This window comes from Salvelinus alpinus, chromosome 29 (genome assembly GCF_045679555.1).
Source record: "Salvelinus alpinus chromosome 29, SLU_Salpinus.1, whole genome shotgun sequence".
NCBI classification, from domain to species: domain Eukaryota; kingdom Metazoa; phylum Chordata; class Actinopteri; order Salmoniformes; family Salmonidae; genus Salvelinus; species Salvelinus alpinus.
In genome coordinates this window covers 18,553,807-18,697,985 of record NC_092114.1, presented here as the reverse complement: position 1 = coordinate 18,697,985, position 144,179 = coordinate 18,553,807, and the positions used below count along the sequence as shown (strand labels likewise).

The 144,179-nt window shown below is 44.2% G+C and overlaps 3 protein-coding genes and 1 long non-coding RNA gene across 9 annotated transcripts; 1 reads left to right on the top strand and 3 right to left on the bottom strand.

Moving 5' to 3' along the window:
- Positions 1-42,323: 42,323 nt before the first annotated feature.
- On the bottom strand, positions 42,324-59,007 carry LOC139559201 (sorting nexin-10A-like). Of its 2 annotated transcripts, none has more exons than XM_071374984.1 (7): positions 58,616-59,007; positions 49,647-49,689; positions 49,161-49,247; positions 48,913-49,013; positions 48,266-48,364; positions 43,276-43,482; positions 42,324-43,047 (listed from the first exon to the last, which is right to left on the bottom strand). In XM_071374984.1, exons 2-7 carry the CDS (start codon positions 49,674-49,676, stop codon positions 42,876-42,878), a joined length of 696 nt encoding a protein of 231 aa, XP_071231085.1. In that variant the 5' UTR covers positions 49,677-49,689; positions 58,616-59,007; the 3' UTR covers positions 42,324-42,875. The 2 variants fall into 2 exon arrangements, with proteins under 2 accessions (XP_071231085.1, XP_071231087.1); XM_071374986.1 differs by lacking the exon at positions 58,616-59,007 and adding an exon at positions 50,254-50,292.
- Positions 58,983-61,067, top strand: LOC139559202 (uncharacterized). Its single transcript, XR_011671713.1, has 2 exons — positions 58,983-59,214; positions 59,945-61,067. It is a non-coding gene; the product is annotated as an uncharacterized lncRNA (long non-coding RNA).
- Positions 61,068-79,059: 17,992 nt separating this feature from the next.
- LOC139559200 (chromobox protein homolog 3-like) lies at positions 79,060-87,908 on the bottom strand. Of its 2 annotated transcripts, none has more exons than XM_071374983.1 (5): positions 87,746-87,908; positions 81,077-81,255; positions 80,625-80,793; positions 80,105-80,199; positions 79,060-79,816 (listed from the first exon to the last, which is right to left on the bottom strand). In XM_071374983.1, exons 2-5 carry the CDS (start codon positions 81,253-81,255, stop codon positions 79,690-79,692), a joined length of 570 nt encoding a protein of 189 aa, XP_071231084.1. In that variant the 5' UTR covers positions 87,746-87,908; the 3' UTR covers positions 79,060-79,689. The 2 variants fall into 2 exon arrangements, with proteins under 2 accessions (XP_071231084.1, XP_071231083.1); XM_071374982.1 differs by having other exon boundaries at positions 81,077-81,225; positions 87,746-87,874.
- Positions 87,909-90,796: 2,888 nt separating this feature from the next.
- LOC139559198 (endoplasmic reticulum membrane sensor NFE2L1-like) lies at positions 90,797-119,784 on the bottom strand. Of its 4 annotated transcripts, none has more exons than XM_071374978.1 (5): positions 118,684-119,784; positions 102,579-102,677; positions 102,232-102,345; positions 95,675-96,215; positions 90,797-93,458 (listed from the first exon to the last, which is right to left on the bottom strand). In XM_071374978.1, exons 1-5 carry the CDS (start codon positions 119,245-119,247, stop codon positions 92,677-92,679), a joined length of 2,100 nt encoding a protein of 699 aa, XP_071231079.1. In that variant the 5' UTR covers positions 119,248-119,784; the 3' UTR covers positions 90,797-92,676. The 4 variants fall into 4 exon arrangements, with proteins under 4 accessions (XP_071231079.1, XP_071231080.1, XP_071231081.1 ...); XM_071374979.1 differs by having other exon boundaries at positions 95,675-96,155; XM_071374980.1 differs by lacking the exon at positions 102,579-102,677.
- Between the last annotated feature and the right edge of the window lie 24,395 nt (positions 119,785-144,179).

Sequence of the window (144,179 nt, the reverse complement as noted above, 5' to 3'; positions counted from 1 at the left end):
ATACACATCTTGTTGTCTAAAACAGTACATGATAATCATTCCTCCTAATCATCTACAGGTGTGTTGTCATAGTCCCTCCCTCCCCCCTCCCTCATTCCCTACTCTCTCTATCTCTCTATATTAATTACCCCACTCCCTCCATGTGTGTTCTGTCTCAGAGTGAATGGAGCATGTGTAATTGGTTCTCTCCACAGCAGCTAGACGGAGCACAAAGGAATGAAACAAATGACATTTGCATTCAAGATGAGGTTAGGGTGTGTGAGAGAGAACGAGAGAGAGAGAGGGAAGCAATGCCCTTAGGCCCTAACCCTTCAGTTCTGCACTCCTTTCTCTTCTCCTCTTGTTCCTCCTCTCCACATCTCTGCCCCTCTCTCTTTTCCATATTTCTGCTCAAACTCTCCCATCCAGGCCTCTCCCCTCCCTCTATCTTTACCCTTTCTCCCCAATCTCTCTTTCCCATATCCCCCTCCCTCTCTCTCTTCCCTCTTCCCCCTCACCCCTCTCTCACCCTCCTCCTTCTTTCTATTCCATTGTATTGTCTTTCCAGAGAGTTTCATGGTTCACTGCTGATGGGTACTGGGTTCACTGCTGATGGGTACTGGGTTCACTGTTGTCTGGGTATTGGGTTCACTGCTGTCTTTGTACTGGGTTCACTGCTGTCTGGGTACTGGGTTCACTGCTGTCTGGGTACTGGGTTTACTGCTGTCTGGGTACTGGGTTCACTGTTGTCTAGGTACTGGGTTCACTGCTGTCTGGGTACTGGGTTCACTGTTGTCTGGGTACTGGGTTCACTGTTGTCTGGGTACTGGGTTCACTGTTGCCTGGGTATTGGGTTCACTGCTGTCTGGGTACTGGGTTCACTGCTGTCTGGGTACTGGGTTCACTGTTGTCTGGGTATTGGGTTCACTGCTGTCTGGGTACTGGGTTCACTGCTGTCTGGGTACTGGGTTCACTGTTGTCTAGGTACTGGGTTCACTGCTGATGGGTACTGGGTTCACTGCTGTCTGGGTACTGGGTTCACTGTTGTCTGGGTACTGGGTTCACTGCTGTCTGGGTACTGGGTTCACTGCTGTATGGGTACTGGGTTCACTGCTGTCTGGGTACTGGGTTCACTGTTGTCTGGGTAATGGGTTCACTGTTGTCTGGGTACTGGGTTCACTGCTGTCTGGGTACTGGGTTCACTGTTGTCTGGGTACTAGGTTCACTGCTGTCTGGGTACTGGGTTCACTGTTGTCTGGGTAATGGGTTCACTGTTGTCTGGGTACTGGGTTCACTGCTGTCTGGGTACTGGGTTCACTGTTGTCTGGGTACTGGGTTCACTGTTGTCTGGGTACTGGGTTCACTGTTGTCTGGGTACTGGGTTCACTGTTGTCTGGGTATTGGGTTCACTGTTGTCTGGGTACTGGGTTCACTGTTGTCTGGGTACTGGGTTCACTGTTGTCTGGGTACTGGGTTCACTGTTGTCTGGGTATTGGGTTCACTGCTGTCTGGGTACTGGGTTCACTGTTGTCTAGGTACTGGGTTTACTGCTGATGGGTACTGGGTTCACTGCTGTCTGGGTACTGGGTTCACTGTTGTCTGGGTACTGGGTTCACTGTTGTGTGGGTACTGGGTTCACTGTTGTCTAGGTACTGGGTTCACTGCTGATGGGTACTGGGTTCACTGCTGTCTGGGTACTGGGTTCACTGCTGTCTGGTTACTGGGTTCACTGCTGATGGGTACTGGGTTCACTGCTGAAGGGTACTGGGTTCACTGCTGATGGGTACTGGGTTCACTGCTGTCTGGGTACTGGGTTCACTGCTGTCTGGGTACTGGGTTCACTGTTGTCTAGGTACTGGGTTCACTGCTGATGGGTAATGGGTTCACTGTTGTCTGGGTACTGGGTTCACTGCTGTCTGGGTACTGGGTTCACTGTTGTCTGGGTACTAGGTTCACTGCTGTCTGGGTACTGGGTTTACTGCTGATGGGTACTGGGTTCACTGCTGTCTGGGTACTGGGTTCACTGCTGTCTGGGTACTGGGTTCACTGTTGTCTGGGTAATGGGTTCACTGTTGTCTGGGTACTGGGTTCACTGCTGTCTGGGTACTGGGTTCACTGTTGTCTGGGTACTGGGTTCACTGTTGTCTGGGTACTGGGTTCACTGTTGTCTGGGTACTGGGTTCACTGTTGTCTGGGTATTGGGTTCACTGTTGTCTGGGTACTGGGTTCACTGTTGTCTGGGTACTGGGTTCACTGTTGTCTGGGTACTGGGTTCACTGTTGTCTGGGTACTGGGTTCACTGCTGTCTGGGTACTGGGTTCACTGTTGTCTAGGTACTGGGTTTACTGCTGATGGGTACTGGGTTCACTGCTGTCTGGGTACTGGGTTCACTGTTGTCTGGGTACTGGGTTCACTGTTGTCTGGGTACTGGGTTCACTGTTGTCTAGGTACTGGGTTCACTGCTGATGGGTACTGGGTTCACTGCTGTCTGGGTACTGGGTTCACTGCTGATGGGTACTGGGTTCACTGCTGATGGGTACTGGGTTCACTGTTGTCTAGGTACTGGGTTCACTGCTGATGGGTAATGGGTTCACTGTTGTCTGGGTACTGGGTTCACTGCTGTCTGGGTACTGGGTTCACTGTTGTCTGGGTACTAGGTTCACTGCTGTCTGGGTACTGGGTTTACTGTTGTCTAAATACTGGGTTCACTGCTGATGGGTACTGGGTTCACTGTTGTCTGGGTACTGGATTCACTGTTGTCTGGGTACTGGGTTCACTGTTGTCTAGGTACTGGGTTCACTGCTGATGGGTACTGGGTTCACTGTTGTCTGGGTACTGGGTTCACTGCTGATGGGTACTGGGTTCACTGCTGATGGGTACTGGGTTCACTGTTGTCTGGGTACTGGGTTCACTGCTGTCTGGGTACTGGGTTCACTGTTGTCTAGGTACTGGGTTCACTGCTGATGGGTACTGGGTTCACTGTTGTCTGGGTACTGGGTTCACTGCTGTCTGGTTACTGGGTTCACTGTTGTCATGGTACTGGGTTCACTGCTGATGGGTACTGGGTTCACTGTTGTCTGGGTATTTGGTTCACTGCTGTCTTTGTACTGGGTTCACTGCTGTCTGGGTACTGGGTTCACTGCTGTCTGGGTACTGGGTTTACTGCTGTCTGGGTACTGGGTTCACTGTTGTCTAGGTACTGGGTTCACTGCTGATGGGTACTGGGTTCACTGCTGTCTGTGTACTGGGTTCACTGTTGTCTGGGTACTGGGTTCACTGTTGTCTGGGTACTGGGTTCACTGTTGCCTGGGTATTGGGTTCACTGCTGTCTGGGTACTGGGTTCACTGCTGTCTGGGTACTGGGTTCACTGTTGTCTGGGTATTGGGTTCACTGCTGTCTGGGTACTGGGTTCACTGCTGTCTGGGTACTGGGTTCACTGTTGTCTAGGTACTGGGTTCACTGCTGATGGGTACTGGGTTCACTGCTGTCTGGGTACTGGGTTCACTGTTGTCTGGGTACTGGGTTCACTGCTGTCTGGGTACTGGGTTCACTGCTGTATGGGTACTGGGTTCACTGCTGTCTGGGTACTGGGTTCACTGTTGTCTGGGTAATGGGTTCACTGTTGTCTGGGTACTGGGTTCACTGCTGTCTGGGTACTGGGTTCACTGTTGTCTGGGTACTGGGTTCACTGTTGTCTGGGTACTGGGTTCACTGTTGTCTGGGTACTGGGTTCACTGTTGTCTGGGTATTGGGTTCACTGTTGTCTGGGTACTGGGTTTACTGTTGTCTGGGTACTGGGTTCACTGTTGTCTGGGTACTGGGTTCACTGTTGTCTGGGTATTGGGTTCACTGCTGTCTGGGTACTGGGTTCACTGTTGTCTAGGTACTGGGTTCACTGCTGATGGGTACTGGGTTCACTGCTGTCTGGGTACTGGGTTCACTGTTGTCTGGGTACTGGGTTCACTGTTGTCTGGGTACTGGGTTCACTGTTGTCTAGGTACTGGGTTCACTGCTGATGGGTACTGGGTTCACTGCTGTCTGGGTACTGGGTTCACTGCTGTCTGGTTACTGGGTTCACTGCTGATGGGTACTGGGTTCACTGCTGATGGGTACTGGGTTCACTGCTGTATGGGTACTGGGTTCACTGCTGTCTGGGTACTGGGTTCACTGTTGTCTAGGTACTGGGTTCACTGCTGATGGGTAATGGGTTCACTGTTGTCTGGGTACTGGGTTCACTGCTGTCTGGGTACTTGGTTCACTGTTGTCTGGGTACTAGGTTCACTGCTGTCTGGGTACTGGGTTTACTGCTGATGGGTACTGGGTTCACTGCTGTCTGGGTACTGGGTTCACTGTTGTCTGGGTAATGGGTTCACTGTTGTCTGGGTACTGGGTTCACTGCTGTCTGGGTACTGGGTTCACTGTTGTCTGGGTACTGGGTTCACTGTTGTCTGGGTACTGGGTTCACTGTTGTCTGGGTACTGGGTTCACTGTTGTCTGGGTACTGGGTTCACTGTTGTCTGGGTACTGGGTTCACTGTTGTCTGGGTACTGGGTTCACTGTTGTCTGGGTACTGGGTTCACTGTTGTCTGGGTACTGGGTTCACTGCTGTCTGGGTACTGGGTTCACTGTTGTCTAGGTACTGGGTTTACTGCTGATGGGTACTGGGTTCACTGCTGTCTGGGTACTGGGTTCACTGTTGTCTAGGTACTGGGTTCACTGCTGATGGGTACTGGGTTCACTGCTGTCTGGGTACTGGGTTCACTGCTGTCTGGTTACTGGGTTCACTGCTGATGGGTACTGGGTTCACTGCTGATGGGTACTGGGTTCACTGCTGTCTGGGTACTGGGTTCACTGCTGTCTGGGTACTGGGTTCACTGTTGTCTAGGTACTGGGTTCACTGCTGATGGGTAATGGGTTCACTGTTGTCTGGGTACTGGGTTCACTGCTGTCTGGGTACTGGGTTCACTGTTGTCTGGGTACTAGGTTCACTGTTGTCTGGGTACTGGGTTCACTGCTGTCTGGGTACTGGGTTCACTGCTGTATGGGTACTGGGTTCACTGCTGTCTGGGTACTGGGTTCACTGTTGTCTGGGTAATGGGTTCACTGTTGTCTGGGTACTGGGTTCACTGCTGTCTGGGTACTGGGTTCACTGTTGTCTGGGTACTGGGTTCACTGTTGTCTGGGTACTGGGTTCACTGTTGTCTGGGTACTGGGTTCACTGTTGTCTGGGTATTGGGTTCACTGTTGTCTGGGTACTGGGTTCACTGTTGTCTGGGTACTGGGTTCACTGTTGTCTAGGTACTGGGTTCACTGTTGTCTGGGTACTGGGTTCACTGCTGTCTGGGTACTGGGTTCACTGTTGTCTAGGAACTGGGTTTACTGCTGATGGGTACTGGGTTCACTGCTGTCTGGGTACTGGGTTCACTGTTGTCTGGGTACTGGGTTCACTGTTGTCTGGGTACTGGGTTCACTGTTGTCTAGGTACTGGGTTCACTGCTGATGGGTACTGGGTTCACTGCTGTCTGGGTACTGGGTTCACTGCTGATGAGTACTGGGTTCACTGCTGATGGGTACTGGGTTCACTGTTGTCTAGGTACTGGGTTCACTGCTGATGGGTAATGGGTTCACTGCTGATGGGTACTGGGTTCACTGCTGTCTGGGTACTGGGTTCACTGTTGTCTGGGTACTAGGTTCACTGCTGTCTGGGTACTGGGTTTACTGTTGTCTAAATCCTGGGTTCACTGCTGATGGGTACTGGGTTCACTGTTGTCTGGGTACTGGATTCACTGTTGTCTGGGTACTGGGTTCACTGTTGTCTAGGTACTGGGTTCACTGCTGATGGGTACTGGGTTCACTGTTGTCTGGGTACTGGGTACTGGGTTCACTGCTGATGGGTACTGGGTTCACTGCTGATGGGTACTGGGTTCACTGCTGATGGGTACTGGGTTCACTGCTGTCTGGGTACTGGGTTCACTGTTGTCTAGGTACTGGGTTCACTGCTGATGGGTACTGGGTTCACTGTTGTCTGGGTACTGGGTTCACTGCTGTCTGGTTACTGGGTTCACTGTTGTCATGGTACTGGGTTCACTGCTGATGGGTACTGGGTTCACTGTTGTCTGGGTATTGGGTTCACTGCTGTCTTTGTACTGGGTTCACTGCTGTCTGGGTACTGGGTTCACTGCTGTCTGGGTACTGGGTTTACTGCTGTCTGGGTACTGGGTTCACTGTTGTCTAGGTACTGGGTTCACTGCTGATGGGTACTGGGTTCACTGCTGTCTGGGTACTGGGTTCACTGTTGTCTGGGTACTGGGTTCACTGTTGTCTGGGTACTGGGTTCACTGTTGCCTGGGTATTGGGTTCACTGCTGTCTGGGTACTGGGTTCACTGCTGTCTGGGTACTGGGTTCACTGCTGATGGGTACTGGGTTCACTGCTGTCTGGGTACTGGGTTCACTGTTGTCTGGGTACTGGGTTCACTGCTGTCTGGGTACTGGGTTCACTGCTGTATGGGTACTGGGTTCACTGCTGTCTGGGTACTGGGTTCACTGTTGTCTGGGTAATGGGTTCACTGTTGTCTGGGTACTGGGTTCACTGCTGTCTGGGTACTGGGTTCACTGTTGTCTGGGTACTGGGTTCACTGTTGTCTGGGTACTGGGTTCACTGTTGTCTGGGTACTGGGTTCACTGTTGTCTGGGTATTGGGTTCACTGTTGTCTGGGTACTGGGTTCACTGTTGTCTGGGTACTGGGTTCACTGTTGTCTGGGTACTGGGTTCACTGTTGTCTGGGTATTGGGTTCACTGCTGTCTGGGTACTGGGTTCACTGTTGTCTAGGTACTGGGTTAACTGCTGATGGGTACTGGGTTCACTGCTGTCTGGGTACTGGGTTCACTGTTGTCTGGGTACTGGGTTCACTGTTGTCTGGGTACTGGGTTCACTGTTGTCTAGGTACTGGGTTCACTGCTGATGGGTACTGGGTTCACTGCTGTCTGGGTACTGGGTTCACTGCTGTCTGGTTACTGGGTTCACTGCTGATGGGTACTGGGTTCACTGCTGATGGGTACTGGGTTCACTGCTGTCTGGGTACTGGGTTCACTGCTGTCTGGGTACTGGGTTCACTGTTGTCTAGGTACTGGGTTCACTGCTGATGGGTAATGGGTTCACTGTTTTCTGGGTACTGGGTTCACTCCTGTCTGGGTACTGGGTTCACTGTTGTCTGGGTACTAGGTTCACTGCTGTCTGGGTACTGGGTTTACTGCTGATGGGTACTGGGTTCACTGCTGTCTGGGTACTGGGTTCACTGTTGTCTGGGTACTGGGTTCACTGCTGTCTGGGTACTGGGTTCACTGCTGTATGGGTACTGGGTTCACTGCTGTCTGGGTACTGGGTTCACTGTTGTCTGGGTAATGGGTTCACTGTTGTCTGGGTACTGGGTTTACTGCTGTCTGGGTACTGGGTTCACTGTTGTCTGGGTACTGGGTTCACTGTTGTCTGGGTACTGGGTTCACTGTTGTCTGGGTACTGGGTTCACTGTTGTCTGGGTATTGGGTTCACTGTTGTCTGGGTACTGGGTTCACTGTTGTCTGGGTACTGGGTTCACTGTTGTCTGGGTACTGGGTTCACTGTTGTCTGGGTACTGGGTTCACTGCTGTCTGGGTCCTGGGTTCACTGTTGTCTGGGTACTGGGTTCACTGTTGTCTGGGTACTGGGTTCACTGTTGTCTAGGTACTGGGTTCACTGCTGATGGGTACTGGGTTCACTGCTGTCTGGGTACTGGGTTCACTGCTGATGGGTACTGGGTTCACTGCTGATGGGTACTGGGTTCACTGCTGTCTGGGTACTGGGTTCACTGTTGTCTAGGTACTGGGTTCACTGCTGATGGGTAATGGGTTCACTATTGTCTGGGTACTGGGTTCACTGCTGTCTGGGTACTGGGTTCACTGTTGTCTGGGTACTAGGTTCACTGCTCTCTGGGTACTGGGTTTACTGTTGTCTAGGTACTGGGTTCACTGCTGATGGGTACTGGGTTCACTGTTGTCTGGGTACTGGATTCACTGTTGTCTGGGTACTGGGTTCACTGTTGTCTAGGTACTGGGTTCACTGCTGATGGGTACTGGGTTCACTGTTGTCTGGGTACTGGGTTCACTGCTGATGGGTACTGGGTTCACTGCTGATGGGTACTGGGTTCACTGCTGATGGATACTGGGTTCACTGCTGTCTGGGTACTGGGTTCACTGTTGTCTAGGTACTGGGTTCACTGCTGATGGGTACTGGGTTCACTGCTGTCTGGGTACTGGGTTCACTGTTGTCTGGGTACTGGGTTCACTGTTGTCTGGGTACTGGGTTCAATGTTGTCTAGGTACTGGGTTCACTGCTGATGGGTACTGGGTTCACTGCTGTCTGGGTACTGGGTTCACTGCTGTCTGGTTACTGGGTTCACTGCTGATGGGTACTGGGTTCACTGCAGATGGGTACTGGGTTCACTGCTGTCTGGGTACTGGGTTCACTGCTGTCTGGGTACTGGGTTCACTGTTGTCTAGGTACTGGGTTCACTGCTGATGGGTAATGGGTTCACTGTTGTCTGGGTACTGGGTTCACTCCTGTCTGGGTACTGGGTTCACTGTTGTCTGGGTACTAGGTTCACTGCTGTCTGGGTACTGGGTTTACTGCTGATGGGTACTGGGTTCACTGCTGTCTGGGTACTGGGTTCACTGTTGTCTGGGTACTGGGTTCACTGCTGTCTGGGTACTGGGTTCACTGCTGTATGGGTACTGGGTTCACTGCTGTCTGGGTACTGGGTTCACTGTTGTCTGGGTAATGGGTTCACTGTTGTCTGGGTACTGGGTTCACTGCTGTCTGGGTACTGGGTTCACTGTTGTCTGGGTACTGGGTTCACTGTTGTCTGGGTACTGGGTTCACTGTTGTCTGGGTACTGGGTTCACTGTTGTCTGGGTATTGGGTTCACTGTTGTCTGGGTACTGGGTTCACTGTTGTCTGGGTACTGGGTTCACTGTTGTCTGGGTACTGGGTTCACTGTTGTCTGGGTACTGGGTTCACTGCTGTCTGGGTACTGGGTTCACTGTTGTCTGGGTACTGGGTTCACTGTTGTCTGGGTACTGGGTTCACTGTTGTCTAGGTACTGGGTTCACTGCTGATGGGTACTGGGTTCACTGCTGTCTGGGTACTGGGTTCACTGCTGATGGGTACTGGGTTCACTGCTGATGGGTACTGGGTTCACTGCTGTCTGGGTACTGGGTTCACTGCTGTCTGGGTACTGGGTTCACTGTTGTCTAGGTACTGGGTTCACTGCTGATGGGTAATGGGTTCACTATTGTCTGGGTACTGGGTTCACTGCTGTCTGGGTACTGGGTTCACTGTTGTCTGGGTACTAGGTTCACTGCTCTCTGGGTACTGGGTTTACTGTTGTCTAGGTACTGGGTTCACTGCTGATGGGTACTGGGTTCACTGTTGTCTGGGTACTGGATTCACTGTTGTCTGGGTACTGGGTTCACTGTTGTCTAGGTACTGGGTTCACTGCTGATGGGTACTGGGTTCACTGTTGTCTGGGTACTGGGTTCACTGCTGATGGGTACTGGGTTCACTGCTGATGGGTACTGGGTTCACTGCTGATGGATACTGGGTTCACTGCTGTCTGGGTACTGGGTTCACTGTTGTCTAGGTACTGGGTTCACTGCTGATGGGTACTGGGTTCACTGTTGTCTGGGTACTGGGTTCACTGCTGTCTGGTTACTGGGTTCACTGTTGTCATGGTACTGGGTTCACTGTTGTCTAGGTACTGGGTTCACTGCTGTCTGGGTACTGGGTTCACTGCTGTCTGGGTATTGGGTTCACTGCTGATGGGTACTGGGTTCACTTCTGTCTGGGTACTGGGTTCACTGTTGTCTGGGTACTGGGTTCACTGCTGTCTGGGTACTGGGTTCACTGCTGTCTGGGTACTGGGTTCACTGTTGTCTGGGTACTGGCTTCACTGTTGTCTAGGTATTGGGTTCACTGTTGTCTGGGTACTGGGTTCACTGCTGTCTGCGTACTGGGTTCACTGCTGTGTGGGTACTGGGTTCACTGCTGTCTGGGTACTGGGTTCACTGCTGTCTGGGTACTGGGTTCACTGCTGTCTGGGTACTGTGTTCACTGCTGTCTGGGTATTGGGTTCACTGCTGTCTGGGTACTGGGTTCACTGCTGTCTGGGTACTGGGTTCACTGTTGTCTGGGTACTGGGTTCACTGCTGTCTGGGTACTGGGTTCACTGCTGTCTGGGTACTGGGTTCACTGCTGTCTGGGTACTGGGTTCACTGTTGTCTGGGTACTGGGTTCACTGCTGTCTGGGTACTGGGTTCACTGCTGTCTGGGTACTGGGTTCACTGCTGTCTGGGTACTGGGTTCACTGCTGTCTGGGTACTGGGTTCACTGTTGTCTGGGTACTGGGTTCACTGTTGTCTGGGTACTGGGTTCACTGCTGATGGGTACTGGGTTCACTGCTGTCTGGGTACTGGGTTCACTGCTGTCTGGGTACTGGGTTCACTGCTGTCTGGGTACTTTGTTAACTGCTGTCTGGGTACTGGGTTCACTGCTGTCTGGGTACTGGGTTCACTGCTGACTGGGTACTGGGTTCACTGCTGTCTGGGTATTGGGTTCACTGTTGTCTGGGTACTGGGTTCACTGCTGTCTGGGTACTGGGTTCACTGTTGTCTGGGTACTGGGTTCACTGCTGTCTGGGTACTGGGTTCACTGCTGTCTGGGTACTGGGTTCACTGCTGTCTGGGTACTGGGTTCACTGCTTTCTGGGTTCAATGTTGTCTGGGTACTGGGTTCACTGCTGTCTGGGTACTGGGTTCACTGCTCTCTGGGTACTGGGTTCACTGCTGTCTGGGTACTGGGTTCACTGCTGTCTGGGTATTGGGTTCACTGCTGTCTGGGTATTGGGTTCACTGCTGTCTGGGTACTGGGTTCACTGCATCCTGGCATGGAGGTGCTGGTAAAGGGGAGGAAGGGAGGAGAGGAGGAGAAGAGGAGGAGGAGAGGAGAAGAGGAAGGAGAAAGGCTGTCTGATAGCTGGTAATAAGATGAGGTGGGTGAGGGAGGGGGGAGAGGAGGGTATAGTTGATTAATAACTCAAAACCATATAATTGCAATTCTGTACAACCCAACTCTCTCTCTCTTTCTCTCTCACTCCCCCTTTCTCTCTCTTTCTCTCTCTCTCTCTATTTCTCTCTCACTCCCCCTTTCTCTCTCTCTCTTTCTCTCTCTCTCCCCCTTTCTCTCTCTCTCTTTCTCTCTCTCTCACTACCCCTTTCTCTCTCTTTCTCTCTCTCTCTCTCACTCCCCCTTTCTCTCTCTCTCTCTCTCTCTCTCTTACTCTCTCTCTCTCTCACTCCCCCTTTCTCTCTCTCTCTCTCTCTTTCTCTTTCTCTCTCACTCCCCCTTTCTCTCTCTTTCTCTCTCTCTCACTCCCCCTTTCTCTCTCTTTCTCTCTTTCTCTCTCTCTCTCACTCTCCCAGGAGGATTCTATTTTCTAGCTTGTTAAGCATTTCTCGTTTGTCTCCAATTTTGATCAATAAGGTTTGAACTCCTAGTTTTGTCTGATCTGACCCCCACTGTGTCTGTTTCCCCCTCATTCAGGGAGGGGATGGCCATTATCATCATCGGTGTGTGTGCGTGTATGCGCGTGCGCGCATGTGTGCGTGTGTGTATATAACAGGGAGTGCTCATTCTCCCATTACATTACAGTACATTACAGTACAGTACATTACAGTACATTACAGTGCAGTACAGTACAGTACAGTACAGTACAGTACTCTCCAGTATCTGAACCAGGTTTGTTTAGCAACTTTAGAATATCGCACTGTTCCGTACAATTAACCTTATTTTAGCTCCCAAAAAACTGAAATATCCCCCTTACCCCTTACCCTGTCCCTTTCCTGTTTTAATGTGCGAGAGAAGCGCTACACCTGGTGGAGAGAGGCTGTACGACACAGAATGAGTTGCATTATGCGTGCCGTACGTTACGTCATGACACGTCACAATTTAACGCACAGCTTCAGAGGGGTCCGTTTTTTTTCAACTTTTTGGGACGTTACCATGTCAACCAACACTTGAATAGAAACGTAGTTCACACCCCGGATGTTGATGCAACACAGTCGCTACAGTCCCATTAGTTTTCATTACAGCCTCGTTTGAATGAAACGCAATGGGGTCAGTCACCGTTACTATGTGATGCATGATGAGGTTACTATGTGATGCATGATGAGGTTACTATGTGATGCATGATGAGGTCACTATGTGATGCATGATGAGGTTACTATGTGATGCATGATGAGGTTACTATGTGATGCACGATGAGGTTACTATGTGATGCACGATGAGGTTACTATGTGATGCACGATGAGGTTACTATGTGATGCACGATGAGGTTACTATGTGATGCATGATGAGGTTACTATGTGATGCATGATGAGGTTACTATGTGATGCACGATGAGGTTACTATGTGATGCATGATGAGGTTACTATGTGATGCATGATGAGGTTACTATGTGATGCATGATGAGGTTACTATGTGATGCATGATGAGGTTACTATGTGATGCATGATGAGGTGAATGAGCATTTTGTTGAGATAGATGGTGATTATTAGATGGTCACTGATATACGGTCAATAACTACATATTGTATTTTATCAACATAAGATACACAGCTCAGTAGATAACCACTCACTCATTATAGAAACCATAGACTACAATTGCTGTACATTTAACTCAGTCGATTGCTGGCCATTCATTCCAGTTACGTTGACCTAAGTGGACAGGGTAGTCATCTGAGGAGTGCTGCATAGCCCCAATGACTCGAGCCGTTGATTTGAGAGACCCCTCTGTTGATGTATAAAGAGAGACATTAGGATGTCCAGTGCCTTTAGACAGATCTGTTAAGCAGACAGACACTCCTAATCAATGAAAGAGAGAGAGAGACTGTCACCAACCAAGGAGGGCCTACAGCAGCACCTAGATCTTCTGCACTGGGCCCTGACAGTAAATCTCAGTAAGACCAAAATAATGGTGTTCCAAAAAAGGTCCAGTCGCCAGGACCACAGATACAAATTCCATCTAGACACCATTGCCCTAGAGCACACAAAAAATGATACATACCTTGGCCTAAACACAACAAAGAATTTGAAAACAAACCCGATTTTGATAAACTCCCTTATCTACTGGGTGAAATACCACAGTGTGCCATCACAGCAGCAATATTTGTGACCTGTTGCCACAAGGAAAGGTCAACCAGTGAAGAACAAACACCATTGTAAATACAACCCATATTTATGCTTATTTATTTTCCCTTTTGTACTTTAACCAATTGTACATCATTACAACACTGTATATATACATAATATGGTATTTGTAATGTCTTTATTCTTTTGGAATTTATGTGAGTGTAATGTTTACTGTTCATTTTTATTGTTTATTTCACTTTTGTATATCATCTACTTCACTTGCTTTGGCAGTGTTAACACATGTTTCCTATGCCAATAAAGCCCCTTGAATTGAATTGAGAGAGAGAGAGACAGAGAATAATATCGGGTCTTAGGGTGAGGTTCATTGTGTATAGTTGAAGGTATAGATTTGGAAGAAGACTAAGTGTGCACCCCAAATGTCACCCTGTTCGCTATGTAGTGCCCATTATATAGGGAATAGGATGTCATTTGGGACACCCACTTGAGATGCGCACAGTTCTGGTGTGGAGACTTGTATTGTGTAGAAAGGGACTTTGGTCGTGAAGACAAAGAGTTAACTCTCTTTAATGTGATCGTCAAGAGATAAATGTACAGGGTCTGTTGGAGGTGATGTGTCCGTGGCTCTGACTGACAGGCACCGCGAGCACTGCGACGGTGTAGTGTTGGGGGCGGAGGGGCGTATGCAGAGTGTGGCGAGGATTTAGACCTATCATAAAGGAATTCTCCCCCCCAGCCCGTAACTCATCCCGACACCTTTATTCCTTTTTATTATCAGGCCCATTGCAGCCAAGACCCAAGATGTGATTTACTCTGCCTGGCAGGCCTGTAGGCACTGCAGCAGGAGAGACAGACGGAGGGTGGGAGGGAGAGAGAGAAAGGAAGCAGAGGTGGAGAGATGGAGGGTGGGAGAGGAAAGGAGGAGAGAGAAGAGAGAGAGAGAGAGGGAGATAAAGAGAGTCAAGAAGGAGGGATGAAGAGGAACGGAGAGAGGTAGACAGACCGGGAGAGAGAGAAAAGAGAAAAGATAGGGAAGACAGAAAGACAGGGAAGACAGAAAGCGAGAGATGAATGAAAGAGAAGGAAAAACATATTTTGCTCCTCTACCTGCAATCCCTCCCCCTTATCCCTCATCTGCTCTCCTCCTCTCCTCTCCACTCCTCCTTTCCTCCCCCACTCAATCCCCTCCTCCCCGTTCATCCCTCTCTCTCTCTAATGAGTTATTGGGCCTGTCTGGCCCAGGAAGAGAGCAACCATCTCTCCCCAGGCTGGCGCCCTGACAAGCCTAAATCACTACCCCCCCTCCATCCTCCCATCACCCCACCTTCCTCCATCTCTTCCCCTAGGTGTCCGGGACACCCCATCCCTCTCCCCCTCCCTCCCTACCCCCTGCCTGCCTGCCTGGCTGGCTGTGCTGAGGTGTGTAAAATATTAATGGTGCCCCATTGATTGGGGCAGGCGGCGTTAGGAGGCCATTTGTAGGAGGGCTCAGGTCTCTTCCTGAACACAACAGACAGCTCATTGGTAGCTACAGCAGGAGGTGGGAGGGAGGGAGAAGGAGAAGGAAAAGGGGGCGGTAGGGCACAAGTCTCAACTGAGGAGAGGTCCCCACTACAAGACAGCTCACTTACAGAGAGGGAGATGGAAGGAGAAAAGGGGAGGGAGGGAGATGGAAGCAGAGAAGGGGAGGGAGCGAGACCGAAGGAGAGAAGGGGAGGCAGGGAGACAGAAGGAGAGAAGGGGAGGCAGGGAGACAGAAGGAGAGGCGGGGAGACGGAAGGAGAGAAGGGGAGGGAGGGGAGGGAGACGGAAGGGGAGGGGAGGGAGGGAGATGGAAGGGGAGGGAGGGAGACGGAAGGGGAGGGAGGAGGGGGTATTTTGTCAGAGCTGATGGGAGGATAGGGGGTTACCGGGTGCTTTCCGCTCCCTCTCTCCCTCTCTCCCTTTCTCCCTCTATCTCAGACTCCTGTTTCTGTGACGACTGTCAGTTGCCGTGACGAGGAAACATTGTGGTAATAATATTCTACAGCTGCGTCTCACTCCACCTCGCTCTGTAATTGGTACATTGGTGGAATGAAACAGGATCACACACTACCTAAAATGGACAAAAGAGATGTGTGTGTGTGCGTGTGCGTGTGCGTGTGTGTGTGTGTGTGTGTGTGTGTGTGTGTGTGACACCTGGCTGACAGTGTGTCTGGCTGTCTTGCTGTCTGTGCTGTAACATCTCTCTCTGTCACTGCTGCCGCCTGAGAGGAGATGAGCTGCCATGTGTTCTGTTACTCATCCATCACATATGGCAGAACACAGCCACACATATATGTACACACACAGACCAAAGACAGAGCACACACACACACACAGAGAGAGATGAAGAAAAGAGACACCACATAGACACAACCTTTGTCTGTCATTATGTTGCTGGCTGTCTCCCTTTATCAACCCTCTCCCTCCGTTTGTGTTTAAATGGCCCAGTCAGGGTAATATCATGGTTTGTGTTTAAATGGCCCAGTCAGGGTAATATCATGGTTTGTGTTTAAATGGCCCAGTCAGGGTAATATCATGGTTTGTGTTTAAATGGCCCTGTCAGGGTAATATCATGGTTTGTGTTTAAATGGCCCTGTCAGGGTAACATCATGGTTTGTGTTTAAATGGCCCAGTCAGGGTAATATCATGGTTTGTGTTTAAATGGCCCTGTCAGGGTAACATCATGGTTTGTGTTTAAATGGCACAGTCAGGGTAATATCATGGTTTGTGTTTAAATGGCCCAGTCAGGGTAACATCATGGTTTGTGTTTAAATGGCCCAGGCAGGGTAACATCATGGTTTGTGTTTAAATGGCCCTGTCAGGGTAACATCATGGTTTGTGTTTAAATGGCCCAGTCAGGGTAACATCATGGTTTGTGTTTAAATGGCCCAGTCAGGGTAACATCATGGTTTGTGTTTAAATGGCCCAGTCAGGGTAACATCATGGTTTGTGTTTAAATGGCCCAAGCAGTGTAACATCATGGTTTGTGTTTAAATGGCCCAGTCAGGGTAACATCATGGTTTGTGTTTAAATGGCCCAGTCAGGGTAACATCATGGTTTGTGTTTAAATGGCCCAGTCAGGGTAACATCATGGTTTGTGTTTAAATGGCCCAGTCAGGGTAACATCATGGTTTGTGTTTAAATGGCCCAGTCAGGGTAACATCATGGTTTGTGTTTAAATGGCCCAGGCAGGGTAACATCATGGTTTGTGTTTAAATGGTCCAGGCAGGGTAACATCATGGTTTGTGTTTAAATGGCCCTGTCAGGGTAACATCATGGTTTGTGTTTAAATGGCCCAGTCAGGGTAACATCATGGTTTGTGTTTAAATGGCCCAGTCAGGGTAACATCATGGTTTGTGTTTAAATGGCCCAGTCAGGGTAACATCATGGTTTGTGTTTAAATGGCCCAGTCAGGGTAACATCATGGTTTGTGTTTAAATGGCCCAGTCAGTGAGTCCCAAATAGCACCCTATTCACTCTGTTGCACTACTCTCTTTTTTATAATATTGGCAGTGGGCTGCCATTAGAGAAACAACCTGGTAGACTGGATGATGCTGCTGATGATGACAATGACGAAGACGATGATGAAGATGGTGATGACGAAGACAACGATGAAGATGTTGATGCTGCTGATGAAGATGATGATGACAACGACGAGGACGAAGAAGAAAATGATGATGAAGATGGTGATGACGAATATGGAGAGGATGACGAAGATAGTGATGATGCTGATGAAGGTGATGACGAAGATGGTGATGACGATAATGATGAAGAAGGCCTGTGATAGGTTCTCTCTGTTATTCAACAACAGTGTTTATACCTAAACTGAATGAAAATGGTTGCTTAGATTTTCCGTTGTTTGTTTTCAGGGTTAGCTCTCCTATCAGACAATCACATATTCATATCCCTCATTGTTCTTTTGAAGATAAGTGGGGTTTAATCCCCCATAACAATTCGTAATAGTGTGTTTTATTCACGTTCAATTACCACACGCCTAGTTGACCTCCGCTCCCATCTCACAGAACCTAGCCTTGCGTTTTATTGGAACATGTGCTACGATGTCTCAGTCCTACACACACACACACACACACACACACACACACACACACACACACACACACACACACACACACACACACACACACACACACACACACACACACACACACACACACACACACACACGCTAGCTGGCAGGATGAATTGCAGTAAGAGACTATTAAAGCGTGTGTGACAGGGGTCTCTATCTCTGCTCTCCTCCTGTAGCGTTTCATTCAGAACCCATTTGTCTCCTCCATAGATTTCCTATTTTTAATGGAACTGAGCACAGGGCAGGGTGAGGGGGGACGGGGGTGAGGCAAGGCGGTGAAGGGTGGGGGGGAGGGGGGACAGGGGTGAGGCGAGGGGGGACGGGGTGAGGCAAGGTAGTGAGGGGCGGGGATTAGTTAGTGTGGGACAGGGGTGAGGTGAAGTGGTGAAGGGTGGGGGTGAGGTGAGGTGAGGGGGGACAGGGGTGAGGCGAGGTGGTGAGGGGCGGGGGTGAGGCGAGGTGGTGAGGGGCGGGGGTGAGGGGGGACAGGGGTGAGGCGAGGTGGTGAGGGGGGACAGGGGTGAGGCGAGGTGGTGAGGGGCGGGGATGAGGGGGGACAGGGGTGAGGCGAGGTGGTGAGGGGCGGGGGTGAGGGGGGACAGGGGTGAGGCGAGCGGGGACGGGGTGAGGCAAGGTAGTGAGGGGCGGAGATTAGTGTGGGACAGGGGTGAGGTGAAGTGGTGAAGGGTAGGGGTGAGGTGGGACAGGGGTGAAGGGTAGGGGTGAGGGGGGACAGGGGACAGGGGTGAGGCAAGGTGGTGAGGGGGGACAGGGCTGAGGTGAAATGGTGAAGGGTGGGGTTGAGGGGGAACAGGGGTGAGGCAAGGGGGGACGGTGTGAGGCAAGGTAGTGAGGGGCGGGGATGAGCGTGGGACAGGGGTGAGGTGAAGGGTGGGGTGAGGGGGGACAAGGGTGAGGTGAAGTGGTGAAGGGTGGGGGTGAGGTGGGACAGGGGTGAGGGGAGGTGGTTAGGTGAAGGGTGGGGTGAGGGGTGAGGGGGGACAAGGGTGAGGTGAAGTGGTGAAGGGTGGGGGTGAGGTGAGACAGGGGTGAGGTGAGGTGGTTAGGGGTGGGGGTGAGGTGAGGTGGTTAGGGGTGGGGGTGAGGGGGGACAGGGGTGAGGTGAAGTGGTGAAGAGTGGGGCTGAGGGGTGGGGGTGAAGTGGTGAAGGGTGGGGGTGAGGTGGGACAGGGGTGAGGGGAGGTGGTTAGGGGTGGGGGTGAGGTGAGGTGGTTAGGGGTGGGGGTGAGGGGGGACAGGGGTGAGGTGAAGTGGTGAAGAGTGGGGCTGAGGGGTGGGGGTGAAGTGGTGAAGGATGGGGGTGAGGGGTGGGGGTGAAGTGGTGAAGGATGGGGGTGAGGGGTGGGGGTGAAGTGGTGAAAGATGGGGGTGAGGCATCGGGGTGTTAAATAATAGATACTCCTCCGTCCTCGTTCCCAGTTCCCCTCGCCCCGGGGTGTGTGTGTCACTCTCCACCACAACGAGGTATAGGAGAAATTCTCTCGGCGCCTTGGGGGGTGGGGGGGTATGGTAAACTGTCCATTTGCCATTATCACTGGACTGTCGTGGTAACCCCTCTACCCCCACGGTAAAGGACGTTTAGCATGAAGAGCGGGTGGATATGGCGTGAGGTTGATATATCGCCGTGGCCAGGCGGGAATGAATAGGCTGGTAATTACTCTGTAAAAAGGCTGGTTGGACAAAAAGAGCAGCGCTATAATTTTAATTGTTTTGTTTCCCTGCAGCCAGAGCTGATTGACACCTAGCCAATGGGAACCGTTATTTATATCCATCGAGCTAATTGTAAAATTGAATAACGTTCTTGGGGAGGGGTTTGATCTCTCTCTCTCTCTCTCTCTCTCTCTCTCTCTCTCTCTCTCTCTCTCTCTCTCTCTCTCTCTCTCTCTCTCTCTCTCTCTCTCTCTCTCTCTCTCTCTCTCTCTCTCTCTCTCTCTCTCTCTCTCTCTCTCTCTCTCTCTCTCTCTCTCTCTCTCTCTCCCTGTCTCTCTCTCTCTCTCTCTGTCTCTCTCCCTTTCTCTCTCTCTCTCTCTTTCTCTCTCTCTCTCTCTCTCTCTCTCGACATGAAAGGTAAATGACTTACATTGTCAAAGTATACATCTAACAAAAATTGTAGGACCGACAGCATTAATAATAACAGTAGTAGTAGAAATGGGATTACCATTACCAGCAACTACAACAACAATATTAATGAGAATAATAATACATTAAAGCAGTAGTAGTAGACCAGTCTCAACATGTAATGGTATGAAAGCCAAAACAAAACTAAATGGGAAATATTATTGACATTACATTGCACTTTCACTGGCTGTCCCTCAGGTTGTGGGAGGAGGACACATATTTGGCTTTTCACCCAATAAATATTAGATTTTTTCTTCCTATTTTATCATTTCAAATTCTTTGTACTGAATGTACCCAACTGAATGTTGGGAAAGAAAGATTTTATTACTTGGGTCTGAGTATTTGTCACAGTGTAATAGGAAATGCAGCTCTGTCTCTACCTCTCCCCTGGAGCAGAGTGAGCACAGCCTGTCTTCTCTGGGCAGTCATATTTGCCTGTGACGACCGGTCTCTATAGCCAGACTGTGCTCACTGAGTCTGTACCTAGTCAGTGTTTTCCTCAGTTTTCTATCAGTCACAGTGGTCAGATAGTCTGCCACCATGTACTGTCTGTTTAGAGCCAAATAGCATTGAAGTTGACTTAGATTTGTTGTGTTGTCTTCTCTTGCTTCATTTCTGACATTGTAGAGCTGTGTAATGGAATGTTTTGGGGTCACTTGTTTTTAGATGGTTGTAAAATGTGATGGCTCCTTTTTCTATTAGATTGAGGAGAGGGTTTTGGCCCAATTCTGCTCTACATGTGTTATTTGGAGGTTTTCTTTGCATTTGCAATAGTCTTGCAAAACTGTGCATGCAGTATTTCGATTGGATGTTTGTCCCATTTGATGAATTCATTATTAGAGATTGGACCCCATACTTCACTGCCATATAAAGCAACTGGTTCTATAACTGATTGGAAGATTTTTAGCCAGATTCTAATCGGTGTGGCCGTGGCTAGGGGGTCCAGGGTGCTGGTCCCGGGTGCTGGTCCAGGGTGCTGGTCCCGGGTGTTGTCTCAGTGATCTCGGCGGGGTGGAAATTGCTCCGCTGTTCCTGGGTGGAGAGGTCGGGCTGCGGTTTAAAGCAACGTCCTTGAGGGTCTTGGCAAGGATGGGGACTGTCTCCCTGTACAGGTGAACATGGTCATAGAGACAGTCCAGATCGAGGGTGGGATGGTGGGCCAGGTGTACATTGGGTCGCAGGGCACAGGCTGGTTTTTATTCTTTGGATTGTGGCAGGGTGGAAGTCCTTCCTCTGTTGAAGGGTTGACACCACGATTCTTGAGTTGGGGAAGATTGCGGAGGCCTTCTCAATCACTCCCCGTAGTGAAGTCGCCACCGTCTCCTGCTGAACACGCAGGTCGTTGCTGTTGATTATGTGGCTTGGCGACCCGAGCTGGGCCTTATCGAGCAGCTCCATGGCACACTGCATTGTTGGGCACCACACCTTTCTCCTTTTGTGTCTAGGGAAAAGTTTCTTCTCCTTAACAAACTTCCATTTGAGTCCATTAACAGGACAATGTCAGCCAGTGTTTCTTCTGGAAAGGAGGGGATAGAGTGGAGGCTGGTGGGTGTTGGAGCTGGGGTGTGGCTGGTCTGTGCCGATGCTGCTGTCAGTGGGAGGCTGCTCTGTGGGCTGGGGGGAGGTTACAGAGTGGTGATCTAGATGCACCAGCAGCCTGTTCTTTGTTCTCTCTCTCGCTCTCTTTGTCTCTCTCTTTGTCTCTCTCTGTCCATCTCTCTCTCTCTCAATATAAGGGAAACAGAGGTTGACATTGCCAAAGCAAGTGAATTTAACTAGACAAGTCAGTTAAGAACAAATTCTTATTTACAATGACGGCCTATTCCGGCCAAACCCGGACGGCGCTAGGCCAATTGTGCGCCACCCTATGGGACTCCCAATCATGGCAGGTTGTGATACAGCCTGGAATCGAACCAGGGTCTGTAGTGACACCTCTAGCTCTGAGAAGCAGTGCCTTAGACCGCTGCGCCACTCGGGAGTAAAAGTGAAATAAACAATTTTAAAAAATTGTTTCTTTTTTTAAGTTCCAAAAGAATATAGACTTTTCAATGTCATATTATGTCTACGTACAGTGTTGTAATGATGTGCAAATAGTTAAAGTACAAAAGGGAAAATAAATAAACATAATATAGGTTTGTTCTTTATTGGTTGCCCTTTTCTTGTGGCAAAAGCTCACAAATCTTGCTGTTTTGATTGCACACTGTGGTATTTCACCCAGTAGATATGGGAGTTCATCAAAATTGGATTTGTTTTCGAATTCTTTGTAGGTCTGTGTAATCTGAGGGAAATATGTGTCTCTAATATGGTCATACATTTGGCAGGAGGTTAGGAAGTGCAGCTCAGTTTCCACCTCATTTTGTAGGCAGTGTGCACATAGCCTGTCTTCTCTTGAGAGTCAGGTCTGCCTGCGGTGGCCTTTCTCAATAGTAATGCTATGCTCACGGAGTCTGTACATAGTCAAAGATTTCCTTATGTTTGGGTCAATCACAATGGTCTGGTATTCTGCCACTGTGTACTCTCTGTTTAGGGCCAAATAGCATTCTAGTTTGCTCTGTTTTTTGTAAATTCTCTCCAATTTGTCAAATAATTATATTTTTGTTTTCTCATGATTTGGCTGGGTCTAATTGTGTTGCTGTCTTGGGGCTTTGTAGGGTCTGTCCCTCTCTTTCTCTTTCGGCTTCTTGCCGACCTGCCGACCTTCCTTTTCACTCATCCTGGTCCCTTAACCACCCTATCTCTCTCCCCCTGTGCTTCTCTCCTTCTCTCTCTGTCCTTCTCTCCCTCTCTCCCTTTCTGTCTCTCTCTGCCCCTGTCCTTCTCTCCCTTTCTCTGTCTCCCTCTCTCTGTCTGTCTCTCTCTCTGTGTGTGTGTGTGTGTGTGTGTGTGTGTGAGAGAGAGAGACTAGGGTAATTGAGCTCAGAGGGATTTCTGTTTTCAGTGGCAGAGAGGAAATTAGAATCTTCAGAATCCATTAAAGATGCTTCTCCACAGTTGATGTGTTTGTGCGTGGCACCCTATTCCCTATGTAGTGCACTACTTTTGACCAGGGCCCTATAAAAGGAATAGGATGCCATTTGGGACACACCTACCTCTAACACAGAATTTGGAGGTTTCTTTATAATTCAAATCAAAGCTGTTGAGGTTCGCTAATATACTTGATACCGTATGTATTTTACCAATTAATAACTGACCTATTGCAAAAGAATACGAAATTAACATATTAGACTCTTTAAGTAATTTGATTGGACGAGAGAAAATACGTGTTCTTTGTGCATTGCATCATCCATGACTTAATCAGTCATGTCATGTTTAGTGTGTGTGTGCACACGCGTTTGTGTGTTATACAGGTGTGCTGAATGCTTCTCTGACACTGAGTGAGTGTAACTCCACAGGATGCAAATATAGAGAGAGGGGATGGAGGGAAGAGACGGAGAGAACAGGGGAGAAAATGAGAAAGAACAGCAGATGGTCTCATGCATCCTCCCTATGGAGCAATCACTCTCTCTGCCCCTCTCTATCCCTCTTTCTCTCTCCGTTTATCTCACTATCTCTCTCTATTTTACTCCCCCTCTCTCTGCCTGTTCATTTGCACAAATCTGCACAGCACAGTGCATATGTAGGTGTGCTTACAGAAACTCACACACAGTGCATTCGGAAAGTATTCAGACCCCTTTACCTTTTCCACATTGTTAGTTTACAGCCTAATTCTAAAATGAATTAAATACGTTTTTTTCCCCTCATCAATCTAATCACAATATCCCATAATGACAAAGCGAAAACAGATTTTTAGAGAAAACCCCCCCATAAATAACTTATTTACATAAGTATTCAGACCCTTTGCTGTGAGACTTGAAATTGAGCTCAGGTGCATCCTGTTTCCATTGATCATCCTTGAGTTGTTTCTACAACTTGATTGGATTCCACCTGTGGTAAATTCAATTGATTGGACATGATTTGGAAAGGCACACGCCTGTCTATATAAGGTTGACAGTTGACAGTGCATGTCAGAGCAAAGACCAAGCCATGAGGTCGAATGAATTGTCCGTAGAGCTCCAAGACAGGATTGTGTCGAGGTATAGATCTGGGGAAGGGTACCAAGAAATGACTGCAGCATTGAAGGTCCCCAAAAACACGGTGGCCTTCATCATTCTTAAATGGAAGAAGTTTGGAACCATAAAGACTATTCCTAGAGCTGGTCGCCCAGCCAAACAAGCAATCAGGGGAGAAGGGCCTTGGTCAGGGAGGTGACCAAGAACCCAATGGTCACTCTGACAGAGCCCGAGAGTTCCTCTGTGGAAATGGGAGAACCTTCCAGAAGGACAACCATCTCCGCAGCACTCCACCAATCAGGCCTTTATGGTAGAGTGGCCAGACTGAAGCCACTCCTCAGTAAAAGGCACATGACAGCCCGCTTGGAGTTTGACAGAAGGCATCTAAAAGGACTCTCAGACCATGAGAAACAAGATTCTCCGGTCTGATGAAACCACGATTGAACTCTTTGGCCTTAATACCAAGAGCATCCCGGAGTCACTTCTTCACTATTGAAGTTGACACTGGTGTTTTGCGGGTACTATTTAATGAAGCTGCCAGTTGAGGACTTGTGAGGCATCTGTTTCTCAAACTAGACACTCTAATGTACTTGTCCTCTTGCTCAGTTGTGCACCGGGGCCTCCCACTCCTCTTTCTATTCTGGTTAGAGACAGTTTGCTCTGTTCTGTGAAGGGAGTAGTACACAGCGTTGTACGAGATATTCAGTTTCTTGGCAATTTCTCGCATGGAATAGCCTTAATTTCTCAGAACAAGAATAGACTGACGAGTTTCAGAAGAAAGGCCATTTTTAGCCTGTAATAGAACCCACAAATGCTGATGCTCCAGATACTCAACTAGTCTAAAGGACAGTTTTATTGCTTCTTTAAATCAGGACAACAGTTTTCAGCTGTGCTAACATAATTGCAAAAGTGTTTTCTAATGATCCTTAGAAAGCCTTTTAAAATGATAAACTTGGATTAGCTTACACAACGTGCCATTGGAACACAGGAGTGATGGTTGCTGACAATGGGCCTCTGTACGCCCATGTAGATATTCCATTAAAAATCTGCCGTTTCCAGCTACAGTAGTCATTTACAACATTAACAATGTCTACACTGTATTTCTGATCAATTTGATGTTATTTTAATGGCCAAAAAATTAGCTTTTCTTTCAAAAACAAAGACATTTCTACGTGACCCCAAACTTTTGAACGGTAGTGTATGTAAATGTGATATTTCAGTTTTTAACCTCTTTTTGCTTTGTCATTATGGATTATTGTGTGCAGATTGATGATGACATATTAAAATCCATTTTAGAATAAGGCTGTAACGTAACCAAATGTGGAAAAAGTTCATGGGTCTGAATACTTCCCGAAAGCTCTGTATCGGTGGGTTGTGAAGAGCTAACAATCTGATCAGATTCACTCAGATTCACTTCTGTCACTATTGGGAAAAAGTCAAGGTGACAGTAATATTAAAAACCAAGGTGACAGTAATATTTGTCTGTTTACTTTTGGAGAATGTGTTGGCATATGCAGCAGTGGGGGTTGGGTGAACTGCATGATGGTAGTATCTTAAGACCTGAAGACTTGTTTTTGCTAACAGAGCTGAAGCCCTATCATACTGGCTGTGTGTGGTGAAACTAGTTTGGATCTATACACTCAATATGTTATCACACAGGCCCTTAGCTCATTTTAAAGGTGTGTGAGTGTGTAGTGTGTGTTTGTGTGTGTGTGTGCATGCATACGTACGTGTATATGCACGTTCATGTGTACTTGCATGCACTTGTAGGTGTGTGTGTGTGTGTGTGCGGAACAATTAGCTGGTTTAGTCTGACTTCATCTCCCGACGTTCTGTGACAAACGTTACATTTAGGCACACAGAATCAACTCTCCGCTAAGGTTAGGCATTCATTCCAACTGGCGTAAGTTAAAGGGTTAAGGTTTGGGATAGTGCTAAAACAGAAAAAGAATTCCACGGTTAAGTTTAGGCATTGATTTTGACTGGGCTAAATCACTGTGGACGGATGGAGGAGTGGACTAAGATGAAGAAACAAGCTCCTGCTCTGTGGACTGCTGGTTCTGTCCCAGGCACTTTGTTGTTGCCTCAAGTGGCCAGTTTGGACGGCGTCTCTCGACGTCCTGGGGACCTGAACAAATGTTGAATTTGGCCTTGGATCTGGGGTGGTCCCACTGGGTTCTAATGGGGAAATAATGTCAGAGCCAGTGGGACGTTTAATCCATCTGGGTTGATTCTGTTTCCATCACAGTTATTGATCACTAGTCAGGTGACAAATCAAACAGGAGGTCGCTCTGCTCTGCTCGCTGGCAGGGTCTGGTGTGTGTGTGTGTGTGTGTGTGATGATTGTGTGTGTGTGTGTGTGTGTGTGTGTGTGTGTGTGTGTGTGTGTGTGTGTGTGTGTGTGTGTGTGTGTGTGTGTGTGTGTGTGTGTGTGTGTGTGTGTGTGTGTGTGTGTGTGTGTGTGAAAGAGTGTGTGTGGGGCATGTCTGACACAGCATGTTAGTGTGTCTCCATGCATTACAGAATCAATAACAACAGAAACAACTGCTGTTAGAAAGTGTTTTGGGACAGCATCAGGTTAGATAAAAGTCCTCTGTCCATGATGCCTGGGACAGCATCAGGTTAGATAAAAGTCCTCTGTCAGTGATACCTGGGACAGCATCAGGTTAGATAAAAGTCCTCTGTCAGTGATGCCTGGGACAGCATCAGGTTAGATAAAAGTCCTCTGTCAGTGATGCCTGGGACAGCATCAGGTTAGATAAAAGTCCTCTGTCAGTGATACCTGGGACAGCATCAGGTTAGATAAAAGTCCTCTGTCAGTGATGCCTGGGACAGCATCAGGTTAGATAAAAGTCCTCTGTCCATGATGCCTGGGACAGCATCAGGTTAGATAAAAGTCCTCTGTCAGTGATACCTGGGACAGCATCAGGTTAGATAAAAGTCCTCTGTCAGTGATGCCTGGGACAGCATCAGGTTAGATAAAAGTCCTCTGTCAGTGATGCCTGGGACAGCATCAGGTTAGATAAAAGTCCTCTGTCAGTGATGCCTGGGACAGCATCAGGTTAGATAAAAGTCCTCTGTCCATGATGCCTGGGACAGCATCAGGTTAGATAAAAGTCCTCTGTCAGTGATACCTGGGACAGCATCAGGTTAGATAAAAGTCCTCTGTCAGTGATACCTGGGACAGCATCAGGTTAGATAAAAGTCCTCTGTCAGTGATACCTGGGACAGCATCAGGTTAGATAAAAGTCCTCTGTCAGTGATGCCTGGGACAGCATCAGGTTAGATAAAAGTCCTCTGTCCATGATGCCTGGGACAGCATCAGGTTAGATAAAAGTCCTCTGTCAGTGATGCCTGGGACAGCATCAAGTTGGATAAAAGTCCTCTGTCAGTGATGCCTGGGACAGCATCCGGTTAGATAAAAGGCCTCTGTCAGTGATGCCTGGGACAGCATCAAGTTGGATAAAAGGCCTCTGTCAGTGATGCCTGGGACAGCATCCGGTTAGATAAAAGGCCTCTGTCAGTGATGCCTGGGACAGCATCAGGTTAGATAAAAGGCCTCTGTCAGTGATGCCTGGGACAGCATCAGGTTAGAGAAAGGGCCTCTGTCAGTGATGCCTGGGACAGCATCAGGTTAGATAAAAGGCCTCTGTCAGTGATGCCTGGGACAGCATCAGGTTAGATAAAAGGCCTCTGTCAGTGATGCCTGGGTCAGCATCAGGTTAGATAAAAGGCCTCTGTCAGTGATGCCTGGGACAGCATCAGGTTAGATAAAAGGCCTCTGTCAGTGATGCCTGGGACAGCATCAGGTTAGATAAAGGCCTCTGTCAGTGATGCCTGGGACAGCATCAGGTTAGATAAAAGGCCTCTGTCAGTGATGTCTGGTTACATCTAATTGAGCAGTCGGTTGGCTACCTCTGATTTTATATTCATTGATAACAGTGAAATAATGCTTTAATGCACCCATCCTTCTCTGTGTTTAATCTCTGTATCTCCTCTCTAACCTTACCAATACCACCTCTATAACACTCCTTCTCCCCCTCTACTCCCCTCCTCACTCTTTCTTTCTCTCTCCATCTCCTCATCCCCCCTCTCCTACTCGCTTTCCCTCCCTCCCTCATCCCCTTCTCTGTCAATGCTATTGGCTTTAAAGGGGCAGCAGATCAGCTGCTGATTAATGCTGCATTTTGGGGGCCATTTGTCTGCACTGCTGCTCCTGTCTCTGATTAGCCCTCTCCCTACCTCCTCCCATCCCTCTCTCCCACCACGTCACCCTTCTCCATCACCTCCTTCCTCCGATCCTGCCCTCTGCTGCCCCTGTCTATGACAGCCCCACACCACCACCTCAACGGAGATGAATGACCCGCTCTGTTGCTGGGGGATTAAAGTAGTCCTGGTTACCTGACTGGACAAAGTGGTTGTGATTGGTGACCAATGCACTTGAGAGCGGGGTGATCTCTCTCTCTCTCTCTTTCTCTCTTTAAAACAGAGCAGGTTTTGTCAGTGTGTCAGCAGGTTGTGTGTGTGTTTCTATCAGGGCAGGGTAAGGTCCCGGCTGTGTGACACTGATCATGGCAGGCAGAGATTGGCGAGGGCCAAATAAGGAAGAGACTGGAGAAACCATTTACCGGCCACCGCTGGACACTGATGAATGGACACGGGCCGTTATCGAGCACTACCCTAATCAGCCCAACGATCCACTAGCAACAACATCAGTTTTGTCCCAGCTCATAAGGGGCGGGACATCAGCCACGTCAGGTCCCATTGGCCCAGCCCTCTGTCACTTGGAACAGACCATGATTAGGTACATTGCCCGATTATCAAATACAAGGAGCTCGTCTGGGGGGGGTGAAAGTGTGTGTGGGGTTCGGGTGTGGAGGAATGGGTGTGTGTGTGTGTTTCAGGTATGGAGGGAGGGGTGTGTGTGTGTGGGGGGGGGTTCGGTGTGGAGGGAGGGTTGTGTGTCTGTGTGGGGGGTTCGGTGTGGAGGGAGGGTTGTGTGTGTGTGTTTCAGGTATGGAGGGAGGGGTGTGTGTCTGTGTGTGGGGTTCGGTGTGGAGGGAGGGTTGTGTGTCTGTGTGGGGGGTTCGGTGTGGAGGGAGGGTTGTGTGTGTGTGTTTCAGGTATGGAGGGAGGGGTGTGTGTGTGTGTGTGTGTGTGTGTGTGTGTGTGTGTGTGTGTGTGTGTGTGGGGTTCGGTGTGGAGGGAGGGTTGTGTGTGTGTGTTTCAGGTATGGAGGGAGGGGTGTGTGTGTGTGTGTGGGGGGGGGGTTTATTACTGATACATCAGGCATTGTATGATAATAAATCCGAAAAGTACATCGTTTTAAGAATTAACAAAAATTCAGGAGAGGACCATAGCATTTCAACTAGTTGCCTAATACTTTCCCTTCAATTCGCAAGAGGCTTGAATGTATCTCACCAGAGAATAAATCCTAGCGAGCGAAACAGCACCCCTCTGTCTCTGTATGTGTAGCCCATCTATATGATCCTGTCTGGTCCAAACGAGTATGACATTGTTGCCGCCCATAGCATTGAACGCAAGGGAAGCCAGCGAGCATTTGGCCTTCCTTGATAAAAAATTATAATAAAATAATAGCCAATCAGCTTTGAGCTCAACTGAGTGAGCTCAACAATGAATGATCCTGGCGTACCAAAAAAAAAGTGTCAATAGGAGCCAGCTTGGATTTGGCTTCACTCCAATCACATCGCATCGAGAGCATACGCCATTGACAGAAACTCGTTGTGCATCTCGTTGTGTTGATGTCCTTAGATGGCTGGCTACCTAGCTAGCTGACCGTAAGGCACTACAGAGGGTAACCTGTTAGACACATGGCTACCACAGCATTCTGCAGCAATACGCCATCCCATCTGGTTTTTGACTAGGACTATCATTTGTTTTTCAACAGGACAATGACCCAACACACCTCCAGGCTGTGTAAGGGCTATTTTACCAAGAAGGAGAGTGATGGAGTGCTGCATCAGATGACCTGGCCTCCACAATTCCTCAACCTCAACCAAATCGAGATGGTTTGGGATGAGTCGGACCGCAGAGTGAAGGAAAAGAAGCCAACAAGTGCTCAGCATATGTGGGAACTCCTTCAAGACTGTTGGAAAAGCATTCCAGGTGAAGCTGGTTGAGAGAATGCCAAGAGTGTTCAAAGCTGTCATCAAGGCAAAGGGTGGCTATTTGAAGAATCTCAAATATAAAATGTATTTTGATTTGTTTAACCCTATTTTGGTTACTTCATGATTCCATATATGTTATTTCATAGTTCTGATATCTTCACTATTTTTCTACAATGTAGAAAATAGTAAAAATAAAGAAAAACCCTTGAATTAGTAGGTGTTCTAAAACTTTTGACTGGTAGTGTAGGTATTACAGAATCGGTCAGGGAGAGATTGAAATGTCAGTGAAGACACTTGCCAGTTGGTGAGAGCATGCTCGGAGTACAAGTCCTGGTGATCCGTCTGGCCCCGCGGCCTTGTGAATGTTGACCTGTTTAAAGGTCTTGTTCACATCGGCTACAGAGAGCGTGATCACACAGTCGTCCTGAACAGCTGGTGCTCTCATGCTTGCCTCATTGTCGCTTGCCTCGAAGCGAGCATAAAAGGCATTTAGCTCGTCTGGTAGGCTTGCGTCACTGGGCAGCTCGCGGCTGGGTTTCCCTTTGTAGTCCGTAATAGTTTGCAAGCCCTGCCACATCCGACGAGAGTCAGAGACGGTGTAGTAGGATTCAATCTTAGTGCTGTATTGACGCTTTGCCTGTTTGATGGTTCGTCTGAGGGCATGGAGGGATTTCTTATAAGCGTCCGGATTAGTGTCCCGCTCCTTGAAAGCGGCAGCTCTTGCCTTTAGCTCGGTGCGGATGTTACCTGTAATCCATGGCTTCTGGTTGGGATATGTACATGCGGTCACTGTGGGGATGACGTCGTCGATGCACTTATTGATGAAGCCGATGACTGAGCTGGTATACTCCTCAATGCCATTGGACGAATCCCGGAACATATTCTAGTCTGTGCTAGCAAAACTGTAGTGTAGCGTCCGTGTCATCTGACCCCTTCTGTATTGAGCGAGTCAATGGTACTTCCTGCTTTAGTTTTAGCTTGTAAGCAGGAATCAGGAGGATAGATTTGTGGTCAGATTTGCCAAATGGATGGTGAGGGAGAGCTTTGTATGCGTCTCTGTACGTGGAGTAAAGATGGTATAGAGTTTTTTCCCCTCTGGTTGCACATGTGACATGCTGGTAGATATTAGGCAAGCTGATGGAAAAGATGATTGTCAATAGATTGTCCTATTTCCTGGAGCACAGAGGTTTATTGAGTCAATGTCAAAGTGGATTCTGTAAAGGTAGATCTACCTTGGATGCATTAGTAAAGGTGAGCAATGAAATGGAAAAAACTGGTCATGAAAGAAGTTTTGACATAGAAAATGACTACGATACTATTGGAGCTTCCTTATATGCTGACGATGGAGCGATTTAGAAGAGGGGAAGGAATGTCTCTCGTGATCAAATCTATTCAACAAGCTATATTGGCAGTTGAAAGATGGTCGATTGACTGCATGTTCTTCTCAAAGAAGAATGTTGCTGATAATAAGCAGTTTGGCATGTAAAGCATGTGGGTAGGGTTTCTATGTTCAAATATTAAAGTTTATGGTTCAATGAGAGATATACAGATATCACCCTATTCCCTATATACAGTGGGGAGAATTAGTTAATGTAGTTCTGGGCTGATCCCTCACCATCCTCATGATCATTGATGCCCCACGAGGTGAGATCTTGCATGGAGCCCCAGACCGAGGGTGATTGACCGTCATCTTCAACTTCTTCCATTTTCTAATAATTGCGCCAACAGTTGTTGCCTTCTCACCAAGCTGCTTGCCTATTGTCCTGTAGCCCATCCCAGCCTTGTGCAGGTCTACAATTTTTATCCCTGATGTCCTTACACAGCTCTCTGGTCTTGGCCATTGTGGAGAGGTTGGAGTCTGTTTGATTGAGTGTGTGGACAGGTGTCTTTAATACAGGTAACGAGTTCAAACAGGTGCAGTTAATACAGGTAATGAGTGGAGAACAGGAGGGCTTCTTAAAAAAAAACGAACAGGTCTGTGAGAGCCGGAATTCTTACTGGTTGGTAGGTGATCAAATACTTATGTCATGCAATAAAATGCAAATTAATTACTTAAAAATCATACAATGTGATTTTCTGGATTTTTGTTTTAGATTCCGTCTCTCACAGTTGAAGTGTACCTATGATAAAAATGACAGACCTCTACATGCTTTGTAAGTAGGAAAACCTGCAAAATCAGCAGTGTATCAAATACTTGTTCTCCCCACTGTAACTGGAAATATCATGTCATTAGAGTTGAAACAAAGTGTAACAAGGTGGTGAATCTCATGCTCTGTGGTTATGAATGGGGTGCTGATAGACAATCACTTATAGACAGCTATAGAGCTCTGATCAGAACAGCAATTGTTAATGGGTGAGTAGTTTATGGAACAGTTGCGAAGACTTTCCTTCAGAGGCTGGCCAGAATCCAGTATAGAGCTTTAAGGATATGTATTAGTGCATTTAAATCAATACCTGTAAGTGCATTATTAGAAGAGGCAGGAGAGATGCCTTTGGACATACGCCAACAAAAATTGTTGTTAGCTTATTGGCTTAGACTGAAAGTTGTAAGGTTGGTCATCCCACTGGTACTGTTCTAGATGACTGTCGGGAATATACTAGTAGACAAGGCAGTGGTTTTGGTTGGACAGTTGGAAAGCTTGCTGATGAGAGTGGTCTGACGGAGTTGGATGTTTGCCCCTCTGTGGTGACGGTGGATGTTCCTCATTGGTTACTACCAGATCCTGTTGTTGATTTAACCTTGTTATAGAAAATAAAAGATTGATCAGAAGTGAGTGATATATATAGGGGAACCGGTTGACAATTATATTGGTAGAATCGAAAGATAAGGTGTAGTAGTGAGATTCCGCTGGGTCCCAGTGTGAATGAAACAGTAGATGAGGTAGCCAAAAGGGCTTTAAAACGAGATATAATTGATATTTGTGCTCCATTGGGTATAGGCAAGGCCAAATGTAAGATTAGAGCCATTATGATAGATGCTTGGCAGAAAATGTGGGACAGCAAGCCCAAGGGAAGAAGACGAAGCTTCAAACAGCGAAACTGTTTGTATTTAATATGGATTTGTATTAGAAAAAACAGCATTTAGTGCATCGTCTTCTCTAACCTTTTGAGCCAAAGAATACAGCGTTTAATACAGCGTTTAATACAGCGTTTAATACAGCGTTTAATACAGCGTTTAATACAGCGTTTAATACAGCGTTTAATACAGCGTTTAATACAGCGTTTAATACAGCGTTTAATACAGCGTTTGTTTAAACATAACTTTTTCTAGGATAATTATATTTGTAAGACATTGTACATTGAACTCGTCATTAAATCTGGTTGGCAAACATGTGAATGCTTTGTGTACAGAGTGCATGGTTGATGAAATAGTGAAACGTGTTGATGTATTTTTGTAAGTACCAGTATGTGGAAGAGTGGGAAAGATTGATGTGCACGGTTATTGAGGTTGGACAGGGATGGGGGGGGGTTGGAATGGATTTGGGGGATGGGTGGGGGTTTGATAGTAGTTAGTAAGGCTTTTCTTATTAGTACAGGATTAGATAGGAGGGTTGATGGTAACATATGGAATTGTAATAAAATGGTCATACATGGACCATTTAGCTATTTTATTTAGAATTTTAAAACCCCTTTAGGTATAAAAATGTTTTATATTACTTGATGAAATATTGAATGTGGTTTTTACTACTATAGCCCATAGAAACGCATTGAATAACACATTCATAAATGGCAAAAAAGACAGTCAAAAAATTTATCATAAGGAAGAAGGTTTTGAAGTGTCTGTCGTATATCTAGGAGATATAAGAAAGCTCAGGAAATATTTTTGTAGGAACAAAAAACCTTCCTCCATCCTTCCATTCGTTTGTATAGGCAACCTTCAGACCAGTCCTGGGACATTCGTTTGTATAGGCAACCTTCAGACTAGTCCTGGGACATTCGTTTGTATAGGCAACCTTCAGACCAGTCCTGGGACATTCGTTTGTATAGGCAACCTTCAGACCAGTCCTGGGACATTCGTTTGTATAGGCAACCTTCAGACCAGTCCTGGGACATTCGTTTGTATAGGCAACCTTCAGACCAGTCCTGGGACATTGGTGTCGGACGCTACAGATGTTTTCGGGATGTCTTGGGGTCTGACAAACATCGCTGTAGCTCCACCACCTTCCACCGCAGAGGCAGAAGGCCAACTGTGGCAGAGAGTAGGCCAGAAGGCTAAACTAAAAAAACTTAAATGGAATGTAAGCCTACTTAAACAAAATATCCGATGGCGGAGCCGCAAAAGCACATCTGTGCAAGGGTGTTTACTTACATAGTGATTCCCCCAAAAAACAGTACTGCCCCAAAAGTATAGACATAAATGATGGGGCCAGGTAGTGCTGCCCCGTCAATGTATCATTGGAAAAATCCCCCTTTTGAACTGATAGAGGGGCTCCTTATGTAGGGGGAAGCCCCTCCCATCAGAACAATTAATTAATCAAGCCATAACTCATTATAGCACTTAATATATTAATATAACACATTTACATAACCCCACCGCTACTGACATGGTGTCTTACAATACACACATTCACATGGACTCGCAATTCAGGACATGCACTACAAAGCTAGCCCGATTGCAGTAGCTCGGGTCCTTATTCTAGCATACCCGGAAGCTACATAGACGGAGAGAGGGACAGAAACAAACAGAGCGCTCATCCAAAACATTGATAAGTACAATAAACCTCACTTAATTAAACATGAAAGCTTGTCTGTGTATTCTTTATACCATACCAACCTGCTAATGAAGGTAGGTATGAATAATGTGTGTAATGTATGAGCTGAGATGGCTAGGTTAACTTGTGTGTCGACCCACATTGCTAACGTAGCTGAACATGGAGCAAAGAGGGGGAGATGAGTTTGTGTGTGGGTGTGTTAGCTTACCAGATGCTGCCTGTGGCCAGTGACGGACTTCTCCGTCACGCGGATGAGGTGGATTGAGATGCAGCCCATGCAAAACAAACTGATATCTCTAGCTTAAATTGATGGATTTTGTTTAGGATTTTTAAAATTATGTTACTTAGATTGACGCACGGGTACTTCAATAGACTTTTAAGGCTTGACTATTTGCCTTGAAAGCAGCTCCTCAACAAGCATCAGCTGCTACTCAGAGGTGTAAAGTACTTAAAAATACTTTAAAGTACGTTTTTTGGTATCTGTACTTTACTTAACTATTTATATTTTTTACTACATTCCTATAGAAAATATGTACTTTTTACTCCCATACATTTTACCTGACAACCAAAAGTACTTGTTACATTTTGAATGCTCAGGAAGGACAGAATGTTCCATGCACCTATCAATATAACATGTTGCCATCCCTACTGCCTCTGATCTGGCGGACTCACTCTACACAAATACTGTGTTTGTAAATTATTACTGAGTGTTGGAGTGCGCCCGTCTATCTGTATATTTAAAAAAAACTAGAAAATCGTGCCGTCTGGTTGGCTAAATATAAGGACTTTGATGTATAGCATCAAAGTATGACAATTGAGTACACTTTCCACCACTGTATGCAAGTACATTTAAAACCAGATACTTTTAGACTTTACTCAAGTAGTATTTTACTGGGTGAGTTATACTTGAGTAATTTTCTATTAATGTACCCTTACTTTTAATCAAGTATGACAATTTAGTACTTTTTCCACCATTGCTGCTACTCATTACTAATCAGCATCCACACCTGTCCTCACTCTAAACCTGACCAAACAAACACACTTCCTCTTTGTTCTGCAGTGCATGTTGCATTGCACGTCACTGTGCGTTACTAGCCTTAAGTTTTGCATCCCTCTTCCTCCTCTTCTATCTAGTATCTCTTAGGTTCTTCCAAGGATCCCTTGGGGGGGATTGCCATCACCACAGCCTAACTCCCACAGCCTGAGGATGATGTCTACCAGCCTGAGGATGATGTCTACCAGCCTGAGGATGATGTCTACAACCCTAACTCCCACAGCCTGAGGATGATGTCTATAACCCTAACTCCCACAGCCTGAGGATGATGTCTATAACCCTAACTCCCACAGCCTGAGGATGATGTCTACAACCCTAACTCCCACAGCCTGAGGATGATGTCTACAACCCTAACTCCCACAGCCTGAGGATGATGTCTACCAGCCTGAGGATGATGTCTACAACCCTAACTCCCACAGCCTGAGGATGATGTCTACAACCCTAACTCCCACAGCCTGAGGATGATCTCTACCAGCCTGAGGATGATCTCTACCAGCCTGAGGATGATGTCTACCAGCCTGAGGATGATGTCTACAAGCCTGAGGATGATGTCTACTAGCCTGAGGATGATGTCTACCAGCCTGAGGATGATGTCTACAACCCTAACTCCCACAGCCTGAGGATGATGTCTACCAGCCTGAGGATGATGTCTACAACCCTAACTCCCACGGCCTAAGGATGATGTCTACCAGCCTGAGGATGATGTCTACAACCCTAACTCCCACAGCCTGAGGATGATGTCTACCAGCCTGAGGATGATGTCTACAAGCCTGAGGATGATGTCTACAACCCTAACTCCCACAGCCTGAGGATGATGTCTACCAGCCTGAGGATGATGTCTACAACCCTAACTCCCACGGCCTAAGGATGATGTCTACCAGCCTGAGGATGATGTCTACAACCCTAACTCCCACAGCCTGAGGATGATGTCTACCAGCCTGAGGATGATGTCTACAACCCTAACTCCCACAGCCTGAGGATGATGTCTACCAGCCTGAGGATGATGTCTACAACCCTAACTCCCACAGCCTGAGGATGATGTCTACAACCCTAACTCCCACAGCCTGAGGATGATGTCTACCAGCCTGAGGATGATGTCTACAACCCTAACTCTACAGAGTCCACGCACGGCATCCGGTTCACTCTCCTCTTCCTGAATCCTCATTCTCATATTCCTTACATTTCCTCAATAAATATTCGAAACCCATTTCAATGTCTGGTCCTTAAACTCGTGGAAAAATGAATATTGGGGGATATTTGATATTCATAGTTGGACATTTCATTTCTGTAGGGTTGTCAACAGATTAGAATGGTTCAAAATGTAAAACATCACTCCCTCCATTACACACATACAGATGTAACACAGACACAGGGTACAGGACTCCCCCATCCGAACGTGAAATATAAGATGTACAATACCAACTGTGAAATGTCATATTTCACCTAGAAAGCCAGTCACCTGCCCAGAGTCTTGACTGATAAACAATTAAATATCACACCAGCCTGGCGCGTCGGGCAACGCAGTGCAACGCATTCACAATTCACTAGACACCCTAATTGCTTTGTAGAACAATTTAACAAATAAATACAAGATTCTGTAGAAATCTTTTAAACACTAATAGCATCAATCCAACAAAAAATATATATTACAAATTCGTATTTTACATCATGCAGTAAAAACAATAACAAATTAAGAACAAGTATCATATTGATTTTCTTCAAATGGTTTGGAGTTTTGTGTTTTGGATGTAAGGAGTGCCTCGATGCACACTGAAAATTGGAGGTATAAATTACTGTGCTGAAATACTTACCATGAATACTCAATATCTGAACTGCACACACACACACACACACACACAAATAAACACACCCTTCCCTTGAGGACGTTGCAGCAGCATTTCATTTGATCAGAAAATGTACTATAGGCCCTGGAGGGGAAAAAACTGTTTGTGTGCGTCTGTGTGTTCCTGTGTGTGTCTGTGTGTTCCTGTGTGTGTCTGTGTGTGTCTGTGTGTTCCTGTGTGTGTCTGTGTGTTCCTGTGTGTGTCTGTGTGTTCCTGTGTGTGTCTGTGTGCGTCTGTGTGTTCCTGTGTGCGTCTGTGTGTTCCTGTGTGTTCCTGTGTGCGTCTGTGTGTTCCTGTGTGCGTCTGTGTGTTCCTGTGTGTGTCTGTGTGTTCCTGTGTGTGTCTGTGTGTTCCTGTGTGCGTCTGTGTGTTCCTGTGTGTGTCTGTGTGTTCCTGTGTGTGTCTGTGTGTTCCTGTGTGTTCCTGTGTGTGTGTGTGTTCCTGTGTGTGTCTGTGTGTCTCCTGTGTGTTCCTGTGTGCGTCTGTGTGTTCCTGTGTGTGTCTGTGTGTTCCTGTGTGTGTCTGTGTGTTCCTGTGTGCGTCTGTGTGTTCCTGTGTGTGTCTGTGTGTTCCTGTGTGTGTCTGTGTGTTCCTGTGTGTGTCTGTGTGTTCCTGTGTGTTCCTGTGTGTGTCTGTGTGTTCCTGTGTGTGTCCGTGTGTTAGTGTGTGTGTCTGTGTGTGTGAAAACACTTGTGCATTTGCCCCTATTCAGATGTTACCCTGCATACTGTTGAGGGTGTCAACATTGATAAAGGTCAAACAAAACTGTACTAAGTTTGAATCACTCTTTCTGTACAAGTGTGCATTGTGCATGTATGCACTTTTGCATGTGTGTGTGTGACAGAGAGAGTCCTATGAATATCAGTAGAGCTGCAGAGTAGTGGCTCCTCTGACAGTGTCATCACAGGTTATAGGCTTGAGGGACCCAACCAAGAGAGAGGAGACAGATACGGGCTGAGGGGGCTGGCCAGGTTTTTGGTTAAAGTGGACAGCGTTGTCAGGACACAGGACAGGAGAAGTGGGGGGGGGGGGGGGTGACAGATGCCGTCTTATTTAATGAGCCTTCACCCGATTCCCCCACTTTCAATTTACGTGCTGTCCGATATTCCTACAATCCCCAAATAGATACTCAAACACACATACAGAGGCGTGCACGCACACACACGTACGTCCCCCCTCCCCCAATGTCTTGCTGCTGGCAGGTTAATCCTTGGAGCGTTCAATAATTAATTCATTAATGAATTTCCCTCCTTTAATTAGTACAGCTCACCTGGTAGAGCTGACGGGGTGCTGCTGGTGACCAGCTCTAGTACAGTAGAAAGAACACACACATACAGAGGTAGGTGTGTATGTGTTCAGTCTGCTGGCCTGTCTTTGTGAGAGGGGAAGTGACATAAGCCAGCAGCCATGAAACACATCCTGTCAGCACGCCCCAATCACAGCACAGCCTGCGCTCTGCCAGACCTGACACACACACACCCACCCAGGAAGTCCACGCACACACCTTCCATAAGGAGACAACACACCCAAACCTCTCTGGTACATCCTCCCACCATATGCTGCCCCCTTCTCCGTATTTCTCCCCTGACAGAAGGCCTACATCTTACGAGTTCCAACCCAACTTTGCTATTTAGTGACTTCTTTCACGATGATCTTAACTTCTGTTGTGCAGAAAGTTCATACTATTATCTTGTGTATTTTATTCATCTTGTCAGTGTATTTGTTTTTAACTCTGCATCGTTGGGAATGGCTCATAAGCAAGCACTCACATTAAAGTCTACACTCGTTGTATTCGGCGCATGTGAAAAATACTATTTCATTTTGACTTGATCTCTATGCAGCATGTGTGAGAGAACCAGATACAGCTAGAGGAGAACGGTTGGCAAGGAGATGTATTATAGAACACTGTTAATCCTTCCCTACCACGGCGGACCTAGAAATACAACCCAAAACACAGCGTACCCCAGAAGCAGTCAACACCATAATACCAGTCACCCAGAAAACATACATCTATACACCATAGTTTCAGGATTCTTTTCGATTCACCATTAACAAATCAGACAGACATTGTGAAGATGTAAAGGGGATGAATACACTGAACTGGTTTAATCTCCTATGAAGTTCATTTTAGATGTTCAAATGCCCTCTACTGGGCTGATAACACAGTACATCTAGTGTGGCATCTAAAACCCAACTAGATATAACTACATATTCATACATACATAAATACATAAATACACACACACACACACACACACACACACATATACATACACAGTACCAGTCAAAATTTGAGACACCTACTCATTCAATGGTTTTTCTTTATTTTTACTATTTTCTACATTACTATTATTATACAAAGACATCAAAGCTATGAAATAACACATATGGAATCATGTAGTAACCAAAAAAAGTGTTAAAGAACAACTTAAAGTAGCCACCCTTTGCCTTGATGACAGCTTTTCACACTCTTAAAAGTTAATTTGTGGAATTTCTTTCCTTATTAATGTGTTTGAGCCAATCAGTTGTGTTGTGACAAGGTAGGGGTGGTATACAGAAGATGGTATTTTACCAAATAAGGCTAAGTTCATATTATGGCAACAACAGCTCAAATAAGCAAAGAAAAACAACAGTCCATCATTACTTTAAGATATGGTCAATCCAGAAAATTAAGAACTTTGAAAGTTTCTTCAAGTTCAGTCGCAAAAACCATCAAGCACTATGATGAAACTGGCCCTAATGAGGACCGCCACAGGAATGGAAGACCCAGAGTTACCTCTGCTGCAGAGGATAAGTTCATTAGTGTTAACAGCCTCAGAAATCCAAGCCCAAATAAATGTTTCACAGAGTTCAAGTAACAGACACATCTCAACATCAACTGCTCAGAGGAGACTGTGTGAATCAAGCCTTCATGGTCGAACTGCTGCAAAGAAACCACTACTAAAAGGTCACCAACAAAAAGAAGAGACTTGCTTGGGCCAAGAAATAAGAACAATGGACATTAGACCGGTGGAAGTCTGTCCTTTGGTCTGCTGTGTCCAAATTTGAGATTTTTGGTTCCAACCGCCGTGTCTTTGTGAGACGCAGAGTAGGTGAACGGATGATCTCCGCATGTGTGGTTCCCACCGTGAAGCATGGAGGAGGTGGTGTGATGGTGCTTTGCTGGTGACACTGTCAGTGATTTATTTAGAATTCAAGGCACACAACCAGCATTGCTACCACAGCATTCTGCAGCGATACACCATCCCATCTGGTTTGCACTTAGTGGGACTATCATTTGTTTTTCAACAGGACAAATGACCCAACACACCTCCAGGCTGTGTTAGGGCTATATGACCAAGGAGGAGAGTGATGGAGTGCTGCATCAGATGACCTGGCCTCAACAATAACCCGACCTCAACCCAATTGAGATGGTTTGGGATGAGTCGGACCGCAGAGTGAACGAAAAGCAGCCAACAAGTGCTCAGCATATGTGGGAACTCCTTTGAGACTGTTGGAAAAGCATTCCAGGTGAAGCGGGTTGAGAGAATGCCAAGCGTGTGCAAAGCTGTCATCAAGGCTACTTTAAAGAATCATTTTATATATATATTTTGATTTGTTTAACACTTTTGGTTACTACATGAGTCCATGTGTCATTTCATAGTTTGTCTACACTATTATTCTACAATTTAGAAAATAGTAAAAATAAAGAAAACTCCTTGAATGAGTAGGTGTATCCAAACTTTTGACTGGTACTGTATGATACACACAGTAGTCGGAAAGTATGCAGACCCCGTGACTTATTCCATATTTTGTTACGTTACAGCCTACTCTAAAATTAATTTAATCCGTTTTTTTTACCTTCAATCTGCAATGTTCAGCAAGTCATTTTGGTTCAAATGTGCTTTGGTTTAATGAAAGCAAAAATGACAAAGCAAAAACAGGTTTTTAGAAATGTTTGCAAATGTATAAATAACAGAAATACCTTATTTACAAAAGTATTCAGATCCTACTGATGTAAATTAAATTGATTGGGCATGATTTGGAAAGGCACACACCTGTCTATTTAAAAGGTCCCACAGTTGACAGTGTCAGAGCAAAAACCAAGCCATGAGGTCGAATGAATTGTCCGTAGAGCTCAGAGACAGGATTGTATCAAGCTCACAGAACGGGATCGCCGAGTGCTGAAGTGTGTAAAAATAGTCTGTCAGACGCTATCTGTCCCAATGCATAGAACCACCTTTAAAGTTTGGTGGAGGATGAATAATGGTCTGGGGCTGTTTTTCATGGTTGGGGCTAAGCCCCTTAGTTTCAGTGAAGGGAATTCTTAATGCTACAACATTCAATCACATTCTAGACGATTCTGTCCAACCGTTTGGTGAACGCCGTTTCCTGTTTCAGCATGACAATGCTCCCGTGCACAAAACGAGGTCCATACAGAAGTGGTTTGTCGAGCTCAGTGTAGAAGATACAAGATACATACAAATCATTAAAATCCAGACGGAAAATATTTACACAAGAAGCCACCTAATATCACACAGTCAAACTCTTCAGTCATTTAGTAAGTTTCACCGTTCTGCGATTTCTCACCGTTTTAAACATCTGTGGCCTGCACAGAGCCCTGACCTCAACTACATCGAACACTTTAGGGATGAATTGTAATGCCGACTGCAAGCCAGGCCTAATCGCCCAACATCAGTGCCCGGCCTCACTAAGGCTCGTGGCTGAATGGAAGCCAGTCCCCGCAGCAATGTTCCAACTTCTAGTGGAAAGCCTTCCCAGAAGAGTGGAGGCTGTTCTAGCAGCAAAGGGGGGGACCAACTCCATATTAATGCCCATGATTTTGTAATGAGATGTTCGACGAGCAGGTGTCCACATACACATGACCTAAAGTATCTACAGAACTTAACATTGAAGGAAAGACCATGGATAACCTTAAACATAATGAAAAGGAGACTATTTTTTGGCAGAAGAGACAACAAACCAAAGCACATTTAAACCAAAATGACTTGCTGAACATTCCAGGATTTCACAAAGGACATAGACAATGACACCAGCTCCCAAAGTCAAACAATTATCAAGTTAGTTCTTCAAAAAACAATATTTATTGATACTTGGAATACTCATTTAAAAATCTTTTAGAAATCTTTTTTTTTTTTAAACGAGCCTATACAACACACTCCTTAGAACACAGTTTAATAGTGCAAATAAAAAATATATTTTTTTTAACATGTGAGGCACAAGTTAGAGTTTAAGACTGAGATACTGCATTAAGACAATGCTACGTTTTGGAGAAGAGACTTGTTCAAGTGCCTTGCTCACTAGCAACACCAGTCAGTCCACAATAGTAGGTGTATCAATATAATAACATATATCCTTTAAGAAAACATATAGTTCAGACATTTTAAAAGACAGATAGGGGACACAGAGAATGCCAGCGGAGAACCACGTAAAAAGGCCTTACTACTCCGCCTTGAGAAGCACACCTGGAACAGCAGCAAACAGAGTCTTTGGGGCGGCTTCCCGGACAAAGACTACACTTAGTCCTGAACTAAAAAGCACTTTCAATCATTTAGCATCATTTTGGTGCAGGACTAGGCTGAATATTTGTCTGTGAAACAGCCACTTTGTGCATGTGTCAGGGCTCTGTGTGTTCCTGGTCACAAGAGGATTCTCTGCTGAAAAATCCTCTGTCCCTGATGGTTAGGCTTCCATCACAGTTTTCACAAGTGATGCTGTCACAAGGTAGGGGGCTGGAGCTCTGGGGGACCCCCGAGTCAAGGCTGTGGCCTAGAACGGATGATGTGGTGCTGGAGAGGCAGAGAGAAGAGGATGAGAGCACTCAATGAGTAAAAGGTCATGTGCCCATTTTGGCTTACATAATTTCTCCGTCAACAGTTCAGCAACTTTGTGCATTATTGTGCATTTATTCCATGGACAATCGTCTCTGTGGTGAGTCAATCAATGGATGACATTGAAAATCCATCGCTCAATCTGTACATTTTGGACAAGAAATCACAACGTGCCTGTACGCTTACCTTTCACAGTTCGAGTCGCAGTACTCCTTGCGGCTCTTCTCTACGGGGAAGCGTGTGCGGTGGCAGTCGCTACACATCTGAATGGCCTGGGCCACTGTGTAGCGTGTCTGGCCCGAGACACACGCCTCCATCTTGGTCACGCTGAGCTGGGATTGGAGGAACAGGTGTACTCTACTGTCAGACAGCAGCAGGGGGTCCTGGAGGACACTGATGTTGAGAAAGATCTACCCAATTAATCATAAAGAACACCAGCCAAAAAACTAGCAGTAGATACATACAACTATCAAGAACACCATATACAGTTGAAGTCGGAAGTTAACATACAGCTTAGCCAAATACATTTAATCCTAGTAAAAATTCCCTGTCTTAGGTCTTAGAGATCTTCTGTTGAATCTGACAATTAATCTTGATGGTTGTAAAGTTGTCTCAAATAAACCTGTGAAGGACCTTGGCGTTACTCTGGACCCTGATCTCTCTTTTGACGAATATGTCAAGACTGTTTCTAGGACAGCTATTTTCCATCTACGTAACATTGCAAAAATCTGAAACCTTCTGTCCAAAAATGATGCAGAAAAATTAAATCCATGCTTTTGTTACTAATAGATTAGACTACTGCAATGCTCTACTTTCCGGCTACCCGTATAAAGCACTAAATAAATTTCAGTTAGGATTCTAGCAGCCGTATTTAGCACTGACTAGACCCCAAAAATTTGATCATATCACTCCAGTGCTAGCCTCCCTACACTGGCTTCCTGTTAAGGCAAGGGCTGATATCAAGGTTTTACTGCTAACCTACAAAGCATTACAAGGGCTTGCTCCTACACATTTTTCCGATTTGGATCTGCCGTACATACCTACACGTACGCTACGGTCACAAGACGCAGGCCTCCTAATTGTCCCTAGAATTTCTAAGCAAACAGCTGGAGGCAGGGCTTTCTCCTATAGAACTAAATTTTTATGGAATGGTCTGCCTACCCATGTGAGAGACGCAGACTCGGTCTCAACCTTTAAGTCTTTACTGAAGACTCATCTCTTCAGTGGGTCATATGATTGAGTGTAGTCTGGCCCAGGAGTGTGAAGGTGAACGGAAAGGCTCTGGAGCAACGAACCACCCTTGCTGTCTCTGCCTGGCCGGTTCCCCTCTCTGCACTGGGATTCTCTGCGTCTAACCCTATTACAGGGGCTGAGTCACTGGCTTACTGGTGCTCTTTCATGCCGTCCCTAGGAGGGGTGCGTAATTTGAGTGGGTTGAGTCACTGACGTGATCTTCCTGTCTGGGTTGGCGCCCCCCCCCTTGGGTTGTGCCGTGGCGGAGATCTTTGTGGGCTATACTCTGCCTTGTCTCAGGATGGTAAGTTGGTGGTTGAAGATATCCCTCTAGTGGTGTGGGGGCTGTGCTTTGGCAAAGTGGGTGGGGTTATATCCTTCCTGTTTCGCCCTGTCCGGGGGTATCATCGGATGGGGCCACAGTGTCTCCAGACCCCTCCTGTCTCAGCCTCCAGTATTTATGCTGCAGTAGTTTGTGTCGGGGGTCTAGGGTCAGTCTGTTATATCTGGAGTACTTCTCCTGTCTTATCCGGTGTCCTGTGTGAATTTAAGTATGCTCTCTCTAATTCTCTCTCTCGGAGGACCTTAGCCCTAGGACCATGCCTCAGGACTACCTGGCATGATGACTCCTTGCGGTCCCCAGTCCACCTGGCCGTGCTGCTGCTCCAGACCTGCTGTTTTCAACTCTCTAGGAGACAGCAGGAGTGGTAGAAATACTCTTAATGATCGGCTATGAAAAGCCAACTAACATTTACTCCTGAGGTGCTGACTTGCTGCACCATTGACAACTACTGTGATTATTATTATTTGACCATGCTGGTCATTTATGAACATCTTGGCCATGTTCTGTTATAATCTCCACCCGGCACAGCCAGAAGAGGACTGGCCACCCCTCATAGCCTGGTTCCTCTAGGTTTCTTCCTAGGTTTTGGCCTTTCTAGGGAGTTTTTCCTAGCCACCGTGCTTCTACACCTGCATTGCTTGCGGTTTGGGGTTTTAGGCTGGGTTTCTGTACAGCACTTTGAGATATCAGCTGATGTAAGAAGGGCTATATGAATACATTTGATTTGATTTAGGTCAGTTAGGATCACCACTTTATTTTAAGAATGTGAAATGTCAGAATAATAGTAGAGAGAATGACTTATTTCAGCTTTTATTTATTTCATCACATTCCCAGTGGGTCTGAAGTTTACATACACTCAATTAGTATTTGGTAGCATTGCCTTTAAATTGTTTAACTTGGGTCAAACGTTTGGGTCAAAACCTTCCACAAGCTTCCACTTGCTCGCACCTGCTTTTTCAGTTCTGCCCACAAATTTTCTATAGGATTGAGGTCAGGGGTTTATGGTGGCCACTTCAATTCCTTGACTTTGTTGTCCTTAAGCCATTTTGCCACAACTTTGGAAGTATGCTTGGGGTCATTGTCCATTTGGAAGACCCATTTGCGACCAAGCTTTAACTTCCTGACTGATGTCTTGAGATGCTGCTTCAATATATCCACAAAATGTTCCTTTCACATGATGCCATTTATTTTGTGAAGAGCACCAGTCCCTCCTACAGCAAAGCACCCCCCACAACATGATGTTGCCACCCCGTGCTTCACGGTTGGGATGGTGTACTTTGGCTTGCAAGCCTCCCTCTTTTTCCTCCAAACATAATAATGGTCATTGTGGCCAAATTGGTCTGATGAAACAAAAATAGAACTGAGGACATTTCTCCCAAAAGTTCGATTTTTGTCCCCATGTGCAGTTGTGAACCGTAGTCTGGTTTTTTTAATGGCGGTTTTGGAGCAGTGGCTTCTTCCTTGTTGAGCGGCCTTTCAGGTTATGTCGATATAGGACCCGATTTACTGTGGATATAGATACTTTTGTACCTGTTTTTCCCAGCATCTTCACAAGGTCCTTTGCTGTTGTTCTGGGATTGATTTGCACTTTTCGCACAAAAGTACATTCATCTCTAGGACACAGAATGAGTCTCCTTCCTGAGCGGTATGACGGCTGCGTGGTCCCATGGTGTTTATACTTGTGTACTATTGTTTGTACAGATGAACGTGGTACCTTCAGGCATTTGGATATTGCTCCCAAGGATGAACCAGACTTGTGGAGGTCTACAATTATTTTTCTGAGGTCTTGGCTGATTTCTTTTGATTTTCCCATGATGTCACGCAAAGAGGCACTGAGTTTGAAGGTAGGCCTTGAAATACATCCACAGGTACACCTGAAATGGACTCAAATGATGTCAATTAGCCTATCAGAAGCTTCTAAAGCCATGACATCATTTTCTGGAATTTTCCAAGCTGTTTAAAGGCACAGTCAACTTAGTGTATGTAAACTTCTAACCCACTGGAATTGTGATACAGTTTATTATAAGTGAAATAATCTGTCTGTAAACAATTGTTGGAAAAATGACTTGTGTCATGCACAAAGTAGATGTCCTAACCGACTTGTCAAAACTATAGTTTGTTAACAAGAAATTTGTGAGTGGATGAAAAACGAGTTTTAATGACTCCATCCTAAGTGTATGTAAACTTCTGACTTCAACTGTAAGTCTTAGAGACATTACAACAGTGTGTGGTAGGAGGTTGAATGAATTGTTATTCTGAGCACTCTGGTACCCTATGCCAAAGCACTACAACAGGAGAAATGGAGAAGGAGATTGTAGTCTCAGCAGGGGTAAAAGTAGATGTATTTTCTTCCTGGGTACGGAACCTCCTATGTGTGTGCATGTGTACAAAACATTTTATAGAAATACATAATAGAATCTCTATGGGCCTAGTAGTAAATATTACTAAATTAACTCAAATGTATTACCTTTTAATGTGGCATAAACACCAGTCATTATGTTTTAATCTGATTGTCAAACAATCAAAAGGGTTCCTGTAGGCTACCCACACACGACAGCTGATTGTCATTATCCCTATACTTGTAGCCTGAAGCGTGTCAGTCATCTCTGCCTTGGAAAAATGTCAGTGTTTCTACCACACCGCCTTCTAGACCATATATACCACCTGTTTAAGTCCTTTTTTTATTTTATTTTTATTTTTTATAAATACAGCTGACTGGAACTTAGCAATGTGGACAAAATTCCATATCGCGATAAATTGCCTGAATTGATGCAATAAATAAAATAAAAAGTTAAAAATAGATTTATTCTAATTTAAACTACTACTTTGGCGATTGTAGCCATCAATTGTCCCATATCAGAAAACCTTTTAAATTTCAAACGTCACATTTCTCTAGTATAGGCTATTTATCGTAATGAAGGATATCAGCAAAATGCCGGCAATAAGTGATCGGTATGGTCAGTGTCGATCATTTCTGGTTTATCGTTCCAGCTCTATGGCTGACATGATAAATACCCACTTGTTGAACCAACGTGGAAGACGTTGAACTGACGTTTGTGCCCAGTGGGTAATGTTGTAAAAGCCTAGTTTTCTTGAAATGTTGTTTTAATTATTGTGATAGGCACATACTTTGCCAGGACAACGTACTGGACCGGCTTACTTTCACTCCTGGTCATCAGTAGGTAATGTTTTCTGTTTCAACGTGTTAAAAGTGTGGAGTGGAGGAAATTAATGAAGTTGCCACAAGATGGCGTTTGGTGCCATAAAACCATGGGTATAACTTCTTATACAGGGCAAGCAGAGGATTTCCAAAACAAATGTCAAAATACAGAGAAAACAAAAAACAAAAACAGAATTAATTAGATAGCAGGCCTCAATTCCAAATAAACGGCTGCAGCAAATGTTTCCTAATGCACACAAGGGGTTCTACACCACAGATTGATATGGACTGCTTGACCTGATTACATCAGACACACTGATGGGCTACATCTAGATTCTAGCTCATCCCTTCAAGCCTTTTGAACATGCACAAACTGGTAGTCATTCACAAGGCTGAGGGTGAGAGGGCAACTGAGGAGAGGAATAGAAGAGGACACTCACGTCTCTAGAAACTCCTGTAGGCCCTTCATCCGCTGGTTGACTTGATAGGGGTTGTTCAGACTGAAGAACGGATTCCAGGGAGGTAATTTGGGCAACTCTCTGGAAAGAGACAACACGTTGAACACCTTATTTGGATACACAAAACATTGTACAAAAATAAATAATAATGCCTTATAATAAACTCAAGTCATAAGTTTGGACTTCATACAATGTGACTAGTCGACCCCTGGTAAGGATACAATGTGACTAGTCGACCCCTGGTAAGGATACAATGTGACTAGTCGACCCCTGGTAAGGATACAATGTGACTAGTCGACCCCTGGTAAGGATACAATGTGACTAGTCGACCCCTGGTAAGGATACAATGTGACTAGTCGACTCCTGGTAAGGATACAATGTGACTAGTCGACCCCTGGTAAGGATACAATGTGACTAGTCGACCCCTGGTAAGGATACAATGTGACTAGTCGACCCCTGGTAAGGATACAATGTGACTAGTCGACCCCTGGTAAGGATACAATGTGACTAGTCGACCCCTGGTAAGGATACAATGGGCAAGTGCATACCCTGTGTATGCATCATTGCTTTAGGAGTGAACAAATTATGTAGTGAAGACCATCAGTGACGTATTCCAGGGTTATACGTACATGAGCATAGCATTGTCCTGCAGACGCTGCCGGAGCCAAACAAACTCACTGTACTGCCTACGCACACAGGACGTCTTCTTCCTAAAACACATGCTATTGGTCTACAGTCAGGAAGCAGGAAGAACAGACAGGAAGGTAGAGGTTGCCAGTAAGTCTCCTCAGATTCCTCGTAATATCAGAAGCTGAATATAATGTTTAATGATGATAAGATGATCAAGCGGAGCGTGCCATTCAAGTACAGTACTCACATGTAAACAGATCTCGTAGTCGATGTGCGTGTGCCAGAAGTCATCTTTGTGGAACTGTGGATCCTGGACCCAGACACTGACAAACTCCTTCAAAAGCCCCCAAAACAAAGTGTTGTTCAGAGGTGAAGTGTGCCTCAGATAGATACCATGCACATCCCAATCTATCCATCTTTTAAAAATGTTATTTTTACACAAGAACAATGAGGCCACAGGATAGGAAACCCTTCAGCAGAAATATCACCTAACCTCCTCAATCATCCAAGACAAAAACAAATATATAGGTCAAATCCACAAAATGAGATTGAGGCTTAATATGGAGAATGAATAAGATCACCAAAATCTACAGCATGTGCAAGTTTTTGTTCCAGACCAGCACCAAAACACTAATCAAGAATATTAGCTCTGGTTAAAGAACAAAAGCTCTCCGAGAGCAGGATTAGTGACTACTGCTGTAATAGAGTAATGACAGACGGATCGATCACGCACCTGTTTCATTAGACTGTCAATCCTATCCATTGTAGAATGGAATCTGAGGGAGAGAGGACAGAGACAGGGCAGACACAATTGGTAAACAGTGAGGCAACAATGAGGTTATAACATGTTGTGCTTCTCTAGTAACCAGTGTCTCTATGCAGTTATATGAGTCAGTTATATGACACGAGGGGGTTCTTTCTCACAGAAAAACAGATGCACGCAGCAATGTTTAGTCAAACAGTTAAAGTCCACTGTTCTCAACCCAAGATGCCCAAAAGAGCATATTTTGGCAAAACAGCAAACCTCAACTGCTTAGAGAAGAACAACCTAAACTGCATGAGCGCTCTAACAACACAAGCCATTGTAATTTTTTTAAAACAAGGCCTAGGAAGTGGATTTGCTGTGAGAAGAGAAATCTGCCTTATCCATAAACAGCTTATCCACTCAGTAATAAAACAGCACAACAGTCCTGTAAACAATACAAAGCCTAGGTAAGCATGTGGCACGCTGCAAAAGAGTAAAGCTACAAGGTATACAGGTCTAGTGTAAACACTGACACAAACTCCATTCATATAAAGCAAAGTTTATACTGTACTGGTACACTTTGGAAAGTACAGACCTTTGTAACGGCTTTTGAGAACGAGCGGAAGTGAACCCTGGAACGCCAAAGAACTTCTGGTGTGTTTGTAAACAGCTGTTCCATTGCGGCTGTAAACAGCTAGCTAGCTAACTTAGTCTAGTTTTCTCAAGGTTAAAATTACAATAGTATTTGCGGGCGGGATGGTCCTTACGTCCAGGGACAAATATATTTTAGAGAATTAAAGTTGACAGATTTTGCAAAGAAACATCGCATGCATTGTCTGAATGAATAGTAACGTTAGCAGCAGGAGGTGGCTGCGCCAGGATTATGTGTAGCAAATGGTTAACTTGATTAACAATTTACCCATCTATTATAGTTCATGTCAGCTAGCCAGCTACATATAAATATGATAGATAGACAGCCATCCATTATTTGTTTTCAAACGTTAGCTTGATCTGCTAAAAACAATGTTAGCTACCTAGCTAGTGAACAGATTCAGTCCCAAAGACAGAAATAGGATAATACAAAAACACAACGAAATATCCAATGGTATATCACCTTGGTATAATGAAGTACGTCCTGGTCTAATTGAGATGTTTCCTACCTCAGTTACAGAGACCTGTGAAAGCTGTTACACCCTATCTGCGGATGAAGGTCCCAACGAATGTGCCAAGTCCTGGAGAGACTAAAGGGTCTCTCTCCAATGGGTTATATATGCTATTGGTTTACTGTTAGAGTTAGTTGTAGGACTACAAAAATACTGTTAAAAGTATCAATGCATAGACGTAGAAAATGCATGGCCAACCTTGCTCCCAGAGATCTAGCTGCTGGATTTCTGTTCCGGCCCAACCCTGACATTCTGCTTATTATTTGTATTAGACACTATTCACTTAACTATTCAATCATCTTGTTTTGGAATAGGATGTATGTCTAAACCCACAAAACCATGACCTTAGTTGGGATAGGATAAGAGCACTTCAGATCTCAGGGTGGGTGACATCACCACATGATGGCTACTAGGGCTTGGCCTCACTTTGTCTTTCCTTGATTGCTCACATCCTATCTGCCCACCTGTATTGTATCACAACTGTATTGGAGGAGAAGGTATAAGGTCCCTCCCCTCTGACCTTCTCCAATGGGTTTTTAGAAGGAGGCAAGGAAGGATGAATTGAGAAAGAGCCTAGCACTCACCTGTTACACATTCAGCCCTCTGCTAAACTCACTGACCTCCTCCTTCTCCGCATCAACCTCAGCAGCCAGCAGAGCCAACTGTGTGAACTAAGTCAATCTAGCACACACATAATTCATTTTAAAAGGCATTCATTCTGCTAAACTGACTCCGATCACACAGTCGGCAGGTGAGTTATACGGTCGGTGGCGTAGGAAGACGTGAAAGGGGTGTGACTGTAGCAGAGGTAAGCTGCAGGTGAGTTCTAGTAGCCACTGTGATGTCATCCCCCCGAGACTTGTAGTGTCTCCGGTCTATCGTGAATGTATCTACAGTATATTTTAATACCGTAAGCATCTCCTGCGAGTTTGTGCTGATTTGCTTAATTCTACAGTCTTCTACAGTGGTTGGCATGCTACCTACATACATGGAACTCATACATTACAGGGCTACTCTGCAGTCCATGTAAAAGTAACACTTCACTGTGGTCACTCTCCAGGGTATTTCTCTCTTGCCTCCAATATCCGTACTCTACCCTTTCGGTTACAGTGGATGTGAGATGATTAATGGCATGCATGCCCAATGCAGACATACAGTATGATTGGATTAGTATTGGCCATGTCCAATGAATAGGGATGAAACGGTTACCAGTTTCACGATAAACCACAATAAAATTCGATGATTATTATTACCATTTCAAATTATCATTAAAACTGTGTTTGATTACCACGGTTTGAAAAACTCACGGTAAATACTGTCCAGCATTAACCAACGTTAGCAACAGTCTGACGCAGGCACAGCATGCAACGTGGGTTTTGTTGTGTGTGAAAACACATGGCGGAAGGCAGTGACGGCGCTCGGGAGATTTTTCAGCCTTCTAAGAGGACCAAATCTGAAGTGTGGTCGTATTTTGGGTTTTACAAGAGTGCTGAGGGAAACTTAATCGAAGATGGTCTCCGTCTGCAGAACATGCAAAAGAAAAATAAATGAAACATTAAAAAAAGAAAAATAATATTATTTAAATCGCTGCGAAAGGGGGCAACCCTTCAAATCTCTTGAGTCATCTTCGTGACCACCACCCACTGCTTTATAGCGTATGCAAGGTAAGTTAACATTTCCCCCCATATTGAGCTCAAAGTTATGGTTTGTCTGTCCAACTGGCTAATAGCTTGTCAATAATGTAAACTGAAGCTTTCAGTGTTACCTACTCTTGTAAAAACACTACATGTTGTTCTGCTGCTGTATGCGTTGTGTGTCTGCAGCCTCTGCAGACGACCATTGCACACGATAACACGTTATGTAGTTTAGTCACCCAACCAACATATTTTGTTCAATTAAAATTCAGCAGATGTTGACTTGGTTGTAAAAGTGTTCCAAAAGGAGAAACACTACTCCTATATTTATGTCAATTGTTGGGCTCATTGCAATTACTATCACTGTCTTCTTAAGACTCATTTGTATTTATGTAAATTGTGCATGGGGTTATTGCATATACAACACAGAAGATAGACTCTGTGTGTCTGTGTGAATAATAATGTAACACCCAAAATAATAATAATACATTTACTATTCTCTTGTTTAGAGTGGGAGTGCAGCAGGCAAACCCAGTGATGCTACCAGTCCCTCGTCTACAGTTGTGACAAACACTCGAGCAAGCATTTAAAAGGCAGGCTGCTTATGCACACACATCAAAACATGCTCAAGACCTCACTGTAGCCCTTTCATATTACATTGCAAAGGACATGATGCCATTTCATATTGTTGAGAGGCCTGGCTTTCTGAAGCTGATGAAGGTTGCCGTGCCTCACTACAAAGTGCCATCACCAACATTATTTTACAAGACTGAAATCCCAAACCTGTACAACCAGGTTCAAGCTGATGTTGGAAAAAGTTTGGCTCAAGGCACATGGTTTGCTGCAACTACTGACCTCTGGAGTGGTCAACCCTACATCAGCTTCACTGTCCATTACCTTACCCCAGACTGACCCCTGGACCCCTGGGGTGGTCAACCCTACATCAGCTTCACTGTCCATTACCTTACCCCAGACTGGCAACTAGAATCAAACTGCCTGGAAACACAGTTCTTCCCAGAAGATCACTCGGCTCACAACAGTTTTTTGAGAATATGCTGGAAGAGTGGGGGGGGGGTCAACAAAAACGACCTGGTCTGCATAACCACAGACAATGCAACAAACATGATCAAGGCTTTTGAAGAGTTCTGTGGCTTGGGTGCTTTGGCCATAATTTTAACCAGGCCATCTCAAAGGCTCTGAAAATTCAGAGAGTTGACACAGCAGTCAAGTCCTACTGTCATCTGGTCCAAGGCTTCTCACAGAGCTGGAAGAGAAAAAGAGAACTGAGAGAAAAGCAAGCTGCCCTCAACATGCCACAGAAGGCTCTGATCCATGATGTGGTGACTTGATGGGGATATACACAAGATGCTTGAGCATTTCCTCAGCCAACAGCAGCCAGTCTGTGCGACTGGCTGGAGAAAGAGGAACATGGCATCTGATGCCCAAGGATGCCGACATAAGTGTCATGGAGCAACTGTGCCAGCGCCTTGAACCTCTGAGAAAGTTTACAGATACACTTGCTTCAGAGACACGAGTGACACCGTTAGGCATCAAGCCTGTCCTGGACCACATCGCCCATGATGTTCTGGTGGAAAAGGATGTGTGTCCAGGAGGAGGCCTTGAAGCTGGCAGCTGCACAAGTCAGAGAAGAACCACAAAGCACCAGCAGCGCCTCCACCACCAACACCCCCCACAGCGGCATCGGAGGGGAAAGGCCTGGCTGGGTTGCTGAGAAAGATCACCGCTCTGCTGCCTTGAGGTAAAGAGGGTCAGATCCCCCCCCCCCCGCTTTTGTGTATCCTAGCAACCAGCATGTCATCAGAGAGTGTTCAGTGCCAGCAGGCACATTGTCTCCCCTCGCAGATCACTACTTAAACCAGACAAATTAAATATGCTGACATTTTCACATTTCAATCTCAAGTGAACAAAGACGCATACAAACAGGATGTTAGGCCAACAGCACCTTATTTCTGTATGAAGGAGAGAACGGACATACAATCAGTGGTGTTCATTTGATTTGTTTACACATTTTGTGTTGTTATTTTAATGTAAAGACCTGCACATTGGATGTGTTTACATATGGTTGTATTGTCCTTACATGCACATTGCTTTACTTGTGTTGCTTTTATATGCACATTTGATTTGCTTACTTAAGGTTGTGTTCATTAAAACCTGCAGTAGGGAAACTTTTACCTCATGGGTTGTGCCATCTTTAACATTACTGTTATTACTTTAATGTTTATGCACACAAGAAGTGCATAGTGCTGCTAATTTTATTTGTTGGTTTCAATATAAAACTTGGTGAAATGATTTCAGTTAAAAATATTTTAAAATCCTGTCTAGGAGCTCTTCGGACAATTGCTTCGACATCATGGCTTGGTTTTTGCTCTGACATGCACTGTCAACTGTGGGACCTTCTATAGACAGGTTGTGTGCCTTTCCAGATCATGTTCAATCAATTGACTTGACCACAGGTGGACTCCATCGCAAGGATGATCAATTGAAACAGGATGCACCTGAGCTAAATTTCGAGTCTCATAGCAAATGGTCTGAATATTTATGTACATTTTTAAAACATTTGCTAAAATTTCTAAAAACCTGTTTTTGCTTTGTCATTATTGGGTATTGTGTGTAGGTTGATTTTCCCCCCCCTCTTCTATTTAATACATTTTAGAATAAGGCTGTCACATAACAAAATGTGGAAAAGGGAAGGGGTCTGAATACTCCGAATGCACCGTATATTCAAAAGTATGTGGACACCCCTTCAAATTAGTGGATTCGGCTGTTTCAGCCACTGTATAGTGTATCATAGGATGCCTCCTTTCCAACAAGGCAGTTTGTCAAATTTCTGCCCTGCTAGAGCTGCTCCGGTCAACTGTAAGTGTCGTTATTGTGAAGTGGAAACATCTAGGAGCAACACCGGCTCAGCGGTAGGCCACACAAGCTCACAGAACAGGATCGCCGAGTGCTGAAGCATGTAACCATCTGTCGAACGCCATCTGCCCCAATGCATTATGCCAACTGTAAAGTTTGGTGGAGGAATAATGGTCTGGGGCTGTTATTTCATGTGAAGGGAATTCTTAACGCTATAGCATACAATGACATTCTAGACAATTCTGTGCTTCCAACTTTGTGGAAGGCCCTTTCCTGTTTCAGCATGACAATGCTCCCGTGCACAAAATGAAGTCCATACAGAAATGGTTTGTCGAGATCAGTGTGGAAGAACTTGACTGGCCTGCGCAAAGCCCTGACCTCAACCCCAACCCCATCGAACATTTTGGAATGAATTGGAACACCGACTACAAGCCAGGCCTAATCTCCCAACCTCACTAATGCTCGTGGCTAAATGGAAGCAAGTCCCGGCAGCAATTGGAGGAGGGGGGGGATTTTCCTGCTGCTAGCTGCCTTTTTATGTAAACAATGTGGCTGGAAAACATTGGAATCGTATGCCAGCTACATTTAGTTTAGTTATATTATTTGTTGTTGTGAGAGAAATTCATCTAGCTGGCTAACAAGGTAAGCTGATCTTTCTCTACCTTAACCACAGAGCTAGCTAGCGTGATGTAACTTGCTGTGCTAGCCAAATGTAACACCACCAGAACAAAACGGATAATAAAACAGGAAACTAACATTGTCTGATTATTTTGTTTAGTGGATCTGGTAGCAACAAGTCAATGTGTGTATATAACTATTTTCTTCTGTTTCAGTTTTTTGGGGATCAAGAAACACGAACTTGTGATTGCTAGCCAACTAGCTAGCTATAAGCGCTGGATGTGTACTGGTGAACCTCTTGGTTGCGTGTGTATTATAGAACGTGTTATTGTTTTGACAGTTGAAAGGATCTATTAAAAGAGACCGAACATTGAAGTAGAACTGGGCAAAAGACATGCTACAATAGGCAAATGTTAATGGGACATCAATGGATATTGGTTTGTTGAGAAAATAAATCCAGAACTGCTAAAACGTTTCCCACTTCTAATAAAATAACAATGAAGAATTGAATTAATAAGGAGATTTATACAACCCGGGAGCCAATTTCTTTATCCATGTGGCCCCGGGCCCTAGGGGACATCTTGTTTTTGGAGAGCCAATCTTTCAGGGTACAGTGGAGACTAATTTTTCCTGACAACAAGAGCTATTCACATTTCAGAGAGACTCATGTTTCCTCCACTCACTGCCACTGCCACTTCCAAGAACTGAGGACAGGATACAGGGATAATTAACCTACTCAAGCAGAGCCCTGTGCAGAGAGTCTAATGCCAACCTCTCACCAGAAAAGGCTATCAACTAACCCAATCCTACTAAACATCACATGATATTATTCGTGCCACTATTGGCCAGTTAACAGCACAACAGATCTAATTTACTGAGATTTAGTTAAACTCCCTATGCATGGCTAACTTCACACAGCATGACTGACTGATAACATGTAGATATGCATCAACAAATCTGACAAATCAGTTATATGCCACAGAATTGAATACATTGTGTATAATTCCATGGTAGCCTATTAATAATACTGCAATCGTCATTGTACCAGGAATGCAGAGCTGTGTCTGAATTCTTGTTCACATTGGCAGTTTGAAGGGACTCAAATCAACAAACAAAATATTGCATATACGATTTTAATCTTTTTCCTGCAGTCTGATATGCCAAGCCACATTTCAAACTCCCTTCGTTGGTGGTTTGAAGTCAGACACATCTTATTCCTGCCCATGGGACTTGAGTCTGTAAGGTCAAATCTGATTTACTTGCCCTCAACTGGTTTTTAAACTTATTTGGCATATCTTGATTCTTGGTAGTTACTCTGTTGGCAGTTTGCCAAGAACATGTGGTAGCTAACAAGCTTGTTATTTTTTTACAAACAAATTTGTCAATGTGCTAGAAAACTAAACAGCCATCTAGCTGCTGTGGCTAGCTAAAAAAGGACTTATGAAAGATGGATCATCTCATCCTTTGAGGCTTTAAGTGTCCTTACACTTTGATTTTGAACATTCAAAGCCACTGGGAAACGTCCATGGCAGACTTTGTTGTCACCTTATCTTGCTACATATTTGTTGAGTGATAGGAAGCATGAGCACCACCCACCAATCCGGCTACACCAACGTGCACACACCTGTCGTTACTATGACAACTAGTGTAGCCATGTCAGCAAATGACTGCCATCTAAAACACACACAAATCCGATTTGGTTACTTGCTGTTTGGACAGTCAGTATTCAAAAACCGATTTGAAAAACAAAACTGATTTGAGCATTAAGGCCTGCAGTGTGAACAATGCTTGATAGCATCAAGCAGCTTAGGGCTGTTTAAAACCAGAGTTCAATCAAAACAACAAAAATGTTTCTAGGATGTGCAAATGAAAGTATAAATTACGGGAAGTCCACCATAACGGAATTACGACTCCGATTTTTCACTTTAAAATGTATGCCAACAAAAAAACAGATTTCAATTTAACAAACTATGCAACTTTATGCACAATGACTGCTTTGAACAATTTACACGGTAAAAAAAAAAACGTACTGGAAAAACTACAGATGCAAAGTTTTGTAACAGAATTACGGTAAAATCTCCCTCCGTTCTCCCTGTATATGCAGTTCTTCCTGTAAATGTGTTTTTGTAAAAATGTCCCTAGAAATTGTTAAAAGTAGTCTTTGATTTGTTCAACTTTGAAATGAATGGTTTTTGGAATTGCCCTTATACAACTACTTGAACAACATCCTAATGATTGAAACGAGACAGCCTTTACTCATTCTGTTGAGTTATATTTTACAGTTACAAAAATGTATTTGTTGCGAGTTTTAATAATGCGAGTTTGCTTGGAAGCAATTGGAGAAAGTGTGACAGACAGCTATGTTCGGTTAGAAATGGGCTAAACTGAGAGGTTAGCTAGACCGCCTGCAATAAGGTTAAATTCTGCACATAGATAGGCTAAGCAGCAATAACAAAAATCACGCTCCAAATTTCTGTTGAATTACAAAACAATTCTGAGAAATTGTGATTGCCTTCGAGGTAGCATACATTTGATTGGCATTTGAACCGTTGCAAACGCATGAGCCACACATTTGAAAGACACCAGGGAATCCATGGCAATCGGAAAACTTTTCACCAAATGAAAAGCATGCCTATCTCTGATAATATAGCACTACGTTTCTTCTTACCCTTCAGCTGGAAATTCGTTTGATAAGACTTGGTGCCGCTGGGGCGGACTCTGTTCGCGGTTAAACCGACTGTACTTGTTGTCTGAAGAACTTGAGGATGACGCGCCGGCTGTTCCTTAATTTTGCTCGTGCACGTTCCTGGTCTGAAATCAGGGAATATTTTAACCAAAACTTCAGTGCACAACAACGCATTTAAAAACAAATCAAACAATCCTTTGACTGAGCTACAGGAGAGGATACATTTTTCTTTGCTGAATAATTCCCCATAGGCAGTACGTAGCCTCACACCGGAAATCCATCCAGCACATTGGGGGCGACGAAATAAGAGAGCCCATTCATTTTAAATGAAGGGGGAACGAAGTTGGTTGGGAAGCAAAGTGGGCGGGGGACCGTGACCAGTTTAGGACCAAAATTTGAAAGCCGAACTTTTGTTCAATACATACATCGTGTACTCTGCGACATCGCCGTGCTATTGACCAATCGAAGCTCACTATAGCTTCCAGCCCCTACTGCATTTAGCCGGCGGCAGGTAGCCTAGTGGCCAGAGCTGTTGGACCAGTAACCGAAAGGTTTCTAGATCAAATCTCCGAGCTGACGAGGTAAACATCTGTTCTGCCCCTGAACAAGGCAGTTAACCCACTGTTCCAAGGCCATCATTGTAAATAAGAATTTGTTTTTAACTGACTTGCCTGTTTAAAAAAAAGGACACCTAGCACTATGTAGCCTGCTTCCTAGCACCAAGATGAGGGCGAAGCAAGCTTGGCTATCTGCATTTATTGAATTTGGCCTTTACTATTATAGCATTGAATAACACGTTCTGATGTGTAAAAAAAAAAGAAGAAAAAAAAGAAGAAATCATGAGAAATAAGGTTTTGAAATGTCTGTCCTATATCTAGGAGATATAAGAAAGCTCAGGAAATAAATATATTTTCTGGCACAAAAATGGTCCTGGGTTACCTTCAGATGAGTGGGGGTCGTAGAGCAGAACGGTGTGAGAGTGGGGTCATAGTTACTAGGCCAAACCAAAAACGCTACTTACGTTTTTGTGAGAAGACCGATTTTCGGGAAGGCCGGCACTGGCGGATGTTCTGGATTGAGACGCAGCCCATGCAGATGTCTCTATTTTAAACTGACAGATTTTGATGGACATTTGTGTATTATGTTAATTAGATTGACGCATGTGTGCATCAATAGACTCTTATTAAGTATTTTAAGGACAACGTCCTTATTATGATAATGACTTATCAACCATCATATGCAGAAACAAAGAAGAAGAAAATGGATGGATGAGGACAAATCCCTTAATATGCTTCTGTCATGTCTTTTCAGATCAGTGCAGTTGAAGAAAAGGAGTCAAGGAGAGGAGCCAAGGAGAGGAGCCAAGAAGAGTAAGACACTTAAGTCTATAGAGGCTTCTTAGGACAACCACGGGACTTGGGACATAACAGACCATGTTGATTCTTATCCATATAACTTAATCTATGGCTGTCCTTACAAACCTAGAACAGTATGATGCACTAAATGTGATGGTAGAATACAAAGTGCTGCCCAAGACAATTAAATTGATACAGCTGGGATTATCAATAAATCCAAAATATCCTTTGAGCAACCAGTTGGTCAAAAGTCATAATATCCATGACACACAATCAGATTTAGCTTGTTATAGGAGTTTTTCAATCTTTATTTATACGTTTTCACCTTCATCATGTTTTGTGGGTTAAGCCTATAGCTGATCAAAGGTCGTGCAATACATGTAGGTCAACATATAAACATCTACTACTGTAGGAGTCCTACATCTCTGGTTTGTCAGCTACTGTCTAGTTCTAGACCTAGGCTCTGTCCCAAATGGACCATATCCCCTATGAAGTGCACTACTTTTGAACAGGGCCCATAGTGCACATGGGCCTCGGTAAAATGTAGGGCACTATATAGGTAATAGGGTGAAATTTGGGATGAATCCCTAGTCTGTCCATCTACAAGTACTTAACTAGATTTGCCTGATTGAGCATAGGACTCATGTGTGATGTGGAGCTGCTGCCAGGAAGCCTGGATGCCATTGTGATGCTGCAACACAACGTCAACATTCTAACCCTAGCCCACTAACCTAGACTTATCCTGTCTAATCGTCTGCCTCTCATAACATTTAGAAAGTACTGTATGTTGTGGACATATGCCTAACTTGTCGAATGTAAAAAAATACATGTAAAAAAGTGCCCGTTAGGAATGTTCTTCATGATTTTAGGGAATCACTCTTTCCTTGTTTTCACTCAAGAGGTTCACTGGTTTGAGGGATAGAATACCCTCCGTTCTCATTACAAAAGTGAATAGAATCAAATCAAGTTTGATTTGTCACATGCGCCAAATACAACAGGTGTAGACCTTACAGTGAAATGCTTACTTACAAGCCCTTAACTTTTACTGCCTCAGAAACCCGGATCCGGGAGCACCCCCCACCCCCCCCACACTGATTAGCATAGCTAGCATAGCTTCACAAGTAAATAGTAGCATCTAAATATCATTAAATCACAAGTCCAAAACACCAGATGAAAGATACAGATCTTGTGAATAAACCCATCATTTCTGTTTTTTAAAATGTTTTACAGGGAAGACACAATATGTAAATCTATTAGCTAACCACGTTAGCAAAATACACCATTTTTCTTTGTCCACCATTTTTTCTCAACACCACTAGCTATCACCAATTCGGCCAAATAAAGATATTGATAGCCACTAACCAAGAAAAAACCTCATCAGATGACAGTCTGATAACATATTTATGGTATAGGATAGGTTTTGTTAGAAAAATGTGCATATTTCAGGTAGAAATCACAGTTTACAATTGCACCCACCATCACAACTCGACTAGAATTACTACAGAGAGCAACGTGTATGACCAATTTACTCATCATAAAACATTTCATAAAAATAGACAAAGCATAGCAATGGAAAGACACAGATCTTGTGATTTCAGACAATATTTCAGATTTTCTAAGCGTTTTACAGCGAAAACACAATAAATCGATAAGTTAGCATACCACATGTGCAAACGTCACCCCAGCATGAATTCAAGCCAAAGGGAGCGATATCGTTATCATCGCCAAAAGATATAAATTTGTCACTAACCTTTTCAGAATTCTTCCGATGACAATCCTGGAACATCATATTACAACATACATATATTGTTTGTTCGAAAATGTGCATATTTAGCCATAAAAAACCGTGGTTATACAATGAAAATAGTAGCAAATCAAGCCTCAACATGTCGGACGCCATCTTTCATAGTGATCTAGTTTAATCGAAAGCTAATCATATACTTGACTAAAAAATACAGGGTTGACAGGAATCGAAAGACAAATTAGTTCTTAATGCAATCGCTGATTTACATTTCTAAAATTATCCTTACTGTGCAATACAGGGTTCGCCAAGCGAAGCTATAGCAAACAAAATGGCGGAATATGCGTTTAAAATATTTCGACAGAACAACGATTTATCATATTAAATATTTCTTACTATGAGGTGATTTTCCATCAGATTCTTGGGCAATGTATCCTTTCTTGGGTCTAATCTTCTTTTGGTCGAAAGATGTCCTCTGTCCGTCGAAATGCCCACTAACGTTCGACCGGGACCCCGAAACGTGCCCAAAGCTTCAAAGAGCATCACATAGAAATTCCTCAAAATCGCACTAAACGGATATAAATTGCTATAAAACGGTTTAAATTAACTACGTTATGATGTTTCTAACTCCTATATCGAATTAAATTACAGACGGATACATTCCACGTTGATAACCGAGCCTTTGAAAATGGCATCCCGAGGTCCTCTCCTGCGTAATGGTCAGAGTCGAAAGGGGGGCTACCCTCACTCCTTGGCCTTTTATAACCTCTGAGAGCTACGCAAAAAGCCCATTCCACTTCTCATTGGTTACTGACATCCAGGGGAAGGCGGGTGCAGTTCATGTCGTTCCATAGGATACACACAGACCTTAAAAACTGATCTGAAACCAGAGCTTCGCTCTCAGACCTTCGCACTATCTGTCATGGATTTCGCTGTAGAAAGAGTTCTGGGTCACCCACAGACATAATTCCAACGGTTTATGAAACTAGAGAGTGTTTTCTATCCAATAGAATTTATAATATGCATATTGTACGAGCAAGAATTGAGCACGAGGCAGTTTAATTTGGCGACACCCAGAAAAAATAAATGCTAACTGCTCCCCCTATTGACAAAAGGTTTTAAGAAGAAGAAAAAAAAGTAACAAATAATTAAAGAGCAGAAGTAAAATAACAATAGCAAGACTATATACAGGGGTTACCGGTACAGAGTCAATGTGCGGGGGCACCGGTTAGTCGAGGTAATTGAGGTAATATGTACATGTATGTAGAGTTATTAAAGTGACTATGCATAGATAATAACAGAGTAGCAACAGCATAAAATATAAAATGGGGGGGGGGGAATTTCAAATAGTCTGGGTAGCCATTTGATTAGCTGTTCAGGAGTCTTGTGGCTTATGACTGTTTAGAAGCCTCTTGGCCCTAGACCTGGTGCTCCAGTACCGCTTGCCATGCGGTGGCAGAGAGAACAGTCTATGACTAGGGTGGCTGGAGTCTGAGAATTTTTAGGGCCTTCCTCTGACACCGCCTGGTATTGAGGTCCTGGATGGCAGGAAACTTGGCCCCAGTGATGTACTGGGCCTTACGCACTACCCTCTGTAGTGCCTTGCGTTCGGAGGCCGAGCAGTTGCCATACCAGGCAGTGATGCAACCAGTCAGGATGCTCTCAATGGTGCAGCTGTAGAACCTTTTAAGGATCTGAGGACCCATGCCAAATCTTTTCAGTCTCTTGAGGGGGAATAGGTTTTTGCCTTGCCCTCTTCACGACTGTCTTGGTGTGCTTGGACCATGTTAGTTTGTTGGTGATGTGGACACCAAGGAACTTGAAGCTCTCAACCTGCTCCACTACAGCATTGTCGATGGGAATGGGGGCGAGCTCAGCCCTCCTTTTCCTGTAGTCCACAATCATCTCCTTTGTCTTGATCACGTTGAGGGAGAGGTTGTTGTCCTGGCACACGGACATGTCTCTGACCTCCCTATAGGCTGTCTCGTCGTTGTTGGTGATCAGGCCTACCACTGTTGTGTCATCGGTAAACTTGATGATGGTGTTGGAGTTGTACCTGGCCGTGCAGTCATGAGTGAACAGGGAGTACAGGAGGGGACTGAGCACGCACCCCTGAGGGAGCACCCCTGAGCACGCACCCCTTGAGCACTCCCCCGTGTTGAGGATCATCATGACGGATGTGTTGTTACCTACCCTTACCACCTGGGTGCGGCCCGTCAGGAAGTCCAGGATCCAGTTGCAGAGGGAGGTGTTTAGTCCCAGGGTCCTTAGCTTAGTGGTGAGCTTTGAGGGCACTATGGTGTTGAACACTGAGCTGTAGTCAATGAATAGCATTCTCACATAGGTTTTCCTTTTATCCAGGTGTGAAAGGGCAGTGTGGACTGAGAATCTAGAAAAGTCTTGTGTGGTTAACCTGTCAGATGTTAAGTCCCCTATATGGGGGACTTTGAGCGGTTCTGGACCGGTTCCGACTGACATTGTGGTGTACAAAGCGCTCTGTGAACGCCATATGGTCCTGTGCCTTATAGTGGCAGACAGCTCCATCTGTTTGCTCTCTGCTAGGCTAGTGGCAACACTTCCACATTTATTACATATCCAAAGAAATTTGATGAACTGACTTGTTGGAATCAAATCAAATTTTATGTGTCACATACACATGGTTAGCAGATGTTAATGCGAGTGTAGCGAAATGCTTGTGCTTCTAGTTCCGACAATGCAGTAATAACCAACAAGTAATCTAACCTAACAATTCCACAACTACTACCTTATACACACAAGTGTAAAGGGATAAAGAATATGTACATAAAGATATATGAATGAGTGATGGTACAGAACGGCATAGGCAAGATGCAGTAGATGGTATAGAGTACAGTATATACATATGAGATGAGTAATGTAGGGTATGTAAACATAAAGTGGCATAGTTTAAAGGGGCTAGTGATACATGTATTACATAAAGATGGCAAGATGCAGTAGATGATATAGAGTACAGTATATACATATACATATGAGATGAGTAATGTAGGGTATGTAAACATTATATTAAGTGGCATTGTTTAAAGTGGCTAGTGGTACATTTTTACATACTTTCCATCAATTCCCATTATTAAAGTGGCTGGAGTTGAGTCAGTATGTTGGCAGCGGCCACTAAATGTTAGTGGTGGCTGTTTAACAGTCTGATGGCCTTGAGATAGAAGCTGTTTTTCAGTCTCTCTGTCCCTGCTTTGATGCACCTGTACTGACCTCGCCTTCTGGATGATAGCGGGGTGAACAGGCAGTGGCTTGGGTGGTTGTTGTCCTTGATGATCTTTATGGCCTTCCTGTGACATCGGGTGGTGTAGGTGTCCTGGAGGGCAGGTAGTTTGCCCCCGGTGATGCGTTGTGCAGACCTCACTACCCTCTGTAGAGCCTTACGGTTGTGGGCGGAGCAGTTGCCGTACCAGGCGGTGATACAGCCGGACAGGATGCTCTCGATTGTGCATCTGTAGAAGTTTGTGAGTGCTTTTGGTGACAAGCCAAATTTCTTCAGCCACCTGAGGTTGAAGAGGCGCTGCTGCGCCTTCTTCACAACGCTGTCTGTGTGGGTGGACCAATTCAGTTTGTCCGTGATGTGTACACCGAGGAACTTAAAACTTTCCACCTTCTCCACTACTGTCCCGTCGATGTGGATAGGGGGGTGCTCCCTCTGCTGTTTCCTGAAGTCCACAATCATCTCCTTTGTTTTGTTGACGTTGAGTGTGAGGTTATTTTCCTGACACCACACTCCGAGGGCCCTCACCTCCTCCCTGTAGGCCGTCTCGTCGTTGTTGGTAATCAAGCCTACCACTGTAGTGTCGTCCGCAAACTTGATGATTGAGTTGGAGGCGTGCATGGCCACGCAGTCGTGGGTGAACAGGGAGTACAGGAGAGGGCTCAGAACGCACCCTTGTGGGGCCCCGGTGTTGAGGATCAGCGGGGTGGAGATGTTGTTACCTACCCTCACCACCTGGGGGCGGCCCGTCAGGAAGTCCAGGACCCAGTTGCACAGGGCAGGGTCGAGACCCAGGGTCTCGAGCTTGATGACGAGTTTGGAGGGTAGTATGGTGTTAAATGCTGAGCTGTAGTTGATGAACAGCATTCTCACATAGGTATTCTTCTTGTCCAGATGGGTTAGGGCAGTGTGCAGTGTGGTTGCGATTGCGTCGTCTGTGGACCTATTGGGTCGGTAAGCAAATTGGAGTGGGTCTAGGCCCTAGGGTGTCAGGTAGGGTGGAGGTGATATGGTCCTTGACTAGTCTCTCAAAGCACTTCATGATGACGGAAGTGAGTGCTACGGGGCGGTAGTCGTTTAGCTCGGTTACCTTAGCTTTCTTGGGAACAGGAACAATGGTGGCCCTCTTGAAGCATGTGGGAACAGCAGACTGGGATAAGGATTGATTGAATATGTCCTTAAACACACCAGCCAGCTGGTCTGCGCATGCTCTGAGGACGCGGCTGGGAATGCCGTCTGGGCCTGCAGCCTTGCGAGGGTTAACACGTTTAAATGTTTTACTCACCTCGGCTGCAGTGAAGGAGAGCCCGCAGGTTTTGGCAGCGGGCCGTGTCAGTGGCACTGTATTGTCCTCAAAGCGAGCAAAAAAGTTATTTAGCCTGCCTGGGAGCAAGACATCCTGGTCCGCGACGGGGCTGGTTTTCTTTTTGTAATCCGTGATTGACTGTAGACCCTGCCACATACCTCTTGTGTCTGAGCTGTTGAATTGCGACTCTACTTTGTCTCTATACTGGGACTTAGCTTGTTTGATTGCCTTGCGGAGAGAATAGCTACACTGTTTGTATTCGGTCATGTTTCCGGTCACCTTGCCCTGGTTAAAAGCAGTGGTTCGCGCTTTCAGTTTCACGCGAATGCTGCCATCAATCCACGGTTTCTGGTTTGGGAATGTTTTAATCGTTGCTGTGGGTACGACATCGTCAATGCACTTTCTAATGAACTCGCTCACCGAATCAGCGTATTCGTCAATATTGTTGTTGGACGCAATGCGGAACATATCCCAATCCACGTGATCGAAGCAGTCTTGAAGCGTGGAATCAGATTGGTCGGACCAGCGTTGAACAGACCTGAGCGAGGGAGCTTGTTGTTTTAGTTTCTGTTTGTAGGCTGGAAGCAACAAAATGGAGTCGTGGTCAGCTTTTCCGAAAGGAGGGCGGGGGAGGGCCTTATATGCGTCGCAGAAGTTAGTATAACAATGATCCAAGGTTTTACCAGCCCTGGTAGCACAATCGATATGCTGATAGAATTTAGGGAGTTTTGTTTTCAGATTAGCCTTGTTAAAATCCCCAGCTACGATGAATGCAGCCTCAGGGTGTGTGGTTTCCAGTTTACAAAGAGTCAGATAAAGTTCGTTCAGGGCCATCGATGTGTCTGCTTGGGGGGGAATATATACGGCTGTGATTATAATCGAAGAGAATTCCCTTGGTAGATAATGCGGTCGACATTTGATTGTGAGGAATTCTAGATCAGGTGAACAGAATGACTTGAGTTCCTGTATGTTGTTATGATCACACCACGTCTCGTTAATCATAAGGCATACACCCCCACCCCTCTTCTTACCAGAAAGATGTTTGTTTCTGTCGGCGCGATGCGTGAAGAAACCAGCTGGCTGCACCGACTCCGTTAGCGTCTCTTGAGTGAGCCATGTTTCCGTGAAGCAGAGAACGTTACAATCTCTGATGTCTCTCTGGAATGTTACCCTTGCTCGGATTTCATCAACCTTATTGTCAAGAGACTGGACATTGGCGAGTAGTATGCTAGGGAGTGGAGCGCGATGTGCCCGTCTCCGAAGCCTGACCAGGAGACCGCCTCGTTTGCCCCTTTTACGGCGTCGCTTAGGGTCACCGGCTGGGATTAGATCCATTGTATTGGGTGGAAGGCAAAACACTGGATCCGCTTCGGGAAAGTCATATTCCTGGTTGTAACGATGGTGAGTTGACGTTGCTCTTATATTCAGTAGTTCCTCCCGACTGTATGTAATGAAACCTAAGATTACCTGGGGTACCAATGTAAGGAATAACACATAAAAAAACAAAATACTGCATATTTTCCTAGGAACGCGAAGCGAGGCGGCCATCTCGTCCGGAAGGTGGCATCCTATGACGGTGCCACGTTGAAAGTCACTGAGCTCTTCAGGAAGGCCATTCTACTGCCAATGTTTGTCTATGGAGATTGCATGACTGTGTGCTCGATTTTATACACCTGTCATCAACGGGTGTGACAGAAATAGCCGAATCCACTAATTGAAGGGGTGTCCACATACCTTTGTATATATAGTGCATAATGAAGCAACAAATTGCTACTTAATTTCAAGATTTTTAATTGTTTTTAATTTTTTTTTAAATTAAATTAATTACTTTTAATCAAATAACCTTCAAAGACTACATTCTGCAGGGCCTTTGGAGTGGCACAACAGTCTGAGGCACTGCAATGCAGTGCTTGAGGTGTCACTACAGACCTGGGTTCAATCCCAGGCTGTGTCACAGCTGACTGAGAGACCCATGGATCTCTAGCAACTCCTCGTGTTGGGCTGGTCGCTAGCCGAAGGGTTTTTTCTCTGACACATTGGTGTGGCTGGCTTCCGGGTTAAGCGATCAGTCTGTCAAGAAGCAGTGCGGTTTGGCAGGGTCGTGTTTCGGAGGATGCGTTCCTCTCCCGAGTCCGTAGGGGAGTTGCACTGAGGAGACAAGACAGTAACTACAAATTGGGGAGAGAAAATGGGTAAAAGTACAAAAAATAATAATCATAATTTTTGCACACCCTCATGATAGTGCTATTTGCTAATAATGTCCCTCTTGTGCATGTCATCATTAAGGCCTACCTTCGTTACAAGGGTAGGGCTTGCACTAATCCATTTCATGACGGCATGTAGCTGTAGAAGTCAGATCTGGAATCCTTCAACATGGTTTGCTTCATTAACTGTATAATAAAAAGACAAACCCACAAACTGATATCAACCTTTTATTTTATTTCAATTTATTAGCAAATGATTACCACACACAGGTTATCTCAGATGTGAGTGATTTTCCCATTTCTAATAGTATTGTGTATGTCATACAGCATAAGGGCCTCTTGTTGGCCGTAGATGGCATTATGTCATTATAGGGATATTTGGATTACAGTTTCCCAGCCCAATGCAAAGGTCTACAGTGCATTTTGGTCGCATATACTCCTAAATATTACGCTATGCGACTTGAGATTTGAATGTGACAGCACCAGTACGCCTAGAAAAAAATCACCCAGATAATAATTGTTGTAATTATTACTTCACTGTCCCACAGCCTCTGAGTGCCATAAGGAATAAAATCACGCAAATTCGTGACGTCATGCGTTCACCATTACTACAGCGAAACGGCTTCTTTCTAGCCCAAACCGTTCAAATCGTATGACCCACAATACCACCACAACGTTTCTTTCTTCCTATCGCAGGTTGGCAGGACCGCGTTTTACGTTCATAAAGCGTGTAGCGGGCCGTTCTTAAACTACTCACCAGCCGCTAACCATGTTCAGTCATGTTACAGCATTAGCTAGCGCAACCTGGTAACCACGGATGATAGTTATCATTATCTTTGTTGTAATTGTACCAGTAGTATGCATGCAACACTTGGTGGCATAGAAAGAAAGGGAGAGCTTTTTTGAGAGATGCATATAGGCCGAATGTAGGCTATATCCCAATCTTACAAATACATGTTTCTGGTGCTCCTGAATCCTGTATATTGTAATTGCTGGCAATTCTTATCATTTATACCTTAAATATTTTTCATTATGCTCCTTAGAAGAACATGTGCTCCTTGAAACAAATGTCAGCATAGAGCCCTGCATTGCATTAGTCCCCACAGCATGAGAGCTCTTTCTTCACATGCAGTTCAGGTGTCACATGGGCTGGCCAGCCATGGGTGGTACCTCTTTAAGGAATACCTAGGATAGGATAAAGTAATCCTTCTAACCCCCCCCCCCCTTAAAAGAGTTAGATGCACTATTGTAAAGTGGTTGTTCCACTGGATATCATAAGGTGAATGCACCAATTTGTAAGTCGCTCTGGATAAGAGCGTCTGCTAAATGACTTAAATGTAAATGTAAATGGTAGCAAAATAGGTACATATGAGGGCAATGCACGCCAGCAGTTTCCAGATGGGATTGTAGCTGTTGAATGGCCTCCGGACATGTGGCAGTCCAGTGGGGGACTGATGGTGGAGTGGACCTATCGACAACAGTTCTGGGAGATTCAGGATGGCATTGACATTAGAGAGGTGTGTTGGTTCAATGTGGTGAACACCTGTCTTATGAGCTTGTCATCATCTGTAGTTGCATCCTCCCCATATACCACAATGTCACCAACTCAACATGTACGGCAACTCCAGGGCAGACAGCCAAGATAATAAATATTCATATTGATATTTCAGCCTATTGTATCTCTCTGTTTACAGGTCCATATTCCCAAGATGCATTCATATATCTCATTGCTGTTTGGTTGTGTATGTAGAGTAGATAACTGACTACCGGTACTAGTATTCCCGAATTCTAGCAGTAGCAGAGCTTGCAATAATTATTGTTTTATCTTTATTTAACTAGGAAAGTCAGTTAAGAACAAATTCTCATTTACAACGATGGCCTACCCCGGCCAAACCCTAACCCGGACAATGCTGAACCAATTGTGCGCCGCCCTATGGGACTCCCAATCACGGCCGGTTGTGATACAGCCTGGAATCAAACCAGGGTCTGTAGTGACGCCTTTAGCACTGAGATGTAGTGCCTTCGACCGCTGCGCCACTAAGGAGCCCAAGTTGCCAGTTGCCTGAGGGAAGCCACAGTTTTGACGAGCTGTCGTCGTGGAAACATCCCAGAGGCCAGAGGACGTTGCTATGAAAACTCCTTGTATTGTATCATTGAGGTCTAAAGTCCATCTCCGGCCCCCTAATGCCAGTCATGGGACCCCTGTTCCCGCAGCTGCTATGCTATCCATGCCAGCTGGGCAGCAGAGACGTAACCCTAAGTGTCCCATTTATTTTGTCCAAACTGTACCAAAGTTGTCTGTAAACACAGACCTAGGACCAGTGTCTAAAGGCAGCTTTCTACTCCTTCCAAATCCTGACTGCTAAGCAAAATAATTATGGGATTTCCTGCAAAAAAAGCCTCCCTGTGTTGCCTCCTCCAAAATACAAAAATATAATTTGATGGAGGTAACCACTCGAACAAACTTTGTAAACTCTATGATCCATACCTCCCAGAGAGACAACTGGTTCCTGACCTTTGGGATCAGGTCATAGTGACATTATCAACATTAGTGATCAGTGGGGTCAGAAAGGGAGGTCAGCCTTTCATTCGTGTGGGACTTTCCCTATCTAATTTGACTTTGGGGTTCAATGAATTGTCATATCTGTCTGATCTCATCTTTCAGGGAATTAGTGACTGCTGTCCCTCACCGAAGACTATTAAGAAAGTCTGTGAAGAGTAGGCTAGCTTCCATGGCCTTTACAGATTAATTCAGTGTATTCAGTGTGTTCAAGGACTCAAATGCATTGCATTATGCAGAATAAAAGGGAATACAACAGCACAAAGCAGATGTTAAACCTTATTTATGATGACCCTACTAAACATTCCTAAGAGTAAATAAGAATTATGGTGGGCCCATGATGTTTACATTTTTATTTTAGTATCGATAGTCAAAATAATGAGGTTCAATGAACCACAGAATGGAGTGGGTCTGAACTGATACAGGAAACTGCCCTGCTTTCTGTATGTCCACAGACAGATTTGACAAACATTTAATAATATATATATTTATTTTGTAATTTTTTGGGGTCTCAACTTACTGTTGCGAGTTAGAATAATAGAATACACCATTGTGAAACTTGGTTGTGCATCAGCAGTCACTCAATTAGCCCATGTCAGCTAGACATACATTTGTAAAATTAGTAAACGTAAATTAGTCTCGTGACCAGCTATCTAAACTTTTAGTAAGCATGGTCGAATTACTGACCATGGTGGGGCCCATTGTTCAGTTATCATATTAAAAACAGCAAACATTTGCCTCCACTCTATGGCAAAATGTGTAGAATTGCGGGAAATTAGCTGAAAAAATAAAGGTAATTGAAAGGTGTTTTTTCTCAGGTAAAGGTTGACCTCATCATTTAGGTGACCCTCAGTAGCCGTCTAGTGGAAAAGTGTCTCTTCCCAGTGTCAAAGTTCAACGCCTATCAGCTACAGGTTAGTGGTTGTCCCAAACCATTGATCTAAGGTTGACATTTTTACATCAATTTTTATATAATGGTTTTAGGCTAGGATTGAATTAGTGTAGGATAAGCTGATCCTACATCTGTAGTTGGGAGCTTGAGGTTACATCTAAACTCTAGTAATTGAGGAGATTTGCAGAATGTTTCTTTGTTTGAACAAATTAGAAATGCATTAACCAGTTATGCAATCAGTAATCCTGTTTATTTCAGGAAAATTAGAGTCAACCTGGCTGGAAAATGTTGCATAGTCAGAAGTTTGGCCCATCTGAGAAATGTGACTAAAACATGTGCTTAGAGCAGGTGAGCTATTCAGTATTATAAACTGGGTGGTTCAAGCCCTGAATGCGGATTGGCTGACAGCTGTGTTATATCAGTGCTGATGATGATGTTGATGAAGATAATGATGTTTCTTACAGGGTGGTCGAGGTATCAAGGGCCCACAAGGAGCTGTTGGCAAGAAGGGAGAGAACGTGCGTGAACAAACTAACTTCACACTTGTATTTCACACTATGGTCTGTTTTCTGCTATTATTACAATTTATAAACTCGGTGGTTCGAGCCCTGAATGCTGATTGGCTGACAGCTGTGGTATATCAGACCATATACAACGGGTATGACAAAACATCTATTTTTACTGCTCTAATTACATTGGTAACCAGTTTATAATAGCAATAAGGCACCTCGGGGGTTTGTGGTATATGGCCAACATACCACGGCTGCAACGACTCTCGTTGGTGGTAGAAAGATTAGACTAAGGCGCAGCGTGGAAAGTGTTCATGATTTTAATTCCAAAAAAACACTCAAACAAAATAAAAAACAAAAATGCACAGTTCTGTCAGGCAACAGTAACTAAACAGAAAACAAGATCCCACAACCTAATGGTGGGGAAAAAGGGCTGCCTAAGTATGATACCCAATCAGAGACAACGATAGACTGCTGCCTCTGATTGGGAACCACACTCGGCCAAAAACAAAGAAACAGAAAACATAGAATTGCCCACCCGAGTCACACCCTGACCTAACCAAACATAGAGAATAATCAGGATCTCTAAGGTCAGGGCGTGACAACGGCTAAGGGCTGTGTCCAGCCCTTAGCCGTGGTATATTGGCCATATACTTGGGCCTTATTGCTTAACTGTACAACTGTTTCCCCAAATGGTGGCTGCTGTCTAAAGACTGATAGCCAGTGTGTACTGCATGCGTTTTGAATGTGATAGCAAACAAACAAAACAGGACAGTAACATTCACCACAGAACAATGAAAAGAGAGATTAAAACATTTGCTGTTAAATGGAAATGTTATAAACAGAGAGCCCATTGTTTTTATCATTAGACATTGTTTTGATAAACATTCTGGAATGTCCTCACCCTCTACGAGCCGAAGGTATGTTGGCCCTTGCCAAACTGAAGAAACAAAATAGCAACCATATTTCCCCATTCCAGAGAGGTACATCACATAACAGGATCACCAATTTTAGTCAACATTCAAATAGCTCATAGTTTCCAGGATGTCACTAAGCCACCTTTGTCACATGTAGGCTACATTATAGATACAATTCATAACCTGCTTTTATACAATGGGAAATGGGGGTATAGGAAACACTGGAGATATTTGGCACACCATCACTATTAGGGACCAACATGTATAAGTCTATTGTCTGGGTAGGTCAATAGTCTTTCAACAAATCACCTCAGTAATTCATAATTTCATGTGTTCTGTAATTTTGCTATTCAGACTCATCTATTTTTATGTGAACACCATCCAACAATAAAGACTTGAGGTCACTATTTTCTAAATCAGCTTCCCTAGTGACAATGACTGACTGCCGTCACCTACTGGTAGAATTTTACAATGCACAAAACAGATAAGCAATTCACTGCCTTCTTTCATGTCAGAGGCAATGGCTCAGACAATGACAGGGGTTTAAGCAACAACAAAAAATCCTATGACTGAAATTTAAGATCTCAAATTGATTGTCTGGGGTCAAGTTAACCTCCCCTTTTATGTAAGACAGTCATGACTATCATGCTTTTAGGGAAAAGGTTCATTTTGTACATGTATTAAACTGGTCCGGGGTCACGTGTTCTGTTGTTGTGAGGCCGGTTGGACGTTCTGCCAAATTCTCTAAAACGAAGTTGGAGGAAGTTTATGGTAGAGAAATTAACAATATATTATCTGGCAACAGCTCTGGTGGACATCTCTGCAGTCAGCTTGCCAATTGGCATTCCCTCAAAACTTGAGACATCTGTGAGATTGTGTTGTGTGACAAAACTGCACTTTTTAAAGTGGCCTTTCATTGTCCCCATTACAAGGTGCACCTGTGAATGCTGTTTAATCAGCTTCTTAATATTCCACACGTGTCAGGGGGGTGGATTATCTTGGCAAAGGAGAAATGCCCACTAACAGGGATGTAAACTAATTTGTGCACAAAATGTGAGAAAAATAATATTTTTGTGCATATGGAACATTCCTGGGATAATTTTTTTTTGCTCATGAAACATGGGACCGACACTTTACATGTTGCGTTTATATTTTTTTTCACTGTATTATTCATTCAAAACATTTGAATTTGTTTCTATTAAAAAGTATGTCATTGCCCTTTTAAGACGATGTTGCCACTTTAAGAGCTCTGTTGCGCAGCTGCTCCTAAACCAAGCTTGAAGCTCAGGTTGTAAAACGATGCCATACACGCAACTGAAGGAGTAGAGAAATAAACGTATTAACAATGTAAAACTGGGAGCCCCATCTTTAACAAAGGCCAAAACTGCTTTCAAAAGTGTTTCCCCGCGACTGCATTAAGAATTGTTGTGCATTAACTGTTAACCTCCAATGGCTCTTGCAACTTCTTTGAATTATTTTGCCAGCAGCTGAAGTAGCCTAAACACACCGCTGTCTGAGTTGAGCGCTGCTGTGCTGCGTATTATAGACTATTTAATTCCCTTCATCTGAACAGCCGAGTGTCACCAACACATGTATTTTATTTTTAATTAACCTTTATATAACAAGGCAAGTCAGTTAAGAACAAATTCTTATTTACAATGACGGGCTACCAAAAGACAAAAGGCCCCCTGCGGGGATGGGGGCTGGGTCAAATTTTTACATTGTTTTTATATATATATAAATTTAAGACAAAACACATGTCACGACAAGGGAGACAACACAACACTACACAAAGAGAGACCTAAGATAACAACACAGCATGGTAGCAGCACAAAACATGGTACAAACATTATTGGGCAAAGACAACAGCACAAAGGGCAAGAAGGTAGAAACAACAATACATCTCGCAAAGCGGCCACAACTGTCAGTAAGTGTCCATGATTGAGATAAAACTGTCCAGTTTGTGTGTTTGTTGCAGCTCGTTCCAGTCGCTAGCTGCAGCGAACTGAAAAGAGGAGTAACCCAGGGATGTGTGTGCTTTGGGGACCTTTAACAGAATGGATGTGGAGGATGAGGGCTGCTGTAGATATCTCAGATTGGGGGGAGTGAGGCCTAAGAGGGTTTTATAAATAAGCATCAACCAGTGGTTCTTTCGACGGGTATACAGAGATGACCAGTTTACAGAGGAGTATAGAGTGCAGTGATGTGTCCTATAAGGAGCATTGAGGGCAAATCTGAAGGCCGAATGATAAAGAGCATCTAGTCGCTCGAGAGCACCCTTACCTGCTGATCTCAAAATTATGTCTCCGTAATCTAACATGGGTAGGATGGTCATCTGAATCAGTGTTAGTTTGGCAACTAGGGTGAAAGAGGCGCGATTACAATAGAGGAAACCAAGTCTAGATTTAACTTTAGGCTGCAGCTTTGATATGTGCTGAGAGAAGGACAGTGTACCGTCTAGCCATACTCCCAAGTACTTGTATGAGGTGACTACTTCAAGCTCTAAACCCTCAGAGGTAGTAATCATACCTGTGGGGAGAGGGGCATTCTTCTTACCAAACCACATTACCTTTGTTTTGGAGGTGTTCAGAACAAGGTTAAGGGTAGAGAAAGCTTGTTGGACACTAAGAAAGCTTTGTTGTAGAGCATTTAACACAAAATCCGGGGAGGGGCCAGCTGAGTATAAGACTGTATCATCTGTATATAAATGGATGAGAGAGCTTCCTACTGCCTGAGCTATGTTGTTGATGTACATTGAGAAGCCTTGGGGTACTCCCTTGGTGACAAGCAGTGGCTGAGACAGCAGATTTTCTGATACACTGCACTGTTTGAGAGAGGTAGTTAGCAAACCAGGCCAAAGACACCAATACTCCTTAGCCGGCCCACAATAATGGAATGGTCTACTGTATCAAAAGCTTTGGCCAAGTCAATAAAAATAGCAGCGCAACATTGCTTAGAATCAAGGGCAATGGTGACATCATTGAGGACCTTTAAGGTTGCAGTGACACATCCATAACCTGAGCGGAAACCAGATTGCATACCAGAGAGAATACTATAGGCATCAAGAAAGCCAGTCAGTTGATTATCGACAAGTTTTTCCAACACTTTTGATAAACAGGGCAAAATAGAAATAGGCCTATAACAGTTAGGATCAGCTTGATCTCCCCCTCTAAATAAAGGACCAACCGTGGCTGCCTTTCAAGCAATGGGAACATCCCCAGAAAGGAGAGACAGGTTAAAAAGGTCAGAGATAGGCTTGGCGATGATAGGGGCAGCAACCTTAAAGAAGAAAGGGTCTAAACCATCTGACCCAGATGGTTTTTTGGGGTCAAGTTTCAGGAGCTCCTTTGGCACCTCGGACTCAGTGACTGCCTGCAGGGAGAAACTTTGTAGCGGGGCAGGGGGAAAAGAGGGAGAAGCATTGGGGATAGTTGCATTAGAAGGGGTGGGAGATGAGGAAATGTTGGACGGGTAAGGAGACATGGCTGAGTCAAATAGGAATCGTGACTTAATGAAGTGGTGATTAAAGAGCTCAGCCATGTGCTTCTTGTCAGTAACAACCACATCAACATTAAGGGACATGAGCAGCTGTGAGGATTTAATCTCCAGGCCTTTAACCATTTTCCAGAACTTCTTGGGGTTAGACCCACAGAGAGAGAACTGCTGCTTAAAGTAACTAATTTGGCCTTCCGGATAGCCTGAGTGCACTTATTTCATTAAAACTCGTTTTACAACCACTCCACAAATTTCTTGCTACAGACCATAGTTTTGGCAAGTCGGTTAGGACATCTACTTTGTGCATGACACAAGTCATGTTTCAACAATTGTTAACAGATTATTTCACTTATAATTCACTGTATCACAATTTCAGTGGCTCAGAAGTTTACATACACTAAGTTGACTGTGCCTTTAAACAGCTTGGAAAATTCCAGAAAATGATGTCATGGCTTTAGAAGCTTCTGATAGGCTAATTGACATCATTTGAGTCCATTTCAGGTGTACCTGTGGATGTATTTCAAGGCCTACCTTCAAACTCAGTGCCTCTTTGCTTGACATCATGGGAAAATCTAAAGAAATCAGCCAAGACCTCAGAAAAATAATTGTAGACCTCCACAAGTCTGGTTCATCCTTGGGAGCAATTTCCAAATGCCTGAAGGTACCACGTTCATCTGTACAAACAATAGTATGCAAGTATAAACACCATGGGACCACCTGACCAGGTCCTAAAACAATGGGACTCCCTAAATCTTTCTCAGATTACCAATCCCACAAGGTACGACTCCAAACACCCAGAAAAGGCTACTCTCTTTGTTATCCTCACAAATAATCCTTATACAGTTGAAGTCGGAAGTTTACACCTTAGCCAAACACATTTAAACTCAGTTTTTCACAATTCCTGACATTTAATCCTAGTAAAAATTCCCTGTTTTAGGTCAGGTAAAATCACTTTATATTAAGAATGTGAAATGTCATAAAAGTAGAGAATTATTTATTTTAGCTTTTATTTCTTTCATCACATTCCCAGTGGGTCAGAAGTTTACATACACTCAATTAGTATTTGGTAGTATTGCCTTTAAATTCTTTCATTTGGGTCAAATGTTTCGGGTAACCTTGCAAAAGCTTCCCACAATAAGTTGGGTGAATTTTGGCCCATTCCTCCTGACAGAGCTGGTATAACTGAGTCAGGTTTGTAGGCCTCCTTGCTCACACTTTTTCAGTTCTGCCCACAAATGTTCTATAGGGTTGACGTCAGGGCTTTGTGATGGCCACTCCAATACCTTGACTTTGTTGTCCTTAAGCTATTTCCCACAACTTTGGAAGTATGCTTGGGGTCGCTGTCCATTAGGAAGACCCATTTGTGACCAAGCTTTAATAACTTCCTGACTGATGTCTTGAGATGTTGCTTCAATATATCCACATTTTCCTGCCTCATGACATCTATTTTGTGAAATGCACCAGTCCCCCCTGCAGCAAAGGACCACCACAACATGATGCTGGCACCCCCGTGCTTCACGGTTGGGATGGTGTTCTTTGGCGTGCAAGCCTCCCCTTTCCTCCAAACATAACGATGGTCATTATGGCCAAACAGTTATATTTGTTTCATCAGACCAGAGGACACAGTGTTTATACTTGCGTACTATTGTTTGTACAGATGAACATCTGAAAATTGCTCCCAAGGATGTACCAGACTTGTGGATGTCTACATTTTTTCCCTGAGGTCTTGGCTGATTTTGATTTTCCCATGATGTCAAGCAAAGATGTACTGAGTTTGAAGGTAGGCCTTGAAATACATCCACACCTCCAATTGACGTCAATTAGCCTATCAGAAGCCATGACATTTTCTGGAATTTTCCAAGCTTTTTAAAAAGGCACAGTCAACTTAGTGTATGTAAACTTCTGACCCACTGGAATTGTGATAGTGAATTATAAGTGAAGTGTATGTAAATTTTCAACTTCAACTGTACATGTCATCTCAAAACCAGCCTCCCCTCTGGAGACTTCTATTGCAGATCTACGCTGATCTCAAACTTCTCCAGAATCAAAATGACAGAAATCTGGCACATTGACAGAACTTTAACCCCAGAGCAGTTATCTTCTGGCAGAGTTGTAGTCTATGGTTACTAGTCATGAGCCATAAGTTACAACTGTGTTAGTGCATCGCTTTGTAACAAAACTCAGCCCAGGCAGAGGGGGTGGTAAAATGAAGCATATAAACCTTTATTGAACAGCTTCTTGGAAAAAATATTTACAAAGTGAATATACAGCAAAAGACATACTGTTCAAGGGATTCAAGTATGCAACCATTGGGGGGAAACTAGTTTCATGGGAGGGAGAAGAGGGGAAAGGGGGCTAGACAGTTAACAGAACAGCCATGCACCACCTTGAAAATACATGTCTGACAAGTGATTATATGGGTGGGGGAGAAATAAATCAAGATTTCATATGATCCACGGTGTTCATTTTCAAACATAACTATATCGACTGAGGAACTAGTCCCTGACAGTTTTGGATGAGGAATAGGTCCATGAAAAGAGACAAATCACCCATCCCCTTATTTCCACATCCTACCCATTTCGCCACATCCTCCTCAGTCCCTTTCCCAGTAAACAATGTTGTCCTATCACTAAAATATGTACCAAAGCACAGGCGTTCACCCGACTGCTCTGCACTAAAACTATGGCTAAACATTGTAAATGTCAAAAAAGTACAGAGGGGCGAGAGAAGAGACATGGAGAAAAGTCTTGAGGCAGGATCAGGGACAGGATGGAGGTCGAAGGTCAGGGGGGGCCACAGGGGACATCAGCTGGGCAAGGAAGGGGTGCTACTGCGCCTCATCCTCAGGACAGGAGTGCCAGGTCAGCCTCTCCTCGTAGAAGGAGATGACCACCTGAGGGCAGCGGGTGTTGGCCTCCCGGGCCGGGACTAGGTCTGCCTCGTCCGAGTCTTTCCTGACGAGCCAAGGGACAGTGGTTGGTGTTTACTAGTGGCTACTGATCCAAATAATAAGGTTGACCTATTCAGCTAGTAGCACTATTCAGTATAATTAAGTTCAGGTGCACATTATAAAAATAGAATGTGAAGTTCCCGAAGGCAGTCATTTTAGGAGGTGAATATCGTTATAAAACAGGGAAGATATTACATGAGGAATGGCTTGGGCTCTGCAACAATGAAAAGGGGGTGATATTTAAGAGGAACAGCACAAGCTAGGCTGTTATGTTTTACAATTTGAGACTCACCACTTCATCAAGAACATAAGTTCTCCACTACTGTCGGTTGCACCGATGATCCTCTCTGGGTCCAGACTCCTGGCAAAGCCCCGTGGCTTGTCACTCTGAAACACACACAGTACAGAAATAAACCACAGCTTCCATGCAACCCACCTGGCAAATCGGAACATACTGATAACCATTGCACACAGACTAGCCGACAACACCACCCTACAATGAGGGTGGCGCAGTGGTCTAGGGCACTGCATCGCAGTGCTAGCTGCGCCACCAGAGTCTCTGGGTTCACGCCCAGGCTGGGCTGGGTTCGCGCCCAGGCTCTGTCGCAGCCGGCCGCAACCGGGAGATCCGTGGGGCGACGCACAATTGGCATAGCGTCGTCCGGGTTAGGGAGGGTTTGGCCGGTAGGGATATCCTTGTCTCAGTATGTAAAAAATGTAATAAAATGTATGCACTCTACTGTAAGTCGCTCTGGATAAGAGCGTCTGCTAAATGACTAAAATGTAAATGTACAATGATTTTAACCACTCACCACATCCTTCTTCTTCTTGGCTTTGTTTTCCTCTGTCTCCGGCTCATCTGTTGAGGACTTCCTCTTGTTGGAGTCAGGCTTTTCTACCACGTTCTTCTGTGCTTCAAGGAAGGCCGAGATCAGCTCAGGACAGTCCAGGTTATCCTCTGGCTCCCAAGTGTTATCCGCTCTGAAAGGAAAGAATAGTCACTGGATATTTCTACAAAAGACCATCAGCATGCTGGTAAGAAGAGTAACACATGCTCTAGAAATGCAGCAGACTATTAAATTTTTTTCAAGTGAGCTATACATGTAACTAAAATGGCAGTCAAATTCAATTCACAACTCAGATTATTTAAACTAGCTAGGTTCTGCAAGATAAGCATGCCACAGACAAGCACGACCCCATATCAGGGAAGCACTTCCAGGCCATCAAAGCGGTGGGCCTGGGTCCCCGGAAACTGTGCACTCACTCTGTAAATCCTTTCCACTTGAGGAAAAATTCCACCTTCCCATTGACGATGCGCTGGTCCATCACCTTCTCCACAACATACTCCTCCGGCGGCTCTGCCTCCAGGACCTCCTTCTTGCCTTTGCCATTCTGCTTTTTACCCATGTTTGGCTGCGAAACAAGAGGGGAGGAGGTTTTCATCTTTTTAAAGAGACGAATTTGGGTTTTAATAACATGAGACCACCTGACACAATGTTTACACAGGTTATTGTCCAGAACAGGGTTTCCCAAACTCAGTCCTGCACCCCCCGTCCCCTTGCATGCTTTGTTTTACCCTCTAGCACTACACAGCTGATTCAAATAACCAACTCATTCAAGCTTTGATTTTAGTCAGCTGTGTAGTGCTGGGGCAAAAACCAAAATGTGCACTCAGGGGCCACCCCCAGGACTGAGTTTGGGAAACCCTGGTCCAGAATATCAATACAATAATTAAAACACTTGTAGTTTGCTGTACGCCCACAATAAACTGGCCAGTGAAAACCGCTAAGTTAAAACTGGGGGGGGGGGGGGTTCAATTTATCATAGGAACGTGATACAAAATAAGGCAAGAGTGTGCTTTAAGACCATGCAGACCCCTCCGAGCGGTCGAGTCAGCTGTTGAGTGTTTATCCAACTGGATAATACATACACTAGCGCTCAAAAGTTTGGGGTCACTTAGAAACCCAAAGACATTACCTGTACATTTTCCACCACCCAATTAAATACCACTTTATTTTCCATTCCAACCTGTGTACAATTATTCCAAGTTGACAATACGTTTTTGAAAAGCACATTTTTTGTTCATTAAAATAACAAATTGATCAGAAATACAGTATAGACACCGTTGATGTTGTAAATGACTATTGTAGCTGAAACAGCTGATTTTTTTAATGGAATATCTACATGGGCGTACATTGTCAGCAACCATCACTCCTGTGTTCCAATGGCACGTTGTGTTACCTAGCCCAAGTTTGTCATTTTAAAAAGGCTAATTGGTCATTAGGAAATCCGTTAGCAATTATGTTAGCGCAGCCGAAAACTGACTAGTTGGGTATCTGGAGCATCAGCGGGTTCGATCACAGGCTCAAAATGGCCAGAAACAAAGATCTTTGTTCTGAAAAATTAAGGCTATTCAATGCAAGAAATTGAAGATCTCGTACAACGCAGTGTACTACACCCTTCATAGAACAGTGCAAACTGGCTCTAACCAGAATAGAAAAAGTGGGAGGCCCTGGTGCACAACTGAGCAAGAGGACAAGTACATTATAGTGTCTAGTTTGAGAAAGACACCTCACAAGTCCTCAACTGGCAGCTTCATTAAATAGTACCCGCAAGATACCAGTCTCAACATCAACAGTGCAGACAGAGGTGACTCCGGGATGCTGGCCTTCTAGGCAGAGTTCCTCTGTCCAGCGTGATTTATTTTGCCCATCTTAATCTTTCCTTTTTATTGGCCAGTCTGAGATTTGGCTTTTTCTTTGCAACTCTTTCGTGTCTTTGCTTATTTTAGAAGTTCTTGCCATAATATGGACTTGGTCTTTTACCAAATAGGGCTCTTTGTATTAGAGGTCGACTGATTAATCGGAATGGCCGATTAATTAGGGCCAATTTCAAGTTTTCATAACATTCGGTAATCGGCATTTTTGGACACCGATCATGGCCGATTACATTGCACTCCACAAGGAGCCTGCGTGGCAGGCTGACTACCTGTTATGCGAGTGCAGCAAGGAGCCAAGGTGCTAGCTAGCGTTATACGTATCTTATAAAAAACAATCAATCTCAACATAATCACTAGTTAACTACACATGGTTGATGATATTACTAGTTTATCTAGCTTGTCCTGCGTTGCATATAATCAATGCGGTGCCTGTTAATTTATCATTGAATCATAGCCTACTTCGCCAAACGGGTGATTTATCAAGCGCATTTGCGAGAGAAAAAAGCATAATCGTTGCACGAATGTACCTAACCATAAACACCAATGCCTTAAAATCAATACACAGAAGTATATATTTTTTAAACCTGCATATTTAGTTAAGAAATTCATGTTAGCAGGCAATATTAAACTAAGGAAATTGTTTCACTTCTCTTACGTTCATTGCACGCAGAGTCAGGGTATATGCAACAGTTTGAGCCGCCTGGCTAGTTTGCGAACAAATTTGCCAGAATTGTACAAAATTATGACATAACATTGAAGGTTGTGCAATGTAACAGGAATATTTAGACTTATGGATGCCACCTGTTAGATAAAATACGGAACGGTTTCGTATTTCACTGAAAGAATAAAAGTTTTATTTTCTAAATGATAGTTTCCGGATTTTACCATATTAATGACCCAAGGCTCGTATTTCTGTGTGTTATGTTATAATTAAGTCTATGATTTGATAGAGCAGTCTGACGGTGGTAGGCAGCAGCAGGCTCGTACGCATTCATTCAAACAGCACTTTCGTGCGTTTGCCAGCAGCTCTTCACCATGCTTCAAGCGTTGCGCTGCTTATGACTTCAAACTATCAACTCCCGAGTTTAGGCTGGTGTAACCGATGTGAATAGGCTAGGTAGTTAGCGGGGTGCGCGCTAATAGCGTTTCAAACGTCACTCGCTCTGAGACTTGGAGTATTTGTTCCCCTTGCTCTGTGGAACGATGCTTCGAGGGTGGCTGTTCGAGCCCAGGTAGGGGTGAGGAGAGGGACGGAAGCTATACTGTTACTGGCAATACTAAAGTGCCTATAAGGAGGTAGCGGTCCTGCTGCTGGATTGTTGCCCTCCTACGGCCTCCTCCACGTCTCCTGATGTACTGGCCTGTCTCCTGGTAGCGCCTCCATGCTCTAGACACAGCAAACCTTCTTGCCACAGCTCGCATTGATGTGCCATCCTGGATGAGCTGCACTACCTGAGCCACTTGTGTGGGTTGTAGACTCAGTCTCATGCTACCACTAGAGTGAAAGCACCGCCAGCCAGCATTCAAAAGTGACCAAAACATCAGCCAGGAAGCATAGGAACTGAGAAGTGGTCACCACCTGCAGAACCACTCCTTTATTGGGGGTGTCTTGCTAATTGCCTATAATTTCCACCTTTTGTCTATTCCATTTGCACAACAGCATGTGAAATTTATTGTCAATCAGTGTTGCTTCCTAAGTGGACAGTTTGATTTCACAGAAATGTGATTGACTTGGAGTTACATTGTGTTGTTTAAGTGTTCCCTTTATTTTTTTGAGCAGTATATATATATATATTTTTTTAAATCTGTGTTTCCTGGCCTTTCTTTCTTCCATTTAAAGGGGTATCAACCAGATTCCTTTTCCAATGGCTTCCTCAGGCTGTGACCAGGCTTTAGACATAGTTTAAGGCTTTAATTTTGAAAAATGAGCTAGATTTTTCAAAAGTAGTCAGGTGTCCTCTGAATAGTTCCAGCGCGCGAGAGGGGAGCGCTCCATTTTCTTTTTCTCTCTTATTGAATAGGTTACGGTCCGGTTGAAATATTATCGATTATGTTTGTTAAAAACAACCTGAGGACTGATTATAAAAAACATTTGACATGTTTCTACGACAATTACGGATACTTTTTGAAATGTTCAAACGGAACGAGGCTTTTGATTTTCTGAACATAACGTGCAACCCAAACGGCAGTTTTTTCTTAGAAAAGTAATATTTATCGAGAAAAAAAAAGAATTTGTGGTGTAACTGGGAGTCTCGTGAGTGCAAACATCCAAAGATTATCCAAGGTAAGCGATTATTTTTATTGCTTTTCTGACTTTCGTGACCAAGCTAATATAAGGCTAACTGTTCTAGCATTGATTGATACTCACAAAAGCTTAGATTGCTTTCGTTGCAAAGCATATTATCAAAATCTGACACGATAGGTGGATTAACAACAAGCTAAGCTGTGTTTTGGTATATTTCACTTGTGATTTCATGACTATAAATATTTTTAGTAATATTTTGCACCCTGCAATTCAGCGGTTGTTTAGGAAAATGATCCCCTAAAAGGGATAAGTGCACAGAGAAGTTAAGGAAACAAATTCCACGAATTAACAAGGCACACCTGTTAATTGAAATGCATTCCAGGTGACTACCGCATGAAGCTGGTTGGGAGAATTCCAAGAGTGTGCAAAGCTGTCAAGACCAAAGGGTGGCTACATAAATAAAGGTGAAATAAAATAAATAAATAAAAAATAATCTCAACTATATTAATTTGTTTAACACTTTGTTACTACATGATTCCATATGTGTAATTTCTTAGTTGATTTCTTCACTATTATTCTACAATATAGAACATAGTATAAATAAAGAACCCTTGAATGAGTAGGTGCCCAAACTTTTGCCTGGCCTATATATTTACCCCCCTTCTAAAACCAAAGTTGCACCCCTGCTCATAAATTGGAGAAAAACTACCTCAAACGTTTCAAATATGCTTGTCATTTCCCCCAGAGGATGACATTATCCTCCTGAGGAAGATGGGGTGGCCAATAAGCTGTGCACTTACATTAATATTTTAAATGACCAGTACAGGTCCACACCATTCTGTTGGGGTAACGTAAACTCACCCCATTACGTACAAATGTGCGTAACCGCGACATTCAAACGAGGCTACAAAGAAAACTAATGGGAGTGTAGCGACTGCATTGACGTCAAAATTGGGGGTGTGAACTAGGTTTCTATTCAAGCGTTGATCGACATGGTAATGGCTCTATAGTATTGGAGAAAAGTTGAAAAAAACTGACCCTCCGTTACATCTTGACTTGTCATGTCGTAACGTACAGCACGCATAAAGCAACTATTTCTGTCTTACAATCTCTCTCCACCAGGTGTAGCACTTAACCCCGTCACAAATTAACAGTGACGGGGTTAAGAGGGATACCTAGTCATTTTTTTCATTATCATTGCATGCTATCATCTTTCTCAAAGCCGCTGTTTACTTCTAAGATCACTTTAGCACCGCCCTAAAAACCGATTCAAATTCGACACAAACCTTCAAATAGTGTTTCATTTACATTTTAGAGGTGATAAGTTGGACAGATCGAGTGAAAAAAGCAATTTTCCCACACGACATCTGTCCTTCTCACTACCACGCATTAGTTTTGCTTCCCCACCCGCCATTTTTAAAAAGACCCGACATGGCTTATTGCCTGCTTGAATTATGCAGAAACGGGGAGTGTTTAGGTCATGTAATCGATTTTGTTGGAAAGGGGAGAAATTGTGCTTTACAATGGTATTGACATTACAGTTGATCTGTAAGAATTACGTTTTATGGGCGCTAAAATAAGGGCAATTGTACGGACCAAGGCGATGTACGAGTTTACGTTACTCCCAAACCATTCCAACAGAGAAAAGCTGCTTTTTAACATGGTTACGCGATTACCATCTTTTGGAAATAAAACGATTTCACTCATACTGCAAATAATTATTGGTAATATTCCATAGAAATCTGGAAACACTGGACAGTTACTTTAAAGCTAAAAGTAGTGATACCTCTGTCCCAAATATAGCATTTCCCATCGTTCTGTTATTATCCTTACCGAGTTATTAACACGTTTCTCTCTTCAAGTCGGTAGTTGCCAAGCAACATTAGATCATTCGATCAAAACGCTCAAAGTGGAGGGAATCAGAGCTCGTGCGCCTTGCACTTCACCAATATCCTCGCTAACAAAATAACTGTTAGCTAAACAAAGGGCACACAGGTCGTCATTTTATTCTCGGTAACGTTTGCTAGCTATATTAAATTAGACGTTTAAGCGCACATAATCTAACTTTATGCACAATCCGTTGAGCCCCCCCTCCCCCAAAGCCATTTTTTTCAGGCCTAGTCTAATGCCTGTATTGATTTTGTTAGCGAAGTAGCTACTCAATTTAATATGGATGTTTAACTAACGTTCACTAGAAAATAAACGTTACTTTCTAAACCATATTGTAGCTATATTGTCTAAACTCTTAATTTTACTCATTACGATCTATCCTGATGCCTAGTCACGTTACCATGCCTTCACATATATATATCTACCTCGTACCTCTGCACATTGATCTGGTACTCCTGTATATACAGTAATACATTCTTGTATTTTGTTCGTGTTACCATTCAATTTTGCATTGTAGGGAAGGGCTCGTAAGCAAGCATTTCACCGTAATTCTACACCAGCGCATGTGACCAAATTTGATTTGATTTGAAACAACCGGCGGGAGCTTAGCCAACTAGGTAGTGTGCCAACATTAGCTAGCTAAATAAACGTTTGTTATCCAGTTATGGTGGGAACGTTAGTTTGCTAGTTAAGTGGAATTGAACTATGTTCACTAACAAGCTTCCAGGTGCTTATCAGACGTTAGGTTAACAAAGGCCGGACAAATTGTGATTGCAAGGCCCAAAACCTGCAACCTGAACATAGCTACACTAAGTTACCTAGTTGATTGGTCAGTGAGAATTAGACCTTCCTTTCCTAAAATGGCAGCTAACTCACAAGTTACATAAGCGTTCTAGCTAACACAATGGAATCACTTTGTCAGTGTAGCTAGCTAGCTAAACTGTAGCAAGTTGGCTACTGGTGGCTAGCATGACCGTGCGCTAAAGCAAAATAAAGACGACAAATATGTATCACAGCAATTATAAGTGTACAGCCTATACTTTGCATAAACATTTGACGTTGGATCTTGAGGGACTCACCTTGCAAATCAAGAAAAAGCTGATGCAGAACGTACGACGGAAAAAGGACAAGCAGCTTCGTTCTTACCCGCGTGCGGTGCAGAATATATGTTGCAGCTGCGCGCGCGCCAAAAATAAACTTCCCTTTTCTACGGGTGCCGCAAGGGTAACTAAATTTCCTTATGTGGTTGTTTCAAAAATAAATGTTCATGGATGAATCCAAACGCCAGAAAAGAGCTTTAAATCCACATTATGTAAAATGCACCCTCGGAAAACCTAATGAGATACAACGTAATCGTTTTACTTTTAAGTCAAATAATATAAATCAATCAAATGTTATTAGTCACATACACATGTTTAGCAGATGTTATTGTGTTGCGAAATGCTTGTGTTTCTAGCTCCAACAGTGCAGTAATATCTAAAAAGTAATATCTAACAATTTCACAACAATACAATTTGGTCTGAACCTGGTTTCCCAAAAGCACCTTAAAAAGAAAACTCCACCCAAAAACTCTCTTTTGGTATTTGTTTCATTACTCCATTGTTGACATAGTCCCAAAATGTTTTACTTGTCAGCAATCAAGTTTTCAAACTACACTACAGTGCATTCGGAAAGTATTCAGACCCCTTTATTTTTCCCACATTTTGTTACAATACATACAGCCTTACTAGTTAAATATATACATTTTTTAAATAATCATTCTAAAATTTAGTAAATAAATATAATATTTAATCATACACACAATACCCCAAAATGACAACTTAAAAACAGTTATTTATAAATTTTTGCAAATTTATATTTAAAAAAAATGGAAATACATTTACATAATTACTCAGACCCTTAACTCAATACTTTGTTGAAGCTCCTTTTGCAGCGATTACAGCCTTCTTGGGTATGATGTGGCACAACTGTATTTGGGGAGTTTCTCCCATTCTTCACTGCAGATCCTCTCAAGCTCTGTCAGGTTGGATGGAGAGGGTCGCTGCACAACTATTTTCAGGTCTCTCCAGAGATGTTAGATAGGATTCAAGTCCAGGCTCTGGTTGGGCCACTCAAGGACATTCAGTCTTACAAATCATGACCAATCATTTGAATTTACCACAGTTGGACTCCAATCAAATTGAAGAAACATCTCAAGGATGATCAATGGAAACAGGATACACCTGAGCTCAATTTCAAGTCTCATAGCAAAGGGTCTGATTACTTATACTTAAGTTATGTTTTTTACACATTTCTAAAAACCTGTTTTCGCTTTGTCATTATGGGGTGTGTGTAGATTGATGAGTAAAAATAAATAATTAAATCCATTTTAAAATGAGGCTGTAACACAACATGTGGAAAAAGGTTAGGGATCTGAATACTTTCTGATTGAAATGTATATATACAAAAGTATGTGGTCACCCTTTCAAATTAGTGGATTCGGCTCTTTCAGTCACACCCGTTGCTGACAGGTGTATAAAATCAAGCATTCAGCCATGAAATCGCCATAGACAAACATTTGGCAGTAGAATGGCCTTACTGAAGAGCTCAGTGACTTTCAATGTGGCACCGTCATTGGATACCACCTTTCCAACAAGTCAGTTCATCAAATTTCCAGAGTTGTGCAGCGGTCTAAGGCACTGCGTCTCAGTGCTAGAGGCGTCACTACAGACCCTGGTTCGATTCCAGGCTGTATCACAACCAACCGTGATCGGGAGTCCCATAGGGCGGCGCACAATTGGCCCAGTTGTCCGGGCTGGGTTTGGCATGGGTAGGCAGTCATTGTAAAAAAAGGATTTGTTCTTAACTGACTTGCCTAGTTAAATAAAGGTTAAATTTAAAAAAGTAGTCCACACAAGCTCACAGAATGGGACCGCCAAGTGCTAATGCGCATAGCGTGTAAAAATTGTCTGTCCTCGGTTGCAACACTCACTACCGAGTTCCAAACTGCCGCTGGAAGCAACGTCAACACAATAACTGTTTGTTGGAAGCTTCATGAAATGGGTTTCCAGGGCCGAGCAGCCGCACACAAGCCTAAGACCACCAAGCGCAATGCCACGCGTCGACTGGAGTGGTGTAAAGTTCACCGCCATTGGACTCTGGAGCAGTGGAAACGCATTCTCTGGAGTGATAATTCACTTTTCACCATCTGGCAGTCTGACGGACGAATCTGGGTTTGGCGGATGCCAGGAGAACGCTACCTGCCCCAATGGAAGTGCCAACTGTAAAGTTTAGTGGAGGAGGAATAATGGTCTGGGGGTGTTTTATAAGGTTAGGGCTAGGCCCCTTAGTTCCAGTGAAGGGAAATCTTAACGCAACAGCATACAATGACATTCTAGACGATTCTGCTTCCAACTTTGTGGCAACAGTTTTGGTAAGGCCCTTTCCTGTTTCAGCATGAAAATGCCCCCGTGCACAAAGCGAGGTCTGTACAGAAGTGGTTTGTCGAGATCTGTGTGGAAGAACTTGACTGGCCTGCACAGAGCCCTGACCTCAACCCCATTGAACACCTTTGGGAGGAATTGGAACGCTGTGAGCCAGGCCTAATCACCTAACATCAGTGCCCAACCTCATGAATGCTCGTGGCTGAGTGGAATCAATGTTCCAACATCTACTGGAAAGCATTACCAGAAGAGTGGAGGCTGTTATAGCGGCAAAGGGGTCCCCATGATTGGTCATGATTTTGGAATGAGATGTTCGACGAGCAATTGTCCACATACTACATGACATTGGGTTTGTAACTTTCAAAATCATCCCCTATGATGCATTTTCCATCATATGATGCAAAATGTATCATACAGAGATGATTTCTGTATTTTGAAAGTTACATATCTTTTAAACTTGATTGCTGACAAGCAAAACAATTTGGGACTATGTCAGCATTGGAGTAATGAATCAAATACCAAAAGATAGTTTTTGGGTGCAGTTTTCATTTAAGGTTAAGTTCATCAATAGAACCATGAAACCAGCCCCTGCTCCAGTAGAGTAGCCTGTGTGTATATTGAGAGTGAGTCTTGAGGTGGGCTAAACATGCCGTCGATAGGATTCCACATAGAAGTGTTCAGACCAAAGACCTAACACAGACAACTTAGTTTTCTTAAACATTTATTTATTTTTCTTAGGAAATAACCATATCACCAAGAACATCATTAGTGCCCTTAGAAAAAGGAGATTTAAGTCACATAACTCAGTTTAACATCCTGCCCCGTACAGCTTTAACACAAATCAATCCCAGTCGAGCAAAGCCATGTTTATATATAAAACAATAAAGAATTTTTTATTTTTTATTTTATGGATTTGTAAAAATTCATTCAGCCTCATTTACTCGAACACACATGGCAATCAGAAAACACACAAAACTAAAAAAAAAGTTCCAAAAAATTAAAATTAAAATACAATTCGAAAATGAAAAGATCTGTTCAACCTGGGAATCGGATTGGTTTTATCCAAGGCAAAACTAACTTCTGAGACGTAAAGAAAATCTTCAATGTTTATTGAAATAAAGACCACAAATGTTTTCACTTGCTTGATGTAGGTACTATATAGCCTACCTCCGACTTTCTTGTATAACTCTGCACAGTATACTTTTTTCTGGTTTTATCTTTCAGTACAAATTTTCTTCAATCTATGAGAGCATTTCTCAAATAATACATAAACACATACAACAAGCACACTTGACTTCAGAACACAAAAGTGGGTGAAGGCATTGTTTCAAGAAGTTAAGGAGGGTTAGGTCAGTTGCCCTTGTGTTCCCCAACCACCCATCTCCCCATGGAATAAAAAAAAGGTCTCTCCCAAAATCAGCCCAAACCATCCATATAAATCCATTGTAGTTGTGAGGTAGAATGAAAACCATCAAACTCAAAGCCCCGTTTCAAAATATCAGAGGGAGGAAGCATACAGCGCTTAAAAAAAATAAAAATGGAATAAAAATGTATAAAAAGTGATCATACATAAAGCAATATCTACATCTATGCATCACTTTAAAAAGAAAATGTAAAGTCTCAAATGTCATATTTCAAATGACATGTCAAACATGTCACCAGTTAGATTCAGTTTTGAAAGAATTTCAACTTAAAACTCCAGAACTAGGATCTATGGAGGAACATTGGTCTTTAGAACGTTAGAAATCTTTATCAATAGATGCCCAAAAAACTACTATCAATATCCAGTTGAGGTTAAAGGTCCAGTGCAGTCAACATTCTGTTTTTCCTGTGTTGTGTATCATATTGTACAACAGCTGATGAAACAACACTATAAAAGTGTGAACAAATGTGATCAGTGTTATTTTCTCATAGATGCTGTTTGAAAATCTACACAGGACCTTCGACATCAGCAGGTTTTGCATGGGTGGTTTCAACTTGCCTGGTGATATCACCAGGTGTTAAATTAGTTAATAGACCAACAAATTGAGTTCCAAACCGCTCTGCCAATAACAGCTAGTTTTCAGTGCCCCCCCACTCAGACCACACCCAGACAGTCCAAGCAAAATTCTTGCCAGCATTTTAATGGAAAACTATTACAGTAAGGTACTTCATTGTCACGCAGAATTTTTTTGATATAAAAGTCTGCATTAAGCCTTTAAGCTATATAATTGGAATTACCTTTCTTTTTAACTAGCCTATAATTTATTTTAGTTGGAAATATTACAATTCTCCTTGTAAGAAATGCTTTAAATGATAAAACTCTTTCATTTATATAGCAAGAAACCATTAGAGTCCAGTGTTTGAGCTACGTTTCTTTTTCCAGAAAAAAAATCTCCATCATTCACACATAATCCATAATATTTGTATTTACATGCACGTTTTTGGGTTTACATTTTTTTCTGCGTTTCTGTCCTTTTAGGCTCCCAAGGTCGGAGAGTCCGGACAAGAAGGAAGAGAAAGATCCGGAAACACAGTCACATGACCAGAATCTGGCCCATAAGTTCAGAGAAAACAATAGCACATCCTTAAAACTTCAAGTCCCAGCATCAAGGCTTCTTCTCCTTCTTCCTCTTGTCCGTTTTACCTCCAGCTGTCGTCGAGGCAACACCAGGCCGCCTGATCTGCTGTACCACGACCCTCCCATTGGCCCCACACTGCAGGGTGTATCTCTCTGGGGTCAGGGGTCGTCCAGAGTCGTCCCTCAGCCTGGAAAGGACGTCCCTGGAGAGGTGCTCCATGCGATGGCCTGCAGCTCCCAGAGCCTTGGCCGTGTGCTGCCTCTCCCTGAGCAGCCGGTTCCTCTGGGCCTGCAGCCTCTCCACCTCCTCCTGGAGCCCTGTGATGGCATCCAGCTTGCGCTTGCGGCAGTTCTGTGCCGCCAGCTTGTTCTTCCCTCGCCTCCGGATATCCCTCAGGAGGGTGACCTGGGCTGCAGATAGGCCACGCCCCTCCAGCAGCTCCAGGAATTCCTCCACAGGCATGCTGACGATCTCCGTTGCCGAGAGCGGGACGTGCAACGCCCGGGCGCGGAGTTCGTCGCGGCTAAGCTCTCGATCTTCGTAATCCTCCCCGTCATCGTCTTCGTCGCTGAAAGGCTCCTGTTTGATGGTTTTGTGGGGGAATGTGGTGGCTGATGGGTGGGAGAAGGCTGGGGTGGAGTAGCTGTGGTCATGCCACACACTCTCACTGAGGTCCACAGGTGACCATGATGTGTCGTAGTCGGCAATGTCCTTTGAAGGGAGGGAGTCCGCCTCGCTGCTGTAGCCCGTAGCTCCGCCCTCGTCCTCACAGAACGAACTGGAAGACGCTGACGACACCTCCGACGCACCTGGGAGTCAAATGTACATAGGAATATGTAAGCTACTTTAGAATGGAGATGTAGTATGCTCAACTAGCTATTCAGAAGTGTGCAGTGTTTAGAATGCTGCAGATATACAGTACCAGTCAAAAGTTTACACTATTTTCTACATTGTAGAATAATAGTGAAAACAAACTATGAATTAACAAATAAGGAATCATGTAGTAACCAAAAAAAGTGTAAAACAAATCAAAATATATATTATATATTTCTTCAAAGTGGCTACCATTTGCCTTGATGACAGCTTTGCACACTCTTGGCATTCTCTCAACTAGCTCTTCCAACAGTCTTGAAGGAGTACCCACATATGTGGCGGAACACTTGTTGGCTGCTTTTCCTTTCAAATGATATCAAGAATATGCATATCTTTGCTTCAGGCCCTGAGTTACAAGCAGTTAGATTTGGGTATGTAATTTTAGGCGAAAATTGGAGAAAAAAAATGTTTGGATCCTTTTAAACAAATCAAAATATATTTGAGATTCTTAAAAAGTAGCCACCCTTCGCCTTGATAGCAGTTTTCACACTCTTGGAATTCTCTCATCCAGCTCCACCTGGAATACTTTTCCAACAGTCTTGAAGGAGTTCACACACATGCTGAACACTTGTTGGCTGCTTTTCCTTCACTCTGCGGTCCAACTCATCCCAAACCATCTCAATTGGGTTGAGGTAGGGTGATTTTGGAGGCCAGGTCATCTTATGCAGTACTCCATCTCTCCCCTTATTGGTCAAATATCCCATAGACAGCCAGGAGGCATGTTTGGGTCATTGTCCTGTTGAAAAACAAATGATAGTCCCACTAAGCGCAAACTAGATGGGATGGCGTATCACTGTAGAATGCTGTGGTAGCCATGCTAGTTAAGTGTGCCTTGAATTCTAAATAATCAGCAACAGCGTGACCAGCAAAGCACCCCCACACCTCATCCTCCATGCTTCAGTGGGAACCACACATGCAAAGATTTTAGTTAAAATCTTTAACTAGGCAAGTCAGTTAAGAACAAATTCTTATTTACAATGACGGCTTACCCCGGCCAAACCCTAAACCGGATGATGCTGGGCCAATTGTGTGCCGTACTATGGGACTCCCAATCACGGCCAGTGATTGGAATCGAACAAGGGTCTGTAGTGATGCCTCTAGTACTGAGATGCCTTAGACCGCTGCGCCACTCGGGAGCCATCATCCGTTCAGCTACTCTGCATCTCACAAATACACGGTTGGAACCAAAAATCTACAATTTGGACTCAGACCAAAGGACAGATTTCCACCTGTCTAAGTGTCCATTGCTCGTGTTTCTTGGCCCAAGCAAGTCTCTTCTTATTGGTGTCCTTTAGTAGTGGTTTCTTTGCAGCAATTCGACCATGAAGGCCTGATTCACACAGTCTCCTCTGAACAGTTGATGTTGAGATGTTTGTTACTGGAGCATTTATTTGGGCTGCAATTTCTGAGGCTGGTAACACTAATGAACTTATCCTCTGCAGCAGAGGTAACTCTGGGTCTTCATTTCCTGTGGCGGTCCTCATGAGAGCCAGTTTCATCATAACGCTTAATGGTTTTTGCAACTGCACTTGAAGAAACTCAGTTCTTGAAATTTTCCAGATTGACTGACCTTCATGTCTTGAATTAATGAGGGACTGTCATTTATCTTTGCTTATTTGAGCTGTTCTTGCCATAATATCAACTTGGTCTTTTACCAAACAGGGCCATCTTCTGTATACCACCTCTACCTTGTCACAACACAACTGATTGGCTCAAACGCATTGAGGAAAGAAATCCCACAAATTAACTTTGAACAAGGCACACCTGTTAATTGAAATGCATTCCAGGTGACTACCTCATGAAGCTGGTTGAGAGAATGCCAAGAGTGCGCAAATCTGTCATCAAGGCAAAGGGTGGCTACTTTGAAGAATATAAAATATATTTTAATTTGTTTAACATTTCTTTGGTTACTACATGATTCCATATGTGTTATTTCACAGTTTCGATTTCTTCACTATTATTATACAATGTAGAAAATAGTGAAAATAAAGAAAAACCCTGGTATGAGTCCAAACTTTTGACTGGTAATGTATGTGTGTAATCCATAGGCTACGGTTGAGGAGATTCCTTCTCATGCAAATCAGAGGATCATCATGTCCCCTATCTGAACATTGCACCTTTCTAAAGCAGCCCCAGAAGTCTTCCAACTCACCTGGGGAGGTCGGGCCTCGAGAGCTGCTCTCCAGAGAGAGGCCGGAGTCTGAGTCAAGGTCCCCCAGGACCCGAGGGTCGATGCCTTGCAGATTCCCCAGCAGCTGGGCATCCATATTGTCCAGGCAGCCCTCCAGCCCCAGTAGGTTGATCTGGTCAAACACTGCCTCATCCAGACAGCCACCTAGTGCACCATGGGACAACGTTCCGTTACTCGTTCCGTTGACCACTGTGGTAAATGGTAGTGCGGCCAGCCCTGTGGTCGTCCCTGGTGACGAGTCAGAGGAGTTTGTGGACTCTAGTTGGAAAAGGGGCCCTCTTGGTTGCCGGGCGACCAGGGTCCTGACTCCACCCCTTGGTGGGATCATATCGTAGGTGGAACCTGTTACCATGGCGTCGCGGAGACTGACGTCCTGGCTGATGGCGCTGGAGATGTCGGCGTCGAGGTCAGACAGCTGCTGAGGAACCAGTGGGTCTAAATCCTGGATAACACAACACACACATATTATAAAAAGCGCAGACATACACACACCCTGACGGGCCTGAAATACAAAGAGCAGAACACAGTATTACACAGGTAAATCACAGTAGCTCCCAGAACAGGTTAGTCACAGCATCTCCCAGGTAAATCACAGCATCTCCCAGGTAAATCACAGCATCTCCCAGGTAAATCACAGCATCTCCCAGGTAAATCACAGCAACTCCCAGGTAAATCACAGCAACTCCCAGGTAAAACCTAACATATTTGGGGTATGAAACAGTAATGACTATAACTACAGTTCCCTGAAGGAGGGAAACTATTTACAACATACTATGGGTGAGTCTCACGACTTCAGTTGAAGGGATTGTAGATCCGCTTGACAAGGCCAATAAAATCAGACCTCGCTGGAGGCCCGGCTTTCCACAGGTGATAAGCGTGAGGTTCGGAATCATTCCTTCGATTTAATACCGCTCTTCACCGTGCCCAGGAACAAGCGGTACGGAGTCAAATAGGTGTTGTACCTGGTTTCCCTCCTTTAGGGAACAGTAGTTATAGTCATAATACTGAGAGCAGTGACTATATACAGGGAGCAGTAACATCCAAGCAATAAAACCTCCCAAAAGTGTATGGTGATCCACTGACTCCAGAACCTCAAAAGGGGGCCTCACACAGTGCCTCCAAAACCAGTGCCAAGGTTTAGAGACCGGTCTAAGATGACGTACACCTTTCACAAAATGCACCACCAGGGGATGAGCCCCTGCTATGGCTCCGTCAATTCCCACATGACACGCTGAGACCGCTTTTACATTACATTTTTTATTTTCATTTGAACCTTTAACTAGGCAAGTCAGTTAAGAACAAATTCTTATTTACAATGCCGGCCTACCCGGGCCAACGCTGGTCCAATTGTGTGCCGCCCTATGGGACTCCCAATCACGGCCGGATGTGATGCAGCCCGGGTTCGAACCAGGGGCCGCAGTGATGCCTCTTGCACTGAGATGCAGTGCCTTAGACCGCTGCGCCACTCGGGAGCCCAAGTGAAGAATGCTTGAAAAGCTCCTGTAGGAACATAAGGATGTCCCTCACAGAGCACTGAAAAGTCCATTATCTTGGGACCAGAGCTCAAAGCTGGCCACTTCTACACATACAGCCCTCTACAGCCCTTGCAGACAATGGTAGCAATAACTTTCAGAGGTAAACCTCTAACCATCAGATCAGCCCTCTCAGGGGCCAAACCCATGGGAACCAAATCTCTGGCCTCGATTGCCAAACTTGCCTGTGCACCTAGGACAACAAGAGTTTCCACAGATCCCCGCCTGTGCACCTAGGACAACAAGAGTTTCCACAGATCCCCGCCTGTGCACCTAGGACAACAAGAGTTTCCACAGATCCCCGCCTGTGCACCTAGGACAACAAGAGTTTCCACAGATCCCCGCCTAAAAGGCGCATGATCTCCGCGAACCAAAGCTGCCTGGGCCAATGGGGAGCCACAAGACTCAATGGTAAGCCCTAGCTGTGCACCCTCTCCAACGTGGGCTGAATCAGAACCACTGGCGGAAACGTGGAAAGGAGGGTCTGAGGGGCCCTCAACGTGCAATCTCGTCTAGAGTCCGACCCATATTTTTTGGATCCGATACCTATTCTGATTTTAGAGTGGTAACATATCTGCCAATATTTTTATTCTTATAGTTGGAGTGGGAAAAAATATATTTTGCTGTACGGATTGTGCTTAATTCCTTAGAATCTAAGACATCGGGGGAGAGGGGGTGCTAATGTGACATATGGAATTGTTTTAAGATGTTCATACCATTACTACTAAAGCCCATAGAAACAAATAGAATAACACACACGGCAAAAAGAAACAAGGTTGAATTATCTGTCCTATATCTAGGAGATACTAACAACTCAGGAAATATATATACTTCCTGAGTTTATATACAGTACCAGACTTGTGACTGAACACCTACTCAATCAAGGGTTTTTCTTTATTTTTTATTTTTGACATTATTGAATAATAGTGAAGACATCAAAACTATGAAATAACACATATGGAATTATGTAATAACCAAATAGTGTTAAAGAAATCAAAATATTGAGATACTTCAAAGTAGCCTCCCTTTGCCTTGATGACAGCTTTGCACATAAGTTAATTTGTGGAATTTATTTTCTTATGTGTTTGAGCCAATCAGTTGTGTTATGACAAGGTAGGGGTGGTATAAAGAAAATAGCCCCATTCCTTTACACTTGTGTGTATAAGGTAGTTGTTGTGAAATTGACAGGTTAGATTACTCGTTGGTTATTACTGCATTGTCGGAACTAGAAGCACAAGCATTTCGCTACACCCGCATTAACATCTGCTAAACATGTGTATGTGACAAATAAAATTTGATTTGATTTGACCAAGTCCATAGTATGTCAAGAGGAGCTCAAATAAGCAAAGAGAAACGACAGTCCATCATTAATTTAAGACATGAATGTCAGTCAATCCAGAACATTTCCAAGAACTAAAATATTTCAAGGTTATAGCCTACAAAGAAATACATTGTGAAGCATCTGCGAGTTCGACACTAGGCTGGCAGGGACATAAAGCGCTCAGCATTTAAACATGTCGTTGTATTAAATCATTATAGTCAATAAATTGCGCATATAGGCTGTGACTTACTTAATATGAAATACAAATGAAATTAAAAATTCAGTGCCTTTGAATGAATTTTTTGAAACAGGAGTTTGGCTAGAGTCTGGCTTCAGGCTCGTGCGATGGTGCCTGGAGAGCCAGCCAGCAGCAGAGAATATCCTTTCAGCGCTTGCAGAGCCACTGTGGATGCTAAACAGCCTTCAGGCCACTCGTCAGGCTGGGCAGGGATGCAGAGTTGCTTTTTAAACATTTTTCTATAGGTAGGCCTAAATGTTTTTAGGGTTATTTTGATAGGGTCATTTTAACCAAAATTAATATCAAAATGGAAAGCTCATTGAAAGAGGTAATATGTCAGGCCTATTGGGCCAAAATCAATTATAGCGTATTGAATAGATAATAACTTCTAAGAGATCTGATGTTTAGTTTATAAATACTTTGCTACAATGACACACTTAGCTAGCTACCCTCCTTGTTCCTTTCTGTTAGCATGTGCAGGTGGTACACCATCATGCTTTTGGGATACGTGTCTTTTCAGATTCCACAATGATTGGACACTACATCACAGCACTCCCTCTCTTGCTCTTGGTTCTCCTCATCTTCGTTAGTCACCTTGATTTTGCACCTTTTTTAAAATCAGTTTCATTATAAAAATATTGAGTGAATCTATGACAGTAGTTCAAATCAAGGAGCTATAGCAGCACAGAAGTAGACTACAAATGTATGCTGGGCCAGGCATGCCCCGAGATCGTGAAGTGAGCGGTACTGGAGCTCCAGCCTTTGGGAAACTCGCTCCACGCGACAGTCAAATTGGGCACGCTCCGCTCATCACTCACATATTCTGGTCGGTGCACACAGCGAGACTCCCGTGAAGTGCCCTCTGAAGGGGCGGGACCTTGTGGACTGGGAAAGATTGGTTCTTCATCCATTTCCACCACGCTTGACAACTGTGTATCTGAACATGGAGAAGGAACACGTCATCGAACTCGCATACGGGAGACAACGCTTAACACCCGTGAACACTGTGGAACTTGGTTTAAAAATAAATTAAAAACTCTACATGTGCCAAGATTTGCCTAAAGCCTGGCCCACTCTGGGTACACGGGCTCCGGCGATCAGTGATGTGCCCCGATTGGCCTTGCCACCTTGGGGTACTGTTGTCACAAGGAGCCTCACTCGGTTTAGGCGGTAAGATGCGGTCTGGTAACTGTCTGGCACCCATCTCTGGACCACACGCATTAAATATAAACCCAAAGAAAAAGTATTTTATCATGGAGGCTACCCTACAGACCAGTCATAGGTACTGGCCACAAAGCGCGCCGTAACCTAGCTGGGAATGGGACCGACAGCTCAGAAAACTGACCCCTTCTGTTGTAACAGACAGGGGCGATTAATAATTGTATCTAATTCCTAGGAGCGTGGGATAATAGCGTGGGCGTGTCCAACCCTTCTCATTCCCTCGACTCCGCTAGAAACAACCAATCAACTATAGAGCCCATAAACTGTATCCCTAGACACCTCATAGGGACGGCAGGTATCCTAGTTGTTAGAGCGCTGGGCCAGTAACCGAAAGGTTGCTGGATCGAATCCCCAAGCCGACAAGGCAAAAATCTGTCGTTCTGCCCCTGAACAAGGCAGTTAACCCACTGTTTCCTGGTAGGCTGTCATTGTAAATAAGAATTTGTTCTTTACTGACTCACCTAGTTAAATAAAATTAAACTTTTTTATTTACTAAATAAAAACTAGTGAGCTATATGTAAGAATCAGCAAGGAATCACAGTAGTGAGCCAATTATGGGGGAGGGGCGCCCCATTGTGGACGGTGACCCAACTTGTCACTCAGTGGGGAGATTGATATAGACCTTGAACCCTGTGAACACCGTGGAACACGGGGTAACAGAGGGGACAGCATTAAACATGGACAAGCTTCCAACATACGTTGTGCTTCCGTGAGACTGTATAGCCTGCATGAAGCCTGGCCCCTCTAAGTGCTCAGGAGGCTCTGATAATTGCTGACGTAGTACCCAGTTTGTAAATCGTGGGGGCACGGTTGTCACAGTAATGTTTTTATGGAGGGGCACACTGGTTACTCAGACCCGTGCCAAAGCCCCTCGCTCCGGGGGTTACCCCAGCTAAGCGCTCGGGGGGCTGCATCTTCATCTGAGGTGCACACAAACCCCATTTCCTTCACTCCAGGAACTGAAAATAGGAATGTGGTTGCCATAACGCTGGGGGAAAGCAAGTAAGTTACACTTGCCAGAAGTTAAGCATGCTAGCTGACACTAGCCAGGATACCTTTTAGCATAAGCTAGGCTCACGAGCCTGCCTGCAGCATGGTCCATTTAGAATGTCCAAGTGACTTAACACTACGTGCAACTCTACTGTGGGGAGGCAGGAATAGATAGTAATACAGTAGCTAGCTCACCTAGTTGGGCACGCTCCGCTCATCAGGCTACGCAGCTGCGTAGCCTGGCTAGCACGCTACGCAGCGCTCGTTTAGCTAGCCCGGTCTCGAAAGTCCACGGAGGACCGGATCACCGAACCTGGCCAGCCTCTCTCTTTGAGTAGCCTCCCGTAACTGGTGACAGAGCGCCCAGGAGCTGGGTTGGGCGCAGGCAGCCACCGCAATACCCAGGCAGCCACCGCATATGCTCTGACCACCCCATCCATTTCTGCTTCCTGCTCCTCGGTCCCAGCCGAGGTACCGGCATCCAAGAAAGGAAAGTCGCCATGAGTAATTCCAAGCTTCCTCAAGAAGACTACATGTGTTTCCAGAGAGTTTGCACGCAGTGTGTGACAACGCACACATGGACTGTTTCGAGCGAGGGCCGCCTGAGCGCGCTCTAAGCCGAGACAAACTACACATAGAGCGTAAGTATCTTTCAGAGAAATGCTATAACCGTCTGACTGGGCGATGATCTCCACCCAGAACCCGGCTTAGCCATCGTTGTCTCAGTCGTTTTCTTAGCCATCTTACTCAGTGCGCCAGGAAATGAATGAATAACTCATTGTTTGTGATTCGAAAACATATGATAACTACAACCTTCCGCACACAACTCCCAGGGTGTGTGCACACTCTACTACGGGACAGTTAAGTTGGCGCAACACAAGACAGTCTCGTTTTCCAATTGTTTGTTTTAGTAGCGTGAATCATTCCTGTTCACACGAGGTGAAGAGCAGAATAATTCAAGAAATTATTCCGAAGCCTCACGCTTATCATCTGTGGAAGGCGGGGCTTCCAGCGAGGCACAAATTTAAATTTCATTGGCCTTGTCAGGCATAATTGTAGATCCTTCAAAACGAAGTCGTAAGAATACGACTCCCCCATAGTATGTACCGAAAACTGACTAAGGGAACCATATTACCTAACTTACCAATCGCCTTCTCTATTTCCAAATATCACAATGACATCATCATCATCATCATCATCAAGGGACACCACTTACGTCAAATTCAGAGACGGGTAGAGACAGGAAGTGGCTCCAGTGCTGGTGGATGTCGATGGCAGGGGGGCGGGGGTCCTCAGGACAAGCGGGAGACGCTCCGCTAGTGAACAAACCCTGGAATCAACAACAGTCAACAAACACAGTCAAATCTGTGATGAAAAACATGCTACATGCACACAACGAAAACATGGGACAAGGCAAGCACAGCACATACCGCACACACAAAACATGAGGGTCATCACAGACTGAGCTAATAGTATGATAAATGAAAACAGGCCTACCTGTTCTCTAGCTAGCCTACATTCCAAGACACATTTATTTGAATTCTGTCTAGTCGCTGTATGTACCTCTTGTTCTAGTGCTGAACTGAGAGCCAGCTGAGTCAGGGAAACCGGTTCCTCTCTGGCTTCATCACCATCAATCTGCCCATTCAGTAACTCAACCTCCTGATAACAGGAAAAGAAAGATGGAAAGGAACAACCAGAATAAATTGAGGAAGTGAGAAGTAGAGAGAAAGATGTGGGGTGGATAATGAGAGTACAGAGGAAAAAGGGAAGAAAGAGGACAGAAGATGAAGGTGGGAGAAGGAGACCAGCACAAAGAAAGACAGAAGATGAAGGTGGGAGAAGGAGACCAGGACAAAGATAGACATTGGTTAGCCATTAGTGTTGCACGGTATATACCGAAACTTCTGTACAATTCCGATATTAGAACATGAAAAATGGTTCGGTACTAGAATTGGTTACTTTCAGTACTTCTGTCAAATGTGTCTTACGTCACATACGGATTGAGAGGATCGAGTCTGACAAATTACTAGACAATCTCCTCAAGGGGGCAGCAGCTAGGCAGACTGCACTTGCGCATGCAGCCGACACAGCGCGAGCCACTTATGAGAAGCAAGCGAGAAAGAAGAAGCCATGCTGTCTGCATTTTCTCTAACGAAAACATAACTCCACGCCCGCAGCTGTTGACAAAACTGGCCGCGGAAGCAAACTATGGGAACACTTTGATTACTGAGCAGATGAGGGCCAGCCCACCGAAACAACTAAGCAAAATATGTTACAAAGCAGTGCAGGCAAGGGAGGTTTAGTTACAAAATGTCCAAATATTTTGCACTTTATATTTTTGTTGTTGACATTTCCATTGTAACGTTGTCGTTATTCTACTAACTGACATGAACATACACTGAGTATACAAAACAGTTAAGATGCACTACTAAGATGCAGAATCACTGCGCCATTTCCTGGTTGCTAAAATTCAATAACGTCCCTTTTTCAGGACCCTGTCTTTTCAAATAACTTCACAGATCTTCATTGTAAAGGGTTTAAACACGGTTTCCCATGCTTGTGCAATGAACCATAAACAATTTAAGAACATGCACCTGTGGAACGGTTGTTAAGACTAACAGCTTACAGACGGTAGGCAATTAAGGTCACAGTTATGAAAACTTAGGACACTAAAGAGGCTTTTCTACTGACTCTGAAAAACACCAAAAGAAAGATTCCCAGGGTCCCTGCTCATCTGCGTGAACGTGCCTTAGGCATGCTGCAAGGAGGCATGAGGACTGCGGGGCAATAAATTGCAATGTCCGTACTGTTAGATGCCTATGACAGCACTACAGGGAAACAGGACGGACAGCGGATCATCCTCGCAGTGGCAGACCACGTGTAACAACACCTGCACAGGATCGTTACATCCGAACATCACACCTGCGGGACAGGTACAACAACAACAACTGCCCGAGTTACACCAGGAATGCACAATCCCTCCACCAGTGCTCAGACTGTCCGCAATAGGCTGAGAGAGGCTGGACTGAGGGCTTGTAGGCCTGTTGTAAGGCAGGTCCTCATCAGACATCACCGGCAACATCGTTATGGGCACAAACCCACTGTCGCTGGACCAGACAGGACTGGCAAAAAGTGCTCTTCACTGATGAGTCGTGGTTTTGTCTCACCAGAGGTGATGGTCGGATTCGCGTTTATCGTCAAAGAAATGAGCGTTACACCGAGGCCTGTACTCTGGAGCGGAATCAATTGAGGTGGAGGGACCGTCGTGGTCTGGGGCGGTGTGCATCATCGGACTGAGCTTGTTGTCATTGCAGGCAATCTCAACGCTGTGCGTTACAGGGAAGACATCCTCCTCCCGCATGTGGTACCCTTCCTGCAGGCTCATCCTGACATGACCCTCCAGCATGACAATGCCACCAGCCAAACTGCTCATTCTGTGCGTGATTTCCTGCAAGACAGGAATGTCAGTGTTCTGCCATGGCCAGCAAAGAGCCCGGATCTCAATCCCATTGAGCACGTCTGGGACCTGTTGGATCGGAGGGTGAGGGCTAGGGCCATTCCCCCCAGAAATGTCCGGGAACTTGCAGGTGCCTTGGTGGAAGAGTGGGGTAACATCTCACAGCAAGAACTGGCAAATCTGGTGCAGTCCATGAGGAGGAGATGCGCTGCAGTACTTAACTTCTCTTGGGTAGGAGGCAGCATTTGGAATTTTGGATGAAAAGCATGCCCAAATTAAAACTGCCAGCTACTCATCCCCAGAAGATAAGATATGCATATTATTAGTAGATTTGGATAGAAAACACTCAGTTTCTAAAACTGTTTGAATCATGTCTGTGAGTATAACAGAACTTATTTAGCAGGCGAAACCCCGAGGACAAACCATTCAGATTCTTTGTTGTTGTCACTCTTCTCAATGAGTTTTCATTGGAAACCAGATTTCTAAGGGACCATCTTGCAGTTCCTACCGCTTCCACTGGATGTCAGTCTTTAGAAATTGGTTGAGGTTATTCCTTTGTGTAATGAAGAAGTACGGCCATCTTGAAGGAGGGTCACTCGAAGTGTCCTGTTTGTTAGACGCGAATGACCAGAAAGCTAGCCACAGTTGGTTTTAATCCTGTATTGAAAACAGATCATCCCGTCTTCAATTTGATCGATTATTTACGTTAAAAAATACCTAAAGTTGTATTACAAAAGTAGTTTGAAATTCTTTGTCAAAGTTTACAGGTAACCTTTGAGATATTTTGTAGTCACGTTTCACAATTTGGAACCAGTGTTTTTCTGGATCAAACGCACCAAATAAATTGACATTTTGGATATATATCGACGGAATTATTCGAACAAAAAGGACCATTTGTGATGTTTATGGGACATATTGGAGTGCCAACAACAGAAGCTCGTCAAAGGTAAGGCATGAATTATATTTTTATTTCTGCGTTTTGTGTTGCGCCTGCAGGGTTGAAATATGCTCCTCTCTTTGTTTACAATGGTGCTATCCTCAGATAATAGCATTGTTTGCTTTCACCGAAAAGCCTATTTGAATTCTGACATGTTGGCTGGATTCACAACCAGTGTAGCTTTAATTTGGTATCTTTCATGTGTGATTTAATGATAGTTTGATTTTTATAGTAATTAATTTGAATTTGGCGCTCTGCATTTTCTCTGTCTTTTTGCCAAGTGAGACAGTAGCCTCCCGCCTAAACTCAGATTTTTTTATATAAATATGAACTTTACCGAACAAAACATACATGTGTTGTGTAACATGAAGTCCTATGAGTGTCATCCGATGAAGATCATCAAAGGTTAGTGATACATTTTCTCTCTATTTCTGCTTTAATTTTTACTCAAGGAGAATGCGGTTCTTATCCAGTTACACAAATCCACAAGGAGTCAGCAGAAACCACATTATAGTTAATTGAATGTATTGTTTAGAGTTGTGTAGTGGCTTCGCTGGCATGCATCAAAAAAAAAAATGGTTGTTTGCCCCACCAAGATTGACATGTTCAAATCGCCACTGATAACAGGAGGCGCTGTTTTCTGCTACAATGAACCCCAGTAGCAAAGTTAAATGACGCAGGCCCTACCTAACTGTTACTAGAGTGCTGTTAACCACAACTTATCAGTCTGTTGACAACTGCGGTCATTTACAAGGTTGATGCTAGTCTTCGATGGTACACTGTATACCGGGGTATTTGGAAATAGCTAGGGATGGTTTTTCAATACTGTTTAAACTATTTATTTGACATTTTGCAATAAATATTATTTGTAGCTACTGCCTGCAGTCAACTGTGCAATATGTTTGGAGAAAAAGCAGATTGCGTACTTCATTTCACCGGTCACATTATGAAGCTTACAGTAGTTCCCCAGAACATTTGAGCCAGTCATGAGTTTGTTTGTAAATAGCACAATGGGAGAAAGCGGGAGCAGGTGAGTACAGCTGTGTACTGACAGGGGTCGCGTTTTATCAGTGACGTGCAAATATGGTTTTCCTTAACAAAAAATACATTAGTGCAACACATTCAGAAGAAGATGGCTTCATTTTCATCAGATGATAACTTATGTGCAATGCTATTTGGCTGGCAGCCACACAAGTAAATGAGCTACAACGAAAAGGCAAAGTAAAAACGATGCATGGCCATAATATTTCTAATGTTTAGCATAGAAAGAATGTAGCCAGCTACATTTCCTAGGGTTTTGCTTAAATCTTGCATTTTACCACAGAAAAGTAGGCTGGCTGCAACGAGAAAATGCTGAGCAGAAATTACAATAAGAAGTATTTTGGATCTGCGTTTACAAAATGCAGGAAGATATTTCTTTGGCATGATCTTTTTTTCCTGCATGAAAAATGAAGAAGTTGACCTTCCTAGTTATCTAAGTATGTTAGTGAATTGATAAGGTAACGGGGCATCATATTGTGTAAGTGTTCTGCCGTGTTTGAGAAGTCAAAGCCCTTTGGATGAGTTATCAGTGGCAGCTGTACAGATATCTTTTGATTTCCTTGCGTTTTTTCCCTCCTCTCCGCTCTCAGCCCTTCCGCTCTCAGCCCTTCCGCTCTCAGCCCTTCCGCTCTCAGCCCTTCCGCTCTCAGCCCTTCCGCTCTCAGCCCTTCCGCTCTTAGCCCTTCCGCTCCTCCCCCAACTTCTCTGAGCAGAGCAGGGAGGCCTGTTGCCCTAGCAACTCCAGACATATGCTGCTTCAGAGCAGAGTATGTGAGTGGAATTGAGCAGTTGGAAATCCCTCATCGCTCATGGAGCAGTGCCTTCTCCTTTCCAACCGCTCAGCTAAAAACCGCGCAGAGCTCACAAGACAAAAAAAAAAACAGCAGCTCCAAATTCACTCCATTCATTAAAATCACAATTTAACCAACACACATCTATTTCTGTGACTACCTGGACCTACCATTTGCTTTTGAAGTATTGAAACCAAACCATGTGATTTGAATGAAAAGTATTTGAATAAACAAAAAGGTGAATGTAAAAAATAGCACAATTTCAAATAGGCTACATGTCATATTAAACAGCATATAAACACTCAAAATAGGTCAGGAGCCAGACGGGGAGCCTAAGAAGGAAAACAAATGAGTTATTTAGGCTATATTATTTCAATTATTTCCAGGCTATAGCCTACAAAGAAATACCTTGTGAAGCATTTGCGAGTGCGACGCAATAGCCTTGTAGGGACATATTTTGTTGTATTAATCATTAGTCTATACATTTTGCATATAGGCTGTGACTTACTTGGAATGAAATACAAATTAAATTTAAAAAATGACAGTGCTTCAATTAATTTTCTGGCCAGTCTGGGGCTTCAGGATCATGGGATGGGGCCTGGAGAGTCGGCCAGCAGCGGAGAATATCCTCTCCACACAGGCAGAGCCACTGGGGATGCTAAACACACACTTGGCCATTCTTGCCAGGCTGGGCAGAGATTTTATAGATATATGTAGGCCTAAAAGGTTTTTAGGCAAAATAACCCAATCAAAACAGAATGCTTCTTGAATGTGGGAATATACCAGGCCTATTGGCCAAAAATCAATGATGGCCTATTGTATATACAGTGGGGAGAACAAGTATTTGATACACTGCCGATTTTGCAGGTTTTCCTATTTACAAAGCATGTAGAGGTCTGTAATTGTTATCATAGGTACACTTCAACTGTGAGAGACAGAATCTAAAACAAAATTCCAGAAAATCACATTGTATGATTTTTAAGTAATTAATTTGCATTTTATTGCATGACATAAGTATTTGATCACCTACCAACCAGTAAGAATTCCGGCTCTCACAGACCTAGTTAGTTTTTCTTTAAGAAGCTCTCCTGTTCTCCACTCATTACCTGTATTAACTGCACCTGTTTGAACTCGTTACCTGTATAAAAGACACCTGTCCACACACTCAATCAAACAGACTCCAACCTCTCCACAATGGCCAAGACCAGAGAGCTGTGTAAGGACATCAGGGATAAAATTGTAGACCTGCACAAGGCTGGGATGGGCTACAGGACAATAGGCAAGCAGCTTGGTGAGAAGGCAACAACTGTTGGCGCAATTATTAGAAAATGGAAGAAGTTCAAGATGACGGTCAATCACCCTCGGTCTGGGGCTCCATGCAAGATCTCACCTCGTGGGGCATCAATGATCATGAGGAAGGTGAGGGATCAGCCCAGAACTACACGGCAGGACCTGGTCAATGACCTGAAGAGAGCTGGGACCACAGTCTCAAAGAAAACCATTAGTAACACACTACGCCGTCATGGATTAAAATCCTGCAGCGCACGCAAGGTCCCCCTGCTCAAGCCAGCGCATGTCCAGGCCCGTCTGAAGTTTGCCAATGACCATCTGGATGATGCAGAGGAGGAATGGGAGAAGGTCATGTGGTCTGATGAGACAAAAATAGAGCTTTTTGGTCTAAACTCCACTCGCCGTGTTTGGAGGAAGAAGAAGGATGAGTACAACCCCAAGAACACCATCCCAACCGTGAAGCATGGAGGTGGAAACATCATTCTTTGGGGATGCTTTTCTGCAAAGGGGACAGGACGACTGCACCGTATTGAGGGGAGGATGGATGGGGCCATGTATCGCGAGATCTTGGCCAACAACCTCCTTCCCTCAGTAAGAGCATTGAAGATGGGTCGTGGCTGGGTCTTCCAGCATGACAATGACCCGAAACACACAGCCAGGGCAACTAAGGAGTGGCTCCGTAAGAAGCATCTCAAGGTCCTGGAGTGGCCTAGCCAGTCTCCAGACCTGAACCCAATAGAAAATCTTTGGAGGGAGCTGAAAGTCCGTATTGCCTAGCGACAGCCCCGAAACCTGAAGGATCTGGAGAAGGTCTGTATGGAGCAGTGGGCCAAAATCCCTGCTGCAGTGTGTGCAAACCTGGTCAAGAACTACAGGAAACGTATGATCTCTGTAATTGCAAACAAAGGTTTCTGTACCAAATATTAAGTTCTGCTTTTCTGATGTATCAAATACTTATGTCATGCAATAAAATGCAAATTAATTACTTAAAAATCATACAATGTGATTTTCTGGAATTTTGTTTTAGATTCCGTCTCTCACAGTTGAAGTGTACCTATGATAAAAATTACAGACCTCTACATGCTTTGTAAGTAGGAAAACCTGCATAATCGTCAGTGTATCAAATACTTGTTCTCCCCACTGTAGATAATAGAACAAAAATGAACTAACATTTAAGAGATCAGATTTTTTGGGTTTATAAATACTTTGCTACAAAGACACACGTAGTTATCTACTCATTCCTTTCTTTTAGGATGTAGTAAGTACACCATCATACTTTCAGGATAGGTGTCTTTTCAGATTCCACAATGATTCATTAGTTGTGGACACGACATCACAGCACTCCCTCTCTTGCTCCTCATCTTTGTAAGTCACCTTGATTTTGCACCTGTGTGTTTTGTCAGTGTCTTTATGAAAATATTTATTGAACTCCATGACAGTAGCTAGATCAAGTTGCTATGGCAGCACAGAAGTAGACTATAATGCATGCTGGGCCAGGCCTGCCCCGAGATCGTGAAGTGAGCGGTACTGGAGCTCCAGCCCGTGGGAAACTCGCTCCACGCGACAGTCAAATTGGGCAGGCTCCGCTCCAGCTCTACTCACATACTCTGCTTCAGAGCCAGTACCGTTCTTCCTTCAGACAAGCATGTGTCCAAATGTTGTTCATTTGCACAATGTCTCGTTCACATTCGCTTGGATATGACATTCGGTAGCTCCTACCGACAATGCATTCGGGAAACTATTCAGGCCCCTTGACTTCTCCCACATTTTGTTACGTTACAACCTTATTCTAAAATGGATGAAATTGTCCCCCCCCCCTTCAATCTACACACAATACCCCATAATGACAAAACAAAAACTGGTATAGAAATTTCACATTTACATAAGTATTCAGACCCTTTACTCAGTACTTTGTTGAAGCACCTTTGGCAGCAATTACAGCCTTGAGTCTTCTTGGGTAGGACGCTACAAGCTTGGCATACCAGTATTTGGGGAGTTTCTCCCATTCTTCTCTGCAGTTCCTCTCAAGCTCTGTCAGGTTGGATGGGGGTGTCGCTGCACAGCTATTTCCAGGTCTCCCCAGAGATGTTTGATCGGGTTCAAGTCCAGGCTCTGGATGGGCCACTCAAGGACATTGAGACTTGTCCCGAAGCCCCTCCTGCGTTGTCTTGGCTGTGTGCTTAGTGTCGTTGTCCTGTTGGAAGGTGAACCTTCGCCCCCAGTCTGAGGTCCGGAGCACTCTGGAGCAGGTTTTCACCAAGGATCTCTCTGTACTTTGCTCCATTCAGCTTTTCCTCAATCCCGACTAGGGTCGCAAAGGGTCGGAAACTGTCCGTGAAATTTCCAGACATTTTCCATGGGAAGTTATTTAGCGAATTTAGCTTAAATTCATCAAAAAAGGTTCGCTTATAACAGTGAACCTTTTTTTGTGGGATACACATAAGGCAATTCTAGGTCTTGTAGCATATTTTGATTAAACTAACCCCAATTCAATGGAATTGCAACCCTCTGCATGCACAGTGCATTCTTCCATCACATGTACAGCTGATTCTGAAGATTTTGCCATCTAATGAGATGCTATTGAGCCCACACTACTACACTGTCTGAGCCAAGGACTGCATGCTTTCTGGTAAGATTTTATTACAATACTGGTTGGGGTGAATGTATTTTATATGACATACATGATTTTTTTGTTAACTAGTAAATAGTCGCCTACAGCAAAGTGTGTTTAAATCATTCGTAATTTGTTAACAATTTCTGATAGTTTTAGCTTGCTTCAGCCTGCTAACTGAGGAGTGTTAATGCACCTGTTTCCATACATGTTTCATTTAAACATTTATCTTACAAAAGGAGTTGTTTAATCTAACTGCTTAACAGTACTTGTTTCCCCCCCTAATCTTTACAGGAAAATGCCACGTACACCATGTGATGTGTGGAGACATTTCACTGCAGCTAATGTAGAAGGAAAAGCTGTGTACATTTGCAAATACTGTGCCAAATCATATGTGCAACAAAGATGCAGAATCATCTGGCCAAGTGCATAAAGTTCCCTCAGCACTCACAAAAAGCAACCTCTGACAAAAGTCCCTCTACTTCTATTCGAGGTGAAAATGATGAACCAGACACCTTATCGATAGCAACAGCTCATGGTCCTCCTGGAATCAGAAGTTTTTTTTTACTCAATGGAGGAACGTAGTCAGAGAAATGCTGATGAATGTCTTGCTCGAGCTGTGTATGCAACTGGTTCACTCTGATGCTCACAGGCAATGTGTATTGGAAGAGATTTATGAATGTTCTTCACCCAGCATACACCCCTCCAACCAGACACGCTTTATCTACTCATTTGCTGGATGCAGAGTTCAACAGAGTTCAGAATTCAAGTGAAGGTCAAGCAAATCATAGAGAAAGCAGACTGTATTGCAATCATCTCTGATGGGTGGTTGAATGTTTGTGGGCAAGGAATAATTAACTACATCATCTCCACCCCTCAACCAGTATTCTACAAGAGCACAGACACAATGGACAACAGACACACTGGTCTCTACATTGCAGATGAGCTGAAGGCAGTCAATGACCTTAGACCACAGAAGGTATTTTCACTGGTGGCAATGCTGCAAACATGAAGGCTGCTTGGTCTAAAGTGGAGGAGCCCCATTGGCTGTACTGCTCATGCATTGAATCTGCTCAAGGACATCATGTCACTGAAAACAATGGATACACTCTACAAGAGAGTCAAGGAAATGGTTAGGTATGTTAAGGGTCATCAAGTTATAACAGTAATCTACCTCACCAAGCAAAGTGAGAAAAATAAAAGCACCACATTGAAGCTGCCCAGCAACACCCACTGGGGTGGTGTTGTCATTATGTTTGACAGTCTCCTGGAGGGGAAGGAGTCTCTCCAAGAAAATGGCCATATCACAGTCTGCCGATATGGACAGCCCCATCAAGAGGATCCTCCTGGATGATGTATTTTGGGAGAGAGTAGTAAGCAGCCTGAAACCTATAGCAGTAGCCATTGCACGGATTGGAGGAGACAATGCCATCCTGTCTGATGTTCAGACTCTGCTTGCAGAAGTAAGAGAAGATATCCGTACTGCCCTGCCCACTTCACTGTTGCTCCAAGCAGAAGAAACTGCAGTTCTGAAATACATCAAAAAGCGTGAAGATTTATTATCGATGTTATTATCGATGTTCCCGAACAGATTTCACTTGTTTTCCCAAAATAAGCACTGGGTAGCTGCAGAGGAACAGGATTGGAGAGCCCATGGCATACAGAGTTTGGGGAGAATATCACCCGTCACGCAGCGAGAGCATGCGCCTCAAACAGTGGTTGATGCGTGTAGTGAACTACAGTTGAAGTCGGAAGTTTACATACACTTAGGTTGGAGTCATTAAAACTCGTTTTTCAACCACTCCACAAATTTCTAGTTAACAAACTATAGTTTTGGCAAGTCGGTTAGGACATCTACTTTGTGCATGAAACAAATACTTTTCCAAACAGCTGTTTACAGACCGATTATTTCACTGTATCACAATTCCAGTGGGTCAGAAGTTTAAATACACTAAGTTGACTGTGCCTTTAAACAGCTTGGAAAAATCCAGAAAATGTCATGGCTTTAGAAGCTTCTGATAGGCTAATTGACATCATTTGAGTCAATTGGAGGTGTACCTGTGGATGTATTTCATGGCCTACCTTCAAACTCAGTGCCTCTTTGCGTGACATCATGGGAAAATCAAAAGAAATCAGCCAAGACCTCAGAAATGTTTTTTTGTAGACCTCCACATGTCTGGTTCATCCTTGGGAGCCATTTCCAAACGCCTGAAGGTACCACGTTAATCTGTACAAACAATAGTACACAAGTATAAACACCATGGGACCACGCAGCCGTCGTACCGCTCAGGAAGGAGACTCGTTCTGTGTCCTAGAGATGAACGTACTTTGGTGCGAAAAGTGCAAATCAATCCCAGAACAACAGCAAAGGACCTTGTGAAGATGCTGGAGGAAACAGGTACAAAAGTATCTATATTCACAGTAAAACGAGTCCTATATTGACATAAGCTGAAAGGCCGCTCAGCAAGGAAGAAGCCACTGCTACAAAACCACCATAAAAAGCCAGACTACGGTTTGCAACTGCACATGGGGACAAAGATCGTACTTTTTGGAGAAATGTCCTCTGGTCTGATGAAACAAAAATAGAACTGTTTGGCCATAATGACCATCGCTATGTTTGGAGGAAAAAGGAGGACGCTTGCAAGCCAAAGAACACCATCCCAACCGTGAAGCACGAGGGTGGAAGCATCATGTTGTGTGGGTGCTTTGCTACAGGGGGGACTGGTGCTCTTCACAAAATAGATGGCATCATGTGGAAGGAAAATTATGTGGATATATTGAAGCAACATATCAAGACATCAGCCAGGAAGTTACAGATTGGTTGCAAATGGGTCTTCCAAATGGACAATGACCCCAAGCATACTTCCAATGTTGTAGAAAAGGCTTAAGGACAACAAAGTCAAGGTATTGGAGTGGCCATCACAAAGCCCTGACCTCAATCCCATAGAAAAATTGTGGGCGAGCAAGGAGGCCTACAAACCTGACTCAGTAACTCCAGCTATGTCAGCAGGAATGGTCCGAAATTCACCCAACTTATTGTGGGAAGCTTGTGGAAGGCTACCCAAAACGTTTGACCCAAATTAAACAATTTAAAAGGCAATGCTACCAAATACTAATTGAGTATATGTAAACTTCTGTCCCATTGGGAATGTGAGCATTCCCAGAAATAAAAGCTGAAATAAATAATTCTCTACTACACTCCTCAAAAAAATAAAGGGAACACTAAAATAACACATCCTAGATCTGAATGAATGAAATATTCTTATTAAATACTTTTTTCTTTACATAGTTGAATGTGCTGACAACAAAATCACACAAAAATTATCAATGGAAATCAAATTTATCAACCCATGGAGGTCTGGATTTGGAGTCACACTCAAAATTAAAGTGGAAAACCACACTACAGGCTGATCCAACTTTGATGTAATGTCCTTAAAACAAGTCAAAATGAGGCTCAGTAGTGTGTGTGGCCTCCACGTGCCTGTATGACCTCCCTACAACGCCTGGGCATGCTCCTGATGAGGTGGCGGATGGTCTCCTGAGGGATCTCCTCCCAGACCTGGACTAAAGCATCCGCCAACTCCTGGACAGTCTGTGGTGCAACGTGGCGTTGGTGGATGGAGCGAGACATGATGTCCCAGATGTGCTCAATTGGATTCAGGTCTGGGGAACAGGCGGGCCAGTCCATAGCATCAATGCCTTCCTCTTGCAGGAACTGCTGACACACTCCAGCCACATGAGGTCTAGCATTGTCTTGCATTAGGAGGAACCCAGGGCCAACCGCACCAGCATATGGTCTCACAAGGGGTCTGAGGATCTCATCTCGGTACCTAATGGCAGTCAGGCTACCTCTGGCGAGCACATGGAGGGCTGTGCGGCCCCCCAATGAAATGCCACCCCACACCATGACTGACCCACCGCCAAACCGGTCATGCTGGAGGATGTTGCAGGCAGCAGAACGTTCTCCACGGCGTCTCCAGACTCTGTCACGTCTGTCACGTGCTCAGTGTGAACCTGCTTTCATCTGTGAAGAGCACAGGGCGCCAGTGGCGAATTTGCCAATCTTGGTGTTCTCTGGCAAATGCCAAACATCCTGCACGGTGTTGGGTTGTAAGCACAACCCTCACCTGTGGACGTCGGGCCCTCATACCACCCTCATGGAGTCTGTTTCTGACCGTTTGAGCAGACACATGCACATTTGTGGCCTGCTGGAGGTCATTTTGCAGGGCTCTGGCAGTGCTCCTCCTGATCCTCCTTGCACAAAGGCGGAGGTAGCGGTCCTGCTGCTGGGTTGTTGCCCTCCTACGGCCTCCTCCACATCTCCTGATGTACTGGCCTGTCTCCTGGTAGCGCCTCCATGCTCTGGACACTACGCTGACAGACACAGCAAACCTTCTTGCCACAGCTCGCATTGATGTGCCATCCTGGATGAGCTGCACTACCTGAGCCACTTGTGTGGGTTGTAGACGCCCTCTCATGCTACCACTAGAGTGAAAGCACCGCCAGCATTCAAAAGTGACCAAAACATCAGCCAGGAAGCATAGGAACTGAGAAGTGGTCTGTGGTCACCACCTGCAGAACCACTCCTTTATTGGGGGTGTCTTGCTAATTGCCTATAATTTCCACCTGTTGTCTATTCCATTTGCACAACAGCATGTGAAATTTATTGTCAATCAGTGTTGCTTCCTAAGTGGACAGTTTGATTTCACAGAAGTGTGATTGACTTGGAGTTACATTGTGTTGTTTTAAGTGTTCCCTTTATTTTTTTGAGCAGTGTATTATTCTGACATTTCACATTCTTAAAATAAAAGTGGTGATCTTAACTGACCTAAGACAGGACATTTTTACTAAGATTAAATGCCAGGAGTTGTGAAAAACTGAGTTTAAATGTATTTGGCTAAGGTGTATATAAACTTCCAACTAAGTGTTCTTATGCTTATTTCTCAGCTGCTCATATTAAGTACAGCTCCGCTGTAAAAACGAAGTAGTCTACCAGGCATCATTGAAAAATGGACTGGCAGGAAAGCGTGCTGCCTCCATTTGCTATTCCTGCCCATTGGATAATGGTCCATTTAAATTGAAACTAATTTTACATATAAAGACAAGATTACATTTTGAAGTCTGATGTGTGAAAATACTTGATGAGAGAACAGCTGTGCATCCCGAGGGAAGGAACAGTGCACAAGCTTTTTTTACTACTTTCTCAAATCAATAGGCTCTAGTCACATCATATAGGACATATACGTTCTCATTTCTAAGACATTAAGGTTTGTATCATTCACAACTAAAGTTGCCAAACACCTCTAAATCTAGTATATAGGACCTGTTTCAAACGCTCAACATGGCCACTTCACTAGGCACACTCGCTCCGGAAAGGGAAAAATATCCTTTCTATTTTAGTCAATTATATTCAAAGGTTAAATTATATTCTTCATACTATAAAATCATATAAAATAATGGCATGGGACTTAAGCATATCTTGTCTTCTAAATGAACCAGGCTACAGCCTATGACATGGAGCATAGCCAGGCCAACTCATTCTGTTCTTAGGACTCGACTCAAATAAATAATGGACTTATTGTGATGTACAGTATATTAAATTGATTTATTTTACTTTTTAAATGTAAATGTTCCGAAGGCGGGCATCAGTAGCTTGTATGCATGGAAATGCTAAACGTGCTTATGTTAATTAGCGGGCAATTACCGTGACACCAGCATGCTTTTGCATGACAATAACTGGCTGACAAAATGTCATGACCGCCACAGCCCTAGGTTACACAATACAAATCTCCTAACAGCTGCAAGTGAAGTCGTGGGGGATAAGATAACCCGGTCTTTGACATTGGACACTCCCAAGCCACAGCAGTGTTTTTCACTACAGTGAGTGTGGGCCTTTGTCCCTACAAAAACACACACCCAAGGCCCAAAGAGTGTGTAACCCTATGGGTGGAGAGAATAAGTAATTCAAACCCACAACTTACACAACAGGGTTCGTCATGTTTTACCACAGGGGCGGATGAGAATACAGCAAGAGTACAGCGTTTGCATATACGTTAATGCCAGAGGCAAAGGGGATGACTAAAATTGAACTTAATCCAAGTCCTCTTCTGACTAGCTCGGTCTGGACTTGTAAATTGTGAAAGTGGAACTTCTTCAACGATAAGAAACAAAGTTTTGTAGCCTAAATCCAACTGTCATTGTTGTAAGAATGTAGAATTTCCTGCACCTTCTTTGGAAAGTGTAGTGCGTGATCTTCTGAACAGAAAAACTGAAACCTAAAACAAGGTTAGTAGTAAATTAAACTCTGACAAAAAAAATCTAGGTAAATTGATGGCATCCAAATCGTCTTAAACTAGAGTTGCCTTGGGCCTGCTGTATTTGAGGACAAATGCTTTTACAAAGAGGGGGCAGGTACTAGGCCCTTACTTCCCCACCTATTCTCCTGGCCCACAGCTGGTGAACAAGGGTAAAGTGTGAAGAAATAACAGATTCAACAACTAGCCTCAGGGAATCACATCCATTGATCCAGCAGCTGTTCTGTCTCACTCCTCCTCAACCATAAAAACTGCAACCCTGGGAGATTCATTACTAGTGATGGGAAACAGGCTGTCTCAAACATTTGGGTCTTTAACCCAATTTTTCCAGAAAGTGTCATGATGTTAAAGTTAAGAAAAGATAAGGGGGAAATGAACTGGTTGTTTTATGCAACAGGGCCCTGTCCCTTTAATGGCGCATCTAGCACGTGATGAATGTGCCAGTCCAGCAATTTGTGCACTGCTGCTGCTCATTTCATGTCAAAGTTTGAAAATAACAAATACATACAAAATTATATACTTCTGTCAGGTTAGCCTACTTTGCTGTTAACATTTAATTGACAAGGGTTTGGGGAAAGTAAGACGATTACTGGCCACACACGGGAGTGATAGACAAACACGCACAAGAGACAGACGAAATAATGCTGGAAATGAATTGGCAGATAGTGTTAGGTTTGACTATGTAAGCCAATAGTGGCTAACCAGGGGTGTGATAATGTCAATGTTGATTAGATAGTAGCTTGCGGTGTCTGATACTTGTGAAATTTGTTCATGGCTGTTTGCGGTGGAACACTTAAATTGCATGTACTTTCAGAATTGTTTGGTGAACTGCGCTGATAGCTCGCTATCGACCTGTTGGAGGAGACCTCTGTCGTTTATTTATTACGTTGTGCTTAGTCAGGAGATACCAATCTAAAGGTCATCTAGCTTTAAAAAAAAATAACATTCAAAGTGAAAGTGAATGTAAAAGTTCAGCATGCCATGTGCATAGAACCTTATCAGTTGGTGTCATAACAGCAAGTTAGCTAGCTAGTAACGTTATTGGCCTAACGTTAGCTGTTTAGCTGGCTATCACAATACACTTGTCAGTCCCATTGTCAGCTACACTTAGTGTAGCTAAAGGCCTAGTTCGCATTTCATCACAAAACTTCATGGGCGACACATTAGTTAGAGTAGATGAAGTTTGAAGCCAGATAAAGTTGGCTAGTTGGCTGCAGTACTCGCCTCTTTGGGTATCTCGCAGGCTCCGGTGCTGGGATAAGGCCCCGGCTCAGTGCTTAGTTGGGTGGCAGTCTGGCACTCCTCCTGCCGGCCTCTCAACCTAGCGCTAACAGTAGAACAGCTCTCGTCCTCGGCGAGAAGGTCAGAGTCGTTGGTCTCTTCCCCGGTGCTCTCTGACGACAGCCCCGCATTAACATTACTGCTACTCGTACTGTTCGGTGGCTCTCCGAATTCCGATCTGTCAGGTACTTGGTGCACGAGCCACGCGCTCAACTGCGTAGGGAACCGGGCGGGCGACCCAAGAGCCCTCACCTCGTCCAGAAGCCGACGGCTGGCGAAGAAATAGTCCAACTCCGGACATTTGGGGTGCACGCTGTACCCGTCCCAATTGTCCCTCAAACTGTGAAACGGTGTCTGGATAAAGGCTGAGCTGGGACCGTCGTTAATCTCTAGCGGTGAGTAGTAGCCGTTCCAGTAGCTGTCGACATCCACGCGAACTCCGATCAAACTGAGTAAGATCGTAAACTGGATTAGTCCCTCTGTGAAGTATTTCTTCACGTTTTGCATCTTTTTATTTTTGTGGGGAAGAACGTCAATAAAGAGAAACGCTGATCCTAGAGTTCCCTTTAGCCCACTAAACAAAGACAATGCAAAACAAAAGAGCACGAGTTCCTTTCCCCTGTCAGACAAAGAGGTCCGCCCGTCCCCGGCGAAAACGTTAGCTAGCTACTGCACTACCGGCTTCTGATAACTTCCTGACAGAAACATGCTCTTAAACGAACAACTGTACCACGACCACATATAATTAACAATTTAATCATAGATGAAACTATAATTAACTGTAATCTCCCTTGTTTATTTGTCTGCCTTGTTTTAATCTAATTATAATATAAAATATATATTCCGAATCGGTTCTCTCCTGGGTTTAATGTTTATTGCTCTCTCACTCCCTACCGGCCGCGTGGAGGAGTCTTGGGGAAGGATTTGCATAATTTACAAAATGTGGGCCCATAGCTCATCGCAACAGGCTCCGATTGGCTGAAAATGTATTCTGTCATGTAGTGAGCCAATTGTAGCATCCCACCGCTCTTAGTTAAAAAAAAAAAAAAACGCCCCCTTCATTGGATTTCTGGCCCAAACACAGCCTTATGAACATACATTTATACTTAGCAATGTGCTTGAAAGTAATTTTATTTAATCTTGCAATATCTGAAACGGTTTACAATGTGTATCACAAGAACATTACCGTTATTGTGGAATGTTACTTTGCCCTTTAGTGTCAGGGGCGGGACCTCGACAGTACTTCCGGGGACATTTTCTTTTTGACGTTTGGCCTACTGACCTGCTTTCAACACTACACGATATGTACAGTACAGTGTTCACAACCATGTACCAACGGGTCATGTTGTTCTTGGGAACTCAGCAATTAATTCAAACATGTTTCAATAAAGTCTTTAGTTATGAATGATAGTTACTTAATCCTCTTCATACCTATGTGAAACATAAGGCTTCCACGAGAGAGTGCTACTGTTGCCAATCTATTGCTTGTCTGGAGATTGTGTTCCATGACAGAACACAGTCCTTCATCTCCTTCTCCCACCCTCAATAATGATATACATTGGTACATTTGATTAGTATTTTCTCTCATACAATAAAAAATATTGATGCCTAGAAAAATAAAAATGTAAAGACAAAAATGATTAGACTTCTATAAAATGTTGAACAAGTGCATGACACTTTCTTCAGTAGAGGTAGAGCTAGTGGGCCTAACTAAGTAGAATTATCAAATGTTTGATTTGACAGTACAACACTGCCATCCTGTATTGCTTGGCCAGCCAGACCCTGACAACAGATGATCAAATGGCGATGCATGTTCTGTGATCTTTTGGGAAACCATAACGCCCCCTAGAGGCATAGTTGAAACAAAGCGCGTATACAAATGCCACTTCAGCAAAACGATGACCATATTCTGAATGTTGTAAGGGATTAATGTAGTATTTATCAGGCTATGTTTGTGTCACAGAACACATAACTGACTTCCTTTCCATTCCTCCATGACCACAGATGGAGAGAACAGTGTCAGGCAACACTTACTCCCACTAGGTATCACTTTCCAAATAGTTTTAGATTCATGCTTGTGAAGGAACACAATAAGGAAAGGAAGCTTAACTACAGTATTGGACCAGAGAGCATCATTCAAATCATGATGAATCAGTGAGTTGTAATGTGCACTTTTATCTAATTTCACATGCAATGTAGGCCTACTCTATAACCTACTCTGTAACCATATAGGACTTGGGACAAAATGTTGTTTGGATGATTAGACATAGGCTTGTTATAAGTTATCAATGAAACAATAGCCAACTATCCGCTGTGGTGGGGTGTGAGGTATGTGGTGGTGGTGATGGATGGTGGTACTGGTGATCATGATAATGATTCAGAAAAAAAGCAGTAGGCTTTTTGGTCAAATATGGCTCCTACACACCCCCTGCTGGTGGTTAATGGAACATTCTATGGAAATCAGACATTGGAAGGACCTTGCATGGGGGTTTGCCATCACATTCAGTGTGGACCAGCCATGACCTACTGTAGGTATACAGGTGAACAACATGCTTATTTGCAGCACATTATGATACAGCATTATTTCCTCACAAAAATACCCCACTTTTCCATTCAATGCAGCAAGTATGTCTACAGGCCTACTCTGTTTATCACCTCTTTTGATTCCATTGATTTCATTTTGTGCCATTGAGAAATGTAGCTGTTTACTAATTGCTCCAACGGTATATTTCGCCCTTTAGTCGTTAGGATGAGCTTCTTCAGTTTGGTCCTCCTTAGAATACGCTTTCCTTTGCTAATGTAGTTTACGATAGTTACATTTTGAATTGCTCGTCACTTTTACATGTATCTAGTAAGCACAATATAATTCACTTCCTGTCTCACAGGCATAGCAGGTGTACATATGGTATCTTTTATAATGTTACCTCATTAGCAGAGCAGGTATTTATATGGTAGCATAGGGCAATCTGTCATCAGCATCTGTCTGGAACTATCATGGTCCACACACATCAACACAAGTCGTGAAGAGGGCATGATGCCTCTTCCCCCTCAGGAGGCTGTAAAGATTCGGCATGGACCCTCAGATCCTCCAAAAGTTCTACAGCTGCACCATTGAGAGCATCTTGACTGGCTGCGTCACCGCTTAGTATGGCATCTGTTTGGCATCTGACCGCAAGGCGCTACAGAGGGTAGTGTGTACGGCCCAGTACATTACTGGAGCCGAGCTCCCTGCCATCCAGGACCTTAATACCAGGCGGTGTCAGAGGAAGGCCCTAAAAATGGTCAAAGACTCCAGCCACCTAAGTCATAGACTGTTCTCACTCTCTGCTACCACACGGCAAGTGGTACCGATGCACCAAGTCTGGAACCAACAGGACCCTGAACAGCTATAAGACTGCTAAATAGTTAGTTAAATAGTTGACCAATAACTACCCAGAATATCTGCATTGACCTTTTTTGCACTAATCTCTTTTGACTCATCACATTTGCTGCTGTTACTGTTTATTATCTATCCGGTTGCCTAGTCACTTTATCCCTACCTATATGTACATATCTACCTCATATACCTTGTACCCCAGCTCATCAACTTGGTACTGGTACCCCATGTACAGTGCCTTCAGAAAGTATTTATACCCCTTGACTTATTCTGACATTTGTTGTGTTACAGCGTGAATTCAAAATTGATTAAATCTTTTTTTCTCTCACCCATCTACACACAGTACCCCATAATGACAAAGTGAAAACATGTTTATTGACATTTTACCTAATTAAAAAAAATGAAATACAGAAATATCTCATTTACATAAGTTAACCTTTGGCGCCGATTATAGCTGTGAGTCTTTCTGGGTAAGTCTATAAGAGCTTTCTACACCTGGATTTTGCAACATTTTCCCATTTATTCTTTTCAAAATTCTTCAAGATCTCAAATTGGTTGTGGATCATTGCTAACAACCACTTTCAGATCTTGCCCTAGATTTTCATATAGATTTAAGTCAAAACTGTAACTCGGCCACTCAGGAACGTTCACTGCCTTCTTGGTAAGCAACTCCAGTTTAGATTTGGCATTGTATTTTAGGTTATTGTCCTGCTGAAAGGTGAATTCATCTACTAGTGTCTGGTGGAAAGCATTCTAAACCAGGTTTTCCTCTAAGATTTTGACTGTGCTTAGCTCCATTCCGTTTATTTTTTATCCTGAAAAAGTCCCCAGTCGTTAACGATTACAAGCATACCCATAACATGATGCAGCCAGCACTATGCTAAATATGGAGAGTGCTACTCAGTAATGTGTTGTGTTGAATTTGCCCCAAACATAACACTTTGTATTCAGAACAAAAAGTGAATTGCTTTACCAATTGTTTTGCAGTTTTACTTTAGTGCCTTGTTGCAGACAGAATGTATGTTATGGGATATTTTTTATTCTGTACAGGCTTCCTTCTTTTAATTCTGTCAGTTAGGTTAGTATTGTGGAGTAACTACAATGTTGTTGATCCATCCTCAATTTCTATCACGGCCATTAAACTCTGTAACTGTTTTAAAATCACCATTGGCCTCATGGTGAAATCCCTGAGCAGTTTCCTTCCTCTCCAGCAACGAAGTTAGGAAAGACGCCTGTATCTTTGTAATGCCTGGGTGTATTGATACACCATCCAAAGTGTAATTAATAACTTCACCATGCTCAAAGGGATATTCAATGTCTGTTATTCCATTTTAAATTCAGGCTGTAACACAACAAAATGTGGAAAAAGTCAAGGGGTGTGAATACCTATCGTTACTCATTGTATATTTATTCCTTGTGTTATTATTTTTCTATTTATTCCTGACTTATTGTTTGTAAAACGAAATTGGAAGATTTTTCTTACTCTATAATATATTTATCTCTTTGGAAGGGCCCAGAAGTAAGCATTTCACTGTTAGTCTACACCTGTTGTTTACTAAGCATATGACGAATACAATTTGATTTGGCCCCCGAGGAGCATTCCTTGGAGATGAGGCCTACTCCAAACTATTCAATAAAATTCCATGTTCTATTCTGTCTCTGTTGTCATTCAGTTAAGACTGTACTTGATTGAACTCGTTTTGCTTATTTTATGGGGCATATAAAAACGTATTATTCAAGCATTTCGTAATCAATTTGCAATCATATATAGTGAAATTGGATTGGCTATTGATTTGGAGCCACGTTGTAGAACACTTCTCAACATTTATCTGAAATTATGAATTTCGGTCTCTAGAATAATCACTAATCATTTCAAGTAATTGGTCAATATAAAGATATAAATAACATTATTAACTTGTCAATAATTATCTGTATATGTTTCTTGCATAAAACCATAGGATCATAAAGATTCTAAGACATTCCTTCACATCACTAACGTTATGTAGAAAAATTACATGCCTTTTTCATGACTGTCGTATTTGAGGCAGAGGTGACCAAATAGGGAAGGAGAGCACGTCCCAGTATGCTTCTTCGATTTTTCATTGGTTCAATTTAGTTCTGACCTCGCCCAGGGGTTGGGGGAATATTATTAAAACCACTCCCACATCTCCCTCTGATTGGCTTAACTGTGTACTAGGAACGCCCAGCTGTTGAATACTATGTTTCCTACTTAACCTCTTCGACGCTGGCGTCATCATGTCCAGGAATTCATAAAGCACATTAATTCGCATATTTCCGTTCGTTTGCTCAATATTAAATACATTTAGTTGCAGGTACAAATACAATTTCCTTTAGTGAAAATGTCTACAATTTATTTCTGATGTTTTTGTAGCCTAGGCATATACTACACTGGACTATTTTTTATAGGAGAAGTATATACCAAAAATGTTCAGGCAAAAATGCATGCGTAAAAAAACTTGGCATTAATGTGGAGTACAATACATTGTTAGCAATATTATTACACATTAATTTCTACACAATACAGACTACACCTTTTTAGGGCATGTCTGGTACTAAAAATATTTTCATAGTGTAAAAGTGATTAAAATATAATGTTGGCCTACAATTTTAATAAAGCATGCAGCGCAAACTATAGGCCTAAATTGACCTTATTTTATAAGAATTACCTGGAATTAAATTACTTTTAGTCCTAAGACTATTAATCAAATCGAAGTAAACAATTTTGTAACTTTTTTATTAACACTTTAATTTGATTAATCTGTTAGAATTGACTTCAGGGCCACTGGACAACCAACACAAATAAAACAAGAATGCATTCAGCATTTTAAGTTTGATAGTGAAGAAAACGAATTCTTTAGACTCAAACAACTTCAATGAGTTGCTCTGGTATAATAACTCAACTACAACAGTTTGGCAAAGCAGGGTGGCATTTAAGATCTGTCAATAGAGAACATGCCAGCTTTTCAAATCCACTGGTTAGTGACGGTGCGACAAATCCCAAACGATGAAGTCCTCAAGTTGTGGTGTTTAGCTTTGATATCCATAAATAATGATCGAGCTCGTTGATCTAACGCCAGCATCCACGGCTTGATTAATCCGCAAGTATTTTCATAACGAGGTGAAACACAGTTAAATCAACTTTGAGACATTCTGGACAGATTTATTGTGGAAAGCTCTTAAATCACAGCGTGAGCTGCTCGTGGAGAGAAGGGGATTGGTCGGCAAGCAAGTGACGTCTTGAAGAGTGACATGATACCAGAGAGAATGCGCAGAAGTTGTATATTGCCGCAAGGAATCGTGGGATCTCAAGGGTAACAAATTGTAGAGTGGAAGAATTTGCTGCTCCTTTGCACTTCTCTTCGGCGATTCAATGAACTTCCAAAATGTTTTTATACCAAATTTTGGTCACTGAGCTGTAAAAATACACTTTTTGTAAAATTCTGTAATAATAGACTGAGGCTGTCTTGATTTGCTCATACATCCTTTCTTACAGGGCAATAGCTAGCTCTATAATACTGCTTTGCTTATTTCAGTTGGAGGGAAGAATGAATGCTCAAATACCCATGACAGTGAGAGAAACATAAATAATGAATAGGCTATAAACTATTAGGAAAGTATATAAAAGTGAAACAGCAAAACTTAGACATTTTACCACTTTATAATAGCCTACTGATTATTTAAGCTCATTTCCCAAATAAAGTAACTTATTATACTAAATAAATCATGTAGCCTATGCTGATTGTGATGACAATGTGATGATTTTATGATAACATAAACTAAAATAGTTGTATTAAATTACATATAGGTTGCATTAATTTCAATAAATATGAATAAGTATCGTGATTTATTTAATCTGTTTCCAAAATCTATTTCAGATTGTATTTTAACCCAATATGTAAAAACAATGGATTTTAGGCTATAGCCTAGTTCTCTCTCATGGACATGATTTTACGTATTGTGATAATTTTAGTTTAAATAGACAGTGGTAAATATTCGTGTCATCATTTGGCGTAATTGTATTTTTTTCTAACTAATCAATTAACTAGGTTTAGATCAATATAAAATGTTAATAAGTAGCAACCCGTGCCTATTAAATGTTAATTAAAGTGTATGCATGCAGCTTCAAATATGGTTCATGAACAATAATTAAACAAAAATTCATAGCTAGTCTATTCTTGACGTTATTTGTATCCCATACAACAGAAGTTCTCGCATTGCTCTGCAGTACTCAGAGCTCCGTCGCCCAACGCTTCAAACATTCAACTGGCGTCTCTCTCCCTCAAGAACCACAACTGCTGCTTGATTGACAGCAAGCACAATCCAATAAAATGACTGTGATTTAAATACAGTTTTTCTATTGGACAAATATTTCATTCGTCAGAGGTGAACTAAGCCAACCACAGAGTGTATATTACCATAGTTTCAAGGCCACATTTCTGACAAGCTATTTGGCGCCTCGCCGTGGACAGATATTGTCAATTTTTAAGGGGTGTTCTTTTTTGCAGAATGAGTAATAAATAAAAATAAAAATGGTCAGCAGTTTTCTTTCTTTTTTTTCATTCCCTTTCAATACGGGTTTTTGTTTTATGTTGATGGAAGAAGCAGCCCTCTTTAACTTAATATTTCCCCACGGTCTCGAGGAAATTGATTGAACATGTTTTTGGTTTCTTTCGATAGGATAAAATGGAGAGAAATACAGTGCTTTTGCTATAATGCCAGGGTACTTTTGATGCAGTCATTGACGCAAATGGAGGTTACATTTTCATTAGCCTATCTCTCATGGTTTTTGATTAACGCTTGCTATATATTGACTAATTCAAATATCTAACGCGGTATTATGCTTGTAGGCAGCTACTGTGTGGAGCCCCATCTTTTTCCCAAACAGTTGCATTCTTTATCATACCACAAGAGGCCGCTACTAACCCATATAATAGACCCAAAAACTAAGCATGACCACACTTTTGCCAACCACATTCAACTATTTGAATTCATTCAACAAATAAACTATGCATCGATGTACTTGTAGTGTATCTATGGAGTTAAAATTGAGAGAATGAGAAATACTGCACAATTAATAAGGCCTATATAGGCCTGTAGGTGCAGCAATGAATGAAAAAGCTAAACTGGTCGAATCCATCATTAACCCCCCCCCCCCCCCCCCCCCCTCTCCCCCCTTCCTCTTCCCTGTGGGCCTCTAGAAGTTGTGGAGGCCAGAACTAAGGCCAGGCGTTAACAGAAGGTTTCTCAGCCTGGGCAGCAGCTGCGGATTAGATGTGGGACCGTGAGATGGCTGCCTTGATAAAGCTTGCTTGGCTCACAGAGATTGGCAGCTTTCTCCCTGGAAAAGAAAACAAAAACCTCTTATGCAAACAGCAGAAAATGTCCTAGCCACGCAGGAAAACAGCCCTATGTGACGTGACCTGTGGTGCTGCGGAATTATGTCAGCTATATACTTTACCAGTCAAAAGTTTGGACACACCTACTCATTCCAGGGTTTTTCTTTATTTTTACTATTTTCTACATTGTAGGATAATAGTGAAGACATCAAAACTATGAAGTAACACATATGGAGTCATGTAGTAACCAAAAAAGTGTTAAATAAATAAAAAAATATTTTTCAAAGTAGCCACCTTTGCATTCTCTCAGCCAGCTTAGACTTGTTTTAATACTTTTATTTATTTAACTAGGCAAGTCACTTAAGAACAAATTATTATTTACAACGATGGCCTACATCGGCCAAACCCAGACGACGCTGGGCCAATTGTGCGCCGCCCTATTGGATTCCCAATCACGGCCGGTTGTGATACAGCCTGGAATCGAACCAGGGTGTCTGTAGTGACACCTCTAGCACTGAGATGCAGTTCCTTAGACCGCTGTGCCACCCGGGAGCTGCTTGAGGTATTCACCTGGAATGCATTTCAATTAACAGGTGTGCCTTGTTAATTTGTAGAATTTATTTTGTTCTCAATGCGTTTGAGCCACTTTTTTGTGTTGTGACAAGGTAGGGGTTGCATACAGAAGATAGCCCTATTTGGTAAAAGACCAAGTCCATATTATGGCAAGAAACGCTCAAATAAGCAAAGAGAAATGACTGTCCATCATTACTGTCCAGTCTCAAAATCATTACTGTCCAGTCTCAAAATCATTACTGTCCAGTCTCAAAATCATTACTGTCCAGTCTCAAAATCATTACTGTCCAGTCTCAAAAACCTTTGAGCGCTATGATGAAATTGGCTCTCATGAGGACCGCCACAGGAAATGAAGACCCAGAGTAACCTGTGCTGCAGAGGATAAGTTCATTAGAGTTAACTGCACCTCAGATTGCAGCCAAATAAATGCTTCACAGAGTTCAAGTAAGACACATCTCAACATCAACTGTTCAGAGGAGACTGCCTGAATCAGGCCTGCATGATCGAATTGCTGCAAAGAAACCACTACTAAAGGACACCAATAAGAAGAAGAGACTTGCTTGGGCCAAGAAACACGAGCAATGGACATTAGACCGGTGGAAATATGTCCTTTGGTCTGAGTCCCAATTTGAGATGTTTGGTTCCAACTGCAGTGTCTTTGTGAGACGCAGAGTAGGTGAAAGGATGATCTCCAGATGTGTGGTTCCCATAGTGAAGCATGGAGGAGGAGGTGTGATGGTGTGGAGGTGCTTTGCTGGTGACACTGTGAGGGATTTATTTAGAATTCAAGGCACTCTTGACCAGCATGGCTACCACAGCATTCTGTAGCGATACACCATCATTTATTTTTTAACAGAACAATGACCCAACACACCTCCAGGCTGTGTTAGGGCTATTTGACCAAGAAGGAGAGTGATGGAGTGCTGCATCAGATGACCTGGCCTCCACAATCACCCAACCTCAACCCAGTTGAGATGGTTGGGGTGAGTTGGACAGCAGAGTGAAGGAAAAGCAGCCAACAAGTGCTCAGCATATGTGGGAACTCCTTCAAGACTGTTGGAAAAGCATTCCAAGTGAAGCTGGTTGAGAGAATGCCAAGAGTGTGCAAGCTGTCATCAAGGCAAAGGCAAAAGATACTTTGAAGAATCTAAAATATATTTTGATTTGTTTAACACTTTTTTGGTTACTACATGATTCAATGTGTGTTATTTCATCGTTTTCATGTCTTCACTATTATTCACTATTAATGTAGAAAATAGTAACAATAAATAAATAAATAAAACTTTTGACTGGCACTGTACGTAAATCACAGACATTTACACACACACGCGCACGCACGCACGCACGCACGCACGCACGCACGCACGCACGCACGCACGCACGCACGCACGCACGCACGCACGCACACACGCACACACACACACACACACACACACACACACACACACACACACACACACACACACACACACACACACACACACACACACACACACACACACACACACTGTTCATGAGGCGTAATCTGACTTCAGTGCTGTCTAGATTTAGGTGAAGGGTCAGTGAAGCAGATGCCAGCTGTATCACTATCATATGCTTCTAGAATACAGAACATCAGACACCTCAGAGTGTTCTAGAATAAAGAACATCAGACACCTCAGAGTGATCTAGAATACAGAACATCAGACACCTCAGAGTGATCTAGAATACAGAACATCAAACACCTCAGAGTGAATTAGAATACAGAACATCAAACACCTCAGAGTGAATTAGAATACAGAACATCAGACACCTCAGAGTGATCTAGAATACTGAATATCAGACACTTCAGAGTGATCTAGAATTCAGAACATCAGACACCTCAGAGTGTTCTGGAAGCACAAGGAGCCTTTCCTCCCCAGGACCTGAATAGTACATGTTTAATGCATGTCTGTTTAAAATGTGTGTTTATTGATGTAACAGTGCCTATATGGAATGACTGTCTATGTCTGTGATGTGTTTAGCTACTGTGTTTGTTCCACTAATGGACCCTCCTAAGCCCCCCCACCACACACCCTAGCCCCTCTTATCATATCCATGTACTCCCATGGGATCTGATTAAAAGGGTTTCCAGCCAGAGAGAGAAGAGGGGAGGGGATATGGGACAGTGGGAGAGTGGTCCTCATTACCCCCTGGCTGCATCCCAAATGGCATCATATTCCCTATATAGTGCACTACTCTTGACCGGAGCCCTATGGGCCCAGTTCAAAAATCGTGCAGTACATAGGGAATAGGGTGCCATTTGATACACGCACCCTATGTAAGGGATGAGGGTAACAGGGGTGGGATGGGTGCTCTCCTTCTTCTTCCTAATCAATACAGATAGCCCCCCCCCAGGTCTGCTCTCTCACACTAGACTAATGTGTCTGGCATTGACAGAGCCAAGTTATAAGACAAGGCTACAGTATTACACAGTGAATCTATATCAGCGCAGACAGAATGGTTCGATCTTCCAGATACAGATGGAGAGTATCTGGTCTACAGCAGTGCACTGTAAAGATAGTAGGTTACGTTGTAAACATTGCTAGGGCGCATTCGATTGCATTCTAGCTTCAGTCAGTATTATTCCATTGTTGACCTGTAGGAAGGTGTTACCACCATCTCCCCTACACAAGGGGTGTCACACTACGGGAACCAAAGGGTCCAAGACCAAGAGCCGGAAACCTCTGAGGGATGCCTGGGGTGTCTGTGGAGGATGACCTCTGACCCCTGTGACCTCCTGACCTCACGACCTGGGGTCAGAGAGGGAGTGGCATCGGGGAAGGGAGGGGGTGGGCTGTGGAGGAGACGGGGTAATTGATGGAGTGATGGAGGGAGGCCTGGGGGTATGGGGGAGAAGGGGAGGGCTGGGGGTATGGGGGAGAAGGGGAGGGCTGGGGGTATGGGTGAGGAAGGGAGGGCTGGGGCACAAACACCAGTGATGGGAGTGGTGTGTGTATATATGTATGTGTGTGTGTGCACATGTGTGTGTGTGTGTGTGTGTGTGTGTGTGTGTGTGTGTGTGTGTGTGTGTGTGTGTGTGTGTGTGTGTGTGTGTGTGTGTGTGTGTGTGTGTGTGTGTGTGTGTGTGTGTGTGTGTGTGTGTGTGTGTGTGTGTGGCTCAAATGAAGGAAGGTCCAGTTCCATGGCCAGTCTCTGGTCGGTGTGCACATATGACATACACATGTATCTCCCAGTATAAAATATATATTTGGTGCGAATCAATGAATATTAGAATTGTTCTTGAGTAACTTGTTAGAATCATATAAGCCACTCAGTATAGCTCTTTCAAAAACTCAGAGTTGCATTTTTCTCTGTTTGAGGTCAAAGGGCAGGCTGAATTGCTGGAGTCATAGAGAGGGGAGAGAGGAGGACTGGGGAGAGAAAACGAGAAAGGGGGGAGGGACACGGGGAGAGTCTGTAATGGCTGACAGATGTTTACAGGGGCTTGACGGCACTTCTATGATTGGGGGAAGAGGTGAGATTGTGTGTGTTTGTGTATGTCTTGTGTATGTGTGTTTGTGTGTGTGTGGATGTTTATGTGTTTATGTGTGTGGGTGTGTGTGGGTGTGTGGGTGGCTGTGAGGGGTAATCATAACCCTCCAAAAGTACCCCCTTCCCCCACCCGTCAGCCATGGGGACAGACCGTGAACGTCCCTCTTTTCTGCAGCCCAAACACCCAAATCACCCAAACACTAGCCTCCCCTGTCAGTCTCTCTGGCCCAACTTTGTTCAGAAGGCCCAGGTCTAGCTAGCTCGGGGCCCAGGGCCCGGTGGTACTGTGTGGGCCTCGTATCCCCCAGGCTCTGGTCAGAACCACCACTCTGACTGGGCTCTTTCACACAGACAGGATTCCAGGATTCCTCTGAGCTCCGTAACCCGGCCCAGTGTGGATTGTGCCTAAGCTGTTACTTTAGAGAGTTGTACCTGGAGAGAGTTGTGTGTGTGTGATTGACCATCATCAGTGCCTCTCAGTCTTGTCTGTCCACATCACAGTAATCCACAAGGTTCTGATAACCACATAGAGGCTCTGTCTGTCACACCATGGAACATGTACATGCTCTGCCCAAATAAGAATAGCGATTCACTGTTCAGAGAAGTGGATGATTCTATCCATAATGCAAAGCTTCCCGATGTGAATATTTTAAAAGATATACCTCGAACAGGAAAAGTGAATAAATAAATATATTTTAACCAGGTTGTCAGAGTTTTTACAGCAACATTCTTTAGAAACGATGTCACAGTTACAATACTTGGCTTGTGAATGAAGAACTTTCTCATCTGATTCCCCTCTACATCAACCGTGCTATAGGAATAGGCTTATGGGTCTCAGTTGGTCCATCAATCAACCCCGAAAAAGGCACAGAGGCACTCTGTGCCTGAATGTTGGTGCTTTATTACCCATTAACATTGGGAACATATATAGAGTGTTAAACTTTCTTTTTTTTCCATCTGTCAAACTGAAAATAATACATTCCTACTCACCTCAATGGTTTCCCTTTGTAGTCTTTTTGAAATTCCCAATCATCACTGCCTCTCTTTCCTATTTACCCAAATCAGGCAGTGGATTGACATAATGACGTACTGGAATTATAACCTCCATTTCCAAATAAAACATTGAAGTATTGACCTTTTACATAAACCCCTAATGCATGTTGAAAAAAACGTGTTATGAATGTTGTTATAAATGATACTGCAACGTTCATGAAGGTGCGATAAGTGGTTTCATAAAAGTGTTATGAATCTATTACATATACTCCCTTCAAGTAAATTGTTACCTTTTAAGAAATCATCACAATGTCAACATGAGACTTCTGGGTATTTCCATGTCGTCGAGGGGGAACGGGATTTTAGCAAACAGGCATATTAATGCTGATGACCCTTGATTTGCCACGCTCGGCTGAGAGAAAACAGACTTGGTTGAGAGAAAGAGTCTGGCGCATAGATCTGTTCCCCCCCCCTCCAGGACTAACAGGAAGTCAAACCACGGAGCGAGAAGGGATTCAGTTTACACACCTTTTAATCCCTGAATTCCTGTGTGAATCATAAACACAAACAAACAGAAGCTCATTTAGAAACGTGGATGGCATCCCAGATGACACCCTAATCCCTTTATAGTGCTGAACTTTTCACCAGGGCCCCAAAGGGATCTGCCCAAAGGTAGTGCACTATATCGGGAATGGGGTGCCAGCCCTGGTTAAAAGTAGTGCACTATATAGGGAATGGGGTGCCAGCCCTGGTTAAAAGTAGTGCACTATATAGGGAATGGGGTGCCAGCCCTGGTTAAAAGTAGTGCACTATATAGGGAATGGGGTGCCAGCCCTGGTTAAAAGTAGTGCACTATATAGGGAATGGGGTGCCAGCCCTGGTTAAAGGTAGTGCAATATATAGGGAATGGGGTGCCGGCCCTGGTTAAAAGTAGTGCAATATATAGGGAATGGGGTGCCAGCCCTGGTTAAAAGTAGTGCAATATATAGGGAATGGGGTGCCGGCCCTGGTTAAAAGTAGTGCAATATATAGGGAATGGGGTGCCAGCCCTGGTTAAAAGTAGTGCAATATATAGGGAATGGGGTGCCGGCCCTGGTTAAAGGTAGTGCAATATATAGGGAATGGGGTGCCGGCCCTGGTTAAAAGTAGTGCAATATATAGGGAATGGGGTGCCAGCCCTGGTTAAAAGTAGTGCAATATATAGGGAATGGGGTGCCGGCCCTGGTTAAAAGTAGTGCAATATATAGGGAATGGGGTGCCAGCCCTGGTTAAAAGTAGTGCAATATATAGGGAATGGGGTGCCGGCCCTGGTTAAAAGTAGTGCACTATATAGGGAATGGGGTGCCAGCCCTGGTTAAAAGTAGTGCACTATATAGGGAATGGGGTGCCAGCCCTGGTTAAAAGTAGTGCACTGTATAGGGAATGGGGTGCCAGCCCTGGTTAAAAGTAGTGCACTATATAGGGAATGGGGTGCCAGCCCTGGTTAAAAGTAGTGCACTATATAGGGAATGGGGTGCCAGCCCTGGTTAAAAGTAGTGCAGTATATAGGGAATGGGGTGCCAGCCCTGGTTAAAAGTAGTGCACTATATAGGGAATGGGGTGCCAGCCCTGGTTAAAAGTAGTGCACTATATAGGGAATGGGGTGCCAGCCCTGGTTAAAAGTAGTGCACTATATAGGGAATGGGGTGCCAGCCCTGGTTAAAAGTAGTGCACTATATAGGGAAAGGGGTGCCAGCCCTGGTTAAAAGTAGTGCACTATATAGGGAATGGGGTGCCAGCCCTGGTTAAAAGTTGTGCACTATATAGGGAATGGGGTGCCAGCCCTGGTTAAAGGTAGTGCAATATATAGGGAATGGGGTGCCGGCCCTGGTTAAAAGTAGTGCAATATATAGGGAATGGGGTGCCGGCCCTGGTTAAAGGTAGTGCACTATATAGGGAATGGGGTGCCGGCCCTGGTTAAAAGTAGTGCACTATATAGGGAATGGGGTGCCGGCCCTGGTTAAAAGTAGTGCAATATATAGGGAATGGGGTGCCGGCCCTGGTTAAAAGTAGTGCAATATATAGGAAATGGGGTGCCAGCCCTGGTTAAAAGTAGTGCAATATATAGGGAATGGGGTGCCAGCCCTGGTTAAAGGTAGTGCAATATATAGGGAATGGGGTGCCGGCCCTGGTTAAAAGTAGTGCAATATATAGGGAATGGGGTGCCGGCCCTGGTTAAAGGTAGTGCACTATATAGGGAATGGGGTGCCAGCCCTGGTTAAAAGTAGTGCAATATATAGGGAATGGGGTGCCGGCCCTGGTTAAAAGTAGTGCAATATATAGGGAATGGGGTGCCAGCCCTGGTTAAAGGTAGTGCAATATATAGGGAATGGGGTGCCGGCCCTGGTTAAAAGTAGTGCAATATATAGGGAATGGGGTGCCAGCCCTGGTTAAAAGTAGTGCAATATATAGGGAATGGGGTGCCGGCCCTGGTTAAAAGTAGTGCAATATATAGGGAATGGGGTGCCAGCCCTGGTTAAAAGTAGTGCAATATATAGGGAATGGGGTGCCGGCCCTGGTTAAAGGTAGTGCAATATATAGGGAATGGGGTGCCGGCCCTGGTTAAAAGTAGTGCAATATATAGGGAATGGGGTGCCAGCCCTGGTTAAAAGTAGTGCAATATATAGGGAATGGGGTGCCGGCCCTGGTTAAAAGTAGTGCAATATATAGGGAATGGGGTGCCAGCCCTGGTTAAAAGTAGTGCAATATATAGGGAATGGGGTGCCGGCCCTGGTTAAAAGTAGTGCACTATATAGGGAATGGGGTGCCAGCCCTGGTTAAAAGTAGTGCACTATATAGGGAATGGGGTGCCAGCCCTGGTTAAAAGTAGTGCACTATATAGGGAATGGGGTGCCAGCCCTGGTTAAAAGTAGTGCACTATATAGGGAATGGGGTGCCAGCCCTGGTTAAAAGTAGTGCACTATATAGGGAATGGGGTGCCAGCCCTGGTTAAAAGTAGTGCACTATATAGGGAATGGGGTGCCAGCCCTGGTTAAAAGTAGTGCACTATATAGGGAATGGGGTGCCAGCCCTGGTTAAAAGTAGTGCACTATATAGGGAATGGGGTGCCAGCCCTGGTTAAAAGTAGTGCACTATATAGGGAAAGGGGTGCCAGCCCTGGTTAAAAGTAGTGCACTATATAGGGAATGGGGTGCCAGCCCTGGTTAAAAGTTGTGCACTATATAGGGAATGGGGTGCCAGCCCTGGTTAAAGGTAGTGCAATATATAGGGAATGGGGTGCCGGCCCTGGTTAAAAGTAGTGCAATATATAGGGAATGGGGTGCCGGCCCTGGTTAAAGGTAGTGCACTATATAGGGAATGGGGTGCCGGCCCTGGTTAAAAGTAGTGCACTATATAGGGAATGGGGTGCCGGCCCTGGTTAAAAGTAGTGCAATATATAGGGAATGGGGTGCCGGCCCTGGTTAAAAGTAGTGCAATATATAGGGAATGGGGTGCCGGCCCTGGTTAAAGGTAGTGCACTATATAGGGAATGGGGTGCCAACCCTGGTTAAAAGTAGTGCAATATATAGGGAATGGGGTGCCGGCCCTGGTTAAAAGTAGTGCAATATATAGGGAATGGGGTGCCAGCCCTAGTTAAAAGTAGTGCAATATATAGGGAATGGGGTGCTGGCCCTGGTTAAAAGTAGTGCAATATATAGGGAATGGGGTGCTGGCCCTGGTTAAAAGTAGTGCAATATATAGGGAATGGGGTGCCGGCCCTGGTTAAAAGTAGTGCACTATATAGGGAATGGGGTGCCAGCCCTGGTTAAAAGTAGTGCAATATATAGGGAATGGGGTGCCAGCCCTGGTTAAAAGTAGTGCAATATATAGGGAATGGGGTGCCGGCCCTGGTTAAAGGTAGTGCAATATATAGGGAATGGGGTGCCGGCCCTGGTTAAAGGTAGTGCAATATATAGGGAATGGGGTGCCGGCCCTGGTTAAAAGTAGTGCAATATATAGGGAATGGGGTGCCAGCCCTGGTTAAAAGTAGTGCAATATATAGGGAATGGGGTGCCAGCCCTGGTTAAAAGTAGTGCAATATATAGGGAATGGGGTGCCGGCCCTGGTTAAAAGTAGTGCAATATATAGGGAATGGGGTGCCAGCCCTGGTTAAAAGTAGTGCAATATATAGGGAATGGGGTGCCGGCCCTGGTTAAAAGTAGTGCAATATATAGGGAATGGGGTGCCAGCCCTGGTTAAAAGTAGTGCAATATATAGGGAATGGGGTGCCAGCCCTGGTTAAAAGTAGTGCAATATATAGGGAATGGGGTGCCGGCCCTGGTTAAAAGTAGTGCAATATATAGGGAATGGGGTGCCAGCCCTGGTTAAAAGTAGTGCAATATATAGGGAATGGGGTGCCAGCCCTGGTTAAAGGTAGTGCAATATATAGGGAATGGGGTGCCGGCCCTGGTTAAAAGTAGTGCAATATATAGGGAATGGGGTGCCAGCCCTGGTTAAAAGTAGTGCAATATATAGGGAATGGGGTGCCGGCCCTGGTTAAAAGTAGTGCAATATATAGGGAATGGGGTGCCGGCCCTGGTTAAAGGTAGTGCACTATATAGGGAATGGGGTGCCAGCCCTGGTTAAAGGTAGTGCACTATATAGGAAATAGGGTGCCATTTGGGACACAGTCAGGGTTCCCTGACCAGCGTTCTCCATTTACGGAAATATTAATGCGATGTTGTGTAACTTTGCCTACAATGGCTGTTGTTCATTTCCTCTGAAAACTAGAGACACAAGTTACTCAAATCCATAATACTAATGTGTTTAGATCACTCATTTATAATAATAGTCATTTATTTTTCCCTTATTTGAATGATAATTTTTTGACGTCATATACCTTTTTGCTTGTTGAAAGTGTGTGTTTTAATATGGTAATGATGCCTTTTCAATGCAGTAGAAGTGATTTAACCCATTCTCAAACTGTATATAATATACGTTTATACTCAAAATATCCATCTGATACTGTACTCCAACCAGGGGTTGGAACCAAAATTATTTTCCCATCGTTTCGTGCTGAACAGAACCATATATTTTTTTGTTCCGTTCCACTGTTCCAACCAGCAAAAAAAAGTTCTGAAATAGTTCGAACAGTTTGTTCCTTTCTGTTCCTTTTTAAACCTCTGAAAATAACAGTTTCGTACCGGAACAGTATAGGTCACTTTTGTTCCCAGTTCTGATTCTGTTCCTTGAAAAATGTAGTTATTTTTCAGTTTTCGGATCTGTTCCCTGAACCGGTGCAAACCTCTGGTTACTACACGCAGGCCCTCCTCCACCCCGCTCTCTCTGTCCAGAAGGCCCAGGTCTAACTTTGTCCAGAAGGCCCAGGTCTAGCTAGCTTGGGGCCCAGGGCCCGGTGGTACTGTGTGGGCCTCGTATCCCCCAGGCTCTGGTCAGAACCACCACTCTGACTGGGCTCTTTCACACAGACAGGATTCCAGGATTCCTCTGAGCTCCGTAACCCGGCCCAGTGTGGATTGTGCCTAAGCTGTTACTTTAGAGAGTTGTACCTGGAGAGAGTTGTGTGTGTGTGTGATTGACCATCATCAGTGCCTCTCAGTCTTGTCTGTCCACATCACAGTAATCCACAAGGTTCTGATAACCACATAGAGGCTCTGTCTGTCACACCATGGAACATGTACATGCTCTGCCCAAATAAGAATAGCGATTCACTGTTCAGAGAAGTGGATGATTCTATCCATAATGCAAAGCTTCCCGATGTGAATATTTTCAAAGATATACCTCGAACAGGAAAAGTGAATAAATGAATATATATGCTCTGCCCAAATAAACAAGGCAGAATATATATTTTTTCCAATATTCAAAATAGCTGATTCGCTGTTCAGGGAAGTGAATGATTCTATCCATAATGCAAAGCTCCCCTATGTGCATGGGGTTGTATTCACAGGGGTATGACTGGTGGACTGTAATGAGGATGAAGACTTAATCCACTCTGACATGACACCAGAGAGACTGACCCAATCCTTTGTCAATCATGTGTATCTATCTCTTTTTGCTCTCTCTCGCTCACACACACACGCACACACGCACACACACCCACCTCAATAATAATAAAATGGCCCATCTTTGTTTGTGAATGACGATGCAGTCCTCCTGAAAAGAGCACAGAGGGATAGAGAGGGGAATTTGTAACCAGCTCTCACAGTCTCACATCCGAATTAGACATTCATCTATTTTTCTCAAATGTCAAATTTCAAAGTTTATGCAAACATCACATTTCAAAGTGTTTAAGGTTCAGTTTAGGCATTAACTCCACATTTCTAAGGTTAGGGTTAAGGTTTGGGTTAGGCTTAAAACTAAAATATCAAAAACAACTTTGTATCGCTGGTGTCAAACTTGCAACCTTTAGAATCAGAGGCAGATGCTTACACCCATCCGTCATCCCCGTCTAAAATACCCTAGCAAAACCCAAACCTACCTGAAGGTAACAGCTCTCACAGTTGCCCCTAGTGGCCGGTTTCCACTTCATCTCCCAACGTCCTCAGACATGGATGGACGTTGAATACTGACTTGTATCACGGGTGACCTGGCTGGGATTTTGGGGGTTGTTAAACGGTGCATTAGAATGACTTGTGATTGGGAGTTGTAGCTATAAAAGCTAACGGCCAGGCCACATTCATGTTTTAGTGTGTTGGCTCAGTGGCAGACAGTGTGTGTGTGTTTAGGGCATGGTATACACTGTTCGTTCAGCCCTGGGCCATTTCAGGACAATGCAGCAGGGTGATTTAGAGAGTTGTATACACACTCATGGAAACTTCTTACTTTGTATTTCTTCACCCACTTGAATTATATCAAACAGTAGATACGAAACATATATCCGACTAGTTCCCTGATGTTTTTTGTTGAGTTTGTGATTTGCTGAGTGATGTGCCAAGTTGTAGATAAGATTTGTCATGCCTTATTTTCAGGACTGAGAGAGGCTCATTCACACACACACATGCATGCACACACGCACGCACAAATGCACGCACACATGCACGCACACATGCACGCACAAATGCACGCACACATGCACGCACACATGCACGCATACACACACAGGTTCAATGACACTCTCCAATGGTCACAAGCACGTACACTCTCCTTCTCTCTTTCATACACACACTGCTGATATAGTTTCATATTTGAATCAAAGTATCCCCCCCGTCTGCTCTCCTTAGATTAGAAGCACCTTACAGGGAGAGGGCTGGAGGTTGAATAGTCTGGAAAAAGCAGCTAGATCCAAACCGACAGATCAGAGAAGGGAAAACAGATGAGAGAAAGTAAAGAATCAAAAGAAAAGAACAAGTAGTGGAAGCCACCAGAGAAAGAAGCATGGCCTTCTCTTCCCAGCTCCAGTTTGGATTGTACCATCGCCAGTTTCTACCCTGAAGCTGTTGGTTTGGTCCATTGGTCTTTGACTGATGCTGAACAGACTCCACAATGATGATGAGGGTTTGTGTGTGTGTGTGTGTGTGTGTGCGCGTGTGTCACATTCTAAGAATGTCCTTGTCCTCTTAGCTGTTTTCCGCTAATGGGCAAAGCTGTCAGCATGAAAAACATGGAGAGTTATTGTAGAATCTCCCGAGTGGCGCAGCAGTCTAAGGCACTGCATCGCAGTGCTAGAGGCGTCACTACAGACCCGGTTTCGATCCCGGGCTGTATCAAAACCGGCCATGATCAGGTGTCCCATAGGGCAGCACACAATTGGCCCGGTGTTGTCCGGGTTAGGGGAGGGTTTGGCCGGGGTAGGTCGTCATTTTAAATAAGAATTTGTTCTTTACTGACTTGCCTAGTTAAATAAAGTTTAAAACATATATAAAGATACAGTTACAACCAGAAAGACAGACAGACATTCCTCTCCTTCCATCCAGCTCCTGAATGCAGTACTGGGTATTCTTACTTCCTTTGCCTGCTGATCTTTGATTGGTGTTTAGGGTCACTAGCTTCCTGAATGTCTTGCAGATTCAGTGCTTTCAGAAAAGTATTCATACCCATTGACTTATTCCACATTTTATTGTGTCACAACCTTAATTGAAAATGAACAAATATATATTTTTCTCACCCATTTACACACACTACCCCAAAATATTTGGAAATTCAACGAAAATTAAATACAGAAATATTTAATTGACATAAGTATTCACATCCCTTTACTATGACTCTCCACATTGAGCTCAGGTGCATCCAATTTCCTTTCATCATCGTTGAGACATCACTACAACTTGATCGGAGTCCAACTGTGGCCAATTCATTTGTTTGGACATGATTTAGACAGAAACACACTTGTCTATATAAGGTCCCACAGTGAATGTCAGAGCAGAAACTACCATGAAGTCCTAGGAACTGCCCGTAGATCTCCGACCAAACTGAGCAACCGGGCAAGAAAGACCTTGGTCAGGGAGATGACCAAGAGCCCAATGACCACTGACAGAACTAAAGAGTTCCTTGGCTGAGATGGGAGAACCTGCCAGAAGGACAACAGTCTCTACAGCACTTCACCAATCTGGGCTTTATGGGAGAGTGGCCAGATAGAAGCCACTCCTGAGTAAAAGGCGCACCTGTAGTTTGTAAAAAAGCGTGTGAAAGACTCTGAGACCATAAGGCAAAAGATTCTGTGGTCTGGTTAGACAAAAATGTTACTCTTTGGACTGAATGCAAAGCGCTGAACAGTATCTGGAGAAAACCAGACACATGACCCGTCTAACACCATCCCACCATGAAGAATGGTTGTGGCAGCATCATGCTATGGTGATGCTTTTTAGTGACATGGACTGTGAGACTGGTAAGCATAGATGAATCAATGAATGGAGCCAAATACAGGCAAATCCTTGATGAGAACCTGCTTCAGAGTGCAAACAACCTTAGACTGGGGGGGTGAAGATTTACGTACCAACAGGACAACGACCCCAAGCATACAGCCAAAGCAACGCTGGAATGGCTTCAGAACAAGAATGTGAAAGTAGTTGAGTGGCCCAGGCAAAGCCCAGACTTGAATCCCATTGAAAATCTGTGGAAAGACTTGAAGATTGCTGTTCACCGCCGCTCCCCACCTCACTTAACAGAGCTTGAGAAAATCTGCAAGGAAGAATGGGAGAAAATCCTCAAATCCACATGTGCAAAGCTGATACAGACATACCCAAGACAAGTCAAAGCTGTAATTGCTGCAAAAGGTGCTTCTACAAAGTATTGACTCAGGGGTGTGAATACTTATGTAAATGAGATATTTCTGAATTTAATTTTCAATAAATTTGCAAACATTTCTAAATGTGTTTTCACTTTGTCATTATGGGGTATTGTGTGTAGATGGGTGAGAAAAACCCCATTTAATCCACAAGAAATTCAGACTGTAAGACAACAAAATGTGGAATAAGTCAAGGCTTATGTATACTTTCTGAAGGCAATGTATGTGTTGTTTTCAACCCTTCTTTGTTTACCAGCCAAGTGACTTTAACTTCCATATGATGGTGTGTATGCTTACCTGGACCGACTTAAAAACTGGCCACTAAGGGCAATGGTGAGTGCTATTACCATCAAGAAGGCTTGGGCATAAGCCGCGAGCTCCGGCTCCAAGGGTCCCGTGTTCAATCCCAGTGCTAGGCACAATTTGTTTTTTAAATAATAATTTAGTTGCTAATGGCAGCCTGCAGTACTCCGGTCGGCTTTCAACTTGAGTTACTCAATGAAAGGGGGCAGCACTGAGCTAGTCTGTAACTTCACTTCCTGGAATAGCAAACATTGCAAATGTTGTGTCTCCATGAGACGCCATCTTAACCGACTTCATTTAGCTTTAATGTGCTATTGAGTCTTCACATAGGAATGAATGGTTGAATGGTGTCAGGTGATCGATGGCTTTGTCCATTCATATATACAATCATTGCCTTGACCATTCGGAATGAATGCCTAAACTTAAACATGTAGTTGTTTTTGTTTTAACCCTCTCCCAAACCTTAACCCTTAACTTAACCATGTGTACTTCATGCCTAAACGTAACCCTAGAAATGTAACTTTGTGTGTTTGGTGTGTAGTCAAAACTATCTTTACTTAAACCCCTTCCAAACCCCACTTATGACCCTAGCTGACGCAGCAGGTCAAGAACACTGGTGAAAATATGGAGAGATGGGGGTGCGGGGTGAGGAGAGAAACGGGGCGGCTCGGGGAGAAGGGAGGAGGGGAAGAGAGTGATGGGATGAAGCGAGGGGGGCCCCCTCTCTCTCTATGATGATACAGTCATCCGTCATCACAGTTGTCAAAACGATATGGATCAACGGCTCCCATTTCCCCCACTCTGGTGTGTGTGTGACTGTGTGTATGTGTGTGCAACTGTGTATGTGTATATGTGCATGTGTGTGTCATTTCTTGTTTGCACATCACTGAACCAAGACATTTACATATAACACCACTGTCGTACCAAGCTGTCTAAACCAGTATGTAAAATGGATTTACAATGAGGAAACCAACAAAAAAATACTTATTTTCCTTTTACGTTTATCTCAATTGTCTATTCATAATGAAGCCACGTAAACAGATGACTTTAGAAATGCACCCATGACAGTGTCTTGCTTCATCATTATTATTCAACAAGAGTTCTCTTCTATTTGTTTCACAGAGCGTGTTAAATTAGCTCCAACCAGATGGAGCCTGTCTCCCTGCCAAGCATGTTGAAGAAGCCATGTGTGTATTCTTCTCTCATTCTGTTCATTCCTTAGTTAGTTCTCTCTCTCTCTCTGTGTGTGTGTGTGTGTGTGTGTGTGTGTGTGTGTGTGTGTGTGTGTGTGTGTGTGTGTGTGTGTGTGTGTGTGTGTGTGTGTGTGTGTGTGTGTGTGTGTGTTTGCATGCAGGTGTTTGTGTGTGTGTGTGTGTGTGTGTTTGCATGCAGGTGTTTGTGTGTGTGTGTGTGTTGCAATATATGAAGCTGACTTCATTCTTTTGCTTTGTTATTGTCCAGCTGCTGTGTCGTAGTTCAATCTCTCTGCTCCACACATGTCCTGTCTGTCCTGCCAGAAACAAGGCCTTTTGGTGTGTGTGTGTGTGTGTGTGTGTGTGTGTGTGTGTGTGTGTGTGTGTGTGTGTGTGTGTGTGTGTGTGTGTGTGTGTGTGTGTGTGTGTGTGTGTGTGTGTGTGTGTGTGTGTGTGTGTGTGTGTGTGTGTGTGTGTGTGTGTGTGTGTCTATCCTGTCAGTAACAAGGACAGGCTTTTGGAGAGGGAGCAAAGTGGAGGGGCGGAGAGGCAGGGGGTTGGCAGGAGCATGTGGTGCTATCCACTGTGTGTGTGTGAGCAGTACCAGGCCAGGCGTTGACGGGATCTATAGGGGAGCCATGAGGGTCCATGGGTCAGCCGGTTGAGCTCCAAACTCAATGGTCCTGTGTGTGTGTCCCTGTATGTGTGTGTGTGTGTTCCTGTGCGTGTGTGTGTGTGTGTGTGCCTATGTGTGTGTTCCAATCCCTATCGCTGGGTGATGTCATCACAGCTGCCGGGCGGCTGACAGACAGTTTCCGCACCGCAACATGAGGCCCTATGGTTCGCCTGTCAGCCTGATTGACAGGTGAATGAGACCAACCAGGGCCTGCCGTCCCTGCCCCTCGGGG

Bases quoted from the DNA above. Each gene is read 5' to 3' on its own strand.
- LOC139559201 (XM_071374984.1), bottom strand. From the start codon at position 49,676: ATGGATAGGATTGACAGTCTAATGAAACAG. The intron at 49,248-49,646 runs GTGCGTGATCGA...GGGCTTTTGAAG, and splicing joins TTGACAGTCTAATGAAACAG to GAGTTTGTCAGTGTCTGGGT. The intron at 49,014-49,160 runs GTGAGTACTGTA...TCCTGACTGTAG, and splicing joins ACTACGAGATCTGTTTACAT to ACCAATAGCATGTGTTTTAG.
- LOC139559200 (XM_071374983.1), bottom strand. From the start codon at position 81,255: ATGAAAACCTCCTCCCCTCTTGTTTCGCAGCCAAACATGGGTAAAAAG. The intron at 80,200-80,624 runs GTGAGTGGTTAA...TGTGTGTTTCAG, and splicing joins CCAAGAAGAAGAAGGATGTG to AGTGACAAGCCACGGGGCTT. The intron at 79,817-80,104 runs GTGAGTCTCAAA...TTGGCTCGTCAG, and splicing joins CTTATGTTCTTGATGAAGTG to GAAAGACTCGGACGAGGCAG.
- LOC139559198 (XM_071374978.1), bottom strand. From the start codon at position 119,247: ATGCAAAACGTGAAGAAATACTTCACAGAGGGACTAATCCAGTTTACG. The intron at 102,346-102,578 runs GTACATACAGCG...TGTTGATTCCAG, and splicing joins GTTCAGCACTAGAACAAGAG to GGTTTGTTCACTAGCGGAGC. The intron at 96,216-102,231 runs GTAAGTGGTGTC...TTTGTATTTCAG, and splicing joins TACCCGTCTCTGAATTTGAC to GCCCGTCAGGGTGTGTGTAT.